The sequence below is a fragment of the Colossoma macropomum genome, unplaced genomic scaffold (assembly GCF_904425465.1).
Source record: "Colossoma macropomum unplaced genomic scaffold, Colossoma_macropomum, whole genome shotgun sequence".
Taxonomy (NCBI): Eukaryota; Metazoa; Chordata; class Actinopteri; order Characiformes; family Serrasalmidae; genus Colossoma; species Colossoma macropomum.
Window position 1 is genome coordinate 3,809,534 of NW_023494791.1, and position 116,912 is coordinate 3,926,445.

General features: G+C 38.7%; 1 protein-coding gene across 1 annotated transcript; it reads left to right on the forward strand.

The window, feature by feature from the left end:
- The first annotated feature begins 3,910 nt into the window (after positions 1–3,910).
- LOC118810024 (muscular LMNA-interacting protein) lies at positions 3,911–89,357 on the forward strand. Its single transcript, XM_036573542.1, has 12 exons — positions 3,911–4,053; positions 31,007–31,123; positions 34,152–34,280; positions 34,831–36,603; positions 36,924–36,995; positions 49,831–49,908; positions 49,991–50,074; positions 50,201–50,260; positions 51,854–51,904; positions 60,048–60,086; positions 62,296–62,421; positions 87,026–89,357. The coding sequence occupies exons 1-12, from the start codon at positions 3,985–3,987 to the stop codon at positions 87,266–87,268; spliced, it is 2,841 nt and encodes a 946-aa protein (XP_036429435.1). The 5' UTR covers positions 3,911–3,984; the 3' UTR covers positions 87,269–89,357.
- Positions 89,358–116,912: the final 27,555 nt, after the last annotated feature.

The following is a 116,912-nucleotide window of genomic DNA, read 5'->3' on the forward strand; positions in this document are numbered from 1 at the left end:
TCCATGTAAACACCTCAATCGGAATAGTCTAGTCCGATTGAGGCCATTCGGAATACAATTTCTATCCGATTGAACGAGATGTGTAAACCTCTAAATAATCCATTAAATAGAAGAATAATAGCCATGTAAACGCCTGAATCCGACTATGTGCGTCGCGTCATGGCAAAAGTTTATACCGTTCAACATGGCGGAGCAGAAACTGGTCTGCAGAGGAGACGAAGTTTATGCTCTGATCTTTAACAGGCGGCGGTGGGACGGACGTCCAGCTTATGAGTCTCAGAACACGACGTCTTCCTCTCGCCGCTTCCTTTATAAATACATGGAAAGCACGTTTTCCTGAGTCTGACCTCATTTTAAAGCAATTAAAACACAAGCGCGTCAACTGGAAACTCATCTCACGCAGACTGGACCTCACGTGATGTTCGCTGTCATGGTAACGTTTACTCTAAGCGCTACTCCACGCATGCGCGTCATTTTGCATGGATTACTTGTAGTGAGCATGTAAACGAAGATTTTCCATCAGATTGTTGAGTAGAATGTGCATATAAACACCTCAGTCTGAATCTGTAATTGGATTGCATTTAATCGGATTGGCAAAAATCTTTGCATGTAAACACAGCTACTGACTTTAGTATCAGACGCTAGGCTAAACATGGAGATGTTAGACCATGGAATAAACACTTGTATTGCATAAATTTTTTTTTCAGTGTCAGCTTTTAACATTTGCAGTCCTGCGTGTGACAAACTGACCCTGTGAGAATCTTTGGTCAGTTTTTGACAGAGTCAGCGACTGACAGCATCGACTAGCTTCGTTACACCACAAGAATTTATAGACGGTAATTTGCTCTGGAATTAATACATAAAAACTATGGACAATGCTGACTCATACTGGATTAAAATCACAGATCTTGTCGGTAATCATTCAAGTTACAGCACCACCCCAAATAAAACTAATCCACCTCCAAACAGGGCGGTTAATGCTGAGCTAACAGTTCAGTGTTGAAGAGCTCTTCTCCAGCTGCACTAATTGGCAGTACTTTGTTCATTTGCTATGTATTTTGTTCCTGCTGTTAGCTCAGCGTACGTTTGGACCACACAAAGCCTCTCAAGACCTCTCAAGAACACAAAAGGCTTCTAGCTTCTGAATGAGCCTGCAGGCTTATTTCAGGTTTGGAGACGAAACATACGCTACTTCCATTATCTCCATCGTGCTCAATTCAGTCACTCAGCCAGTGAGACGGGCTATGTTTATCTTCTAAACTGACATTTCCCCACAGTTTCTAATGTTCTGCCACAGCATGCATCCAAAGTACCTTAGAGACCTTTGACTATTTAGCTTAGCTCGTCTTTCTTAGGAGAGGAAGCCAAACAAGGACCGATGTGAATTGTGTGGTAATCCAATAGCTATAATATTTGTCTGCCAACTTTACTTATTATTCATGAAAACAGGAAAAGTCAACCTCAGAAGCTACCCATGTGGAGTCGAGACCCACTTCAGAAAATCAGGAGTCGTACAGCGCCGATATTGTCGAGGCTACACTGAGAAGTATCTTTTCTACTCTTCAGCTTTCATGGTTAGCCTAGCCAAGCAAGTCACTTCAGACTTCTCAGTCATGTCTGCAGCACGTTAGCGACGTAAAATCATATATATATATATATATATATATATATATATATATATATATATATATATATATATATATATGCTTTTATTACATCATTACTGTTGTTATTATTGTGCCTTCCGCCCAATGACAGCTGGGATAGGCTCCAGCTCCCCCAGCGACCCAGAAAGATAAGCGGTTAATAAAGTATGTGTGTGTTATATTATTATTATTATTATTATTATTATTATTATTATATTTACATATTTTGTGCAGCAGGTATGCATTTTAATATCAAAGTATGCTGACACAATTTGTCATTCTAAACTATGCAAAAAGCTAGTAATCCTTTTGAGTTTGGTTCTGCATGTGCAGTACTCAAGTATACCAGCAAGAAGCAGCAGCATCTAGCCTTCTAAAAACAAAAGAAGAAGAAAAGTTCAACCAATCAAAACACTGGGTTCATTCCCCAGGGATAGCAAATGCTTAATGTAATTAATTTCAAGAGACCGCAAATCGACAGCAACACAATGTTTTTTATCCCGCTTGTTTTTTATCCCCTCCTCACTCTGTCTGCCTGGTTTCACAAGGGAAAGACGGTGCTTTTAACCCCTTTGCTAAAGTAAATGAGCTGAAATGGATGTGGAAAGTTGAAATTGTGAACTGAGTTAATGTAACACAGATATAATTAATATATAAGAAATATTGTTAGCCTAATATAGTGCAATTTGCAAGCTAGCTTGCTTGTTTACATCATTTAAGATGGCAAAGTAATGCTGTAATATTGACAGTGTGTTGCAGATTGTTAAACATGACTTTTCACAGTACTGGTTGGGAGGTGTGTGTGTGTCTTACTGTCATCGGATGAGAAGGACACTGACAGGGGGAGAGTAGGGAAAGAGAGAAAGCAGCAGACCCTGTTGAATAACCATATATATATATATATATATATATATATATATATATATATATATGCAGTCTACAGTAGTAAGAAACTTTTCAAGACCTCTCAAGAACACAGTGGGCTTCTAGCCTTTGAATGAAACATGCAGTTCAGTGGCTCAGTCACTCAGCCAGTGAGACGGGCTATGCTTATCTTATAAACTGACATTTTCCCCACACAGTTTCTAACGTTCTGCAACAGCATGCATCCAAAGTACCTTAGAGACCTTTCACTATTTAGCTTAGCTCATCTCTCTTAGGAGAAGAAGCCAAACAGGGACAGATGTGAATTGTGTGGTAATCCAATGACTGTGATATCTGTCTGCTTATTATTCATGAAAACAGGAAAATTCAACCTCAGAAGCCAAAGCACAAGTGATTCCAAGTTGTGCAAACGAACATTTTCCAACCATACAATATATGGCCAAAAGTATGTGGACACCTGACCATCACACCTATATGAGCTTGTTGGGCATCCCATTCCAAAACCATGGGCTTTAATATGGAGTTGGCCACTCTTCTGGAAAGCTTTCTGCAAGATTTGGGAGTAGTGTCTGGGAATTTGTGCTCATTCAGTCAAAAGAGCATTTGTGAGGTCAGACACTGATGTCAGACGAGAGGGCCTGGCTCACGATCGCAATCGACCAATTCGCCCCAAAGGTATGCAGTGGAGTTGAGGTCAGGGCTCTGTGCAGGCCACTGGAGTTCCTCCACACCAAACTCATCACATCATGTCTTGATGGACCTCGCTTTCTGCACAGGGGCTCAGTCATGCTAGAAGTTGGAAGCATATAAACACAATTATCTAAAATATCTTTGTATGCTGTAGCATTAAGTCCTTAAAATTCTTGGCTTTTTACTTACTAAGGCTTATTCTTCAGTAACTACAGGGACTTCAATGCAAACTCGTTGAGCTATTCTTAGGTTATAGAAGTGTGTAATAAAACTTTGGGCCATCAGGGCTTTGAGTCCAAGCAGGGCTTCAAACCACTTCACTAACTTCACGTTGCTGCGAAACATTACCAAGAAATATGCACAACACTTTATCAGTTTTCAGACACTGAAAAGATCAGGCTAAGAAGACGTATTACGGACTTCCAAGAGTTTATTTCACACTCTGTTGAAAGATGGTAAGGATGCTCCATATGGACATAGATGCAGTACCATCGATATCTCCTTTATACTGTTAAATTTGTCGAAGATTATATTCAAGCATGTAATCCTCTCAGAGAGGGGAGGATAGCCAAGCCAGCGATCCAGCAATCATTGTTGTTATGGGTGCCCACTGGGCTGCCTGCCGTCTGCAAGCTATTTGTGGCTTTTGTGAACCTATAAATGGAAGCCTGTGGCTCTCTGTACTTATCTGTGCTGCTACAGGCTCCAGCTCATTTGAAGAAGTCGAGAGCAGAGGGCAAAGGAATGCGCAGTACAGCACTCGATGTCCAAACAAACTTTCACCACAAGCAACAGCATGGCCTTGGAGCAGCCACGCGGGGCCTTGGGAAAGGTGAGTGGTCACAGAGAGCGCTGACATTTTGGAAAGCAGCACTGGACCAAATATCAGAGGAATCAGTTTGAAGAGTCAGATTTACTTCTTTCTGCTGTTTATTTGTTGCTTGTGACCTAAAACCAGTTGTTGTTGTTCTATAGATCAAACTGTTTCCTTTGTAATTAAAACAAACGAGGCTTGCTGACACTTCACACATTTCAATTTGTTTTTATTTTCAGTTTATATGCATTTTAATGTCCCTTTTCATGTAGATTGGATCAGTTGAATAGGCAAAACAAGTGGCTCATGTCTTGTTAAGTTTGAACATGATGACAACATGGAATGAGCTTATGACTGTGCAAAAGGTGACCATGCTTTAAACATATTTCATGCTTTTATTAATGAGTCAACATCACCATCCAGGCACATCAAAATAGCCCCAAAATGTAACTTATCATGTCTTGTTGTCATTATCTTGAGATCTAATGCTTGTACAGACCTCAGGGTTTGCAAAGTCAGTGAAATATATTGTAGTTTAATGCTTTGGCTTTTAGTGTCTGTGTCTTAAGGCTCCTAATATCACTCAAGTTTGGATACTTTTGAGTTAAGGACTCAAGTTAAGGACCCCATAATAACAGAATTAGCCTTCTTTAGTGATTTAGAAAGGGAGCAAACATGTTTGTCTTTATCCCTGCCAAATTTTATGTTTCTGAGAATTATATTTATATAGATATTAATGTTTTCAGGAGGGTGTAGAAATGTGATAATGTTAGAAATCAGCTGAAATAAACTGCTGACGTTTTAGGTCAGATGCAACAAATAAAAAAAGAATGAACAAAATCTGAGACATGCAGCAACAACCCTATCTGAATCTCTGTGTTGTTTATCTAAGGAAAACTGTATGGATCCGTTTCAGGTCATGTTGGCTGAAGCTGTGTTGGACTGTCTCTTGGACAGTAGCTTATGGAAGACTGATCCTCAATGTTAAACTAGCAACTGACCCAAACTGGCTTTATTCATCTTGGCACATCAAAATGTTCAAAAAATTGTACCTTTTCATGTCTTATTGTCATCATCTTATGATCTGTTGGTTGTATAGACCTCAGGTTTTGATGCAAAGTCAGTGAAATGTTTTGTAGTTTAATGCTGTGGCTTTTGGCATCTGTCTTTATAGGCTGTTAATATGACTCAAGTTTGGACATTTTTGAGTTTTTCCCAAGTTAAGGACCCCTTACGTACAAAATTAGCCTTCTGTAGTGATTTAGACAGAGAGAAAACATGTTTGTCTTTATCTCTGCCAAATTTTATGTGGCGGGAGGTTCTATTTCTATAGATATTAAAGTTTTCAGGAGAGTGAACAAATGTGATAATGTTAGAATTCAGCTGAAATACTCTGTTGACTTTAGTTTTAGGTCAAATTCTGAGACAACAACCCTATCTGAATCTCTGTGTTGTTTATCTAAAGAAAACTCTATGGATCAGTTTCAGGTCATGTTGGCTGAAGCTGTGTTGGACTGTCTCTTGGACAGTAGCTTATGGAAGACTGGCTTTATTCACTTGGGCGCATCAAAATTTTCAAAAATGTAACCTTACAATGACTTATTGTCATTATCTTAAGATCAATTGATTGTACAGACCTCAGGTTTTGATGCAAAGTTAATGAAATGTTTAGTAGTTTAGGGTATCAACTGTGGCTTTTGGCATCGGTGCCCATTGCAGTGGTGTCTATAAGCTCCTAATATCACTCAAGTTTGGACATTTTTGAGGGTTTCTCAAATTAAGGACCCCATAAGAACAAGATTAGCCTTCTGTGGTGATTTAGACAGAGAGAAAACATGTTTTTTCTTATCTCTGGCAAATTTAATGTGGCTGCCAATTTTATTTCTATAGATATTAAACCTGAAACATGACTTCAGGGATGAGATGTTTTGTAATTAGTAAGTATTAAAGTTTTCAGGAGGGAGAACAAATGTGAAAATGTTAGAATTCAGTTATAATAATCTGCTGACTTTAGTTTTAGGTCACATGCAACAAATAAAAAAAAGAATGAACAAAATCTGAGACATGCAGCAGCAACCCTATCTGAATCTCTGTGGTTTATCTGAAGCAAGCTGTATGGATAAGTTTCAGGTCAACATATTGGCTGAAGCTGTGTTGGACTGTCTCTTGGACAGTAGCTTATGGAAGCCTGATCTTCAGTGTTAAACTAGCAACTGACCCATTCTGACTTTACTCATCTGGGCACATCGAAATATCCAAACATGTAATGTTATCTGTCTTATTGTCATTATCTTAAGATCTATTGGTTGTACAGACCTCAGGTTTTGATGCAAAGTCAATGAAATATATTGTAGTTTAATGCATGTACTGTGGGTTTTAGCATATGTGTCTATGGCAGTGGTGTCTGGAAGCTCCTAATATGACTCAAGTTTGGACATTTTTGAGTTTTTCTCATGTTAAGAACAAAATTAGCCTTCTGTGGTGATTTAGACAGAGAGAAAACATGTTTGTCTTTATCTCTACCAAATTTCATGTGGCTGGGAATTCTATTTCTATAGATATTAAACCTGAAACATGACTTCACAGATAAGATGCTTTGTAATTAGCAAATATTTAAGTTTCCAGGAGGGTATTCAAATATGATAGTGTTAGAATTGAGCCGTAATACTCTGCTGACTTTCGTTTCAGGTCACAAAAAACGAACAAAATCTGAGATATGCAGCAACAACCTTATCTGACATAGAATGACTTTATGTTGTTTATCTAAAGAAAACTGTGTGGGCCGGTTTCAGGTCGACGTCAGGTCAACTGACCCATACTAAACTTAAAATACGTGCCAAAGTTTAGAAATAGGGTTGAACTTACCACACAAAACACAATTCATCTTCCTTGTATTAGATACAGCAACCTAAAGAACAAAGCTTAGAGTACAGAACCTTTTTAATCAGCTTTTATAGGAACAATGGGCGTGTCAGATGTTCGATGTTCTAACATTGTTCCCAAGGCCAAACATTATTATGGTCAGTATATTCAGAATATTATTTCTAATTCTCTAAATGTCAGTAGCTTCATTATAGCTGTCCGAGGTGTGTAATGCATGTAGTAAGCTAAACTTTGCCTAAGAGGTTTTACACTGGTGCACCATGGTTCTATGAAATTAGCAATACTTACTCCTCTTCATAATTATCCTCTGTGTGCATATTCTTATAAATTAGGTTGTAAATTTTGAGAGTGGTGAGTTTATTAACAAATTGACAATGGCAAACTAGACAAGATAATCACAGTATATGCTGTGACAATGTAGTGCTGTGAATTGTTGTTTTCTTCACCATGCAGTGAACACAAGATGATTAGGGAGTACCTTTATAGGTATGATTTATAGGTATAGCATATTTATAGCACATACATACTATAAATACAGTTTGTTTATAATTTGCATCTTTGTGATAAATCTTGTTTCTTGTTATGTATATACAGTACTGTGCAAAAGTCAGAGACCACCCTTCATTTATTACATTTTCAGTCAAAACAGCCTTAAAGTACAAGTTATTCATTTTTTCAGGAGATATTTCTGAAGATATTAGATTTAAGATAATCCACTTGCAAAAGGAAGAAGGTTAAAGTGAAAATAAGTGAAAAACATTTAAAAACTGGAACTGAGATGCGCAGATGTCAACATCACTGAATGTGTTGAGACGCAGAAAATGCAACCAACTTCTAAGACTGAACTTTGGAGGTGTGTCTGGAGATTCTTTGAGAAACTGAAAGTGAGTCTCCTGAAAAGAATGGAAGCTGGAATAAAAGTTAAAAGTGGACACACTAAATATTGAAAGATTAGACATCGCATCGTATGTGTTCTGGTTTTTTTCCTGACGCTGGAAATTAATAACCTGAACTTAATGGCCATTTTGACTGGACATTAAATAAATGAAGAGCACTTTGTTTGTGTATGTGTCTTGTGTGGGCTATATGTATGTGTGTGTGTGTGTGTGTGTGTTTTATATATATATAAAATAAATGATCCACAATTACTTGGAAAAACGTCTGGTTCCATTGGCTTACATTAAAAGTAAAGTATGTTTGTTTCCCTCTCTCTCTTTATATATATATATATATATATATATATATATATATATATATATATATATATATATATATATGAAAAGTATATATGGACTTTAAAACATGCATAATTGAAATATTAAGAGATATTAATTGTCATACATCTATCTACAAACTGATGGCTCGTTGGATCAGAACGTGAATTAAGAGAGCCATATAAAAATAGGACAGTACACAAGTAAAGGCGATCTATCAAAATATGAAGTATATAAAGTGTAGAAGCTCACGGTCACAGTGTTATTCACACATAGCAAATGAACAGAAGCTGTTATTTTTCATATGAGCAGCTCCGCTAGGAATGGCTTCATCCTACTTTTCTCTTTCCTTTAGAAGAACTACTACATCCATGCCTGAGGCTAAATAAGACTTTTTAAACCCTCAGAGTGTGGAAAGTGGTCATTTGAGATAACAGACCTGTCTGTCAGCTGTGCAGCATCAAAAAGCACTGCAGATCATTAACTATCATTAGTGTTTTTCTACCCATCAATCAGTTACCGCACAGCCATAGATGCGAGAGTCATTCATGGTCAGGAAACTCTATGAATGATCGCTAGAGACATTGAAGAGGCCGATAAGCCAGAAATGTTAACTTTTATATGAGTGAAAGGGAAACAGCGGGGAATGGTGTTCTAGCAGGAACTGGATTTTGGGCCCTGGTAGCTTTTAGCACCGTTAGTGTTTTCCAACTTATGGATTGTGCACACAAATAAGGGAACTCTTCAACCTATAAACAGCACTTTTCCAGGTAAACAGGCGTTATTCAATAGTTTTTTTCCCTCCTTAAAGTTAACACAGTGGAAGGTGCTGGATGTTCCAAACTAGTGCTTTAAAAATTGCCTTCAGTTATTATCGGACGTGCTTTCCCCACTGACAGAGGAAACTTAGCAGCTAATTTCGTGTGTATGTCAGCTCAAAATACAGTCCTGCTTTAATTGGAGAACTGCGGCCTTGTTTACAGCTGCACAAGAATCTCTCTCTCTCTCTCTCTCAGTTGCTTGAGAATTCCTCTCTCTTCCTCTCGCACACTCTTATTTTTGAGCATGTTAACAAATAACTCTACATGTGTGGCCAGGGCAAAGCTAATGACCCCGCAGACCACACTTTAGGAAGTATCACATTACTCATGTAGGCTTTGGGAGGCCCTCCTGACTATTTCATGTTAATATTTATGACCTACACTCTTAGAAATGAAGGTAGTGAACTGTCACCGGGGGCAGTCCCCCTCTTGTCACTGGGGTGGGACCTTCAAGGGTACATCTCAGTACCTTTAGTCAGGGAACATAACTGTACCATAGTGTGCACATCTGTCTGTCTAACGTTCTGCCATTAGCTGCATCACTATCTGCATGAACACTTTGCATAGGTGATAGCCTCATTAGCTTAATGGTACATACATACACAGTCTTAGCCCAATTGCTTGCCCAAAATTTTTATGGTTATTGTTTAAAGAGAATAACAAATATGTTAACATTGCTGAGGGAGTTTTTGAGAGGTATATTACAGGTGTGGTTCACTCTGAGGTGCTGGTCAGAGCACAGAGAGGCAGAGGGCTAAACTTTCTGCTCTTTTAACCCTTGTTTGTTACTCAGTGGTCTGGTGGACCCACCGCATTATTGTTTTTTCATATCAATAAAGCCAGAACAATTTATGTAAAAATACCAGATGTTTAAAATATCAACTGTCCAGCGTGGGGTTTACCTTTAGCAGCTGTAGCCAGTCAGCAGCCTGTCCATGTTGTCCACCGTCGCACAGACACACACATATACAAACACATACACACACACAGACACACACACACTAACAGCAGGCCATGTAGGAGGAGAACAGAGTGAAGGACACAGCACCTCCACACTTTTACTCCTCGCGGGTTCACCCAACACCACATGTGTAATATAAATGTGTGGGGGGTGAACAGAGTGAAGACACTGAAAATGGGTTATTTTATATGTTCTTCACAGAAAATGAGCAAAGACCAAGAAATCTGAAGTTGAAATAGTAATAAATCACATCATTTTCTGTATCGGTAAACCCAGTCCCACAGACCCCAACACCACACAAGGGTTAAACACATAGACAGCAGCACAGCAGTGGTCAGTATTTGGGCATATATGCATGTGTGAGAGAGTCTGTGCCTGTAAAAATATCAGGGAACAACAAAATGTGGCAAAGAGCACATACAGCACAGAATAATCATGATGTTATAAATAATAATACATGCAAGATTTGTCTTTTGCCATTTAGCCTCAAGGATAGCCTAACGTTCTCTAAAGGATTTAGAGCTTTTCCGGTTCTAACACAGCTGACTCCACTCAAAAATAGTGATTGAAATGAACATTCTTTCCTGAAAATGACATTCAGGACACAGTGAACCGAAAACTGAAAACAGACAAATAGTTAAAAAAAAATGAATGCACTAAAAAGGTTATAGTAATCCAGCGTCCTTGAGAACAGAGGATGGCCATCGAAGGCAAAAATTCCATTATTTTTAGTCATTCTCTGCATTTTGGCTGTCGTTCGTGAACTTTTTCATCACTTAATAAACTGAGTGAACAGATGGAGTGATATGCTCGCTGGGACTGTTCTTTCTGCTTCTGCTGTTTTGCTGCGTGTCAAGCGGGATGTAATCTTTTTTAAGAGGTAGTGGTTGTACCCCTGCTGTGACTCAGCATGAAGAGACATAATTTATGGCTAATATCTCCTGTAGAAACTGTGAAATAGTCCCACACAGCTGATATGTCCACTGTTAACCTGCTGCTGCTGAACAAACTGCATTTTTAACCACTATTTCTCATTTTCATTACCATTATGATTATTGGTAAAGTCTTGGAATTTGACACTTTGTTGTAGTCTTATTTAATCTATCGATTAATCTAGCCATTTTTGGTTCTAAATGTTTGCATTCGTACTAATAAGCCATTAATTAAACCTTACCTGAAGTTATCAGAGCAGGAAAACTCTAAGGCTCATTATAAAACGGATAAGTCTGGTGCTAATATTGATTGGCTGAGCCGCGTTCAAAGCCCATGTAAATTCCACGATATACGCACAGCTATGACACCTCACGACAACTGAATTGTATATTACTGTGCCACGGCACGAAAAAAAAGAACCCGTTTTTTGTTTAAACTGAGGGGCTGGCAACTTATGTTCTTTACTAGAACTAGACTGGTCAGCTAGCTAACAGGATAAAAGAGCCAACAGCCTAAACAGCTCCATCATTAATATCACAGGCTTGGATTAAAGTACTTACGGTGTGATTCACTATAAAACGACAGTATAAAAGTCTAAAAATGTCACTTGGTCAATGGATTACAAGCCCCATATGGGCCCCGCGTGTTTTCGCCGGTTTGACTGAAGTGTGACTGAAATGCCCTTGAGCAAGGCACCTAACCCCCAACTGCTCCCCGGGCACCGTGGATAGGGCTGCCCACCTCTCCGGGCAAGTGTGCTCATTGCCCTCTAGTGTGTATATGGTGTTTCCCTGCACGGATGGGTCAAATGCGGATGTGAAATTTCTTTGTTGTGGGACTAATAAGGGTCACTTAATCTAACCTAATCAAACGTTCGTTAGCGACCAAGCATTCTCATTCAACGGCCCATGCTAGGATTAGCATGTTATACATTTTGGTCTTCTGGCCTCAGACGGTTGTGAGGGAGCTGTGAATGATCACGAATTGCTGCCAAGAACTCAGTGTAACATACGGCCAAGAAGAGCTCACCGAGTTTCATATAGCAAACACTCACACACCCAACACGAGGAAGCAGGCTCAGTTACACCCAAATGAAAACATATTACACAATGTCAAAATTGGGTTAAACCAGCTAAGAAATCAATTAAAATTTCATTATATAGGTCCATGATGCCAAACCTGGGCATAGCTGTCATTTATCCCCAGAATACATAAACCAATCTGTGACGGTGAAAGTCTCCACAAAAATATACAAATGTCAGTCCAACCTTTTGAATAATTTCATTGAAGTCATTTTCAGTTAAGAGGATGTGATATGAATGGGATATTAGCTCCTAAACGTGTTTGCCATTACCATCACAGACACAAGAAGCTATGAGACAAAGGGACATTAAAATTGTGCATGTCTGATGCTCACATATTTACATTTTTTTACATTTTGAGCTGCCAAACTACTGGAAACTGATATTAGAATAAGTCATAATGGCATTCTCTGTGGAAACAAAGCCCTGCACTGCAAAAGATGACATCTTAGCAAGTGGAAACATCCTAAATGTAGTCAATGTCTCTCATATTTCTATTGCCTAATGAATGTAATAATGTCCTATTCTATTCACTGATTATTTTCCCTTTTTTTGAGAAAGATAAATGAAGATACTTTTACATATTTCTAGAAATAATGCTTAAAACAAGTGAACTTACTTAAAACAAACAAAAATGTTTAGAAATAAGTGAAATAATCTCATAGTGTTTTACAGCAGTCTCATAATGAGGACCTTTTTGACCAGATTTAATAGATTTGCCCTGTGACTTCTCTGCTTATTAGCACAGATGTGCTACACTGTGAGGGCACATTTAAAAGGGTCAGTCCGTACATCATACTGTGATTGCACCTGATATCTCTGTCTAGAATAATCACGAGACGTGTGAAGAGCGATGAGCACTGTAATGCCCAATTAACGCTGTGGTGACCTATTCATTGGGTCACACTCTCACTAGAATCAACATGCAAATATAAGCGTCCACTTGCGGTCTCAATGATCTCTCTGTATCTGGCTGATAAGAATATCTCAAGTGTTTCTTCAAAGTTTCATCATGTTGCTTTGATTTCACAAGTAGCCCATTATAGTGGTAGCAACTCTTTGCTGTTATCTCAAGGCATTTTACTGAGTGCATGTGGTTAATTGCTATAGCTTAGTAGTGGCAGCGAGGCCTGAGGGGAAAAAGATCCTGCTGGACCTCAGCGCTGGGCATCTGCAGAGCACTGAGGAGTAGCGATAATGCGACCGCGGGACATATTTGGGCTCAGATTTGGCCTGTGGGAAGTTGCAGTGGCAGGTGTGAAGCAGCCATGTGTTTCTTCCGCTTTCTCTGCTCGCGGTGGTCTAATTAGTCGCCTTCGTCGCAGAGCTCAGTCAAATCTCAGCGGCGTAACACTAAATCTCACTGTGTTAAGACTTTGACAGCGGTTGTTTGCATTTACCACCCTGAAAAAATTAAACAGCCAAATTAAGGAAAACTTTTATCATTCCTCTTCATCACTGCCATGTGGCAAGAAGATACAACGGGACAAAAGTCAATAAATACACTAGATACTGGTGTTGCATTAATACAGATGCCAGAATCGGTACTGACCCCTCACTGTCCTCTATTCCAGGAATGCGCAACCAGCAAGGATTTCAATAAATCAACTTTAATGAAGCTTTTAAAGATAAACTGTGAAAAAGAGCACATCGACTTGCATATCTCTGAGATTCCAAATGTGAAACGGTAAATGTAATTAATTCAGGCTTTGTACTTTTTAAAGAAGAAATGTTGGATTCAATTTCTTTATTGAATTAGAATCTTTCAATATCAGTTTCTGTATCGGAAAAGAAAAAGTGGACATCTCTGATCCCAATAAACACCAGCAATAAACTATACAGTCCACTATAGTTTAAGTTCACGTTCTTTGTTTCCGTTTGTAAGTATTAAAAATGCATATATTAGAATTTAAGCATGAAGCTTATTCAAAAGTACAAAACAGAGAAGGTACAATAAAATGATAATGGCAATAAATGGGGATACAAAAAAAATAATAACTATGATAAACAGTAGAGAAAAAATAAATCAGCAAACCATCCAAATGGAAATCTAAGGTGAATGAAAATACATAAGAATTGTCCAAAGCTTGTGGCGTTTAATATGTGCCACATGGTCATGGTTATGAATATGCTGCCTTATGTCTCAAACTTTGTTTTACGATAATTTTGAGAAGATTTTGGTCTACAACATAATTTTAAAATCCATTCATGGTGGAGGGATACAGGCAGGCTGTTGTGAGGCAAAATAGAAGCGTATTATTTCTGATTTTCCATCATCAACATTCCATATAAACTCAGAAGACTCGTGTAGGTTCACTGGTGGTTTTGGATAGTAAATAAAGTGTCTATATTTGTGTTGTAGTCATGGCGACCCCTGGTTCCTATCACCACCACTGTAAAGACATCTGAGTCTCCACAATTAACCATTTCACACCAAACCACTCTGAATCACTCTGTTTACTTTGTCAACCACTGAATTATGCACAAAATTTGGAAGATCAGAATCATTTGAAAGCAGTGAGAGTACAGTGGGCAATATGTACAGTAGGAAGTGTCAGTGAAATAAACGTGCTCGTGGGGCGTATTGTGAGAAACGGTACTAGTTTTTCTGGTTTCGCTGGGGCCGAAGTGTTATCGTTCTGTGTGTACAACACTGACCCGTGAAAATGGCACTGCTGTTATAGTGAAAGGTCAGAAGTCATGTGTATCACTCATGCTGTATATATTGGATGTGGGTGTGGAGCTGTAGGGGAAAGGCCACGATGAGACTGCAGACAAACAGCAGACAGGGAAAAACAAGGCCTTTGGCGGTTGGGCTGCTCGGAATGTGAGCCAGGGGAACGGCATGACCCCTCCATAATTACAGTTATTAAATCTCGGAGAGAGAGAGAGGGGGAGAGAGAGAGAGATAGAGATAGCAAGCGCTCTGCCAACAAGTAGGGAATGCCTTCTGCAACCTTTCCTAGCCTGTGTTTGTTTGTGGTTGGCTCTGTCTCTGTGGTTACCCTGTAAAAGAAGAGCACTGGGGGTGGGGGTCGCTACAGTGGTGTAATTGGAGGGAGGCTTTCAAGGTCCTACGCAGAGAACCTGGCCTATGCCTGGGGTCAGGAGCTCGAGGGGAAAAAAGGGTGACGTACATGAATTGATCTTGAATATATTTATGGTATAATGCAATAACTGATTCAGAGAGACACTGTAATCATGTTTCTAATGTAGCGTTAGAGGTGGAGCGTCTGAGGAAGCCATACACACTAACGTGACTGTCTATATGGGGGTTTGAATCCCAGTCAGCAGCGTGCAAAGCCAAGGCATTACTCACTACACTGTTTAATCACCATGTAATAGTTAGTCATGACTCTATTCAAGAGCTCCACAGAGTCTCATATAAATCCCTGGTTTTACAATAAGAAAAAACGTTTGAAGTATTAAACACTCCTTATTGCTGACATTATGATTGGTTGTTGTTAAAATAACCACATAATGGAATGTGATGCTTTCTTAAAGAGATTGTCAGTGTTTTATTGGTGGGATTTCTAGCTCTGTGGTGATGAGTGAGAGGTTGGAGTTACTGAGGTGAGTTCTCCACAGGGGGTCGGTACCACGCAGATCCCCTAGAGAGCGATGAATCCCCTAGAACCTGAGCCGACCCATTAGCTCTGTTCCCTTATCTTACTGAAACAGGTCTCGAAGAAAGGCAGAGGCAATATAACATAAAGTTATGATACACAACAACCAACATGGCGTTTGTACAGTCCGAGAGCAGCGGCTGAAGCCCCCTGTGGGGTCTGTCTGTCCACATACCTGCAGAAAACACACCTTTAAATATACTAGAAAGCAATTATTCGTGCTTACACATTAAAATACACTGCCAATCACTTGGTATTAATACGTTTGGAGTTGTGTATAAAGCAATATTATAATCTAAGACACCAAAATGTATTTTAGATGTTTAAGTCAATATGTACGGTATTTTGTTTACAGTAAGAAGTTATTAAAATAATAAATATTATAATTATTGATTTTCTTTCTTTTATCAAGCTATCTTCTTTGAGATTTTATAACCACTTTTAAAATATGAATTATGAATATTAAAATTTATAATAACTTAATTCTCTATGCTATACAGCGTAGAATCATCTACATTCTTAAAAAGGTGCCACTAAGGGTTCTCTGTGTGATGCCATAGAAGAACCACTTTTGGTACCGTGAAGAACCATATGTAAAAAAGGGATTTGTGAGTGTGAAGAACTGGTAACACTTTACTGCTGTTTGTAAGGCTACATGGCACCTACATATCGCTGCTGTCAAAACAAAACCTCAAATCTCCATTTTTCAGTTTTTGACATAATTTGACATAAATTGTTGTCCTTTACATTGTGTGTAAATTTCATGATGAATGGACCAAAAGAAACGGCCCAAAATTATTTGGAAAGATGTCTGGTTCCATTGACTTACATTAAAAGTAAAGTATGTTTTTTACCTTCTTCTGTAAAGTTACCATTTTGGAGATACAAGGTTTTGTTCTGACAACAGCGATAAGCTTGTCACAACAACTGATATAACCTTACATAAATGTTTATAAATGTTTATGCTAGTAGGCATCATCTGTCATAAAGGCTACTTTAGCTAACTTCAAAACTGGTACATGTAACCTTTATAGAGAATGATGTCTATTGGAATAAGCATTTCTAAACATATATGTACGGTAATGTCAGTCGTCATGACAAGCTTATGTAGGTTTCATGTCGCTTTATGAACAGCACCCTAAAGTCTTACTGAAGAATGTTTTAAAAGCTTTAAAAAATCTTTTCCTATTTAGGGTTTCTTCTTAGGACCTTTACATTATGTAGAAGTCCTTCACACTCCGAACTATTGAAGGACAAGTTCTTTAGGGAACCAAAATGGTTCTTCTATGGCATTGCTCAAAAAAGGCTTTTTGCACTTTTGTATTTATACAAAGAATGATTTTTGAGCATCATTCTGGACCATTTCGAACATTAGTTTCCTACTAGTTACATGAAAACTGTGAAGTTGTGCAGCTTTGAAAATACATTAGAATCAAATTATACATGTATCTACAACCAAGTTTGTAAATTACTGAAAAAAAAGTAATCCAAACTTGAATGCTTGTGTAAATCTAATGATCTCTCAGGCATCTTGCGATTTCTGGAGAACGATAAGCTTCAATACTGTACATGTTTAATTTATTGTCGTGAAACTGTATTAGTTTACTTTGCAAATAGTTTGTATTTCCATGGCTCTTTGTTATTTATTGTAGTCATGATTATAAGCATTATTTGTCTGTGAGTCCTGATGAGTTGGTGCATTGTGTAATCTACATTGTTTTGGTGATATGAGCTGACTGATTATCATTATTATTATTAATATTAACAGCAGACACAATAATCGTCTGACTCCACCAAGTCCACCACCAAGATATCACTGAACAGTCCAGCTTATCGGACGCTGGATGTTATCCGTCCACCAGTTTTCAATACGTTCTATTTTTTCGGTTTTAAAATGTAACAGTGTGCAGTAATTTCTCAGCCCTGTTTTGTTTCCTGGCTTTTGTGTTCAGTGACAATAGGCCTTTGATTGGTCTTGAGTGTATTATCATCCCTGACATCAGTGTTCAAGGCAGCTGTGTTAATATCAACAGCAAAGACCTTTTTCCATCTGACAGATAAAAGGAAGCATTTATCAGTGGCTGTAATTTCATGTCACTGAACGGCAGAATGTTTTAAAATGATGAAAAACTATTTGGAATGTCTGAAGTCTTTTCCAAGGACAGGTACAACTAAAAAAGTGACTCACACAACAAAAAAGCCTAATTATCAATGCTGAGTTTTTCCTGTGCCTTATTCTTATGTTTCATACATGTTTCATATGATTTCGTTCAAACCATCACCAATACATTGAACTCACTCAAAAGGGGTATTTTAAACAGTGATATATGGTTCCTATCTCTCACTAAAGCATCTTAGCCCTCTATGTCTTTTGAATGAGTTGCAGGATGCTTTACATTATGCAACTCAAATGCAATGTAGTTGCATGAAAGTTTTACTGAGTAAAGCCAGCTTCAAGCAAGTCTGCTGAAATGATTGGTAACAATTAGGCTAACTAGGTGCTCACCGGAACATCTTTGATATCTCTCTTTCCTGTTAACTTCTGTTGCTTTCTGTTCTTAGGCACTATAGGGACGTGATTAGGTTCACACAGGGATTGGGGTAATGCAACCGCTACTAGTGTTTTTTGGTGATTTTAGTTTCATCCAAAACCACCGTGTCAGTCATTTCTACGGACAGTGTCAGAAAGATTTACCTATGGTAAAAAAGCTGTTAATTTCATGCAAATTGCCATGTCAGTAAATATTAAGATAAGATAATCCTTTATTAGTCCCACAACGGGGAAACAGACAGTGCTACAGAAGCAAAATGATAGCAAGGCATTCAAGAAAAGAAGTAACAAGAAGAGAATTCACAAACAAAGTAATTAACTTTGTAAATTACTTAAAACGGTTACAGTTTGTTACTTATTGCTGTATAGACAATATATATAAAATACTAAAGATAAAAAAAATACAAAATAGGAGAGAGAAAAATGTAAGTTCTATCCTTCACATAAACTCTATTCACAAAAATTAACAATTTAAATATTATAAATAAAAAAGCAAAATAAATAAATGAATAAATAAATAAATAAATAAATAACACTGTAAGGATATTTTACCTGAACTGCACATGAAGTATTGATTATTTTGCACATAGAAATGGTGATGAATTAGCAATATGAAAACATTATAAATAAAAAAGCAAAAATAAAAATTAATAAATAACACTGTAAGGATATTTCACACATATTGCACATGGAGTATTGATTATATTGCACACAGAAAGTGGTTATAAATTCGCACTTTATGTGCTGTAGGTGTGTGAGGTCTAACGGGGGTGTGGGGGCAGTTCTATTGGGAGCGGTGCTGGTTGTTCAGTCTAACAGCAGCAGGAAGGAAGGACTTGTAATAGCGTTCCTTCACACACTTGGGGTGTATTTATATAGAGTATACAGAATATATTCCATCATATTCTATAGAAAAAGAGGTTTTTGCATTTTATTTCATAAGTATGAAGGCACTAGGAGAAGCAATTGCATGTGCTCTCTTTGACCTCAAATCAAGTTGACGTACTATCTAACCTCAAGTGTGCTCCATATGTTAAAACATGTAAAATGACAAAAGCATCTGATTTTGAGAGGCTTTGAAATTGATTGCGAAGTTAATGAAAATGCTAATGGCACACTGCATTCACCTGTGACATCTAGGTAGATGGTCCTTTCAGACCCACAGCGCTGAGTCATCTTCTCACAGTGGAAGGATGGACAGAAACACCAGTGGATTTTTTTGTGTTTTCAGATCTGAAGCAGCTTGATTTTCTTCTCTCTCTCAGAGATGAACGCTTTAAGTGCTGTTTATCTGATGGGGGGAGTTTTGGGCCAGGTCTTCCAGGTGGTTGTTAGGAGTCTCATTTTTCTCTGAAGCTTCTAATCATTTTTTTGAACTCCAGTTTTGGTAACTTCACTTATTTTCCTTTGACTTTCTCCTGCCTCATGCAAGTGGATAATCGTATATCTAATCTCCTCATATTGAACAATGAATAGAAGAATAACATGTACTTAGTGCACATGCTAGCTGGAAATTAAATAAACAAAGGTGGTCTCTGAGTTTTGCACAGAACTGTGTAACCATTACCTTTCCTAAACAGCCCCTTTTAAGGGTCTACAGTATGGGTTATAGTCTTAAAAACCTATTAATTTGTTAATAGGAGCTTTTCCTCATTGATAAGAGTTGTAAAGTCAGTGTGAATTGGAAATCACAACTCATTTTCTCTTCAAACTTGGAGTGAAATGTGATATTGTGAAGGGCCTCTGGTAAAAAAACCTTTTATTTCAGACTGTTTTTACATTTGACGTATGTATCTTCCTAGGCTGGCTTTACACAATGAAACTGTGACTTCAGTAGCATGAAACCAACATGAAACTAAATTGCACTTGAGCTTCCTGCAACTCACTTGAAACTCAGCAGCGACAGCTGCAAGCACCTAAACTTTGTGAAACATAAAACCTCCATGAAACAGACATCGTGCATCACGTGATCATGTCAAACAACATACTTTCAAACCATTGATTTCAGTGGTTCAATGAATAAGAAAATATAGCAGAAGAAGAAGTTTATTGGGTGGTTGAAAATAAGACCCTCAGATTCATTTGGGATCCAAAGGATGGAAATTATTATAGAAGGCGAGACTGAGATGCGTTTTTCTATGAACTCGCAGTGCTTCTACGACAGGATGAGTGAAACATCAACTCAGCTACTTTAACATGAACTTTTAAAGGCTTAATAAAAGATAAAAGCTTAAATATATAGTAAAGAACCCTAGATAGATAGATAAATGACAGATATATAAATATATAAATAAAAGAAAAGAATGACAATGACAGCTGGAAAGAATGCATAAAGATGATACAATTGCTGCAATTATGTAAATGATAACGATTTTTTATCAAGAACAATACAGCGTATTGGTTTAACTAGTGGAGTAATTTAATTTGTTGCATGCAACTTTGTATTTGAATTGCTTTGTGTAACTGTCAAGTTGCAACATCAAGCCAGATGTAACTTTTTATTTTTTCTTATTATTTTACACACAAGAATTTCTATGCACATTGTGCAAATGGCAATTAAAGAATATTATATTATCTTATATTATCTTAAAGAAGGAGTCTTCAGCTTCAGTCCTGGGGTGTCCAGTACAGTGTGGTGATGCCCCTGCTCAGGCAAACCTGATTCAACCCATCTGTTAAGGGCCAGGTTTAGTAGATGTATTTCGATAAGGTCAATTAGCACTCTGTGCTGGAAGCTGGGCCTAAAGGACCGCAGTTTAAAAAGCCCTACTCCAGAGGCTGGATCAAGGTTTTATGTGAACTGCTGTGCTTTTCTAACCCATTGCTCTGCTGCATTAACTCCCTCTCAGGAGGTTCGCTTTATTTGCCCTGAATAATTCAGCATGTCAGAATGGAAAATCACTTATTGAGCCTCATTAACAAATCTCCATTACAAAGAAACACCAGCCAACTGACTTTACATGTGGCAAGGAGCACTGGCGAATTGGTGGCGCATCATCGCATATTCATGAGTGACTTTTCTGCCTTCGGGGCAAAACAAAAATCGCAAAATTAAAGATTATGACTCAATTCCAACATCCGGATTTCATGGAGGAAATTTAATCTGACTGGCATGTTAATGTCTATTACAGGCTGAGCGATATTTAGCCTCGTTATGGTAAAATGTTAAAGCCTCCCTAGTTAAAGCAGAAAGTAGTCGCTGGTGGTGATAAATGTAATTTTACTCACTTAGTTCTATTTGCTGTGTACACTGCACATAAAACTGTTTTATCTTATATAGACAAGTGCAGATGACGTTTTTTCACTTCAGTGAGATGGCAGTACATCTCTATACAGACATTAGTCATATAGTCAATAGAAGAACGAATGGCTCTACAGATAATTCCAAAAAGAAGAGCTCAAGGTGGTAAAAAACAAAGAGAATTCAGGGTCTGCAGAACAGAACCTCAGGGCCTTCCATTTAGCTCTGGTGTCCCTGATGGGGACTGGGAAAATGAAGTGACTCATGTGAGCTGTCACCTTTAAAAGCTTGCTCTGAGAGGATGGATTCTGAGGGGAATGATAATCAGCCAGTCCTAAAGACTTCCTGTTATTCATTTATCACTACTGTACAAATACTGTGGCCACAGCACACAGAACAGATGAACACGATTCAAAACAGATTGGCATGCATTCAAGCTGTTTGCTGAGAGGAAGAGTTTTGCCAAAAATCCAATTTTCCCACTTTTCCAGTGACCCCAGATGAAGTCAATCAGCCAAGAAATGTTGGAGGTCCAAATTTTAATATCTTTAATTTGTAAGTTCAGTCCATGCCTTCAACATGGTGGTGGTAGTATGAGGGAAGACTGATTGAGGGAGGAGGGAGAACTCTGAGAACTCGGGCTGGAGTTCTGGGCAGATTGTCACAAAGCAGCTTCACAGAAATCCATTAAGGACAAAGTTTTAAGATGAAATGTAAATCCTCCAGGTGAGCAAGCCAGGGGCGACAGTGGCAAGGAAAAACTCCCTCAGAGCTGAGGAAGAAACCTTGGGAGGAACCAAGGCTCACAAGGGGGGACCCATCCTCCTCTGGTCAAACTTCCTACAAAATTATTATACTACTAATATTAATCGTAGTAGTAGTAGTAATAAGAAGAATGAAGGCCAGAACCCCCTCATAGCTGTGGTAGCACTGATGTAGGACTGAGGAACAGGGAGGAGACGGGGTGGTGGTGAGGACTGTGAACTCTTCGTCACGGGAAGAGAAGGTGAGGATGTGAATTTATAGGGCGTTAGACTGGAAGAAGGAGGGGTTTCAGGTATGTTCCTCCCCCCAAACTTCAGTTATATTATAACTACATTTAAAAAACTGGACCAGGAAGGATAACGTTGCTAACAAGCACTAGAACTCAATAGTCACCCAAATAGCTTCTGTAAAAATACATCCTAAACTTCTCTCAACCTGCTCAAAGCACATCCAGGTGGGTGTAGATGTGGTTTAGGGCTCAGTATGACTCACTGTGAGCTATGAAAATGAACAAAATGATTCTGAGGCACCTACATTGGGGCAGCATTGGGAGTCTTAACCAAAGAAGGTTTGTCCCAAGCAGAGATCCGAACCTCAGTTTGGTAGAGGGCAGCAGTGTTACCCTCATGTGTGGGGGTGTGGTGGGGGGTGCTGCTCTTTTGCTTTTTGATGTCTGAAGTCCCTTTCTGTGCTTCAAATTCTGGTCCAATTCTTGTTATTTTGGTAATAATTTACCTGAAAAATTGCAGTAAAATATCCCATAAAAGGCCACTGAGTCCTTATCTTATTTGGTAGCAGCTATAAAACTGCAATAATGTTGATGTATGACGTACAAACCTAAAGGCGAGCTGGATTTATGCCTTCAGAGGAGAGCGAACAGGTCAATATTTAGAAAAGTGATGTTACTGTGTTTAAACTTAATCATCCAGATCTTTGTTCATTTTGCTGTATTTTAGGCTGAGATTGGGAGCATTTTCTCTCTTTGTTATCTGTTTGTTGAAGTAATTTGAAGTCATCTCTGTGATCATCTAATGCACACTGAAAGCCTTCCTGTGAGTTTCTACTCAAACTTCTCCTGATCTCCAGAACTGATTGATTAGGTGTTGTAGAAGTGGGTTTAACTCTATTAACCCGTGTGCTCTTTGTGCCCGTTAGCTTGTTTAATCGTTTTGTTTTGGCCTCTGGCAGTTTTGATGAGACTGAAGATGAACTAGTCAGATATGTATGTTGTTTGAAAGGCTCCAGTCATTTTAGAAGTGGGAGTGGGAGTGTCCCTCATGAAAATGAGTTAAAGTAATAAGATACATGAGTATTATGGAAAAATAAAAAATTATTATGAAAAATATTATAGATTATTTTAGGAGATTATGATACATGTGATACGTACTATTTGGGTGGTGGATCATTCTCAGCACTGCAGTAACACTGGCGTGGTGGTGGTGTGTTAGTGTGTGTTGTGCTGGTCTGAGTGGATCAGACACAGCAGTGCTGCTGGAGTTTTTAAACACCTCAGTGTCACTGCTGGACTGAGAATAGTCCACCAACCAAAAATATCCAGCCAACAGTGTCCTGTGGGCAGCGTCCTGTGACCACTGATGAAGGACTAGAGGATGACCAACACAAACTGTGCAGCAGCAGATGAGCTATCGTCTCTGACTTTACATCTACAAGGTGGACTGACAAGGTAGGAGTGTCTAATAGAGTGGACGGTGAGTGGACACAGTGTTTAAAACTCCAGCAGCACTGCTGTGTCTGATCCACTCAGACCAGCGCAACACACACTAACACACCACCACCACGTCAGTGTTACTGCAGTGCTGAGAATGATCCACCACCCAAATAGTCCCTGCTCTGTGGGGGTCCATGGGGGTCCTGAGCACTGAAGAACAGGGTAAAAGGGGGCTAACAAAGTATCAGAGAAACAGATGGACTACAGTCTGTAACTGTAGAACTACAAAGAGCACCTATATAGTAAGTGGAGCTGATAAAATGAATCACTGAAAATGATGCGGTTTGTTGAAAGACTGATTGTTAATCAGGTCATGCTGTAGGTTTGTCTGTAGGTATGATGATGAAGTGATCCATGATCAACGTGACCCTGTTTAACTTTGAGCACCCGCCCCGCTGAGGGAGTCTGCACGGCCCCGTGAGACAACAAGCCATATCTCAGTGTTCAGCTGCCTCGTTAATGAGCATCAGTGATTTCCTCTTACGAGAAAAGAGGAGATTAACATAAACATTTGAAGAAGTTCTGGGGATAAATGAGAAACAGAAGAAGTAAATGGAACTAAGACCCGAGTCAGACACAGAATAGTTTAAGCTGTCTGTCAGACAATGTTCTGATCAAAGGGACTAAATCTGAGGGCTGTTTTTCAGGACTTCACATCTAGGAGAAGCAAATGAGATTAAGAGGAGATCTTATTTATAATATTTCTATCCTCTTGGACTGAACTGAAGTGTCAGTGGTCAGTGGTCCTTCAAAAAACCTTTTAGTCTTGACTTAAGCTTAATCAATTTCTGGGAAACGAGCCTGGAATGTAATTATGAGGTCAGGGATGTGTATACTAGGGGTGCGGGAAAAAATCGATTCGGACGTGAACGATTCTGAATCGATTCACAAATGTCAAAATTCGTTTTCCTAAATATTTAATTTATAGCGTAATGTTGACGGAACGCAAAAGGCGGAACTTGGAAGTGCGGAAGTGCAGCGCCCGGACAGTCTGTGGCGGCACATAACAAAGACACAGCTGGATGAGTGAGAAATCCGACTGGCTCCCTCTGCATTAAAGCCAGGTTAGGTCAGGAGTCACAACACAAATGATAAGAAGAGCCATTTTGTCCTTTCAACAAAAATCAAACCACCTTGGGAGCCGCAACATTTAATGTCCAGTATGTCTCAGTATGTGTGAATGTCCTAGTATAGACTAAACAATATAAACGAAAACGCAGATTTACTCTGCTCTGCTTTAAGCTTCGCCTACAGCCGCTTTCCTCCCATCTCCGCCAGAAAACTCTTCCTCAGAAGTAGATCAGTTAAATGTCTCTCAGCGTTCGACTGTTTTACGAGGCTGAAGTCGCTTCTTATTCTCCAGCTTTTTGTTCAAATTTACCCGTTCCACCTTAAATTCTGACTGAGGCACCGAATGTAAATGCGGCACCATTTAAGGTGGAACGGGAGAATTTGAAAGAGAAGCGACTTCAGCTTCACCACTTTTTAGTGTGTGACAGTCTCTCGTTGCAGATTTAATAGACCACAAAACCAACTGCGCTGCTTATAAATGCGAATAACACATTGCTGCTATGTGACCTGCAGTCTGCACGCCGGTTCTCAGTCGTTGTGTAACAGGGCTTTCGCACTATGTTGCACACGTCCGGTATCAGGGATCCTTTACTGACACAGCGACCCCCCCGTCTCTACAACGAGACCAAAACCGAAGTTATAAATTCACTAAAGAAAACAGGTAGAATAGCTGTAACATGTGCTGCGTGGATGTCCACTGACACTGGATCTTATTTCACCGTAACTGCACATCCGAACAAGAGCACTAAATGAGAGCTGTCTAGTTTACTCACATCACTTCCATCTGTTTTATTAAAAAAGATATTGGAAGTAAATTCATTATGGATCATTACAAATACTTTGCTTAAAAAAGTCACTTTAAATAACAATAACACTTAGTCACTTAGTCACTTTAAAATGTATATTGTCTCTACATTCTGTGTATATTTTGTGTATATTTTGTGTATATTTAATATATTTCAGTTGGTTTTTCTTGTATTTTAATTTTTACTTATTTCCTTTCTGTAGAGTGATTAGCTGAGCCTCACCACAAGCATTTCAATGCATACATGTCCTGACATGTCGTGCAAATGACAAATAAACTTGAAACTTGAACTCGAAACTTGAGCTCACACAGTGAGAAAATATAAATGCTATATAGAAAACAAAATATGCATCGAGATGCATTGATAATCGTTTTATAACCACATCGCAGCCCTCTGAATCGTAATCGAATCGTGAGGTGCCTAGAGATTCCCACCCTTAGTATATACAGTACTGTGCAAAAGTCATAGACCACTTTCACTGGTTTAATTTCCAGTAAAAACTGCTACACATAAGTATTAAATTCATCAAATTGATAAAATCAACAAAACGTACATGTGTAAAAGTCAGAGACCACGCTTCACTTTCTTATTTAGAAGAGAAAGAGTTGTGATTTCCGATTCACACTGACTTTACAGCTCTCCTTAATGGGGAAACACTAGCATTGATAAATAATTTGAGTGTTTAAGACTCCTATCAATCATAAAGGAAAGGTGATGGTTTTACAGTACTGTGCAAAAGTCAGAGATCACCCTTCGTTTATTTAATTTCCAGCTGAAATGGCCTTTAAGTACAAGTTATTTGTTTTTCATGAATTAGTTCTGAGGTGATTAGTTATAAGATAACCCATTTGGGTAAGTGAAAAAAACAAAAACAGGGGTTTCAAAAACTGGAATTCAGAAAGCCCCAGAAAAAATGGGGCTCCTAATAACCACCTGGAAGAGCTGGTAGACCCCAAAACTGCCCCCATCAGATAAACAGCACTTAAAACTTTCATCTTTGAGAGAGAGGAGAAAATCAAGCTGCTTCAGATCTGAAAACATCCACAGGTGTTTCTGTCCATCCTTCCACTGTGAGAAGACGACTCAGCGCTGTGGGTCTGAAAGGATGTGTAGCTGATCAAGAAGAACCTCACTGAGAAAAGGAGATAGACTAGAAGGACATTTGCACTATAACATTTAAATGGAACACCTGAGATGTGGAGGAAGGTTAATAGACTGGTTAAATTGTAACTGTGATTATATGGATGGTCTGAGTGTGGAACTGAAAGTGAGTCTCCTGAAAAGAACAGAAGCTGTGATAAAGGAAATGAGTGGGCACGCTTAACACTCAAACATCTGATATTAGATTTAGTTGTTGAGGCTTCTGTGTAATGTTGTGCTTAATGGCTGTTCTGTCTGGAAGTAGATAAATGAATAGTGGTCCCTGACTTTTGCACAGTACTGTACATGAAGATAACAGTCTGACAGCATTTGCTGACATTTACAGGTACAGGTAACGTCAACTAACAAGATAATTTAAGTTAGACTGGATGAAGGGGCAGCAGAGAAGAGACGAGTCTTGGAAAGTGCTGTGGATAACATGCAAAATCAAAATGAATGAAATGAATCATGTCTTAAGGTTGACCAGGGTCATTTCTGTGTGGAGTTTGCCTGTTCTCCCCGTGTCTGCGTGGGTTTCCTCCGGGTACTCTGGTTTCCTCCCACAGTCCAAAAACATGCAGTCAGGCCATTTGGACGTGCTACATTGCCCCTAGGTGTGAGTGTGTGAGTGACTGTGTATGTCTGTCTGTCTGCCCTGTGATGGACTGGCGACCTGTCCAGGGTGTATCCTGCCTCCCGCCCAATGACAGCTGGGATAGGCTCCAGCACCCCACCGCGACCCAGAAGGATAAGCGGTTTAGATGATGGATGAGTGGATGGATGGATGTCTTAAGGTGTTAAGATTGTGTCCAGTTTAATCTCTGACTGATGACCCTCTGGGGGAAATCAACTCAGATATTTTAAATGAATATAATAAAATAAAACATGTTTCTCCATAAATCTGTTATCAGATGAACTGGGGCTCTTTTCTCTCTCTCTGTATGTGAAATGTGACTGTGTTGAGCTGCTAGTGAGCAATGAGGGATGGTCTTTATCAAACAATCCTGCACAACTGACACAATGAATAAACAGCATTTAACCCTTTAATGCATGTATATAACTCATGGAATCCTGAATGATGAAATGAATTTATTGCAAAGATATAGAAAATAACACCCCAGTCACAGGGGTCACTTTTGACCCATGTTGTGCATCAAATCCTTTCTATCTAATTATAAAAAAAACATTTCTATCCGAATATATTCCAACAATACTGAAGAAAAAATGCACTAAGTCACCTCCAAACAGGTGGAAATGGCATTTTATGGCTACTGTGAAAAAGGGTTAAAGAGAATTGTTATAAAATAAGTCTTTCAGACTTTTCTGATTACAGTGGTCATTTAGATGTACAAGAGTTTGCATTTCCATAAACAGCAGAAGCTCACATAACCATAAAAATGCTTGTTTCTCAAGGCCAGACCAACAACAATCAGCCTCATTTTTGTAGATGCGACCCGGGACTGGGCAGGGCCTTTGCTTCCCACGTTCATACATATTGAATGGAGTCTCTGTTTTGCCTGCATTCCACTCAAGCCTAAAGCACAAGAGCTTACAGATAAATCGAGGTAAACTATTCTATATTCGCTTGAGTGATTCGTGTCACGGTGCCGTGAACAACAGTGCTGAAGTCAGGTAAAAACTGTCTGGGACCTTACTACTGTATCAGTCTGATTATTTATCTGTGAACTCATATTTTGCTGCTGTATGCGTTTCTGTGGTGTTGGTTATTGAAGCGAAACTTGAAATTCTAATGGTGATATTGGCTGGCTTGTAGGAGATGAGATGGAGCTGTATTTATAAAAAAGCAACTTAAAGTGCAGGGAACTGCTGTGGTTTGGGAAGCTTTGCTATTTTTCATACACTTTCTGGAAGAGAACTTATGATATTGACTGTATTTGACAAGAAAACAAGCTTGAAGTTTGAGTCTGGTGTTATGTTTCACCACAGCCTTAAAAGGGGGAACGTCAATGGTTCGTTAGTAAAGGCAGTGGTTATTAACTATATAACCATTGGAACACATTTATTCCTCTTTCCATGGTTTAATGGTTCTACTCTGAGATGGAAAATATGGTTCTTTAAAGATAGTTTTAAATAGATGGAAAAAAGGTTGCTACAAGCCAAAGACCCTTTTTATGTGTACACTCTCAGAAAAAAGGTCCTAAACTGTCACTGGGGCAGTTCCCCTTTTGTCACTGGGGTGGGACCCTCAAGGGTACATCTCAGTACCTTTAGTCAGGGAACATAACTGAACCATAATCCACTGAAATGATATGTTCTAAGCTGTACTGACTCCACACACCCCGTCTCGTCTCCAGGCTTTATTTTACTGTTCTGTTTTAAAACATTCGGTTATGAAAAGGTACAAATACGAACTTTTCACCTGGAGAAACTTATTTAAGGTTCACAATCAGACCTTAAAACCACTGTTGGAGCTTTGAGGGAACATTTACACTGTTTGTACCTTTATGAATGAAAAACATACCAGCACAGAACCTTTATTTCTAAAAGAGTTGGTTCTATGTAGGACCCTTTTGCTAAGACTATAGGCATCTTTTTGGCACTGTCTTAAAACTACAGGTGCCAAAAAGAGTTCTTTGTATCAGTGCCATAGGAGAACCACATTTGGCTGCAAACAATTCATTAATGGTTCTTTAAAGAACTGATTTTGTAAATGTGTGAGAATGAGGAATCGTTTGAAAGAATAAAAAGTCCTTTGCATGGTTAAACGTTTCTTCTCTATGATGGAAAACCTGCCATTATGGTTCTTCAAAGAACATTAAACTACAACACCAACCATAACACCAAAAAAGATTCGGTTATTGTTATAAGCTAAAGAACCTTTTTAGATACAGTTTTAGATAAACTCTCAGAAATGAAGGTACTAAACTCTCACTGGGGTGGTTCCTTCAAGGGTCCATCTCAGTACCTTTAGTCAGGGAACATAACTGAACCATAATCCACTGAAATGATATGTTCTAAGCTGTACTGACTCCCGTCTCGTCTCCAGGCCTTTATTTTACTGTTCTGTTTTAAAACATTCGGTTATGAAAAGGTACAAATACGAACTTTTCACCTGGAGAAACTTATTTAACGTTCACAATCAGACCTTAAAACCACTGTTGTACCTTTGAGGGCACATTAACACTGTTTGTACCTTGATGAATGAAAAATGTACCTGAACAGAACCTTTATTTCTAACAGTATATAGTTGTAGATATTTTAGTGCCATAGGAGAACCACATGTGGCTCCAACCTTTTTATTGATGGTTCTTTAAAGAACAGATTTTGTAAATGAGATATGATATTGTTGTTGTCAGAACAAAATCTCGTATCTCCAAAATGGTAACTTTACAGGAGAAGGAAAAAACATGCCTTACTTTTAATGTAAGTCAATGGAACCAGACGTCTTTCCAAATAATTTTGGGCTGTTTCTTTTGGTCCATTCATCATGAAATTTACACACAATATAAAGGGCAACAATTTATGTCAAATTATGTAAAAAACTAAAAAACTGGAGATATGAGGTTTTGTACTGACAGCAGTGATATGTATGTGTCATGTAGCCTTATGAACAGCAGTAAAGTGTTACCAGTTCTTCACACTCACAAATCCCTTTTTTACAGACAGTGTAAAGGAAAGCAGGCATTCTCAAACTATGTCAAAAACTGAAAAATGGAGATATGAGGTTTTGTTCTGACAGCAGCGATATGTTCCATCATCTAATTCTTAAATATTGAGCCATGCTAGGATCCACTTCTCACTCTGAAATCATGTGTAGTGAAGTATGGCTGTGGCATCACCTCATAATCACAACTCTTTGATTAGTATGTCAGCGAGTGTGGAAGTGTGGAAGGCTACACTAGTAGAAATTGAGGTTACTGAATCTTTTCATTTAGAGACTCTTAATGGGAAAGTGTTCAGGGAGAACCGTTATCTTTCTCAATTCCAGTGCAACAGCACATCTAGTGTCCTTTGTTTTTACATGCTTGAATTTCATTGAGGAAAACACATTTCCTGTGCTCTGGGGTGATTCATTTGACAGCGTTTGCATCTAATTTAGAGGCCGTTGAAAAGGTGTTATTTTTCTCTGCACTAATCTGCTTTGAAAAATTTGCCATGATAATGTTCTAACATGTTTTTATGCTCAGGTCTCCACTGTTTTTGCAACCAAACTGAAGTCATTCACCTTCCTGCCCATTCTGAAAAAGCTGCCTGCGGAGAGAAGGGTAATATCAGCGTGGGAAAAGGGGTCAGTTAGACCACAGGTAAGGGGCACTTATGTAGCATAACCAAGCTTTGTGATTAAGCTTTACTCACCACCATTCTGAAGCAGATTTTTTCGTTGTCATGTATTTATTTTTTTCCCCTCACAAATATCATGCTTTGCACACTGAAGTACTGCAGTTGGTCAGTGACTTTGATGCTCTTTAACCTTTAGAAGTCACATGCTGTCATTTCAAATCAATTATTTTTCACTCTTAAAGCCCCAAGGGGAGCTAAACTCGTGACACTTTAAGGATGAGTCCTTTTTAAATGAAACAACCAATCAACAGACTCTCAGTAACATGTTAAAAACATATGAGGGTTAGGATTAGGTTTTGGGTTGAGGTTAAGGATAGGGTTAGGATTAGGCCGAGGGCGAGGGTTAGGATTAGGTTTTGCGTTAAGGTTACGGTTAGGGTTAGGATTAAGGCCAGGGTGAGGATTAGGTTTTGGGTTTAGGTTACGGTTAGGGTTAGGATTAGGCTGAAGGTGAGGGTTAGGATTAGGTTTTGGGTTAAAGTTACGGTTAGGGTTAGGATTAAGGCCAGGGTGAGGATTAGGATTAGGTTTTGGGTTGAGGTTAGGGTTAGGATTAGGGCCAGGGTGAGGGTTAGGATTAGGTTTTGGGTTGAGGTTAAGGTCAGGGTGAGAATTAGGGCCAGGGTGAGGGTTAGGGTTAGGTGTTGGGTTGAGGTTAAGGTTAGGATTAGGCCCAGGGTTAGGGTTAGGATTAGGTTTTGGGTTGAGGTTAAGGTCAGGGTGAGAATTAGGGCCAGGGTGAGGGTGAGGGTTAGGGTTAGGTGTTGGGTTGAGGTTAAGGTTAGGATTAGGGCCAGGGTTAGGGTTAGGGTTAGGTGTTGGGTTGAGGTTAAGGTTAGGATTAGGATTAAGGCCAGGGTTAGGGTTAGGTGTTGTGTAAGGTTGGTAAGGTTAGGTTTGTGTAATGGAAGTAACATATTAACAACACATCTATTTAATGTAAGTAATGTATCAACAGAACATCTACAAGATATTTACTTCAGTGTATTCAGATGCTTCACTACAGCTACTTCACTGATATGTTGTTGATGTGTTACTGATAATCTACTAAGAGTTTATTAATCATCTACAAAGGACCACTCCAAATAAAGTGTTACTACGAAATCTTTATTTTTGGTCTATGTAGGTTAATCTTGCTCTTGTGGGCACACAATTTACATGTGTCAAGTATGTTGTGAGTAACTTTTCAACATTCCAACGACTAAATGGCTGATGAATTTTACCAAAATGATCCTCTTTTCATGTAAACTGGTCCTAATCTTAGTTTATAGGTATACAAGCAGTGTCTTCACCAATCACAAGGCTGGTGTGGCTCCTCCTGCCCACCCAGCTTTAATAAAACTGAACTCCCCTCAGGTCAAGTCAGAGAAACTTACTGAGAGAAAGCTAACAACCAAGCCAACACTGACCTAGACAGCATAACTGAGCTATCAAGCTAGCTCACCTGTCCATCCATTTCAGTGTTCTTGTTTTCTGCTGGCCACTCCAGCTTCCCCTGGATGCACATCCAGCCGCAAAGTGAATAAGAACGTTATTCATACCTTATAGATGTTGCCTTATGAAAGGACACACTGTGGTCTGCAACACCACTTGTAAATGTAGAGCCCATTTCAGTGCTTCAGTACACACTTAAAAATAATGGTTCTTCAAGGGTTCTTTAATAAAAAATATTCTATATAGATTTTTCAAAAAGGGTTCTATTTAACACCAAAAAAGTTTACAAGCTTGACATCACAACAATAGAAGAACCCTTTTTAGTGTTATATAGAACCCTTTTCAAAAAGGAAGAACCCTTTCACAATGCAAAGAACCCTTTAATCATGTAAAGTGTTCTGTGACTGTTCATGGTTCTATGTAGAACTTTAATCATGCAAGTTCTATATAGAACCATGAACCATGAACACTCTTTGCATGATTAAAGGGTTCTTTGCATCATGTAAGGGTTCTTCAGATTGATGGAGAATATGTTGAACATGGTTCTATATAGAACCTTTTTGAAAAGGGCTCCACATAACACCAAAAAGGGATCTTCTATTATTACAAGCTTGACATTGTAACGATAGAAGAACCCTTTTTGGTGCTATGTAGAACCACGTTCCACACATTTTCCATCAATCTGAAGAACCCTTTCATGATGCAAAGAACACTTTAATCATGTAAAGAGTTCTTTGGGTGTTCATGGTGCTATATAGAACCATTTTCTTTACCAAAGAACCCTTGAAGAACCATCATTTTTAAGTGTGTAGCAGGCTGGAAGTGTTGGATTATGGGGTGTCAATCAGGGGCGCTTATTAGAATATTAGGCCATGTGCAGACAGTTCTCCGATAGGTCTGATAAACAATTTCTAAGCTATGCTTTATTATATTTCTGTATTTCTTTCGATGTGTCTTAATAGCATACCATGATTTTTAGTATTTTACACTGTGTTTCCTGGGACTTTAACTTCTGAAACACAGAAAGTTCATATTGTAAACTTTCAATCCATATCACATTTGTACTTGAGATATTCATCACAATTTATTAAAAGTTATTGTAACTTTTGAAGAAAACTTGTTCTTCACTTGTTGATACCAAAATATAATGGTGCAAGTACATTTCGAATAAGACAAAATACAGTTTAGGCTTAAGTTGTAACTGTCTAAATTGCTTCCTGTTAGAAGTTCTATCTTTATCAGCCTAAGTGCTGTTTATTGTGATAGAGAATAAAGTCCCAGGGCAGGGCAGGGGGCTTAAGTCTGCACCGTTCACACGCAAAAAGCATCCAGCTCTTACACAATCCAGGGTGTCATGTGCGCTTGCATGTGAGCAGTACATGAGGGACAGGCCTCCTGGTAAAAAAAAGTTGTGTAGGCGGGGGGGAGGCACGCATGCACTCCCCTCCTCGCGATGCTGAGGTGCTGAAAATAGCCATTCGTGACTGAGGTCCACTCTGGAATGGCTGACGTGTCAGATTCTACGTTGCTTAGAAACGTTTCCTGTCCCCATGACAGGCTTCAGGAGACGCTGAGGCATCTGAAGGGAGCATGACAGACCAAGCTGTTTACAAGGCCGAGATTGTATATGTTACAGACTCGGAAGACACAGAGCCCCAAGAGACGAGCAAGGACCCTCAAATTCAGGTCAGTCTGGATTTCGCTTTGTTTTTGTACCCTTAGGGGATGCACAAACCCCAGACATTGCTTGTCCCCAAATGGCATTTGCTGAGAAGTCTGAAATGGAAAGATGCCGATTACTCAAATTATGAAGGACAAATGAGTTTCAGAGTCAGAACTTCTGCTTTTGGCAATCAGCTAATTATTGCAGAAGAAGGAAAGTGAGGTTTTTACAAATTTCTTATGTAGGATGACACCACAGTTTTGCCTGTTTCTTAGAGATGTATCTGTTGTCTCCTTATATATACACATTTTTGAAAAATATCTTTATGATGATGAAGAGAATGAGAATAGCCTCGAAATGGATAACAAAGAGAGAAAGGATAGATGGTGTCCCATGGTAATAATTGGCATAGTGAACTGAAAAGTAGCAGAGACAATACATTTTAAACAAACCCTTTATGGTTTGATGTCTTGATATCACATGCAGTCGTCATCAAAGGACTTTTATATTGTAATATGTATTCTAATGCAGGAAACGTTTTTCATCTTTTTCACCTGTGTCTTTTCTTCTCAGCTCAAATCTACTGATAATTCAGCTCTTACCCCATCCCCTATCCCTGCCATGGCTCAGGTTGAAATAAGGTGCCCAAGCCCAAGGCTTATCGCTGTGGAGCCAACTGATAACAAACAGTCCGACATCTCTCGGCTAGGCTGTCACAACACTTTTGAGGGTGCCGAGGTCAGCTCCGGCCAGTTTTTAAACAGTGAGCCCCAGAGAGAGGAGGAGGTCCTGAGCCAAGCCAGCTCTGTAGACCTTTTCCCATCTATTGCCTCGTCTAAGGAGTCCATCCTCTCTGAGGGCTGGGATCAGGACAGGAGCTGGTCCGCCCTCCAAATGTTATCTCCCTATGATTCCCCTGTCCCCTTCAGTGGGACTGTCTCACCATGCTCCTCTGTAAGATCAGGAGCCTTCACTCCATCCGTGCTGAGAATCAAGCGCCACACGCTTGCCCCGGGTTCCAGCCTGGCACAGATGCCGGGCTCCTCTGGGCAGACAGTCTGTTGTGACAGGCAAGCCCCCTCACCATGTCCACTGTCTTCCCGTGTCCGCCACAGGCCCCCACCCACCCATTTGTCCTTGCTAACGGCCATCCTGAGGAAGGGTCGGCTTCCAATCCTTTCCCCTGCCTTACAGAGACCCTACTCTCCTTGCTGGCCCATTAGTCCCACCAGCATGTCCTCCTGCAAGGCCTGTTCGGCAGCCTCTACCATAGCCCCCATGGAGTCTACAAAGGACTGTGCTTCAAAAGGCATGGCTTGTACAGAGCCCAGTCATAATGCAAGACCAAAGTCCCCAAGGATAATCTATAACACTCCTTCCATGTCATTCAAGAAACATAACAAGGTGAGCATCTCTTCAGCACCGGACTCAAGAAGTTCTGCACTCAGTAGAGTTACTCCATCACCCGAGGATAGCAGCTCAATGACCTTGCCAAGTTCCTCTCCTTCTGAACATGCTCCGGGACACCTGTCAAAGCCAGTCTCTAAAGAGATTCTTGCGCCCAGAGTCCCTAGCTCTTTGCTCTTTTCATCTTTCTCCTCATCAAGGTCCCTGTCTCCTAAATCAAGCCATCTGTCCTGCTGCAGATCAGAGAGTCAGACACCCTCATCAGAGTCATGTGCTCACCCCGCAGCCCCAGCTGCAGAGCATTTAAAAGGGTCATATAACATTTTAGATCCCCCCAGTCGAGGACATGGACAGAAATCAAAGGAACCCTCTCCCGTTCTGAAGAAAGCAGAACTGTCCTCAGATTTCAAGCCCAGATGGATGCCACATGATCCCTCTCCCATCCCTGATCTCAAATCTGCACAACAGTCCATGCCACATGATCCCTCTCCCATCCCTGACTTCATATCTGGACAACAGTCCATGCCACGCGATCCCTCTCCCATCCCTGACCTCAAACCTGCTCAACAGTCCAAAGACATCTTAGCCTCTGCAATTCTGAAGCAAGCAGAAGACAACCCACGTTCCTACTTGCAAAACGGCAAAAAAGCAATCCTTGATCTAGAACGAGTCCTCTCAGCATCCCCAGCCCTCAAACTGTCTCCTTCTCCCGGGCCAGTGGGCCTCACGCGCCTGGCCTGCACGCCTGATATCTCCGACGCCTCTCCCAGACCAAGCTTGCGCTCCCCAACACCAGACCACTACACCCTATCTCCCTCTCCAGTGATCCCCAGCCGCCAGCTCTCTCCATCTCCCTCTTACTCACTCTGTTCCTCACCCTCCCCATCCCTACGTGACGGTACACCAGACAGTACAGACAGGGGCGGCAAAAGCAGAAAGGTACCATGCATGCTCTCGAGTGTCATTGCTGCACGCTACCTGCATGCCTTAACGGCCACGGGAGCAGAGAGGCATTCGTTTTACGACTAGACATGTTTCTTGACCAAGGCCGCACACATCGCTGGGAAACATGATCCTCACCAGCTTACTAACAGGCAGGCAGGGTTATGCACTATATCCTTTTTGAAGTGCATGTTTGGTGTGCAGATCATCACGCTTTCAGTGGCATGGGAGCTAAAACAGATATGGTGCAGATGCAGAGCTTTTGAAGTTTTTACTCTTTTCTAAAATACATTAATTTCAACCATTTCTTCTAATAGCCATACAAGATCAAGTCCACCTACAAGGCACTGGCTGCTATTCCCACAAATATTCTCCTTCAGGAACAGCAGGTGAGCCACTTCCACCAGTAGATTATCATTACATTTCAATCATCATTACAGTGACTGACAGCCAATGACTTGTGCTCATGATTACTGTACAATTATTATGCTGACTGATAGTTTGGTCAGTACCACCAGACATCTTTATTATTTTTGACATTTAGACATTTCCTTTGTTCAATCTTATTGTAATTGTGGTACACCTAATGAAGTGGAAGTGGAGTCCTGAAATGGACTTTGGAAGAATTAATATGGGGAAAAAGAAGAGTGTCCATTTAATACAAAGCCAAATCGTATCTGTTTTTCTGCACACTGTTCTGTTTTTATAGCACAAAAAAAAAGAAAATCTTTAAAAGTTCTACTATCAGGGAAAGAAGCCCCATTACCTGGGGTAAGAAGCGCCCCCTGGCGAATCTTGCATCAATGTGTCATCTATGTGTTACAGAATGTATCATTTATATGTCAAATAATTTCTAGTCTTTGCATTTTTGATTAATAAATGCATTATTATTTAAACTACAACAATGAAGCAGCAGCAAGAGGGCTAAAAATGTTAGCTAATTCTATCACTATAGCTAGCTAGTAAATAATATTTCTGAGGCAACATTAAAGTCAAAACTGAGTGCAAAACACTCAATCTACTCTTCATCTCAATAAAACACACTGAGTGAACATTTTACAGCTAAAAAGAGATGAAGATGGGGTGGAGTTATGTGGTATAAGGGAGGGTCTTATAAAATGACTGACATGAGTCAGTCAGTATAAACAGACAAGCCCTCTGCAGTTTTCCAAATAGGGTGTATCAGGTAAATATACTTGGGCTGATACCAATGCTAAAACCATCATATTTTTATTATTCCAGGATATTTAAACTAGATATAAAAGAAATTAATTGCCTAATGTGCCTTTTAAGAGGCCTTTTGGTCCGTATCTGGGACTTTTTACCCCAACAGTGGTCCTAAGGTCCAACTTGGTACCTGGGCAGGTTTGTCCCAGGGAAAAGGTGCATATTTATACCTTTCATGACCAAATATTTTAAAACAGAACAGTACACTAGAAAGCAATGAGTCAGGATATGATGCATGGAGTCAATACAACTTAAGTAAAATATATTTTCAATGGAATATGGTACAATTATGTTCCCAAACTACCCAGAGACAAGCGAGGTACCACTCTAGTGACAGTTTAATACAGTTTAATCCTCTCAAAGCCAAATATACTGCTTTCTCAACAACCCCCCAGTAATAATATATCGTTGCTGTTGGAACAAAATCTTCTATCTCAGTTTTTGTCGTTTTTAATTTTTTGACATAATTTAAAAATGAACCGGCCCAAAATGACTTGGAAAAAAGTCTGGTTCCATTGACTTATATTAAAAGTAAAATATGTTTTTCCCTTCTCCTGTAAAGTTACCGTTTTGGGGACACAAGGTTTTGTCCCGACAGCGGCGATATATTACCTTACACTATATTAGAATATAGTGATAGATTAGAAAGCTTTCTGGGTGGGTTAGACATACTATCGGTAGTTTCATTTATTAGACTTAACCTCCTTCTGGAAAACTGACCCAAAGATGTTTATAAATTGGTTTACCAACAGAGCATTCGCAAACAAAGTTAATGCCTTCCATGCATAAAATATATACTGTGCATTAAATGTACAGTTCCTTTACTGTAAGTAAAGGTGGAAGATGGAAGAAGCTCAAAGTTCAGTCTAATTCTGGGTCTCACAAAGTTTCGATCATATTTTACTGGACTACATCACCATGGCAACCAGTGCTGCATGTCTAACCTGCTCCAGTGCAGGTTAAGTTTGGGTTTGCAGATTGTAAACAGATCTTAGGCTAATCAGGGCTGAGCTTCTGACCAAGCAGTGTGACAGAGGGGGACCTCTCTGTTTTTTTTCAGGTCAGTTTCTTTCATTGTGACATTCATAGTGTCAATCATGTCAAAGATCATAGCTTAAGCATCTGATCCGTTCACATTTGTTTGCATGCATTTGTTTTGTGAAGCTGAAACCTGGTCAGGAACTAATATAATATAACCTAATTTAATTCTGTCGTTTACATTTACAGCATTGGGCAGACGCTCTTATCCAGATCGACTTAAAATTTGATCACTTAGGCAAAGGTAGTGTTATGAGTCTTGCCCAAGGCCAGGATTGAACCCCAGTCTACAGCGTAGGAGGCAGAGGTGCTACCCACTACACTATACCAACCACTTATCCTTAGACTTCTTACCTAAACTCCTATAGGAAACCAGTTAAAACAAGGGAGCCTCACAGCCATGGATGCAGATCGATGAATGATTTATTAGACTTGAATCATTACAAAGATTAAGACTGGCAGAGGCCGCCCCTGTGGCTAAGAGGTCATTTCCATCAGCAGTTAGACAGCAGTTAGTTGTGGGCAGAACTGCAAGGAGGTGAACGATGAAATCCATGTATAGCAGGAACAGAAATAGCAGGCACAGCATGTAAACACACAGGACTAACATACAATGAACATACATACATACATACATCATCTAAACCACTTATCTTTCTGGGTCACGGTGGGGTGCTGGAGCCTATCCCAGCTGTCATTGGGCGGAAGGCAGGATACACCCTGGACAGGTCGTCAGTCCATCGCAGGGCAATACAATGAACAGTCACTAACTATATTGTTTTGACATGAATTTATATTATAGTATTTAATAACATCTCTATAGTTGAACTTTCATCGTAATCCCTATTAGCAGGGCTTTAAAACAGGCCCTGTATCAGAATCAGAATAAGAATCACTTTATTCTGCCAAATAACTTGCGAGTGCACACACGTATGACATATCACACAGCAAACAAACCAGACAGGCAGACTGTTAACAACTATTTAGTTAAGAGACAAATGACATAAAAATAGAATAAATAGAATAAAGATAGAAGCTTAAAGAGATGCGCAAATATCTGTACATATACAGATGTGAATGTCTATGCAAATGCTGGTCTGAGGAGACATACACTATGATATAATATGATAATATAATATAATATAATACACTCACATTCTCTAAGCTTATCCTTCTGGGTCGCATAATACAATAGAATACAATATAATAACTAGCATATACAGAATATTATATGATAATATGAACATCTGTAGAAAAAAAGTGGTCATTTAAAGAGGCAATGCCCCACCAAACAATCATCATGCTCTAAACCCACTGTTTTGTTCATGCTCCTGTAGCAGCATGCTATATGCGCCTGGTATAAAAAGCTACGTCTATTAATAGGAGGGTTTTCATGCATCACTTCGTACTGTACACACTTAAAAAAGATGGTTCTTCAAGGGTTCTTCAGCAAAGAAAATGGCTCTATATGGAACCATGAACACTTAAAGAAGCCTTTGCATAATTAAAAGCTTCATTGCATCATGAAAGCGTTCTTCAGATTGATGGAGAATGTTCTGTAGACAGGTTCTATATAGCACCAAGAGGGGTTCTTCTATTGTTACATGCTTGACATCGAAATATTAGCAGCACTGTTTTTGGTGCTTTATCAAAAGGTTCTATACAGAACCATCTACAGCACATTCTCTGCTAAAGCCTGAGTAGACTGATAAATCAATGTGATCAGTTATTAATCTCAGTGTCACTGAGCTCTGCTAAAGCCCTGAGTAGACTGATAAATCAATGTGATCGGTTATTAATCTCAGTGTTACTGAGCTCTGCTAAAGCCTGAGTAGACTGATAAATCAATGTGATGATCAGTTATTAATCTCAGCGTTACTGAGCTCTTCTAAAGCCTGAGTAGACTGATAAATCAATGTGATGATCAGTTATTAATCTGTGTTACTGAGCTCTGCTAAAGCCTGAGTAGACTGATAAATCAATGTGATGATCAGTTATTAATCTCAGTGTTACTGAGCTCTGCTAAAGCCTGAGTAGACCGATAAATCAATGTGATCAGTTATTAATCTCAGTTAATACGCTCTTTTGAGGAATGATCAAACTGCTCAGGGGTTTACGGAAGCAGCAGTGAACTGCAGAAAACAATGAAAGAGAACTTCACTTAAATTCAAGATTATTAAGAGAAGAATTATTGGGAAGAAAACTGCCAACCAGTAAGTCTATTCTAAATGTATTCTGAATACATTACTTCTTAATGTATTGTAATGGGAATGCATTACTGAATACATTTAGGACAATGTATTCAGTATTCAGTCAAAATATTCTGCCCACCCCTGGACGCTAATATCAGTGTATTCCTTGCATCAGTCTGTCCGCATAACAAAGGCCTAAGGAATGCAATACTGCTCTATTTCAACATTTGAAATGTAAATGTTTTTATCAGCATGATTCATGAATCTTTCAGCATGGAGAAGCAGGTAGGCAGCATTAGTTAAACTACATGGCACTTCCACTCTTCTAATCAGAGAAAAGGTCAACATAATTCTCAGTTACAGTGTAGCAACAATGTACAAGAGCGGAAACTGTGATAAACTCCTTGCTTTTGATTCATGATGCAGCACAGTTCTGTAGGCAGTAGGGAAGGTGCTCAGTTAACTGTTTAAGGTCTTCACTGCATTGGGCAGACATCTTCGTCTTCACTGCATTGGGCAGACGGCCAAGAGGCTAAGAATTCAATAAAACAGCATTTCTGTATTTTGACAGTGCTGTAAAATGTGACAGTTTTGAGAATATGTATGTATATTGTTTTACACTTTTCTACTCCGAAACATGAGTGGCTGAACGTGCAAACGTTGCCATGGTCACATTGCCAAGGATGTGACTGAAAAGGCAGTGATTTTTGCTGACTAAGCTAACTTACTCTAGTGGATGTAACAATAATACATAATGTACTTTTACATGTACAGCATTTAACAGAGGCTCGTATCCAGAGCGACTTACTAAAGTGGTTTGTTGTCAACTCAGAGAAATATCTTTGTTTGTTACAAATAGGTTAGAGAGAAAGCTGCTCCTGAGCTCAGATACTGCTAGAAACAAAAGCCTGTTTTGATAATTAGACACATAATACATTTCAATAAGTACTTATTAGTGCTCACTTAAGTGCTGTATAAAGAGACGTGTCTTCAGTCTGTGTTTAAAGACCGTGAGAGACTCTGCTGTTCAGACAGCCAGTGGGAGTTCGTTCCACCACCTGGGCTCCAGGACAGAGAAAAGTCCTGATGCTTGTCTTCCACATGTCTTGAAGGAAGGTGGTCAAGCTGAGCTGTACTTGAAGCTTGAAGGGCTCGAGGTACAGTTCCAGTTTCGACTAGGTGGGAGGGGCTGGTCCATTTTTGGCTTTGTAGGCATCAGGGTTTTAAATCAGATGTGTGCAGCTACAGGAAGCCAGTGAAGGGAGCGCAGCAGTGGAGTGACGTGATTGAACTTAGGAAGATTGAAGACGAGCCGTGCTGCTGCATTCTGGATGAGTTGCAGGGGCCTGATGGTCCTCGTGTAGAAGATGATGATTTCTCATCAGCATCCAACATTGTATCAGTTACATACGTGTCAACTTCTGGAGACAATAACCCTTATATTCACAGCCTCCAAACCGTACAAATACACTATATAGAATATTCCTAGTCTGAAAATCACTCGCAACAACTGCAGTGTATCCAGTTTTGATCTTTACTGTGATAAAACCCTCTGAGAATCATACTAATCACTTTTTACCTTATGTGACAGTTAAACAGCTAAACAGGGTCTTGCAGTTAAAAAAAGCATACAAACACATTCATAGAGTCAGACTGCGTTCCATGATGAGCTGACACTGTAGGCTCGTCTGCAAGATGATCAAATCAAATCAAATCAAATCAAATCAAATCATGTTTATTGTCACATCAATTTACACAGGTGGAAAGTGAGTGAAAATCTTAGGTGCGTAGCCCCCTTATAGAATTTAAATACAAAAAAATATATAAAATAAAGATATAAATATCTAAGAAGAAAAAGATATATATATATATACCAACTCTGAATATACACATATACACAATATACACTAGTGTTGCACTATTCCAAATGTACAATTGTACAGTAATAAGTTATAAAATAAAACTATGAAATGTGCTGTTGTATATATTCCTTGTACAAGGTGAGATGAGATTGAGGGTTTTTAAATAAGTTTCACTCCAAACGTGCAACAGCTACTAGTTTTTTATACTAGTGACACAGAAACTAAACTAACCTTTAAGCGATCTGATTATTACAGCGTATCACTTTTCACATGCTGGTGAGTGATGCTCTGATGACATGCAAGGCGATGAATATGTGTGTGTATGCACAGCAACAAAAGAATTTCATGTAAGTCAGTGTACCTGTGCATCCACCACACAACCATCAGATTATTGTTCAGTGAGAATTATTCATGTTAGACTAGATTTCCAATATCCCAGCCTCATACAGTCGCAAACCTCCACGACTGAGACAAAACTGGGTAAATCATATGGTTTGACACCTATGCGGTTAGTATTAGCTCATTAGACAAAGCAAGGCAAATTAATTGTATGGCATGTTTGATACACAGTGGCAATTCAAAGCGCTTCACTCAAACATGGAAAAATAAAAGGAATAAAAAATAAAGCTGATGATCTCCTGAGATTTAGCACCTCAGAAAGGCGTTTAGAAGAGCTACAAAAATTAAAACTGAAGTGCACTGAAGAGATTAAAGGCAATAAAATAGAAAATAAAATAAGAGATTAAAAGAAGTAAGATAAAGTGTTAAACAAAAGCACAAGAAAACAAGAACATCTTTAAACTGGATTTAAAAATGGACTTATCTGACCTCGTGTTGTTCCAGCAGCCAGCAGCATAATGACTGAATGCTGCCTAAACCTGTTTGGTTCTGATTCTGGGCTCTACTGACTGACCGGAGGCCTATTGGGTTGTGTATTTTAGTCAGTGATTTATACAGAATTAGAAACACTTCAAAGTCGATACTAAGGCTGATTGGCAGCCACTGCAGTGACTAGTAATGTGCTCAGATCTCTTAGTCCTGCCAGAAAGACTCAGGAGGTAAGAGTGAAGAAGGAGAATATTTTTATCCTCAATGGAATTTTACAAGTTGAAAGATAACAATTCAGTAGAAATTACAGTCTTTGGCGTCGGCCCCGTCCTGGGTCTAGATCTTGGAGCGTCGAGACCCTCACTTATCCTGCCAGATAGAGATGGTGGGGCAGAGTCTAGCCCCCAGACAACCAGACTGGTGGTGAGGAGGAGGAAGGAGGGGAATGTCAAAATGTAGGCACCTGAAAGCAGCAGAAGAGGTAGATAAGTCGAGTCATTTTAAAGACAGGGCCATGACTGGTAAGGAATAATGAGTCTTACTGGCAGAACTTTCCCTAAAGCTTCCGTTTCTCGTAAGCGTTCTAGCAGCTGTGTTTTGAATAAGCTGTTTTTGACTGTGGTTTTGGGTAGGCCAGTAAAAAGACAGTAGTATATATGCATGGATTATACAGGGAGATTCACTCGAAAGAGGCCCCGAATATTCTGTTGTAACTCCCGTTAGGATGAAGCAATCTGAACCCAAAAAATACGCTACATACTTTGACGTATGTGTAATCGATTGCATCACATGCGATCCTGGAAGTGATCTCCATTTTCTGCCAGACACATGAACGGGTACGGGGGTCTGCACCTGGACGTTGCAAATGGAGGTTAAATGTCGCGACGGCTGTCCAGCGCCTACCTCATCGCTCCGACGCAGGGGCATCCCGGCTTATTCAAAGCTCCATATACTGAGGAGCACATTGTGTGTTGTTTCGTTCAGATTGCTTCGTCGTAGCTAAGTTATTACAGAATATTCAGGGCCTCTTTCAAATGAATCTGCCTGTATTTTCGAGGTCTTGTTGTGACATGAAATTGTTTAACTATGATATATTCTTGACACGGTAAAAGGCTTTCATTATTGCTATTACCTGCCTGCTGAAATTCAGTTGTGAAACAATTATTGTGCCGAGACTTCCGACCTGATCTTTAGCCCTCAAAGCTCTGGTGCCAAGATGAGCACTGACCTCAGGTCTTTGCTACTTACTACCAAATAACGTCTGCCTTTCTTTATTAATGAGACAGCTTTCTTTCATCCAGCCATTTATTGACTTTAGGCAGTGAAAGTCAATGAGACTGTAGTCATCAGGCGAGAGAGCTCGTCTGAGGCAGCCTCGTTTGGTCTTCTTACAAGGTTACTGATTTCCCTCGGCTATTTTTGAATAATAAAACATTTTCACATGTATTCCTCTATGTGCTGATAATTTTCATGCAACTGAATCTTTTAGCCTCCCAGCACCTGAGCTGTCACCTAAAAAGGAAATAGGAAGCCTGGAGGCTCACATATAATTTCAGTTTTAAATAATTTCAGTTCAGTTTTAAAGTTTTTTTTTGTGCTTATTCCTTCCTTGTTCATTAACTCTTATGGAGACCTGAATATTAGTCGGAGTGAACATCCCTAATCAGAAGCCTCAGTCATTCTGAAGCCGGTGTGTCAGCCTGCAGCAGGGGTCGGCAACTTGCAGCTCTTTTACTGTCTTGTTGCGGCTCCACAGCAGAATCAGATTTGTAGGTAAAAATAAAATAATCCTCCTTTACAGTAAAATAAAGCTCTGCTGATCGTTCAACACAGTTTAACAGTAAATCATCTTAAACAATGGAGTTAATGTAGAACTGCTAATTCACCCTTTAAGTTTGAAGATTGGCATGCAGACTGTTGGTTACCATAGCAATGTAGACAAGAATCTTATCTAGGTAGTAGCTAATGAAACGGCAAAGAGAGAGATTTAAGACGAACATCGATAATTTGGGGACAAAATGGACTTATTTGCGTTTATAATCACTCCAGCTGGTTTACTGATACGTTTAATCTGCAGTGAGAAACTGTCAAACACTAAAGAGTTGCAAAGCTGAAGTCAGTTTCTCATTCGCCAGCTTCTTGTTTGAATTCTCCCGTTCCATTTTAAATGGTGCAGCAGTTACATTCTGGGTGTCTCAGGCATCATTTAAGGTGGAACAAGAACATTTGAGTGAGAAGCTGGCGAATGAGAAGCGACTTCAGCCTCGTAAAAAAGCGAACGTTGAGACATTTTACAAGAAACTGTTCCAATTTTGTGGAAAAGTTTCCTGCCGGAGATGCGAGAAAAGCAGCTAAAGCTGAGCTAAAACTTAAAGCAGAGCAAAGTAAGTCTGTGTTTCCGTTTACATTATATTTTTTAGCCTATACTAGCACATTAGCTAGCACATATTCAGACATATTTTAGCCAAGATGGTAAAACATTACTTCAATAAAATGGACATAAAATGTTGTGGCTCCCAGGGTGGTTTGATTTTTGTTAAAGGACAAAATGTCTTAACACTTGGGTTGCTGACCGCTGGCCTACAGCATCAACTCTCATTTATGATTTACAACTTTTTGACTTATAATATCACTACAACACTGCTTTCAAAACAAATGAAAGTGCATGAAAACACGTTGTTGCAAAATGTCTTATGCTTCATCCTATCACTATCAACAATCTCAAGAACACCATGAAACCCTTTATTCAGCCTGTAAATAGAAATACCAGCTTAAATTTGGCACCAGCTCTGTCTCCAGTGCTTTGAATACTTTTAAAAAGATAGGCTTCTTAAAGGTCTTCAAGCTTTGACAGAACAAGGGTGTCACCGTCATCATCATCACACCAAGAACACTGTAATTAAAATATAGACGTCTCTGAAAAAGTTCTTTGAAGTCATTCATTGCAGGATGGATAAGTCAGCATGTATTATATATAGGAGACAGTGAGAGATCTGCGGTGTGGCGCTGTGAGAGAAGGGATGGGGTTCATTAGTCCATCTCATTTGTGTGAACCTTTTACTGCAAACCTACAGCAACACCTGAAGCAGAGCTACAGTAACAAGGTGTTGAAGTACATGTAAAAGTAACCCTTTTCCCAGAAATGCTCACATGGCCTATGATAGTTACACGCCCATGAGATCAGTTAGAGTGATCTCATTTGCATAATGATAATGATAATTATTAAGAATTGGGCTATTACATAAAAAAAAGATTCAAATTTACCTCCTTGCTGAATTTGCATGATGATAATGAATATTTTATTTTCCTACTGGGTTCTCTAAGAGTAAGAACAAGAGCCTGATATACGCTGTTAGAAATAAAGGTTCTGTGCAGGTACATTCATCATGCATCAAGGTACAAACAGTGTAAATGTTCCCTCAAAGGTACAACAGTGGTTTTAAGGTCTGATTGTGAACCTTAAATAAGTTTCTCCAGGTGAAAAGTTCGTATTTGTACCTTTTCATAACCGAATGTTTTAAACAGAACAGTAAAATAAAAGCCTGGAGTCGAGACGGGGTGTGTGGAGTCAGTACAGCTTAGAACATATCATTTCAGTGGATTATGGTTCAGTTATGTTCCCTGACTAAAGGTACTGAGATGGACCCTTGAGGGTCCCACCCCAGTGACAGAGTGTACACACCCATGATTTTACTGGAATAAGACCAAGACTTTTAGTATTCAAGACTGAGAACAGGAGTAGCCGAGACTGAGATCAGATTAAGATTATTTTCAGAGTATTATAAAACATAACATTGAATAATACATTACCTAAAACATTGTTCATTATTATTTTTATTACAGTCTTAGTCAAACTTTGCATTGAAACTGGAAGCTGATGGTGAAGTTAGGGTTGTCTGTTCTTTTCTTCCTCAAAGTTAAACGAACATAAACTAACTACATCCATTTTTATTACTAATGATCTGCCTTCAGGGATATTTGAATTCTGGAATCAAGGAAGATAAACAAACAAGTAATACTCAGTTAAGCCTGGAAAGATTATTTAAATCCTCAACCAACTGATTTTATTTAAACATGTACAGAGGTGGTTTTCAGCCTGTAGGCTGCAGCCCCCAGTGGGCTGTGACAGTACTGCATTTTTTTTAAATGCAAAAATTAGTTACAGTACATGTTTAAGAAAGGTAAATTTAAATGTGACAGCAATATGTTAGCTATGTTTTGTTTAGATTTTTAGAGCAAGCATAATCGCAATGAAGGAAATACAGTAGTGAATATGTAGCTCTGAACTTCACCTAAGTGGGAGCAGAAAATGAGTAACTGCAGCTCTGGGCTGTTTGCTCAGGGGTCTTACACTGTAACTCGAAGACCAAACACAGTAAATATCTATCTAAAGCTGTCAGATTCAGCCAGAACTCCGTTTGCAGCTTTCCTCTCTTCAGCCTGGGATCCAGCACTTGGTAGCTGCCAAATCAGCCTTGACACTCGACTCAACACTTGTACTAACACCTCAGAGCCTCAAGACTCGACTGAGACTCTCAACCAGAAATATCGAGACTCGATTCGGACTGGCACCCCAGAGACTCAGCTCAGACTCATATTGAGTTCAAGAATTGAGTTCATAAATCAGAAAAAACCCTTGACTTGGAGCCTCAGAGACTGTCGACTCGGACTCGTACCTTAGAGACTGTCGACTCGGACTCGTACCTTAGAGACTCTCAACATGGACTCGCCCCTCAGACACTCTTGACTCAGACTCACACCTCCGAGACTCTTGACTCAGACTCACACCTCAGAGACTCTCAGCTTAGACTTGTACCTCAAAGGCTCTCAGTTCAGACTCACACTTCCGAGACTCCTGACTTGTACCTCAGAGACTCTTGACTTGTACATTAGAGACTCTCAACTCAGACTCACTCCTCAAAGGCACTCAATTCAGACTTACACCTCAGAGACTCTTGACTCAAACTCGTACATCAGAGACTCTCACCTTGGATTCACATCTCAGAGACACTCGACTTGGACCCGTACCTGAGAGACTCTTGTGTTGGACCCATACTTCACAGACTCTCAACTTGGACCTCTACCTCAGAGACTCTCGACTCAGACTCACATCTCAAAGGCTGTCAATTCAGACTTATACCTCAGAGACTCTTAAGTTGTACCTCAGAGACTCTCGACTCAGACTCACATCTCAAAGCCTGTCAATTCAGACTTATACCTCAAAGACTCTCGACTTGGAATCATACCTCAGAGACTCTTGACTTGGACTCACATCTCAAAGACTCTCGACTTGGAATCATACCTCAGAGACTCTTGACTTGGACTCACATCTCAAAGACTCTCGACTTGGAATCGTACCTCAGAGACTCTCGACTCAGACTTATACCTCAGAGACTCTCGACTTGGAATCATACCTCAGAGACTCTTGACTTGGTCTCACATCTCAGAGACTCTCGACTTGGAATCATACCTCAGAGACTCTTGACTTGGTCTCACATCTCAGAGACTCTCGACTTGGAATCATACCTCAGAGACTCTGACTTGGTCTCACATCTCAGAGACTCTCGACTTGGAATCATACCTCAGAGACTCTTGACTTGGTCTCACATCTCAGAGACTCTCGACTTGGAATCATACCTCAGAGACTCTTGACTTGGACTCACATCTCAAAGACTCTCGACTTGGAATCATACCTCAGAGACTCTCGACTCAGACTTATACCTCAGAGACTCTCGACTTGGAATCATACCTCAGAGACTCTTGACTTGGTCTCACATCTCAGAGACTCTTGGCTCAAACTCGTACTTCAGAGACTTCTGACTTGGACTTGGACATCAGAGACTCTCGACTTGGACTCACACCTTAAAGACTCTCGACTCAGACTCACACCACAGAGACTCTCGACTTAGACTCACACCTCAGAAACTCGAGACTCGACTTAGACTTGCATGTGGCAACATGTCTAGTTTATAGCGATGGTCCTAATCATTGTTAGCAATATCAGCATTTTTTGGATGCACTATTCTGCTGTGCATGAGCTTCAGGTTTAATCCTAGTGTTCATTCTTTCCACTGCAGGCAATTGATGATGAGGTTGAGAAGAATGAGTCTCTGGACCCTGGTGACAACTTTGCATGGGAGGACCCTCATTCTGAGGTATTTCAGGAAAATACCGTCTGAATGCTTAAGAGGCTAGATTAATGTTGTAGAGCTGCTGAGCTGTGTTTACTGTGTGTAGATGTGCACTCCTGCCCAGCTCAGACAGCAGTCCGCAGAGCTGTACGCAGCGATTGATGAAGTATTAGAGAACACAAACCCCACAGTGAGTTATCATTCAGTCTCACAGGCCTAATGTGAGAGTATTTGATATAAACATTATAATATAAATATATTATGAACACAATATAAATATTTTAACACTGAAAAAATGCTTCTCAATTTTTTTCAGCATCAATCAAGCCCTGCTGACAAACCTGCTGTGAAGTCTGCTGCTTCAGAGGCACCAAGGGTGTGTAATTAGCATGCTAGAGCACTAACAATTATGTGCACCCCTGAGCTCTGTTCAGTGTAATTATGCCTGACTAGTACAACTGAATATATCATTTTAAATTACTGCATACACTGAGCTCCAAAAAGGGCTTCAAATATTACCATGTTTATTTAAAACATCAGAAAGATCTTTGTGATACAAGCCTCATTACGTTAGAGGCCGAGATCACTTTGTCCGAGAAAATACAGCTGTATGCAAAAGTTTTGGCACCCCTGGTCAAAATGGCATGTTCTAAGTGAAAATAAGTTCACGCCTCCTCACAAAACAGGGGTGTCAAACTCAACCACTAAGGCTGGGCCTTCACTGCACGACTTTTAAAACCTGAACAGATTTCTGAAACGGAGAGCATCACAAACTTAACGGCAGTTTAACGTCAGAATTTCCTGTCTTTTTGTTGTGAGGGCGCTCAGGCTAGACGACCAGGCAAAGAGAGAGAATAACACACATAATGAGTGACCTGATGTCTGGATCCATACATTATCCACACACTTATCTGCCTGTCTTTTATACGCAGCTCTTCTGTGTCCGTGCTTAGCCGTTCGGGCAGTGTTCACGTGCATCTCTTCGCCTGTTTCTCTGCTCTTCTAGCTCTCTGATTGGCTGTTGTTTGAGTCACTCGTTAAGTAAATCTCTGACCATCTCACGCTGCAGGACTCGTGAGCGTTTGGAGTCGTAAATATCAAACACGTCTGACAATATTGGAGAGTTTCTGATCACTTCAGAGTTCGATCGGAGGGCTGAAGATTTACTCGTTTCTTCTCTCACACTATTAGATCATCTGTGCCATCAGTCACTTCCAATTGAGCTCCCGACCTGGAAAATTGCTTCAGATTGTGACAATTTATTGCAAGGGGTGAATGTAGTGTAGGCCCAGCTTAAAAGGGCTGTATTAAAAATCTCAACAAATCTGTGGGCCAGCTGTGTTTTTATTTTATTTTTACTGAACATTTGACCTCAGCTGGCCATTGTTTGTTAAAATTATGCCAAAACTACAACATCAAAAAATAGGCACTGAATACCTGAACGAATAAATACTAATTGTTTTATATAAAACAATAGACTACATTAGCTTCACATGACTTTTCATCTTTTTTTGTGGTGCTGTCCCATAGATTGTTGTTAGGGAGTGGGTGGGAGCACACATTACATTGCAGTGCATGCTGGGAACTGTAGTGCAGTTCACAGTGAAACGGGCTAATATTAATAGAAAATTAAAATAAGTTTGCGGGCCAAATAGGGTTGCGCCACAGACCCGACTTGGCCCACGGGCCTTATGTTTGACACATGGGCTCTACAAAGAACACACATCTGCACGTCTTAATGCAATGTTATTGTGCATTTGCAGAGTTTAACACACTGGGAAAAAATAAAACATTAAACGTGGGGTATATTGTATTTTATGTTGTCCCAAAGTGTTAAACTCCACAAATAAATAGAAATTGTGCAGAAAAATCCCAGCTCACTTTTCATTTAGAAAATTAACAAAAGGTATTCAAACTTCTGCATTCGACTTTACATAATTACACCCGTCTGTTTTCTTTACACCCACAGAAATTAACATCATCTCCATCGCCAAGATTATTAGGACGAGAAACAAAATATGTAAGTTTACATTTATTATCAGCAATACAACTATTTATTCTAAAGCATGTACAGTTAATGATGCTTCTCAAACACATTATTGATTGTGAAAGCTTTATTTAATGTCAGAAGATGTTTGAATGCTGCACCCTGGGACCAACAAGTGTGTCTGTAACAGAAATCACTGAATAACAAGAGAGATTATAAACAGGGATGTGAGAAGCTGCTTTAAGTTTGGGGTGCTGAAACTTTAAGCCGCATACATGTGATGTATACATTGCTGTCATGCAAAATGAGAAACCTTTGTTTCATTTCATTTTTTTTGGCCAATTTACATTAAATAGAATGTGTCATAAAACACTACAATGTGACAAGAGACGACAATATACACGTACAACTGACACATCGACCTGCATTTCCCTACTCACTCTGCTCTCTCTTTATGCAAATGAGCTGAGTGGTGGCCAATCAGAATGCTCATATGTAGCACATTTGTGGTAATCCAGTGTCACGTCCACAGTCACAATGATATTCAGTACTCGAGTGCAGACTGAGCGGGAGATAATTATAACGGTTGGGAGAAAAGTAACATACTAAAAACATGAGACATCATAACATCTGTTGATGTTTATAGGTTAAGTAAGTATTAGAAACAGTATTAGATCACAGGTCAGAACTAACCTACAGCACTTAAGTCTGGGCTTCTAAAGTTGCTGTGTTTTAGCAAATTGCTCATAAAAAGGCCAACAGTTGGAGAGGGAAGTGACGTGGCTCACTGTAATGAACCTAAACGGTTAACGACTACTGTAGATTTTGAAAAAATATGCATAAAACATATAAAGACAAACTCCACACACTGGTGCAGTGAATGCAACATGGTTTTCTCTTCCACAATCACAGAGCCTGTTGTACTTCTGATTAGCAGAATAGATGTGGCTCATAAGGATGGGTATAGATAACGATATAACAGCCTGTAATAATAATAATAATATTAATAATAATAATAATAATAATAATAATAATATTTTTATACAGCACCTTTTATATGTAAAATGTAGCCAAAAGTGCTTCGCAAAATAAGACAATAAAATAGTAAAACACTAAATACAATGACAAAAGAAAAAAAAGAAAAAGTAATTTAAAATATATATTTTTATAATATATTATGTTTAATAGACAAAGTTATTATAAATGAAACACAACAAATATAAGATGAAGTTAGCATTACTAATAATCGAAATGAATATTTTTTAATTGCTTTTTAAAACCGTTAACGGTAGGTGGTCTGATAAACATCGGTAAAGTGTTCCAGAGCTTTGGTACACAGTGACAGAAGCTCTTTGACTGAGATGTATGAAGGTGCTGATCGATTAACAGCTCTGGTAGAAACAGTGCAGTGATGCCACAACAGGTGTAATATGTTCTCTCCTTCTTGGACGTGTTAGTGCTCCAGCTGCAGCGTTCTGAGCAGGTCGCAGTCGGTCCACTGAAGCATGGGCCATAAACAGAAGCATGAGTCAGTTTCTCAGTGGAGATTCTGGAGGCCTAATGTCATTGTGGCCCCTTATTCTTTGGGCCAAAGGTGGGAGCCCTCAGAAACAGTATTTAAAGCAGCTTGACGCAAGTTCAGGGATTTGGAGACCTCTCTGGTGGAAATGTGTAATTGCAAGCAACTTCCAGAAGAACACTTTTGTAAAATCAGTTGTGCTGCACACTCCTGAGAAGATTAGTCTGGACAAGTGAGGCTGACATTTCATTCTCCATGTTCAACGTAATCATTTCTGTAATGAAAATACGGCGTTCCTTAAACAGAGCATGACTACTGCAGATTTTAAAGATGAAAATGATCGTGAAGTTCAGAACGTTTTAGTGATATTATTATTTTTAACAGTTGCAACCCTGAATTCGGTGTGCTGCAGCACCCTCGGCACACTTCCTGCGCCCTGCTGATACATCTTTCTATGTCCAATGTATACATCAATGCTCTGTAATGCCTCTGGCAGCACATTTAAACAGGTTTAGAAGGCTGTTGCCCAATTCTCAGAATTGATTGCTGTTGAGTTGCTGTGTGTAGCTTGTATTTTTGGGTTCCTACTGTGTTATTAAGACATAGATTAGCTGGATTGTAGGCAGCTGGCTATGTAACATTAACTAACCTCACTAGTCAGTTGTAAGCCCACATAGCAGAGTAATATTTCTGCTCTAATATGTAAAATAACACTGTGCCCCCCATTGATGTCCTCTTAGCACATGTATTGCCAGTAAATAAGAAAAAAAAAAAATATTCATGATGACATGACATATTAGTTCTCTTTTCAATCGTATTCTTTCTTTCTAAAATAAGCGCCGGATTGCTTTGACCTTTTGCAGTTCATAATCAATGTATCGCCTACTGTGTGTGACCAAATGACAGCCTGTCAATCAATGTTCATGCCTGAGGACTAAAATCAACCTTTTTTATTTTTCATATCATTATTTTTCGTATCAATATTTTTCAATCAATTTCCACCAAAGTAAAGTAAATCATGTATGCTGCAGGATGTAGTGGAGTAATATATATATATATATATATATATATATATATATATATATATATATATATTGAAATGTAGTGGAATGAAAGTACAGATAATTTTAGATTTTTGCGGAATAATTAAAAAAATTGACGTTATCATGACGTAATCATGTTTTTATACAAGCAACATATACATCACTACTACAAACAAACACTTGAACTTTGTTTCTAGCTCCTACTGTTCATGTACAATTCCACCAAAAACGATGGGAGGTGTAGTGTTACAATTAAGCCCATGGGTGGGTTCACTGTAACAGACAGAGGGTCAGTTTAACACCTGCTAGAAACGTCTGACGAATGAACGCAAAGTTTATTCAATATAATTCTCTTTGTAAGAGACAAATATGTTTTCTAACCAAACTGCATTACATGTTATCATCTATAAGACAGCTCAACTGACTGATACACACACACACACACACACACACACACACACACACACACACCAAATTATATATGTAAACTGACAAAAGACTGACATGACAGCAAATAAAAAACATCACATCAGTAAAATATGAACATTGTTTCTGAATAACTACAGCTTTACCAACTGTTAATGTCAACTTCATTAATATACTGAAAGACACTAATAAAGCAGAGGAAAATCCCTGATTTCAGATGTTTCTCTTTTTGATATTAAAATCTACGTAAACATGTGAAACAAAAAGACCAAATTTACTTAATTTGTCTTTATTTACTAAAGGTGTCTGAGCTGTAGCGCTGTGTAAGAACGAACCCCGCAGTACAGAGGCAGTACGTAACCCTAACTAGCACTTGCTGTGAGCTTGTCAGCTGCTTCAGAACAGTGCTGCACTGTAAGAAACAAGATGGTGATTAAAGTGATATAAGGTTGGATTTTGTGATTTACACAAACAGCTGACTTTTTGGCATAGATTTCTTTAAAATGATGACATACTTTGCTTTGGACCCACCTCTGCTTGCTCTGCAAGTTCGGTACATTTGGTCAAGCGTAAAAGCTGTTTTCAGGGTCGGGTTTGGCAACTAGCGGCTCTTTTACTGCCCTGTTGCACCTCCACAGCAGAATTAGATAAATAATAAAAAATAAAATAAACCTGCTTTACAGTAAAATAAAGCTCTGCTGATCGTTCAACACAGTTTTAACAGTAAATGGTCCTAAACTCTGGAGTTAATGTAGAACTGCTAATTCACCCTTTAACCCTGAAGATCAGCGCAGACTGCTGGTCACCATAGCAACACAGACAACAAATCACCTAGCTAGTAGCAAACGAAAAGGCAAAGAGAAGGATTTAAGGCAAACATCGATAAATTGGAGACGAATCGACTTATTTGCATTTATAATCACTCCAGCTGGTTTCCTGATACGTTTAATCTGGAATGAGAAACTGTCAAACACTAAAAAGCCACAAAGCTGAAGTCTGTTTCTCATAAGCCATCTTCTCGTTCAAATGTTCTTGTTTCACCTTAAATGGTGCCGCAGGTACATTCTGCCACCCCAAGCACCATTTAAGGTGGAACAGGAAAATTACTGACTTCAGCATCGTAAAACAACATCAAACATTCAGCAACATTGTATAAGAAACTGTTCTACTTTTGGAAAAGTTTCTTGCTGGAGATGCGAAAAAAGCAGCTATAGATGAACTAAAGCTTAAAGCAGAGCAAAGTAAGTCTGCATTTTCATTTATATTTTCTTAGTCTATACCAGGACATCAGCACATATTAATATTTTATTTTATTACAGTACGTAACCCTAACTAGAACTTGCTGTGAGCTTGTCAGCTGCTTCAAAACAGTGCTGCATTGTAAGAAACAAGATGGTGATTAAAGTGATATAAGGTTGGAATTTGTGATTTACACAAACAGCTCACTTTTTGGCATAGATTTCTTTAAAATGATAACAAATCGCTCTGAATTTTGGTGGGAGGCTGCGGCTAGGAATGGTGATAATGTGTCCAGAAGCTCACGCTGCTTGGCTTTGTATAATAATGTAAAACGTCTGTGTTAAATTGTGCCCAGCGTTAGGTTGTTCCCCGTGCTTCCCTACTGAAGTACATGCACTTTCTTACTGTCAAACACTGACAGTGTTAAAGTACAGAATGTCAACAAAATTTTTTTAGCTCTTTACACATAAACACACAGGAGTTTGGTGCAGATCCTTTGCAGTCAATCCCAGAAGTCTGCAACCTTATACCTCAGCAGAAGCTGGATACCCTCATCAGGGATTCTCTGTTGGGCTCGTATTGCATCAGTTCTCGGTTCTTGCTTGTTTTGGGAGATCTTGCCTTTGGTCTTGTCTTTAGTTAGTGAAATTCATTCTCTTTGGGGTTCAGGTTGAGTGATTCACACCTGAAATTTCCACTTTTTGACCCTAAAAAAACTCCATTTGGTTGTTTCAGTGGTTGTTTTACTGCAAGGTGGATTATGAGGCCCTCGGTTGGACCTGAGCAGCTAAGATGCTTCTGTTCCATTACGAATTCATTCATTTATTATTCCTAGATCTTTGTTCCAAAGCCACAAGGCTACTTATTACCTAGGTAACAGCACCCTGGCCTTTCTGTTCTGGAGACTTACCCCTTTTTTTGCATCTTATGGTGAACCTTGCCAGCATAATACGTTATATTTTTCACTTTATGGTCTTCTACCACTGTGGTCTGCCAAGTCCATTGCTATTTCTATGGTTACCAGTACATTCTTGCTCATTAGCATGCAATTTTGAGATGCGTGTTTTGGTTTCCAATTGATGGCCTAATTTACAAGCATTGACTTCCGATTGACAATGTCCTCTTGTTGAGATGCATCGCATCAGAACCTAGACATCTATACCACGTCTAGAGCTCTAAATCTTTTGTTAGCTCTCTAATGTGTGCACTACTGATGCAGCACTACACAACTGGTCCCAGAATTAACAGAGCAGCAAACAGCCCTGTTAGTTTTGGTTCCCTAAAATGAGTAAAGATGGCTGTATTCCCACATACTACTCTTGTATTAAAGTTGACAGTCTGCACTAACTTTCTTTGTTTCATGTGAAATTTAATTTACTAGATACAGAACCCAAAGAACGAAAACAGTGTTCTTCTTTTATTACTCAGGTCCCATTCACACCTGGCATTGACAGGGAATTTCACCAGCCTTTCGAAACATCTGTATAATTATTAAGTGGTTAAGATGTAAACAGAGTCATTCAGAGTGGTTTGGGGTGAAATGCTCCATTACAGAGAAACTTAGAGTCAGAATTGTTAACAGTGGTGGTGATAGGAACCAGACGTCCACCTCTAAAAGCTGCGTCGCAGAAAGTTATTACATTAAATGGTTATGAATACATTGTCTGGTGTCTAAGACATTGTTTTGTGATAGTTTTAAGAAGATTTTGGCCTAAAATGTATTTTAAGACACTTTTGTGGCGGAGGGATACTTGCAGGGTGTTGTGATGCAAAATAGTCCACTAAGAAAATTTAGTTTTTTCAGATTTTCCACTATTTTACCATCATCAATATTACCTATAAAAACGTACAGGAGTTTTTATAGACACAGGTAGGTTCATGAGTAGTTTTGGATAGTAAATAAAATGGATTTATTTGCATTATCTTATATTTAGTGTACAATGATACAAAAGTCGCTACTGTCCGTACAAAAGCTTGTATCTCCAAAATGGTAACTTAACATGAGAAGGAAAATCCTCCTTTGCAGTAAAATAAAGCTCTGCTGATCGTTCAACACAGTTTTAACAATAAATGGTCCTAAACTCTGGAGTTAATGTAGAACTGCTAATTCACCCTTTAACCCTGAAGGTTGGTGCGCAGACTACTGGTCCCCATAGCAACGCAGACAACAAATCACCTAGCTAGTAGCTAACGAAAAGGGAAAGAGAAGGATTTAAGGCAAACATCGATAATTTGGAGACGAATCGACTTATTTGCAGAAGTCTGTTTCTCATAAGCCAGCTTCTCATTCAAATGTTCTTGTTCCACCTTAAATGGTGCAGCAGTTACATTCTGCCAACCTCAGGCATCATTTAAGGTGGAACAGGAAAATTACTGACTTCAGCATCATAAAACATCAAACATTGAGAAACATTGTACAAGAAACTGTTCTACTTTTGCAAAAGTTTCCTGCTGGAGATGCGAGAAAAGCAGCCATAGATGAACTAAAGCTTAAAGCAGAGCAAAGTAAGTCTGCATTTTCATTTATATTTTCTTAGTCTATACCAGGACATCAGCACATATTAAGATGTATTTGATGATAAATGTTACTTCAATAAAATGGACATAAAGTGTTGTGGCTCCCAAGGTGGTTTGATTTTTGTTGAAAGGACAAAATGGCTCTTCTTAACATTTGGGTTGCCGACCACTGATCTAAGTCAATGTAACCAGTCATTTTGGGCCTTTTCTTTTGGTCCTTTTACACACAATGTGAAGGTCAACAGGCATTTTTAAGTAGTCAAAAACTGAAAAATTCATAGTTTTTTGTCTGTGTTTTGTAATGCATACAAAATACATATACCTATTACATACACAGACATATGTCTCTGGTTTGTGCTTAGAAATAGAGGAGTTTAAGGAGCTTATACATTCACACAATCCTAAACCTGCAAAGTTATGTATAGAAGCTGAATCATGACTCCTACGACTAAAGCTGAAGGTAAGCCTGATTACTGCCAGTGAATCAGAACATTGCATACTTGTTGTATAAAAATATTTCTTTTTGAGTGACTGCAATCAAGCTGAGAGCCCTTCATTCATTTACTTCAGTTTCCAGACTTACTGTTTCCGGAGGGAGCTAAATCTGAACTGAAGTAGCAATTAGGTTTTTGTGAATGCACCTGATAGATTAAGTTTGTCATTTGCTGTCAGGCTTTTAGCAGAATAAACAACATGACTTGATGCTGTACACTGTTTTATGACTGTAGAAGGCTCTGTGCAAAAACCACCCTTCATTAATTTAATTACCAGTCAAAAAAGCCTTTTGAGTGCAAGGTATTCATTTTTCAGGATGTTTTTTATTAGTGTTTAGTGTGTCCACTGTTTACCGTCATTCCAGCTTCCATTCTTTTCAGGAGACTCACTTTCAGTCCCTCAAAGAATCTGCAGACACACCTCCAAAGTTCAGTCTTAGAAGCTGGTTGATCATTTTCTGAAGTAATCAAACACATTCAGTGGTGTTGAGATCTGGACTCTGGGGTGGTCAGTCCATCGTTCAGCTTCTTTGTTTGAGGTGTCCGTCTCCTTTTCTCAGTGAGGTTCTTCTCGACAGCTACACATCCTTTCAGACCCACAGCGCTGAGTCGTCTTCTCACAGTGGAAGGATGGACAGAAACACCTGAGGATGTTTTCAGATCTGAAGCAGCTTGATTTTCTCCTCTCTTTCAGAGATGAAAGCTTTAAGTGCTGTTTATCTGATGGGGCAGTTTTGGTGTCTACCAGGTCTTCCAGGTGGTCCCATTTTCTCTGGAGCTCCTGTGTTTTCACTTGTTTTCCTGTGACACTCCCCATGCAGATAGATTATCTTATATCTATAAATATCATGGCTGTCTAGGACACTTTTATAGTCCTTTATAGCTGCCCAACCAAATAATGGAGGTTTCTCTTATAGCTCATTCTTTTGTTCTTCCAGGCTCACCATCAAGTTCCTGGACCTTCAGAAAGAACACTGGTAAGAATCTTCACTTTCTTTGAATGGGTTATGATTTTCTAAGTGCTGTAGTAAGAGGGGTATATATATATATATATATATATATATATATATTATACGTAATGCATTCAATTAACTTGATATGGAATAAACATTGATTTTAATTGAATGAACATTGACATATTGGCAATAAAATGTAACAATTCTAAAAACAACACTAATATGAACTGTTCAAATCAACAAATGGGCATCAACAAACACCAGGTGGAGCTGAATGGGTGTTTTTTTTTTATCAGAACAGTACAGTGATTCCTCCTTTGTAATTAGGAACAAGGCAGAAATGCCACTTGAAAAACAGCTAAAATCAACACTGGTCACTGCTCTTTCTCCTGACGGTTACCAAACACACACACCTACTGTAACTAACTTCATTCAATATATATCGATGTTCATTCAATATATATCAAACTTCAAAGTTTATATTGAATGAACATTAATATAGTTATATAGATAAATATATATAATACAATACAGATAAATAACAATAAATAGAATAAATAAAATTAATAATACTTAGCCGTCTTTCAATTTAGATTGGTTTTGAGTATTAAAAACAGCTGATAATAAACATGCTGCTTAATTTGAAATAACAAATAAAGTCTGTCCTGCCGTGTATAAGTTTTAGCACTCAGGATGAATCCAAGAGGACAGAAAAATCAATAAAAAACATGTTCGCCTCATGCTAATTATTTATTCCAGTGTTTTCAGCTCATAGACACTCTAGACTAAGAATTTCGGTGTCTGAGGTGACACTTATTTTCAACATCTGTATAGGCAAAGATTTACAATGTTTTGCTGGTGCTGATTAAACTTTTATCAAGATTATTCAAATTGGCCACATTGTAATTGACCAAAATACCAAAATGTCAAGCAAAATTACCCTAAGGTTCTAAAAGTTAACGTTTATTCAACATGTATGAGCTTATTCTGTATAAATCACACGCAAACATACATTATCTAAGTTGCTGATCCTCTTGGGTCACAGGAAATATATATATCAATGTTAATTTAAAATGTATTAAAGTTTAATGTATTAAATATTCTTTTGCATGTTTGTCACACTTAAATGTTTCAGATCACCAAACAAATTTAAATATTAGACAAAGATAAATACAAGTAAACACAAAATGCAGTTTATAAATTAAGGTCTTTATTATTAAGGGAAAAAGAAATCCAAACCTACAGGGCCCTGTGTGAAAAAGTGATTGCCCCCTAAACCTAGTAACTGGTTGGGCCACCCTTAGCAGCAACAACTGCAATCAAGCGTTTGTGAAAACTGGCAGTGAGTCTTTTACAGCGCTGTGGAGGAGCTTTGGCCACTCATCTTTGCAGAATTGTTGTAATTCAGCCACATTGGAGGGTTTCTGACCATAAACCGCCTTTTTAAGGTCATGCCACGGCATCTCAATCGGATACAGGTCAGGACTTTGACTAGGCCACTCCAAAGGCTTAATTTTGTTTTTCATAAGCCATTCAGAGGTGGACTTGCTGGTGTGTTTTGGATCATTGTACTGCAGCAGAACCCAAGTGCGCTTCAGCTTGAGGTCACGAAAAGATGGCCAGGGTGGCAATCACTTTTTCACACAGGGCCCTGTAGGTTTTTATAAACTGCATTTTGTGTTTACTTGTGTTATCTTTGTGTAATGTTTAAATTTGGTGATCTGAAACATTTAAGTGTGACAAACATGCAAAAGAATAAGAAATCAGGAAGGGGCATACACCACTGTGTGTGTGTGTGTATGTGTGTGTGTATATATATATATATATATATACTTTGACTGACATTAATTCAAATATGGAGAGCTGATTTGCATTCAGGGCTAATTTCTGCAAAGCACTGCTAATCAAAAGTTATCTGACATGTCTAAAGAAAACTCCTCAAACATTAAAAGAAATGTCTCCTCAGGCGATAGATGCCGACATCAAGCCAAACCATGCCATCTAATGACTGCAGATGGAACCCTATGCTAAAAATTTCAATTTCTTGCCTTTGATATTGAAATCTATGTGATGTGTTATTGATCAACAGTTATAGTCGGAGTATCCACAGATGAGAAAACAGTACACTGTAAACCACAGTGGGAAAAATGTCAGAGACATGAAGTTATAGAAAGGTCAGTCCATTTTGGGCGCAGGATGCTACACTAATACTGCTTTATCTTTACTTCAGACAAAGCCTGGAGTTATAAGACCCGCCACTGTCACGTCAAGACTGGATGATGTCAGAGGAGAAGAAAACTTACCAAATCCCTTCCAGAGACACCAAGACAGTGTCTCAAATCGCTACCAGTACAAGGTGAGCCTTTAATATTCACCTTACTTTACGAGAGCCTCATATAAAAGCAGGGAACACATTCCCAGACACAGTGTGTGTTGTTGGTGTCAGAACTGTAAAGCTGCTCTGCAGAGCATTTGCAAAAATTGTCTTTATGCTTATTTGTAATAGTGGATGTTTATTATGCACCACATTTCGGTGCAATCTAATTTAATAAATTCTCTAAGAATATTAGCTATTAATATATTATAATACAGAGGGAAAACCTTGGGGCCTTCTAGGCCCTCAGAGGAGGCTTATTAAAAACTACAAATGTAATTTTAGCATGTTTCTACTCAATATAATGATCAGGCTTGTTGTCTTTAAACTCAACACTTTTTGTAATAATACTCTTATTTCATTAAGTTTTGGCTGGAAACAAAAGTGCCTAATTATCCAATCAGAATTAGACACGTTTTATTGTTACTTTATTGTTAATAATTTAGCATATGCAGTTACCCAAATTGCTCTGAGCCAAAAGAGGCCTTGTGCATCTTTTATACAGTGAAAGGAAACACGGTAGCTCACTGAAAGCTGTGATTCTATTTGCTGATTTTTTGAAAACTTCATATTTTGAATAATTATACAATCGCTGATCCTCTTGGGTCATGGGAAATATATATCAATGTTAATTTAAAATATATTTATCTCTCTCTCTCTCTCTCTCTCTATATATATATATATATATATATATATATATATATATATATACACACACCACACACACACAGTGGTGTGAAAAATATAAATGAAGGTCTTTATTATTAAGGGAAAAAGAAATCCAACAACTGCAATCAACCATTTGTGATAACTGGCAATGAGTCTTTTACAGCGCTGTGGAGGAGCTTTTGGCCACTCATCTTTGCAGAATTGTTGTAATTCAGCCACATTGGAGGGTTTCTGACCATGAACCGCCTTTTTAAGGTCATGCCACGGCATCTCAATCGGATTCAGGTCAGGACTTTGACTAGACCACTCCAAAATCTTAATTTTGTTTTTCTTAAGCCATTCAAAGGACTTGCTGGTGTGTTTTGGATCATTGTACTGCAGCAGAACCCAAGTACTGCAGCAGAACCCTAGTGATGATTTGAATATTTCGGCCCTCAGGTATTTTCACGTGGTACAATCTGGCCCTCTTTGAAAAAAGTTTGGACACCCCTGGCCTAACAGAAGTCATTATAAACTGTTGCCTGAGTGGAAATGCATTGCTTTTGTCTCAAAAATAAACAAATTTGTTTAATGCCATTCAAAGTTTAGTGTATAGTAAATGCATCCAATACAAATCTTTCAGTGCCACATCTTTTCCAAACTGGCTGAACATCAGCAAGACTCATCCTTAAAGGAAACTTATCTAAAGCGCTACTACTTGAAATTAGTCAGTAATGTAATGATGTCATTGGCACAATATTTCGCTGCTGTTGGAAGAAAACCTTGTATTTCCATTTTTGTCATTTTTCAGTTTCTGACATAATTTGAAAATACCTGTTGCCCTTTACAAGATGTGTAAACTTTATAATGAATGAACCAAAATAAATGGCCCAAAATTACTTGGAAAAAAGTCTGGTTCCATTGACTTACATTAGAAGTAAAGTATGTTTTTACCTTCTCCTGTAAAGTTACCATTTGGACAACAGCGACATACTGGCTAATAGCTGCTGTTCATTATTAGAATCATCAGTGACTTGCTCGACTTGTTGCTTGGACTGACTGTGCTATAGACTGAGAATAAGAGCACCCACTGATCAAAACACTGGCTCATCCTCTTCTGTCTATAAGCTTCAGAGTCTTTAATGTGTGATCTACTGTGTCATTTAATTCTACTGCAACAGAATTATAAAGTCACCTAATAACATTGATTTTTTTCCCTTAACTTTTACTTACTTTTCTCTCAATGTGAGTAGCATTGTAAACAGTTTACACTTGATTTCTGGGTCTCTTTTGCTGCACGACAGCTTCCAACCTTTGCAGTAAAACTCAACCAGATCTCCCACTGTGGAGCTCTACTAAAGCACTTAAGCAGCAGCCACCACAGTGCTTTTTCTAAGTACACCCTCAACCTCATCTTTGGGGGAAGAAGGGCTTTTTTAATATTGTCTCTAACAGCCAGGCCTGGACCATCCAGTGGGTCTATGGGTGCATTCCCAGGGGCCCAAGCCACTAGGGGGCCCCGCGAGCAATTATGAGAAATCCCTAACAAATATTGACTCTCGGCAGAAAATTTACTAGCAGCACTGTGGAAAAAAATAAAAATTAAAATTAAAATTGACATGTTTTGTCCTTAACTACACATATTAGTGTGTTCAGTTTAGTGTTTACTGGTAAAAAAGATGGTTCTTCAAGGGTTCTTTGGTAAATAAATGGTTCTATATACAACCATAAACACTCAAAGAACTCTTTGCATGATGAAAGGGTTTTTCCCCTAGTTTTTTCCCAATTTAGTCGTATCCAATTCCACCCACTAGTCAGGACTCCCCCAGTCACAGAACACTACCAGCACTAGGAGGGTGAAAGCCAACACAGGTGTCCTCCAAGACCTGTGAAACACCACCACATCTTTTCAAACCGCTGCCAACGCAACGTCATTAGACAGCAAACAGAATGTGTAAAAAGAGAAAATCAATATCTCACAAAATGTGTTAGAATTGGTAAAAAGGTAAGTGTTGTTATTTAACACCTTATCTGCCTTTGTGGTCGAGCCTTCAGGTTTTAGCAGTGAGCTAATGTGAGTTCTTTTGAATGTACTTCAAATTTGAAGCTCCAGACATCAGCAGAGTAGAGGATGCTCATTTGCAAAGCCAAATGTAAAATGTCAGTTACATTTACAATGTTAGTAACAGCTCTTATAATCTGTTTGTTTAATAGACTATTTTTTGTTCTTTTTATTCATCTGCTTTAAATATCACAACAGTAACGATTCCCTGATACCTTAAAACTATCTCCCCCCCATCAGCTAGATCCCTGAGTACCCAACAACCCCCAAACCCATCCCCCCACCTTACCTCCAAACCCACCACCCCACCCTAACTCTCCGACTGCTTCCCCCAACTTAAAAAAAAGAAAGAAATTTGAGCGAATTTCATGGGACATGTCAGGTATCTAAAAAGGTTTTTAATTCTTTAATTTTTTTAATAGACTATTTTTGATGGCTGTTGTAAATGCTTATTAATGATTTTAAGGTCTGTAAGACTTAATGAATAACCATTAATAAACCAATTTTAAGCCATTCATGAACCATTTAACAGGGTAGTCTTATTTTAAAGTGGTCCCCAAAACCTTTATAGCTACCTGACATGTCCTATGAATTTCGCCCAAATTACCTGGTTTAGTTGTTTGTTGAGCCTGTGTGTTCTCTCCTTATTTGACACTATCAGGACTGTGGTGGTGGCGTTACTTTACAACCCACCATAATTGAATTTGACGGCTACTGTAAACATAGTGCAGAAAACATGAGACACATGACAGCTTGTTAGGTCTGGGGCAGTGAGGAAATAGCTGGCACAGATTACAATGGGAGCTCAGGTAGCTGCACTGATTACCTCAATAAATTAGTTCTGTTTTGATGGCCCGGATCCATAATCCTCTGCTGTTTTTGGCAAAGCGATGTCATCCCCTCAGCGTATTAAACATCCTCCAACCATCTTCTCTGTGTTTGGTTCAGTTTACTGCACATCAGCTTCTTGTCACTGTTGCTTTCTTCTGTGAAAAGTATTATTATTATTATTATTATTATTATTATTATTATTATATAATAATAATAATATTAACAACAATATGTACAATTTATATAGTGCCTTTCTCAAACCCAAGGTTATTTACTTACAGAGGCAGGAAAAAAAATACATCAGTGAGGAGAGGAATGAAAGTGCTGAGAAGAGAGGCAGGTTTTAAGCTAAGCTTTGAAGGAGAAAAGTGAGGGACAGTCTCAGAGTTGTAGTAATGACTTCCATAGTTTGGGGTCATGACGCTGAAAGATCTCCAACAGTGACCAGTCAAAGTTTTGGGACAGTTAGACAGGGCCACCAGAATAGGGCATTTGACCCACCACGTTTGAAAGTACCGGGGGTGACGCCCCACTACCTTTTGAGGTCAAGATGCACATAAAACCTCTGCTTTCACTAAACTGCATGAAGCACTAATCAGCACGAACAGGCAGAGTAAAAATCAGGGGCAGAGATAATCAGACTATCCATTCCACCTGGGAGGAGCTTTCAGACCTGTCGAACCGTTTCTTTAGTCTGGTTTTGACCTGCGGCTCCATCCGAATTCAGGCAGCACCAAACAACTGAACAGTGCTAATTCACGAGGAAATTCGGCACCAGAGCACATTTTTGCTGTACTTTTTTGTGTCTGCAAAATCTGCTGCTTAACATGTTACTCTTTACAAACGCTCTTATCATTCCTGCATTGCAGGCTGCTGTAAATAACGAGAGACAAGCAATAAATAATGCTATGCGTTTGACCCGAATGGTTCAGTTTAAAGTGGCAAACACAAAGACGATACGCGTCTCTATATTCTGATTCTCTGTTTTCATGGTGGTGAGTAACACCACCTTCCCTGCAAAACGCCTGATCAATAAACAAACACCCACATGTGTAATTTAGTTCACTTTAGCCCTTGCAGTCCATCATCTGAACCAAATGAAAGAGATAAAATCACAAAAAGCAAACTGTGATCTTTGGAAAGTGAACTGGGTATGAAAACCTGTCTGATGTTCCTCAGAGATGTTAGAGAACAAATACTACTATCTGAGGCTGCAGCTACTGAAGCAGCATCAAAACTAACACTGACACAGTTGATCAAGTTCAGAGGAGGGGAGCCTAAATCAGTACTCAAGTAAAAGTGTTGATACTTGAATAAAATAATTACACAAGTAGAAGTACTTTCCCCAAAACAACCTGAGTAGAAATACACAGTAGCAGGTCAAAAATCTACATAAGTACTGAGTCCTGCAGACGAACTTCGTACTACATCCAGCATTGATCAGCATAGGAACTGCTCTGCTCTTCTCTTTTTAGGATTTTTTTGGTCTAAAATATAAAGCTTCAAAGTCAGAGATGTAACCAATCACAAAGCAACATATTGAAATTAAACACAAAAAAGGAATTAGTAACTAAATATGAAAATGTAACTGAGTAAAATTGCTAAAAAAGATTCCTTGACTCACTAATATACTTCAGTAGAAGTAAAAGGATTATGATTTAATATGAAAATACTCAGGAGAGTAAAAATCCATCAATATTTTACTTCAGTATACGTACCTGAGTAAATATAACTGGTTACTACCCACCTCTGAATAGGTTTATAAAGACATGACATTAGCATAACGTGAAAGGCAGTTTTACTCAGTGGCCTAATTGGATTTCATCACTCAGCCAGGTGCTTTTTTTTATTTTTGAAACAATATGTTTTGCCCTACCACTGGAGGTGAGGCACCACCCCTGCAGCTAGATGACCTGTGTGAGAAGACCTAAGTGTCCGGGCAGGGCAGTATGGATACAGGAGATCGGCTAAATAGGCCGGGGCTGGACCATGTAGAGATTTGTAGGTGAGCAGGAGGACTTTAATCCGGATGCAAAGCAGGACAGATAACCAGTGTAACTGACATAGAATTGGGGTGATATGAGCCGATTTTTTAGAGTGAGAGAGAATTCTAGCGGCTGAGTTTTGTAAATACTAAACACTGAGAAGGGAGTATTCGAAGCAGTGCTTTCTGTTGCTTTCTGCAGCACATCTTTGTAATGACATTGCACAAAAATTTATCAATATAACATTACATTTTGAATGTTTGCCACCAGGCCTTTTCTTAGGCATAATCTTTGATCATAGCATGTTTATGGGCATACAGTCCTAACATTGGTGGAAAAGTACAGAGAAGTGTTGCTTAAGTGATGGAATGAATACTGTATTAAAATCTTACTCAATTATAAGTGGAAGTATGGAGCCGAAAATATACTTGAGTCAAACGTTTATGAACGTTTAACTGTGATCAAGTATATAAGGTTATTTAATATTTAAATTGTAGAATTAAAATTGTAGTCAGTGTCATGTCAAAACGTTATATCTTCTTTATTGGTGAATATAAAAAAATGAAGAAAATTTATCACCTTAAGCACTTAAGCAATGCAGTTAATACATTTCTTATTAAGTCACCACGGCTGTAATGCATTCCACGTCTTCATTATGAAAGAAACTCATAGTTAGTGTTAGTTTGTCCGGTGCTGGTAAAGTTGTTGTTGTTCTTGTTGATTGTCCTGCTGCCCCTTCTTGGCCAGGGCTCATTTGCAAAAGAGGTGTTTAATCTCAGTGTAAATACACTGGTTAAATTAAGGTACCCACAATGCGGCTGTCAGTGTGTGTGACAGCTCTCGTTTGAAAAAATAACCTGATGTCCAGGAATATCTTTCCTTGGTCTGCTCATTTAACTAGCCCCTCTGCTTCACTCATTATCCAGCGGAAATCACTGATGCCAGAGGTGCTCCGAGGTCTCAGCCTAAGTAGTCCGAGCCTTCACATTACACTGTCTGCCAGCTCATTTCCCGTGACAGTTTGAGCTGGATACTAATGTATCTCTCTGCCTTTTAAAGTGCATTGCTCAAGGACCCATCCCTCATGGTGTTTTCACATCAGAAACCTTTGTTCTTCATTCAGTGAGACAGTTGAAAGGGTCAGGCTCCATGCTTTGAGCATCTGCCTGGAAATAAGAAGGTTTTTTTTTTTAAACAACTTTTCCAGGAATGTTGGGCCGGGACCTAAAGAAAAAAGAAATTCATTTGTGGATTCACCTATACTGAGAAAAACACTGCAATACAATGAAACAGTGCTGAAACTCTCAGCCATCTCTGCAGTCGGACTGTCATTACCATAAGTGATGTTGGCAGGTTGGTCATGGGTGAGAGCGTTTCATGGCGGTAGATATCTCACAGATAAGAGCTTTAAATCCCAGCAGGTCACTACAGAGAAAAAGGTGAGATGCTAATGTTTCTCTTAACTCCAACCTATGATAAAACTTGAAACAGTAAACTTTCAGAAATTGAGTTTAGGCAGGTAGGGGTCAGGCTTAGGGTCAGCTTTCAGAGGCTTATCATTTTGGGCTTTAATCTTCTGCTTCCTGGAAAAGACGTGGATGTTTGGTTACCTCTCTGAATAGCCTGATACATGAATATGGCAAAAAACATAAATATGCAAACAATTTTTTTTTGCTAACTTTGTCAGTGCAGTGATTTTTCAAACAGTGTCCAAGACTATGAATAGTTGAGTTTGGGTCAAGACCGAGTCTAATGCTGTGTTTATAGAAATATGATAAATATTTGGGTTTATATTAAAGCAATACGCCCTGAGAGGCTGTGGGTTACTGTGATTTTATTGCATGTACAGTGCCCATTTACAGCTCCCTGCTCCCTACATAGTGCACTATGTAGGAATTTAAATACTGGATCCTGCAGCCCAACAGTGCAAAATCCATTCATGAAATCCATTCAGGTGACATTCTTTAAACTTTTATACTTTTATTCATCATCGTTGTTAACCGCTCAATCCAGCTAGGGACGCGGTAGCAGTTGGGAGAGCAGAGAATCCCAGACGGCCCTGTCCCCCGCAACTTCCTCCAGCTCATTTCCGGGGACCCCAAGCCGCTCCCAGGCCAACCTGGAGATATAATCCCTCCAGCGCGTCCTAGGATGACCCCGGGGTCTTGTCCCGGTAGGCTGGGCCTGGTACACCCCCACCGGGAGGCGTCCAGGATCAGATGCCCGAACCACCTCAGCTGGCTCCTTTCATTGCGGAGGAGTACCGGCTCTACTCCGAGCTCCTCCTGGATGGCCAAGCTCCTTACCTTATCATATAGAGTGTAGCCCGCCACCCTGCGAAGAAAGCTCACTTCCGCCGTCATATCGTGAGTACTTTAATTCAGGCCTGTGATATTAATGATGGAGGTGTTTAGGCTGTTGGCTCTTTTAGCCTGTTGACTAGCTGACCAGCCTAGTTCTAGTAAAGAAAATAAGTTGTCAGCCCTTCAGTTTAAACCAAAAACATGTTCTTACTTCATCAGTGCACTCGGTGCTCCATGCGATCAGCATTAGAGTCAAAATCCATTAACAGCAGAAGGGTTTTTCGTGCTGTGGTGCAGTGATACAGAGTTCAGCTGTTGTGAGGTGGTCATAGGTGTGCATATATCGTGGATTTTACAATGGCTTCTGAACGCGGCGCAGCGAGTCAGATTTTAGGACCGGAACTATCTGTTTTATAATAGATGATAACCTATATTTAAATTGCATGTCGAGCAATTGGTAAAGAAGCTAAAGCTACAGTTTTATTTTATTTTATGTTAGGAACAGCTCTTGTTTTACTCAAGAGGCCAGGGAAAAATTAGCTGAATCTACCTTTTTGTAATTTCATATAGGCATAAAAGACAAAGCTGCATTTACTGGTTTTTGAGAATCTGTTTATTGAAATTTGGAACATGCACTAGATATTCAATGCATCACTGTGAACTCTATGAAATGACCTCCACTTTCAGTGTGACGACAACTTTATTGGACTGTTTTTGCCTACAAAGCAATTACTGGTCAGCTTCCTTCATATTTTTCTGTTTTCTTTTCTTGTCTGATCTGAAGTACCCAGTGGTATGGTCAAGTGCCACTAAGCACAGAGCAGCCAGATTAGCTCTTCATTGTTCTTTCCGTGTTAGTATGTGTGAAATGCATAAATGATTATCATGGCTGACTGTGGAGGCTAAACTGAAGTCTTTTGCATAATGTTATTAGAAATAATACACCACAGTTTTTTGTGAAAAACTAGTTGTCAAGTTATCATGAGTAAAATATACATCAAGTGAGTTCTGGTCATCTGGTGGTGCCAAGCCCACCATCAAATTGTATGAAGACAACTGTTCTTTATAGGACTTCAAAGTAGGTTGTCTTTTAAAAAGCTATTAAAACAATATTTGATGAACCTCATATAGATGTTGTTGTGGTATTGTCGATGTTTGGTTTTAAGTGTGGGTTATTACTGGTTACTGATTCTTTTTTGTGAAGTATTAGATCTGTTCTGTTAGTTTCTGATAGTTTTGTTTATGATACAGGATGATTTTAAAGATTGTTTTTCTTTGATTGCCATTGCTCTTGTGTGGAACCAGGAAGACTAGCAATGTCAGGCTTGGACCACACTTAAGTAAAATAGGTTTGTAAACTAAGGAAGGATCCAAAATCAAGTCAAGTCAAGTCAAATTTATCTGTATAGCGTTTTTTACAACTGATGTCACAAAGCAGCTTCACAGAAATCCATTAAAGACAAAGTTTTAACATGAAATGTAAATCCTCCAGGTGAGCAAGCCAGGGGCGACAGTGGCAAGGAAAAACTCCCTCAGAGCTGAGGAAGAAACCTTGGGAGGAACCAAGGCTCACATGGGGGGGGACCCATCCTCCTCTGGTCAAACTACCTACAAAATTATTATTCTACTAATATTAATAGTAGTAGTAGTAGTAGTAGTAGTAGTAGTAGTAGTTGTTGTTAGGAGAATCAGTCCAAAATCAGAAACAAGGTCAAACCAGAAAATACAACAATACTGAAAGGGAAAGGCAACAGGCAAGGTCAAAAAACAAACAAGTGCAATGGTCTTACATGATAAGGCCGGTTAGGTCGGTAAGGATCTGTATGCAAAGGCAATATTTCACCAATAAGCTAAGCTAAAGCCTGGGCCTATATACTAAACTAACAAGCACATGGAACAAGGAGCAGGTGTGTGTAATTGGTAGTCAGGTGAGGCAGACCAGTGTAGAGTCATGTGAGAGAGATCGGAGGTCATGTGATACAGAGTGGGGTTCTGGGTAATGGAGTTTGGAGGTTGGGAGGCAGAGACACCAGGAACGGAGGGAAGCGTGACCAGCAACCACTTGTTGGAAGCTAATGGGGACCCGAAAAAACAATAAACAAGTCTCAGTACATTTTACATCCTCATAGATATAGTCAACTGGACATGCTAATAGTGCAGTCTGAATATGGCAGAGCAGCTTTTAGTCACAGCGCTCCATCTGCGTGGAACGATCTGGAGAAACATTTAAATTGGAGCAATTTATTCCCTTGACTGATTTCGAGATAAAGGTTAATGCATTGTGTCATTATATGTGCTCTTGTTTCTTTGTTGTGCGCTGCCTTCTTGGCCAGGGCTCACTTGCAAAAGAGATGTTTAATCTCAGTGTAAATGCACAGGTTAAACAAAGGTAACCTTAATGCTGCCATCAATGTGTAACACCTATTGTTTGAAAAAAACAACCTTATACATTTGTACTGTTTTACCTTCTATGTGTGTCCAGGAATAATTTTCTTTGCTCTGCTCATTTAACCAACCCCTCCGCTTCACTCATTATTTTATCTAGTGGAAATCCTTGATGCCAGAGGTGCTCTGAGATGTCAGCTGTCTTGGCGGGGTTCACTTGCAAAAGACATTTTTAATCTCAATGTAATACACTCAATGTAAAATTTTAGGCTTATTACATACTACGTCTTATCATTCAGTAACTACAGGGCCTTCAGTACAAACTGGCTGAGCTATTCTTAGGTTATAGTGCGTAATAAAACTTTGGGCCCTGAGGGGTTAGATAAAGGTTAAATAAATGAATAAATAAATAAATAAATAAATAAAGTATTCAATCGAGCATAGACAGAAAACTCTGCCAACCCTAGTGGCAATGGCAGTGTATCGCAGCGTTCAGCCAAGAGTTCAGTTTTCCCAACTTTTGCCATAATTTGCACCCAGATGTTGATTTTTTTGGAACCCATGGGTTGTAAACATCTCACTGTTGAAGTCCAAGCACATCCAGTGTTATACAACCAAAAAACAATTAACACCTCTAATTTTTCAAATAATTAACACCTCAATTTTTGCCATTAATGTGGTCATGATGGCAATGTTTTCATGACTTAACGCTGCCATTGGTTGCACATCCTAGATCAGATACGTATCCGATTCGTGGCCATGCGACCTTAATGTGACACTCAGATCTGAATTCATGTGCTTTTTTTCCACTGCGCGTGTGCCATCATTCAGTGTTACCAGGCAGCAGCGCCGAACAGAAGTTAAAGCCTGTAAACGGTGGAAAAGCAGCTCATCTCACCTTTTTCTCCTTCGTCTCGCTCTAATAATGAAGCTGAGAGCTGATCAGAGTTAATTATCTTCTCAGCGAAGCTCGTTCTGCTCGTTAGTTTGTGCTGATGGTGCAGGTGATTCATTCACGTGACGTTACTGAGTAGGATGTGCTCATGAGGGTCATTTCAGGATGCCGGTTCGTCACATTAATGACAGATTTGAATCAGCTACCTAAACGAGTGTGAACCATCATGTCAGAGAGATGTAACAAATTTACTGAAACACTAAAACATACACAATAAAGCACATTACAGGCTTCAAATGTCAGATTTTAAACTAGAGCTGCCATCAGTGTTTTACCCAATGTGGGAAAGGTAATGTACACCACCGTTAGCTTGGTATTTGTCTTTACTTTACGCTCTCCAAGCTGGGACTGACTTCTTTGGTACTGTTATAACATGTTATACTGTCAGTGTCAACGAAGTCAGTGCAAGCTTGGAGAACGTAAAGCAAAGACAAATACCAAGCTAACGGTGGTGTACATTACCTTTCCCACATTGGGTAAAACACTGATGGTAGCTCTAGTTTAAAATCTGACATTTGAAGCCTGTAATGTGCTTTACTGTGTATGTTTTAGTGTTTCAGTAAATCCTTCAGTAAATACTTCAACTTGAAGCCTCACTCTTAACACTGGAGGAGACTTTAGTACAGTACGCTTCACTTTACTTAGAGCGGACAAATACAACTTATGAGCTCTTATAATTTGTTATGATCAGTACTTATAACGTATTATATTAACAATTCATAATGCATAATAAACATGGCTATAATGTGTAATGCATTTTTATAATTATTTCTAGCCATGTTTATAATGCCTTATGAATGCATTATAACATGTTATGAATGTGTTTATAGATGCTTACAAAGGTGATATTCATAGAAAGTGTTACTGATTTACTGTATCTATGTTTATTTGCATTTATTCTGAAAATACAAGTTACATTTTCAAGCAAAAACAGCCTGGTGGCCCAGAGAAATGGCTGTAAGTAATGTCTTTAGGTGCTGTTGCACAGGAGTGTAGCTGAAGTTACAAGACTTTGTTGAATCGACATTGAATCAACGGAGCTGAATCAAATAGCGGGACAGCCATGACAATAAGAGCAATCAGAGAAAACATGAGCAATCCACAAAAATAAATGCGTGCACCTCAACTCACTGAAATGCAGGCTTTTAAGAGCCGATCTCTGTTGAGGAACACAAATCTTTTGACATCTTAAATACTGTGATTATCTTCATAGGCCTTTTGCACAAACTGTAGGCAGTAAGTCATCAGAAAGTTGTCAAAGAATTATTGTCCCCTGAGAGAGGAGATTACAGAAAAACCTGCCATAACTGCATTTATTTGGAGTCTGAGAAAGATAAACTTCTTTGGTTTCTCGTTTGATGTGACGTTTTAAGGTGAGGGCAGCAGTAAAGCCTCCCAAAAGTGTCCCACCATCCCTTGGTATTGTTATCATTGTGATAATAAACGTTTCAGTTTTAGAAAAACAAAAAGAGCTATTGTGACAAGAATTAATGACCGTGATTAAATTCCTGCAGCTGTTGTCATATAAACATAATACCACCTGCATCTTTACAAAGCAAGGCAGGATTATTTATACAGCGCCTTTCAAACACTGCTGTCATTCAAAGTGCTTTACAAATGGAGAAACACAGACTTGTTTGAAAAAAAGTAAAGTAAATGAGAATATTAATTAAAAACATGACTAAAACATGATTAAAACAATAGATTTAAAAGAGAAATTCAATTAAAAATCATTCAATTAAAAATCAAATTAAAAATAAAAAGTTTAATCAGGATAAAAAAGTGCTGTTACAGAGGAAAAGCGGCTAGAAATGCTAACAGCGTTTAAACTGAGCTGAAAGCTGCTCAAACAGGACTGTTTTAACCCTGGACTTAAAGTGTCCAGTGTCGGGGCTCTTCTTATGCTGTCTGTCCACTGGGTCCATTTAAGAGCAGCATAGTAGCTAAACGCTGCTTCTCCATGTTTAGTCTTCACCTTCGGCAGGACTGACTGACCAGTTCCTAGTGATCTGAGAGTTCTGCTCGGCTCATATCGCTGCAACATATGAAATAAATAAGCTGCTCCTGCACCTTTAAGACGTTTATAGAGCAGTAACAGCTCCTTGAAGTCTGTTCTGGAACAGACTGGTAGCCAGTGTAAGGATTTAAGAATGGGGTGTGATGTGTTCCCTTCTTTTACTCCTAGTGAGACTCTGGCAGCTGCATTCTGAATCAGCTGAAGCTGTTTGATTGTCTTTTTGGGAGTCCAGTTAGGCGACCATTACAGTGATCAATCTGATAGAAATAAAGGTGTGGACGAGTTTCTCCAGGTCTGCTTTAGTCAGAACATCTCTGATCTTGTTGATGTTCTTAAGGTGATAAACAGATTTAGTAACTGCTTTTACACAACTGCTAAAACTGAGACCGGAGTCTATTAGTACACCAAGGTTATGTACTAGTTCTTTAGATTTTAGGGCTCTTGGATCCAGATAGGCAGCTAGTCTTTGCCTGTCACTGCTATTCCCATATAAAATCATATGTTTTATCTTTATTCAACTGCAGAAAGTTTTGTCCTGTCCAGTTAGTGATGAGGTCAAGTATTTTATGTTTGCTAAAAGGGTTCTTCTTCAGCCATTCATAAGGCCAGAGAACCTAAACTCAAGTTTTTTTTCTTTTTTATTTGGTTAATGTTGGTCTTATGATCAAACAATATGCATGTACAAAGTATGTCGTGTGAATAACTCTAACATCTCCATGCGATTCTCCAGAATCAGCTAAAGCTTGCATAAATGTTCAATTCACCAGTCACAAAGTTGATGTTGTAGGCAGAGGCATTGGCTGGGCCTGTTAGGATCCAGAGCTCAGCCCATTTGGGAATATCATCCTCCAGAATTATTTAAATTAACCTGTAAAATGTTGCTACTTTTTATTGAAAATGAGGATTTACAGTTCAACAAGACATGCAGTGTTGATTGACATGTCACATAAACAAAATCATTCAAAAACAAAACCAAAAAAGAGTGAAAACCGTTTGTGACAAAAAAATGTGTTAAAAACCAAGATGTTTCCCTAATAATGCTGTTCTTAAAGTCTTCTGCACATTTCCTCTCTCCACAACAACCAGCTCTTCTCCTCTCCAGTGTCCTTTTTATTTATTTTAAATGGTAAATAGTAATTTTTGTCAAACTCTTCTTGCCTAAAACAAAACCAAAAAACCTGACTGAGCCTGACAGGCCTGACAAAATGGTGCATTAACATTTTTCACATACAGCATTGGGCTCGTGTTGGGCTGGTGTATAATGAGTGATTTTTATGTGCACTGTAAAACCTAATTTTAACCTAAAAGTGTAAGTAATCTGGCTGCCTTAAAATCTTAATACAGGACGTAACACACAATGTTCTGTTAAGTATTTGATGAACCTGAAATTTTAAAACAGCTAGTTAACTTACTTATATAAGTAAATGATTAGTGTTTTATCGTGGAGTTGGTTTTTTTGAAAGAAATTTCAAACATGCACACATTTTCTCACTTATGTTCTCTCTCTCTCTCTCTCTCTCTCTCTCTCTCCCTCTTTCTTTCTCTCTCTTTGAGTTTGAGGAGTGGGTGAATGTGCCCCTGAATGAAACTGTGGCTGTTGAGACTGAAGTGTAATACAGTCAGGGTGAAACGTGATACGTTTACATTATAAAGTTCAGGACTGATTAAAGAATATTCAGGGCTGTAGCTCCAGAATCCCAGGCCAGGTGGCGCCCATGGTTGGAGGTCAACACAAACATTATCAAGTCTGTAGATAAGTTAACACCTCCTCTATAGAGAGCACACTTCTGCACATTTTAAAGCAAAATCACTTTTTATTACCTGAATTTGACAAAATGATTGAAAAAATAAAACACACAATGTGACCTTATGGCACATTTGAGATTTCATGTTTTATTTATTTATTATTCTTTTGCAATTTACTAAACTCAGCAAAAAGTTCAGTCTTAGAAGTTGGTTGCATTTTCTACTGTTTACCATCCAATTAATCCCAAACACATGAAAGCTTTAAATGCTGTTTATCTGATGGGGACAGTTTTGGTGTCTACCAGGTCTTCCAGGTGGTTGTTAGGTGTCCAGTTTTCTCTGTATCTTTTGAACATTTTTGAATCTTCTCTATGTAAGTAGATTATCTTATATCTAATCTCCCCAGAAATATTTCCTGTAGCCATTTTAGATGCACAAAAGATGCATGTAATATCAGAGACTCCTTTAAGAACAGCTTCTGGTGGGAAGTTCTGCTGCAACTCCTAGTTATGTTTATACTCCTTGTGCTTTTAGACGACATCATACCACTCAGTGCCTGCCATCATGTAAATACAACAGATCTGTCTTATATGCTATGTAAATATGCAAATAGATATACTTTTATTTCTAATCTCTAATACTTTAATTTATGTCTATTTTTTGTCTATTTTTTTATTTCTGTCTTTTATTTTCTGCACAGTATATGTAAGTTTATGTGCAATTATATGTTTTGCTATTGAAACGCTGCAATTTCCCTTCGGGATCCATCCATCCATCCATCCATCCATCCATCCATCCATACACCATCCATTTTGCAGCTGGTTGGTTTTATGATTTAAATGATGAAATAATTAGTGTCAATAATGCTGCTGTCAGGGCAAAACCTCGTATCTCCAAAATGATAACTTTACACTGGAAGAAAAAGACATACTGTACTTTTTAATGTAAGTCAATGGAACCAGACATTTTTCCAAGTAATTTTGAGCCATTTCTTTTGGTCCATTCATCATGAAATTTACATGAAAAGTAAAATTATGTCAAAAACTGAAAAATTACAAAAATGGAGATAGATACAAGGTTTTGTTCTGACAGCAGTGATGTGTGTGTGTGTGTGTATATATATATATATATATATATATATATATATATATATATATATATATATATGATTTAACAAACCTTTGCAGTGGCTGGAAACATTGAAATCTGAATCCAAACTATGTTCTTCAAACTAGCTCACAAGATATCAACTACATTTCAGGAAAAAATACATTTTTGTCACTTTTTACTGTATTTATGTTTATTTGCATTCATTCTAATAACATATTTTATTTTTACCAGCATATATTGCTCAGTTAAATAGTTTTAAATAATGTGCTTAAGTCTCTGAAACTTTTTGGACCCAAAATTCCATCCATCCATCCATCCATCCATCCTCTAAACCGCTTATCCTTCTGGGTCGCGGTGGGGTGCTGGAGCCTATCCCAGCTGTCATTGGGCGGAAGGCAGGATACACCCTGGACAGGTCGCCAGTCCATCGCAGGGCAGACAGACAGACAGACATACACATTCACACACACTCACACCTAGGGGCAATTTAGCATGTCCAATCAGCCTGACTGCATGTTTTTGGACTGTGGGAGGAAACCGGAGTACCCGGAGGAAACCCACGCAGACACAGGTAGAACAGGCAAACTCCACACAGAAATGACCCTGGTCACCCAGCCAGGAATCGAACCCAGGCCATTCTTGCTGTGAGGCGACAGCGCTACCCACTGCGCCACCGTGCCGCCCCCCCAAAATTACAGGAGAAGATAAATGAAAAGGGCAAATCTGTTGGCTAGTCCAGTGGGGGGTAATCATGTCGGTGTTCCTCAGACCACTTACAAGTCTTTGAGCTCTTCTACCAGCCTCCTGCTGCGTTCCCCCACCAGCATCTGCCTCCTCACAACGAGACGCCTTCTATTACTGACTTCACGCAGCGCACAGGACTCTTTCGGTCACTTTAATCCAAAGGTTTTTATCTGAAGACCCTTAGGCCTCAGCGCAAGAAACACTTCTTACAGTAACTGTATTGGAGATGTATTTGTGTGCATGTCTCAGGCTTAAGCTGACGCAATGCTTTGAACCTGACCTTACTCCTCCGGCACATACAAAGATTGCCGTTATGTGTGCAAATGGCTAAGAGATGATTTTCAGTGCTTTGAGATCATCAAATGAGATCAAAGGAACAAGTCCATTAGAGTGGCCAGTGGGATCTGGATGTTCATCAGTGGCAATAATTTAAAAAATGATCTGCACATCATTCATGTGCAGGTCCTTTTTTTTCGCCTTGACACCTGAGAAGTAATTGTGCCACTATAATTAGAATCTACTTCATTACCACACAGGTGTGAGCCTGAGGTTTCCTTCTGAATAGCAGTGGCGCACTGTTACTGCTTTCTTGGATACAGACGCTTTCATCATCATCAATATGAGAGACCAAGCAATTTGGAAAGCTCTTTAATGCAAACAGTACATGTGTCAGAATTTACAGTACTGTGCAAAAGTCAGAGAGCGCTCTTCATTTATGTCATTTCCAGTCAAAACAGCCATTATGTACAAATTATACATTTTTCTGGAGATATTTCTGAGAAGATAAGTTATAAAATAAACCACTTGGTTTCAACAACAGTCGACTCCAGCTAATTAACTTCATCAGAAGCCACTGATTGGCTGCAGATGCTTTAGAGAAGAAGTTTAACCATAGTTTAGCCTATCCATAGGTGTCGATAATTATCTTTTATTTATTTATTTATATTATAAATATATATATTATTTTATTTATAAGTTCTTTCATAGTAAACATAATAAATAGATGTAATAATAAATAATACATGATATATATATATATATATATATATATATATATATATATATATATATATAAATATAAATTCTAATATGCAAAATATAATTTAAATAGTACTTTTTCGTTCTTTAAAATTATCATCTAACTTGGTTAACACTCAGAAATTATGTTCCCAACATTATTGTGCGCTAAAAAATGTGTAGCTACCAGTTCTCTACATTGACAACAACCTTATTTACAAATACGTAACATTATTTTTCCTTTTTTCATCCTTTTAAATTTGCATATAGCTCTTTTATATGTCCTTTAAACTCTTTTTATTGGATATTTCATACATGATGAAGTTTTGTACACTCCTACTGCTGTAAAGCTGCGGTTTACCATTGATCAATTCAGTTATTTCTTCCTTTCTAAAATACTGCATATCATTTAAATATATTATTTATATTACAGTCTAAAAATACTGTGCAAATCTTTTTTTATTATTCATTTACTGTATTATTAAAATTTTATTTCAATAATACAGTAAATATCACTGCATGCAGATCAGTCTGAGCTACCAAGACAGTTATTTTAATAGGGTCATACATGGCCTTGCGTGTTACTGCAATTATAAAGTATTTCTGGTCTCTGCACAGAAAAATAGTCTGATGAAACTCTATGGTACGTTTACATTGTCCCAAATGGGCAGGCGTCACCAGAAGGACCATGATTAGTATTCATCAGATCTGCTGCTATATCATCTTAAAGCTGGCAACTGGTCTGGACAGGAGCAGGAGAGTTCAGCCCCTGAATGAGGATCAGGCTCATAATGTACACTGGATCCCGTTCTGTTGCACCTCTTAATAGGAATCATATACAGTCAGACTTGCTACATATGATAGGACCACTATGTAGTGTTAACATTCGTGCATGGTAGCCTGATTGATTATCGTTTAATCATTTCATCATCTGTAAAATGCAAATTTGGGATGTCAGTCTCCACAGGAGAGGGACAATCTGGGAATTAATATAAGTGATGATAATTGGAAAACTATTTGGGAAGGCATATCTTCTAAATTATTATCCTGATATCCTCAATTATGCTCAATATTTTATGCCAGTTCATCTCTTCAGATTGTTCAGATCTTTGCTGCAAATGTAATATTTGGCAAATATAGTCTAAACTGTTGTTTTGTTCTTTATTCTCTCATGTCCATGGATAACTATTAGGGATGCACTGATACCACGTTTCCCTTCTGATATCGATACCGATAGCTGATCCACAAGTATCTGCTGATACTGATACCTAACTCTATCTAACTTATCTGCTCAACAGGTGCCTATAAGTCCGGATATGTATGGAATTACACTTTTTCAATAAGCAGCGCTCTCTGTCACAAATAAAACATACAAATATGTATCATATATATATTACAGTATATCATTCTAGCCAGTTGAAAACACATTTTGGTCTTTTGATTGACTCTGACTTTAGACTAAAATCCCTTTTTTTTGAGACCCTATACTTTAATTATGTTTATTTTATTAAAATAAATGATTAAACATTCCATTGTCACCACCAAAATAATCATAACTCTACTCAAACTTTACCAAGTGTTTCGGTAGTGAATGTTTCTATAGTGACAATTTTAGCTCATTTTGAGCAGAACTCAAAAAGGCTGTGATTCTGAATATATCGTCACTATCTAAAGAAAAATATGTATCTCCATTTTTGTCGATTTTTATTTTTCTCAATCTTTTGAAAACAGCAGCTGCCCTTTACAATATGTGAAAATGTCCTGATGAATGGACCAATAGAAATGCTCTGAAACAGCCTGAAATAAAATGTCTTTGCATTGACTTACATTAACAGTAAAGTAAGTTTTTGCCCTCTCCTGTGAAGCTGCCATTTTGGATATCCTTGTTTTTGTTTGGGTTAGGGATGATATTTAGCCTATCACTATCTCAATCTTGGATTTTTGTGAATACCGATAACTAACTCTGTCTTACATACGTACTGGATAGGTGCCTATATATTCCTGATTTGTGCACAGTTCCACTTTTCGAATAAGCAACGCTTTCTAACTCAAATAAAACACAAAAATACATCACATATATAATATTTTACATATCACAGTATATCATTCTAGGAATTTTTTGAGGACTTGATTGTGTGTGTGTATATATATATATATATATATATATATATATATATATATATATATATATATATATATATATATATATATATATATATACACAAGGAAAAAACTTACTATACTTTTAATGTAAGTCAATGGAACCAGACGTTTTTCCAAGTAATTTTGGGCTGTTTCTTTTGGTCCATTCATCAAGAAATTTACACACAATGTTAGGGTCAACAGGCATTTTCAAATTATGTAAAAAACTGAAAAATCAATTGCAAGGTTTTGTTTCAACAGCAGCACTATATATATATATATATATATATATATATTTATGTTTACGTGTGTGTGCCTGACAACGTCATTATTATATATTACTAAATTGACTAAAGTCAATTAAAATGTAAAAACAGAACTAAACAATATACATAAAAAAGCAAAAAAATTTGGTGTTAAATATTTTGTTTTTAAAGTACATAATTTAAATGCAAATTTTAGTGATCAATCTCTGATTATTTGCTATGTTTAACATTTTAGAAAAACGTAAAATATAAAACATGCGATAACTTTTATACAGGCCTTATTTTATGTTTTGTTTTTTCCTAATATGTTTGTTCACCAAAAAAACAACAGTTGTGCATTAAAATGTGCAGACGTGTCTTCCCTGTAGAGCATGTTGTTAACTTATTTTATCCATCCATCCATCCATCCATCATCTAAACCGCTCATCCTTCTGGGTCGCGGTGGGGTGCTGGAGCCCATCCCAGCCGTCACTGGGCGGAAGGCAGGACACACCCTGGACAGGTCGCCAGTCCATCGCAGGGCAGACAGACAGACATACACAGTCACACACACACCTAGGGGCAATTTAGCACATCCAATCAGCCTGACTGCATGTTTTTGGACTGTGGGAGGAAACCGGAGTACCCGGAGGAAACCCACGCAGACACGGGGAGAACAGGCAAACTCCACACAGAAAGGACCCTGGTCACCCAGCCGGGAATCGAACCCAGGCCATTCTTGCTGTGAGGCCACAGTGCTACCCACTGCGCCACCGTGCCGCCCCAACTTATTTTAATTTTAATAAAAAAAAAATCAAGAATCAATCAAAGATGCTGCAAAGTGCTCATTTAGGCACAACTGGAACTGATTTTCAATGCATCCTGATTGGTCCTTTAAATTGTCCACCTATTAAAGGACACTTCACTCGTTTTTAATACCGAAATAGATTTCCAGACTGCACCAAAGCCCATTTGGACCCCCACTGTCTTTCCCTATTTGTTTACTTAATTATTGTTTTAATTTCACTCTACGGACACATTAATTTCCTTCTGAGTCATTTATACAGATTCTCTTCACAGGTCTAAAGCTGCTATCTGGACTCTCTGTCGTTTAATTACTCGTTTCCTGGGTCTGTTTGTACTTTCCACTCATTCACTGCTGTAATGGAGATGCTTAATTAGCGCTGATGATCCACAGCTGACCCCTCTGGGGGGCTCCAGCTTAGCGTATGCATGGACCAGTGTATGAAACAGCCTCTTTCTATCAAAGCCGTGTGGGTGGGTGTGCTGTGTCTGTGCGGGGGGCCGTGCTCTCAGCGGGCTGATGCTGATTAAGTGGCCCTTAGTTGGCTGTGTGTACAATGATGGAAAGGCTCACACAGTGAGGCTCTCCATCCTTCGATTGGCCTGTTTCTGCTCTCCTCGTCAGCCTAACTGTTGTTTTCTGTCTGATGAATTGCGTGAGGTGCTGCAACATTTGCCAGACTTGCTTCTCATTGAGTCTCCTGAAAGTTCCTCTTGTTTACTTATAATGCTGGATTGTTTACTTTCATTTTATAATGTGCTGTCTTGGTTGGCAATGCTGCTACAGCCTCAGACTCAAGCTTGGTTCCCTAGAGAACCTTTTAACAGAGGATTCTTTAAAGAACTATTATTGTAAATGAGATTTTTGAGTGCAGAGACCATGTTTAACCTTTTTAACATGAATTCTGTTAATTCTGTTAAAATGAACATTCAATACAACTTCAGGAAACTTCAGGAAACAAAAACTAAAACATATATTTAACTTAAAATGACACAAAAGCCTCAACAGCTAAATATAACCACATTTCCACTACTTACTGTGTCCAATTTTTAAAAGTTGGTTGATTTTCTGAAGTAATCAAACACATTCAGTGGTGTTGAGGTCTGGACTCTGGGGTGGTCAGTCCATTGTTCAGCTTCTTTGTTTGATGTGTCCGTCTCCTTTTCTCAGTGAGGTTCTTCTTGATCAGCTACACATCCTTTCAGACCCACAGCGCTGAGTCGTCTTCTCACAGTGGAAGGATGGACAGAAACACCTGTGGATGTTTTCAGATCTGAAGCAGCTTGATTTTTTCCTCTCTCTCAGAGATGAAAGCTTCAAGTGCTGTTTATCTGACGGGGGCAGTTTTGGGGTCGACCAGGTCTTCCAGGTGGTTGTTAGGAGCCACATTTTCTCTGTAGCTTTTAGTAATTTTTTGAACTCCAGTTTTGGAAACACCTGTTTTTCCCCCACTTATTTTAATTTGACTTTCTCCTTCCTTCTTCCTTCCCTCTGGGGTCTATGAACTCTCCTGCATATCAGATTCTCTGTTTCTATATCTGTGTCTCTCTCTTTGAGATAATCCAGCTCAGAAATCCAGTTCAAACACTTCCTGAATCTGTAGAGTCGCCCTTTCCATTCCATCTTATCTTGAGATCATACATGACTCACATCCGGAGTTATGAGCCTATGAAGAGGGGCTGAGATACACGTCATCTGCCTCTCACCATGTGGAACTGGTGGTTTCATGTGTCTGTCTACATTGTGTGAAACTGACCAATAGACACTCAGGAAATCACTAAGCACTGACCCTCACGCCGGAAAACCTTCATTCTTCATTCAGTCCACATCGGAGACTCATGTGAAATGGCCTGCAGAGAGTTTACAGCTGCTGAAGTTGCAGCAGCGGTTTTGGAAAGTAGTGATGAAGAAAATGGAGCATTTAGATATGAAACATATGAGGATCATGTTATATGAAGAGCCTTTAAAGGAGGGTTTAAGAAGACATGAACAAATTGAGGAAATGACCTCAGACCACAGAGGGTTAACCCTTTAATATCCCAGGCTTATAACATACTAAGTCTTATTATTCAGTACCTACAGGGACTTCAGTACATTAGTTCATTTGTCATACATCATTCAGCATCTTTAACCACTTAATCTAGATAGGGTAGTGGTGGCAGTTGGGAGAGCAGAGAATTCCAGACAACCCTGTCCCCCGCAACTTCCTCCAGCTCATTCCAGGGGACCCAGAGCTCCTACCAGGCCAACCTGGAGATATAATCCCTCCAGCAAGTCCTAGGACGACCTCAGGGTCTCGTCCCACTAGGCTGTGCCTGGTAAACCTCACCGGGAGGTGTCCAGGGGGCATCCTGATCAGATGCCCGAACCACCTCAAATGGCTCCTCTCAATGAGGAGGAGTAGCTGCTCTACGCTGAGCTCCTCCCAGATGACGGAGCTCCTCACCCTGTCAAGTAGAGTGCAGCCACCACCCTGCGAAGAAAGCTCATTTCCGCCGCTTATATTCGCAATCTCATTCTTTTGGTCATTACCCAAAGCTCATGACCACAGGTGAGGGTTGAAATGTAGGCTCACTGGTAAACAGAGAGCTTCGCCTTATGGCTCAGCTCCCTCTTCACCACTACAGTCCAGCAGATGATCTCACCATCCCTCTTCCCATAACTCGACAACAAGACAACTCCTCCACCTGGGGCAGGTACTCTCCCCTTACCTGGAGTGGGCATGCCATCCTTTTCCAGGCTGGGAACAATTAACTGGGGTTAAATCACACAGAAATCATTAATAAGGCAAATTCAAACTTTTGAATGGTGGTGTTTATTGTAAAAATTCTGTTTTAGCAATAATCTTTAAATAAAATGCTGTTTTCCAAAGCTATAAAAAGACTGAAGACTGCATTTGCACTGCACATTGCTTCTAGTTATCTGGATGCAAATTTGCTCTTGTAGAGAAAAGAACTGAGCCTATATGTCTAAATTACGTGGGAATGCAGCCTGACTTACTTATTAATGCACCTTCTGAAAGTTTGGATTTGTACAGTGCAGCTCCAGATCGGCTAGTTAACTCAGTCTTTTCTACTGTCTTATAGTCCTCATTATGTTTCTTCATAATTCATCCCCAGTGAGTTTGCACATCCTCCACAGCAGGTTTACTGTATAGGGTTTTCTTTAATCAATGAAACCATTCAGAGAGTCATCATTCTTGTCATGCTTTGAAAATGTAACTGTGACATGATACAGTACGAGCGTTTTGCTGCATTAATTTTGAATGCTGCTTATCAGTGCAGTGACAGATATAACTGGCAGGGTGATACATTATGCAAGGCTTTCTTGACAGCTGATTACGGCCAGATGAAACGAGGCAAAGTTTTTTGAAGAGCTTTTGGTCCCACATTCAAAACAACTTTGACTGAGCCCGACTGTTCCGTCCAGCAGCAACTCTAGCTATCCAATCACGAGCCATCCTTCAGTAGAGCCATCGACAGGTTCTCAGAAATAATTCTATTAGGTAATCAATGAGTGTGATGTTGGGTCAGCATCACAGAAGCTGATTATCTGCCTTTTCGTCAATAATGTTAAACCTCTGTTTTGCAGTTTGCCAGCAATACATCATCCACTGTGGATAAGGCAGACGGGAGAGCAGCTTCGGGACGAGAATCAGCCCAGAGAGAGACGTTTCCCTCTGAGAAACCGAGACATTCTGCATCAAGCCCAGCATTTTTGATTGCTCCGACCATGAACAGCGCTCCACCACTGAGAGAAGGCTCTCTGCAAGGTCTTCCCACCTCTTTAAAGCCCATCCAGGTGAAAATGGAAACCCCAGAGACTCACATTTAAGTGTTCACACAGAGCGGGCGAGAGAGAAGAGGGGGGGCTGTGAAAGTAACATTTAACAAGGTGACCTCTAACATTCTGAAACTGAGTGCTGAAATCTTCAGAGATGTTGAGGGTGTGGAAGCATGAGGCCGTTTCTGCTCCGCTTTGCGTTTATCATTAAGATCTATTCAGACATGAAAAGAAATTACTCAAATACTCTTTAATTTATTCCTGCTGCAGCTAAGATGAGTATGTTTATCTGGTCCCACTTTATTTGGATAACTACCTGTAGTTTAGATGTTAGGCCTGTCAAACAATTAAAACAATTAATCGCGATTAATCGCATTGCTTTGTGTAGTTACTGTGATTATTCATAATTGGATGTTAGTGTTGCCAAACAAGTAAAATAATTAATCGCGATTAATCACATTACTTTGTGTAGTTACTGTGATTATTCATAATTGGATGTTAGTGTTGCCAAACAAGTAAAATAATTAATCGCGATTAATCGCATTACTTTGTGTAGTTACTGTGATTATTCATAATTGGATGTTAGTGTTGCCAAACAAGTAAAATAATTAATCAGGCACTGTCAAACAATTAAAACACTTAATCACGATTCATTGCATTACTTTGTTTAGTTATTAATGATTAATCATGACTAAATGTCAGCTTTGTCAAACATCATGTGATTAATCATCATTAGATGTCAAGGTTGTCAAACAATAAAAATAAACACAATTAATTGCATTACTTTGTGTAGTTATTTGTGATGAATCATGATTAAATGTCAGGGTTGTCAAACATTAATATAATCAATCATAATTAATCACATTACTTTGTATATGTATTTGTGGTTAATCATGATTAGGTGTCAGTGTTGTCAAACAGTTAAAATAATTAATCATGATTAATTGCACTACTTTGTTTAGTTATTCATGATTAATCATGATTAAATATCAGCATTGTCAAACAGTTAAAATAATCAATTGTAATTAATCGCATTACTTTGCATAGTTACTGTGATTATTCATGATTAGATGTCAGCATTGCCAAACAAGTACAATAATTATTCATGATTAATTGCATTACTTTGTGTAGTTATTCATAATTAATCATAATTAGATAACAGTTGTCAAACAATTAAAATAATTAGTCACAATTAATCACATTACATTGTTTAGTTATTTGTAATTAATAAAGATAAGATATCAGCATTATCAAACAATTAAAAAAATTAATTGCGATTAATCGCATTACTTTGTGTAGTTATTTGTGATTAATCATGATCAGTTGTCAGGTTTGTCAAACAATTAAAATAATTAATCATGATTAATTATTTTACTCTGTGTAGTTAAAAACGTATAATTGCATTTTGTCTTATTTGGTCAAATTTGACCCCAAAGAAAGATTTTTTTCGCATTTAAATTGCAGAACAGTCGCCAGAATGTAACTGCTGCACTATTTAAGATAGAATGGCCAGTTTGAATAAGAAGTTGGTGAACAGGAAGTTAACTTTAGCTTTGAACTATGATCGGTTGTAAGCATCAATATAGGAAAACACATTACCGGCTTTAAAAATAGTGCTGTTAATAATTTATGTTATCACATTAATAAAGCATTAGATATAACCCCATCAATAGATGCTCAAACTGTTAACAAGCTCTTTGTTGATTATCAACAGTGTTAGGGTCAGGATTAGGATTAGTACAGAGGTCAGGGTTAGGTTTTGAGGTTAGGGTTATGAAGCATTAAGGGGAATTTAACAGATATTCAGTTGAATGTAAATAAACTGCAGTGTGAGTATCTACAGTGGGCTTTCTGAATAAAGTGCTACTGATGATTCTGCTGTAGCCCTAACATTGCTTTATCACTGCATCTTAATAATGGACATCTTTAATGTAACCTGTCTTTAGAGTTTGATCCAGTCTACAATAAAGGTGTGTGATATTCATCTCCCTTTTAAAAGGCTGTTATGTTGTAATGCTTATTTCTCCATGAAGGACGAGTTCATAACGATCACCAGACTGAACTCTTTCACTGATGATGTGTTGTCTTTTGTAACTGTTTGTGCTTTGAAGGAATAATAAAGAAATGGATATCAACTTAACAAACGAATGCTCAAGTGTTCAAATTATTTGGGCCAGCCCTATTAAAGGGGAAGTCCACTGATTTTTCAAAATTTCTTAACTCAATTCTTGAAGTGTAAACAGAGTGATTCAGAGTTGGTTTGGTGTGAAATGGTTCAGATGTCTCCACAGTGGTGGTGATAGGAACCAGGGGATCGCCATGACTACAACACAAATATAGACATTTTGTTTACTGTCCAAAACCACCAGTGAACCTACACGTGAGTTTTATATGGAATGTTGATGATGGGAAAATAGTGGAAATTCTGTTGTCTGTAGAAAACCTCGTATCCCCAACATGCTAACTTTACAGGAGAAGGAAAAAACATACTCTACTTTTAATGTAAGTCAATGGAACCAGACATTTTTCGTCATTTTGGGTCATTTTTTTTGGTCCATTCATCATGAAATGTACACACAATGTAAAGGACAGCAGGCATTTTCAAATTACGTCAAAAACTGAAAAACGACAAAAATGGAGATACAAGGTTTTGTTCCGACAGCAGCGATAAGTTTTCTCTAGGGACTATTTCGCTTTACAACACACTGCAAGTATCCCTCCACCATGAAAAGGTTAAAAATATATATATTTAGCCCAAAAACACATCTGAAAACTATCGTAAATCAATATCTCAGACATCAGGCAGCGTATTTATAAGCATTTTGTGTTACAACTCCCTGTAAGGGAGCTTTAGAGGTGGACGTCTGGTTCCTATCACCACCACTGTGAACAATTTTGACTCCAGAACAGAGCAGAGTTTGCGAAATGTCTTCCCCCAATGCTCTCCTAATACCCCCTCAATGCCACACCGTAATATAATTATTAGAATGCACATATTTTCTTTATCTCCTTATACAGTAATTGAGGTGCATACAAGCATTATTTTTATCAAATCTGCTTTTATTTTAGATCTATGTCTAAATAAACTGTTATGGTGTGAAACGACTGGCAGAAACAGTGAAAAATCAGTGCTAAATGATCTCTTACGGTGCTAATTTGAGTCCAATTAACAGCATGCGGTGCTCTGTTGGACTCAAATTAACACTGTTGATTTAACACTGATGATTTTTCTGTGCAGAAATCATGTCCATCGTAACTGCCAAGGGGAAAAAAGCTGTTTCCCAGTTAAAGAGGCTATGAGTGACATTCCCTGTCTATTACTAAAGCCCTCAAAAGCCATATATATACACACCACCTCCTTGTTTCTACAGTCATTGTCCATTTTATCAGCTCCACTTACTATATAGGTGCACTTTGTAGTTCTACAGTTACAGACTGTAGTCCATCTGTTTGTCTGCATACTTTGTTAGCCCCCTTTTACCCTGTTCTTCAGTGGTCAGGACCCCCATGGACCCTCACAGAGCAGGTACTATTTGGGTGGTGGATCATTCTCAGCACTGCAGTAACACTGACGTGGTGGTGGTGTGTTAGTGTGTGTTGCGCTGGTGTGAGTGGATCAGACACAGCAGTGCTGCTGGAGTTTTTAAACACCTCAGTGTCACTGCTGGACTGAGAATAGTCCACCAACCAAAAAAATCCAGCCAACAGCGTCCTGTGGGCAGCGTCCTGTGACCACTGATGAAGGACTTGAGGATGACCAACACAAACTGTGCAGCAGCAGATGAGCTATCGTCTCTGTCTTTACATCTGCAAGGTGGACTGACAAGGTAGGAGCGTCTAATAGAGTGGACAGTGAGTGGACACAGTGTTTAAAAACTCCAGCAGCACTGCTGTGTCTGATCCACTCGTACCAGCACAACACACACTAACACACCACCACCACGTCAGTGTTACTGCAGTGCTGAGAATGATCCACCACCCAAATAGTACCTGCTCTGTGAGGGTCCATGGGGGTCCTGACCACTGAAGAACAGGGTAAAAGGGGGCTAACAAAGTATGCAGAGAAACAGATGGACTACAGTCTGTAACTGTAGAACTACAAAGTGCACCTATACAGTAAGTGGAGCTGATAAAATGGACAATGAGCGTAGAAACAAGCAGGTGGTCATGATGTTATGCCTGATCAGTGTAAATGTATACGTTATGCAACAGAACCACCACCAAATTCAAAACCAGCCCTTAAATAAATAATGACCAAGCTGAATTCTGTTCCGAAGGGACAAATTAAAGATGCTGTCGCTTCTGCTTCCAGCCTGCTTTGATAACATGAAAAGCTTCATGCCTTCACCAACCACAGAAACCAATTCCAAGAGGCTTTCTTTGAAACTCGAAGTACATTTCATCCTTGCAGTGCCGTCAAGTTTTAATGGATGTCTGCTTAACGTGCCTTCGTGCCACGTGTCCACATTTGGAAACTTTTATTCAGTGAGTTTTTTTGCACTGTTCTTCAAAGTCCGATATTAAAGTCTGTGAATTGTAAGGACTTTTAATACAGTGATTCATTCAGCGTCTTGTTCAGTGCATGTAATGAGTAACTCTCAGAGGCTCATTCAGGAATATAATGACAACATTCCCGTCTAATCTCACTCAGCAAGCCTCATGAATTGATTTTGATCTGCTTAAGAATCCTGTAAGTGTGAAACTGAATGAGCATTTCATTTATGAAGGCGAGATAACCGCACAGCTCTTTGTTTTGTGAGAGACGAGCACTTTCTCTTAAGGAACAAGAGCTTCAAAGGAATCTCATTTCATACCACTGCATATTGTTGTTCAGTGACTTTGTGACGTCTTGTATCCGAGCTTAACAAAGATGACTGAGGGATCCAAACTGTCTCTCCAGCCTGTTAAGCAGACTAGCGCTTGTTCTGTGGAGTTGATTCCCTGAGCCTAGTGTGTGTTCTGCGAGAGTAAAGCTGACAGACTCTGTAAGCCGCTTAGTTTTCCAGCACTTCGCAGCTGATCAGACTCCTGATTGCCTCGCTATGCCGCAAAGGTCTCAAGAGGCGAGTGATCGCGAACCTGCTTGCCCAAATTAAGTACCTCTGGTCCCCGGCGGTGAGCACGACGAACCGGAATGGTCCTGATATTAATAGCACCTGTAAATTCAGAGATTTAAGGCTCAGAGGAGTTTAAGCCCACCGCAGTTCCTGCCAAACGCCGCAGCTCTGTTAATCGCTCAGCTATACCCAAGGCTAACCGACTTTGACAGGTTTACTCAGGGCGGGCATCCCACAGCTAGGAGCACTGGGAAATCATGGTATAGAAGCAAGTTCATTATTATGTTTTTCTTGGGGAACTTTCTATGTTCTTTCAGGTTCTACAAACCTCAGTTTAAAAAATTAGGACAGTGTGTGAAATGCTAATAAAAACAGAAGCACATTTGCTTTTAACAGTAATCATTTAGGGACCGAAGACACCTTTTTAAAGTTAAGTTATTTACCCTTATTAGTCCCACAAGGGGGAGGTTTCACCTCCGCATTACCCACTAGTAAATGCACACACACTAGGGGGCAGTGAGCACACTTGCCTGGAGTGGTGGGCAGCCCTATCCACAGCACCCGGGGAGCAGTTGTGGGTTAGGTGCTCTGCTCAAGGGCACTTTAGCCACATATTGTTGACTTAGGGGATTGAACAGGCAACCTTCTGGTCACAAGGCTGGCTCCCCAACCTCCAGCCCACAACTGCCCCAAATACTGATTTGAAGTCAGTACTGAGTAAGAAGAATTACATTAGAGTCTCTACAAAAGCAGAATTCTTTGCCGTTCGTCTATTAAACAAGCCATGCAACTGAAAGAAAAATGTTCATATCTCACAGAGTGCACTATATAGGCAGAAGGGGTGGGGTTTGAGATTCAGCCTTAAGATTTTCCGAGCTCTGATCTTTAATATTGACCATTAATGGACTGTTTTTTATTGCAGTTTTCAGCGCTTTACCTGCTTGTTTAACTCTGAAACATTAAATGACCATTGGAGTTATCAGCTTTTATCAAAGAACAAAATTTAAATATCAATAAAGTTTTGTAAGTTACATGTATTTTATTAAGGTATTTTTCCATAATCAAAACAACCCACCTGCAGTTTGAGTCATATTACCTGGAATGCACAATGAAAGAACATGATTTATGAAAATAGATTAAAATGGAAATATCTGTTTTTGCAAATGAACTCAAATTTTTATAACTGTTGAATATTTTGCTGACTGCACTTTTCCTGGACGCTCCATTTATAACAAACCATGATTACATCGCCTGTCTAACCCTTCAAATGGTAAGGGACCTCCAGCCATCTTGGCATGTGCAATCAATGGCAGCATGCATTCATGAAAACGTTGCCATGGCGACAGCATCAATGGCAAAAATGAAGGAGTTGGAGGTGTTAATTGTTTGTTTAAGGTGGAAAGGGGCAGGAGGAATGTCCTGTATGCGGTTATTTTTGGTTGTATGATACTGGATGTGCCTGGAATGAGATGTTCAGAACCCATGACTTCCAAAAAAATCAACTTCTAGATGCAGTTTATGGCAAAAGTTGGGAAAAAGGAGCTCACGACTGAACGTTCTGCTGACCTCTGTGGTACGCTGCCACTGTGGGTAGCAAAATTTTCTGTCTCTGCTCGATTGAATACAGTGGAATGTCCAGTTTGCCATTGACCACTTAATGCCAACATTTATTATTTATTTATTTATTTTTATTTATTTATTTTACCTTAATCTAACCCTTAGGGGCCAAAGTTTTATTATACACCTCAATAAACTAAGAATAGCTCAACCATTTTGCATTGGAGTCCCTGTTGTACTGAATAAAACGCCTTAAGATGTAATAAGAGAGATTTTAAGAGGTTCTTACATTTCACAGCGTTCCTAGTTTTAAATTGCTCCATCTCAACTGTTTCAGACTGAGGTACAGGTATCATTTTCAAAAATAATGCATAATTACAAAAAAAATGTTTAAGTTGTAAGGTAAAACGTTAAGTACCTGGTCTTTGTTACTTTTTTAAATACAGGTCAGGGTGGATTTACAAATCGCTGCTTTCTGTTTCATTTGCATTTCACACACTCTTAACTTTTTGGGAATTGAGGTCTGTGTAAAGAACCATTTTTATAAATGAGGTGTGTGGAGAACCTTTTTAAAGTTTAAAGAAACTCCACATGAGTGAATGTATTTTCCTGAACTGTACACTAAAGCCAAGGAGCATCTAGGGCCAGAAATGAACATCATGGGCTGGCTTCCCAGACCCAAGATTAAGGCTAAACTTACACGCATGAAAAAGAATTTCCAATGGTGATTCACCTTTAGCACTGCAGTGTGCTCCAAGACTATGCTTAATCCATTTCTGGGCAGCACAACCTGTAAGTTTAGCCAAGCGTAAACAAGTCTGGAGGGTTTCTGTGGCTATGTGAGTAGTGGGGTCCTTGCAGTTCTTTATGAGAGTTTAATTGCAGGAAGGTCTGAACCAACACAGCAGTATCACTGGTGTGGGAGGGTAAGGGCTAGCATATCCCTCTGATGTGTATGAACCTGCCACTGCTCCTTTTGAACTAGCAGTCATGTAGCATTGTTGAGTGCCTCAGTGGAGGATGAAGGAGAATGCTAAGTGATCACGTGGGCACGAGGAGCGAGGCTTCCTGCCATCCTTTTCTTCCAGTGTTGTAGGCATTTGTGCCACTGGCAATAGACAGCATGTGGCAGATCTAAGGAGCGCAGCTGAGCAATAGTTTGCAATTCAGACCACCTTCAGCAAGGTAACAATATATCATACCTCTGAAATGGTAGCTTTACAGAGGAGGAATAAACAGTTAATGGGAAATTCTGCAGAATTTTCAAAATATCTGGATAATTCAGTGATTAAGGTGTAAACAGAGAGATTCAGAGTGGTTTGAGTGAAATGGTTCAGATGTCTTTACAGTGGTGGTGATAGGATCCAGGGGTCGCCATGACTACAACACAAACATTTTATTTACCATCCAAAACCACCAGTGAACCTACACGAGTCTTCTGAGTTTATATATTATATAATGTATTACTTCATTTTTCACATGTACTTTATTTTTTGTTTTATTTTTATTATTAGTAGTAGTAGTTTTATTTTATTTTATTTTATTGTATTACTTTTGACACATGTCCATATTGATTTTATGTTTATATGTATTACCGTATTTATATTTCAAACTTCATAGCTTAGTTTTATTTATCATTTTGAATGTTTTAAAATTAATGTATTGATCTCTTTTTATTGATTTATTTTTATATTTGAATAATTTTTAATCTATATTTTAATAATAATTCAACTTAACATAGGTCATATATCCAGTCATGCCAATAAAGCTTGCAGGCAATGTATTCATAACCATTTCATGTAATAACTTTCTGTAAGGGGGGCTTTTAGAGGTGGACGTCTGGTTCCTATCACCATGACTGTGAACAGTTCAATATGTAATGCTGACATTATCAAACGACATAGAAAACCATTGAAAAGTGACGCTGTTTTGATATGACAGTGACAGTAAAGCTGTAGTCTGAGGAGAGAGAAGGGGAGAGGGCTGGAGCATGTTTACACTAGCAGACTGGATCACCCACTTAAAGAACTGAAAGATGAGACCAATAGGAGGAGACAGGACGGTGGTGGGGTGTGGAAACTTGCTGCTCTTTACACTATAGAAACACTTCATGATAAATGGACCAATAGAAATGGCCCAGAATAACTTATAATAATATAATCTATTATCTATGTATAATCTATATATAATATAGTCTCAAAACACTAACATGCATTGAAGCTAATTAGTTTCCCTCTCCTGTTAAAATGAACACAGATATATGTTTGTCTTACAACAGTGATGATATGTAAGGTATTGGATTGGAGGAAGGAGGAGTTTCAGGCATGGTCTTCCCTGGGGGGGTGTGGCGGGGTGGAATTTGGCTGGTTTCAAATGACATTTAAGTCTGTCTTTCTTTGTTGTATTAAATGAAGAAGAAGCCCCCCAGGTAAAGATGCCACCCCCATTCTCTCCTTATCAGCTTGACAGATCTACTGGGTGTCTGTGGCCTAATTTATGCCTGTATTCCTGGGATTTATTTATCACTTTTAGGGGTCAGTTAATGTTTTGTCATTGGGTAATAGTGATCTATGCATTTACAGTTTAGTGTACAAGAAAATTAATTTAAAAGCAATTTGTTATGGAGAAAGCAGCACATTCGGTTTTGAGAGAATTAATGTGTAAAGTTTTATTTATATTATAATCATATTCAACAAGTTTATTTATATAGCGCTTTTTACAACAGGTGTTGTCACAAAGCAGCTTTACAGAAAAATCCAGGTCCGAGCCCCCATGAGCGTCGCCAGTGGCAACAGTGGCAAGGAAAAACTCCCTAAGAGCAAGAGGAAGAAACCTTGACTCAAAAGGGGAACGCTTCCTCCGCTGGTCAACATCGGATAGCAAACAATAACAAAAGAGCAAAATGAACAGAGAATAAGGTTTTAACGTTAATATAAAATATTAAAATACAGAAAAAGGGAAAAGTAGGAGAAGTAATTAAATATTAATGGCTCTGATTAAATAGGTTGAGTCTGTGCAGCAGCAGTATCATCAGGAGGGTCAGTTCATGCAGGTGAGGTTTGTATGAAAAGGCCCCCCCCTGATGTAATTATATTAATTCTAGGTACTAATAGTGAGCAGTATGAGAGAAGTTCACTCAGGTACTGAGGGGCGAGTCCATTTAGAGCTTAATATCTCTAAAATAATTTTGTAATTAATGCAGAATTTAACTGGCAACCAGTGTAAGGTTGATAAAACTGGGCTGACTTTCGGGTTCTAGTAAGAAATCTGGCTGCAGCGTTCTGGACTAGCTGAAGCTTGTTAAGGCTTTTGCTGGGACATCCAGCCAGCAGGGCATTACAGTAATCCAGCCTTGAGGTAATAAATGCATGAACTAACTTTTCTGCATCCTGTAGAGAGAATGCATTTCTCTTTAGCAATATTGTGGAGATGCAGGAAGGCTGTTCTAGTAATATTAGTTATATGTGTGTTGAAGGACAGATCAGCAGCTTTTGGACCTTCTTCAAATAGAGGAAGAAACTCTGAGTTGAGTAGGAGGAAGTTACTCGCCTTCCAATCTTTTGTGTCTGTTATAGAGTCCTCAATCTTATTAAGTTGAAGTTTATCGTCTGGTTTTGTTGATATATATATCTGTGTGTCATCAGCATAGCAGTGGAAATTGATGCTGTGTTTACTGATAACATTTGTTTTCTTTGCTATGGCCAAGCTGGCTATTACTGGGTAAGCAGTAGCTAATGTCAGGAGCACAGCTCAGCAAAGTTCCTACAACCTGCAGAAAGAGTTGGCATGTAGGTGCTGAAAAGCATCCTTCTGTGCCTTATTGTAAAGTTGTTGGTTTAAAACTACGACTTTACACGACTGATGGTGTCATGCAGTCATGTGAACGTTGCCGTGGTGATAGCTGCCACCAGAGAGAGCTTTGCCAGTCACTTTTACTTGTTTAAGATGGAAATAAAAGCATGAGGTTTTAAGAACTCAGCATCTTTGAGTTCAGTCAATCAGTCAATCAGTCAATAAATCAATCAATCAACTCGGAGTACATTGAGGGAGACCTTCATTTACAATGTAGCCGAACCAATACAGAGATCATGGATTGAGAAGTTAAATAGTTAATAATAATCATAGTAGTAAATAAAATAAATTAGATCAATAAGACATTAAAATTACAAGAATATAGTAACTTAATAAATAAGATAAAATAAAGATAAATAAGAATATATAATTATTGAAATTAATAAAGAAATAAAAGCTGTAAAACAATAGCTTGGAAACATTTATTTATATGTATATATATATATATATATATATATATATATATATATATATACACATCATCTAAACCGCTTATCCTTCTGGGTCGCGGTAGGGTGCTGGAGCCTATCCCAGCTGTCATTGGGCGGAAGGCAGGATACACCCTGGACAGGTCGCCAGTCCATCGCAGGGTGTATATATATATATATATATAATAAATAAGGACAGAAGAAATGAAACAATAACTAAAAACATTCAATAAAACCAATAAAACCAAAACAAAACAATAACACCAAAAATCACTTTAAAAGTGAACTAAAATCTAGTAAAACAGTGTCAGGCTGAGTGAGACTAAAAGTGTAAAATGTTCTTGTGACTCCAGTGAGCGAAGCTTTAGAGATTCCTGTAAGAAATTCCAGCTCACTGGTGCTGCAGCTAAAAGCAGGTTCCCCCAGTGTAGTAAAAGCTCTCGGCATGCTGTATAGGTTCATACTGTACATGGGGGTAAAACTGCATTTTCTAACATTTTCATTGGCATCAAAGGATCAGAGGACCTGGCTTCCAAGTGAGGCCCCCTAGGCGCCCCCCCCAGCCAAGCCCCTCCGACACATATTTCTGGGTGCCCCTGAGCTAATCCCATTGAAAATAACTGATGCTAATGCCGCTCTCCATGTTCTGTACTCCCTCTGTGGGTCTTTCCCCCCAAACTTCAGCTAAAAAAACTTTTTGTTGTGTGAAAGACTCAGAAGTCAGGGGTCAGCAATCTTACCTCGTCTTGGTATACTTTACCAGTCAATACTATACTGCTTTGAACCTCCATGCACATTGTATAGTATATATGCCTGCAGAGGTCAGAAATGATTGTTCCACGACAGCTTCAAAGAGCCGTGTGTCGTCTGTCAGGAATAATCAGCTCTGTTTTTACATCAGAGTACAAAGTCCTGGCCTGTAGGTGATGTGAACCGCTGATACAGCCAAGTGAGTTCCCACAGAGGCACAGACAGTGAGAGATATTAGCCGCTGAAGAACTGTATGTGTTTGGCCACCAAGTGCATTCGTTAAAGGTTTTCTCCACAATTCCTTGGATAGCAGATGTTCAACATGGAAGCAGTATAATAACTGCTAAGTGGTTCCCTACCGAATAATCCATGCCTGATTATCGGAAGCGTTTATTAGCCTTGTGGCCAATTACGCCCTTCATCCTCTCGCTTTCATCCTGTTTGTATCCTAACAAATGCCTCAGACCCAGCAGTGCTCTAAAGGTTCTTCTCCCACGTTTGTACCACTTTCTTCAGTGTTTCTTTGTTCATACAGCCGGCTGTGGTTGAAGCGGGAGAGAATGACGATGTTATCTGAACTGCCATGGCTTCTCTAATTAGACGTCGCATTATTAGAACATGTTCCTATTTAAAAAGCTTACTTGTGTCCGAAACCAGAAAAAAGAGGTCTTAAAGGAAATAATTATTGATCTCCTGCCATCAAAGTCCATGACAGCAGCCTTCAAAGAGTCTTTGTCCATGTGATCAATGGATGGAGGGCAGTGTTAAAGCCAGGAGCTTAAGTAAAGCACTGCATACATTTACACCAACCTAGTGAGCATTTTTTATACATTAAACAACTGACATTAAATTAAGAATGTTCTTTAACAGTCTATCTACACAGCGTAGGGATCATTCTACTATGGAATTAGTTCAAACTGCACATCCACAGTTAAAAATAACATTTAAAAACTAAAAAAGTGTTCTGACCTTAGATATTTAGTTAAAGATTATGTTATATTTAGATCCAATGTATTAATAGAGATAGTAATAAGCTAAATATATACAAAGTCATCATTTATAGGTACTTTCTATTGGATGGTGTCTGTCCCAAACCCTAACCCCTACATTTACACTTATAATAATACTTACATACAAGTTGAAAGAGTTAAAAAGTTTTTTAAAGTTTTTAAAAAAACTTTATTCAAACAGCGCCGTCCTACACTTTAATGTCACTACCAAAACCCAGTGTTTTAGTCTGTAGGTGTAGCCTTATTTTAGCCATGCCCCTGCATTTAGAGCTGGAAGTAAGACCAGAGAACTTGTATAGAGGAGAATTACCACTCTGCAATGTGTTCCGGGTTTCTCAAACGCTAGAGGGCGCTCCCGAGCAAGTCCAAAATGAATGAGTTAAAATGGAGCATTTGAGCAAAATCATAATATAAAAATTTTAAAACATCTTTAATGTAAAAGAATACAAGCATTTCCTGAACACAGATCAGCAAAAAACATTTTAACACTGCTGTTATATTTTTAAGAGCTTTTAAACTTGAGTTATAGGAGTTTAAAAAGGTGCCTTATGTACATTCATGACATCTGTGAGCACAAACAGCCAATGAGCTGCTCAGCTTGCCAACCAATGAGCACTCAGTAGCAGTAATGTTAGCGTCCTGCTGCCCAAAACCCGTTTGCTGTAGAAAAAAGGAAACATGCAGGTGAGTTTTCTTTGTTTTTTTTTAGTGAAGTACGTCCTTCCGCTTTCTAAAATGAAAGGAAAGTTCTGAGCGAGTGATTGGAAATAAATTTAATCTTTGTTTTGAGCTGTTGAGCTCCATTTGCTCCTATTCATTGAGGACTCGCTCGTGGGCGCCCTCTGCTGTTTTGCAGTCCCTCGTTTGATATAACGAGGGAAATAGGAAGAGGCCAGACTCCTCATAAACCATGAGGCTGCATCTGTCCCTCATGGCCACATGGTGAGCAGTTAGATCACATTGTCCCAAAGTCTGGAAATCAGTGCGGAAGATTAAGAATTGTCATATTTTCTGCAATTAAATACATTTTTTATGTTTTATTGAAAAATATGATGATTTTCTGTGAGAACAGCTGTTCAAAGTTGTGTTTGCTGGTCATGTACTGGCTGCATTTTTGAGTTCTGCTCAAAATGGCTAAAATTGTTTTGGTAGTGACAAAATGGGATGTTCAATTATTAGTGTTAATAAAATAAACATAATTAGGGTATAGGGTCACTCAAAGCAAAAGGATTTTTTCTCAAAATTCCAAGTCAGTTAACATACATCATCACTGTCGGGGCAAAACCTTGTATCTCTGTTTTCACTCTTTCATTTTTTGACATATTTTGAAAAGACAGTAGTCCTTTAAGTTGTATCCAGTGTTCACGATGAATGGGCCAACAGAAATGGTCCAAAATGACTTTTCCATTAACCTCCATTAAAAGTTAAGAACCTTTTTCCTTGTCCTGTAAAGTCACCTTTAATGAGATACGAGGTTTTGTTCCGACTGCAGCGATATAAAGAGGATAGAAAATAAAAATAGACAATAGAGCTCTATTTACATTCTATTTTAAATCTGTATAACAGAAATAAACATTGGGCCTTATTCTCCAATATCTTTGTCAGATCATAAGAAAAAATCTACGACAGATTCTTGACGTGTTCTTAAAGCACAGAACTGTTCTCACCTTTGTGCTCTTGAGTGTGTGTAGATTCTGTTCTTACCTAAGAACACATCCCACATAAGAAACACTGGTAAGTGTCAGAATCTTTGTGAAAACTGCATAAGTGGGTTTAAATAAGAGATTTCTTCTTAAGAATGGTTGCTGAATGAGGCCTGTAGAGTCAGTGTGTTGTAATGAGTTAGAAGCCTGTGGGTGGACTGCCTCAGTGTGGACTGTTGGATAAGAGAAATGGAAATGAGGGAGGCGATGGTACCTGCTTAGCACACTCACTTTAGAGTAGATGTTGGCGAACATCAAAATCATTTTCCAATCTGTCTTTCTTTCCTCGGAACATAAATCTACTCAGCAGCGTACTTACCGCAGTGTTTTTATGGGTTCAGACCGATTTCTAACAGTTTGACATGACTATCAACAGTAAGGGTTAGTCGACCCTGTGCTGTCATCAACAGTGCAGAAAACAAGGCATCAAATGAGAATGATCTAAATCTAAATCGATAATGATAACATAGTGGAAAATCTGAAAAAAAAAAAGTTTTCTTGGGAATTATTTTGCATTATAATGCTGCCCTTGAACCCATCCACCACAAATAGATTAAAAAAACATGTTTTATTACAAAAATGCCTGAAATTGTCATTACAAAGAAAAAAAAAAACAAAGGTCTCAGACATCAGGCGGTGAATTCATAACCATTTCATGTAATAACTTTCTGAACTTTCTGTGAGGGAGCTTTTGGAGACATTAAACTCTCCAGACGTCTGGTTCCTATCAGCACCACTGAAAATAATGTTTACAGTGAACTTTTTCATATCAAGCCATTTTGAATGACTTAGTTTAAATCTTAACAATTTACTTATTCTATTTATTCTATTGAAAAATCAGATTACACTTTAACTCCTGAAATGACCAGGCCCAAAGTATGATTATACACATATATAACTTAAGAATAGTTCAGCTAGTTTGCATTGAAGTCCCTGTAGTTACTGAATTATAAGTCGTAGTGTGTAATAAACCTGGGTTTTTAAGGGGTTAAACGACAGCAGTGCTGGCTGTTGTATAATGTTTCATTATGAAAAATTTTGAGTGTCAGACAAAAAATCTGTCGGGACACGTATGATGTCAACTTTGTCACTTACTCATAATGTGTCATATGTCAGCATCATAATTCTCTAGGAGAGGCCACTGTCACAGATCAGAGCTCAAATTCTTTTATGGACAGACAGAAGACAGACAGACAGACACAGACATACAGATACATAGATAGACAGACCAACAGACAGACAGATAGATAGACAGACAGTCAGATAGACAGACACACACATACCATAGACAGATAAACATATATATTGATAGACATACAGATAGATAGATAGATAGATAGATAGATAGATAGATAGATCGTCAGTCAGTCAGTCAGACAGACACAGACAGACAGACAGATAAATAGATAGATGTCAGACAGACAGAGACAGACAGTCAGACAGACAGACACACAAACAGACAGATAAACAGATATATTGATAGACAGCCAGACAGACAGACACACAGGCATACAGATAGATAGATAGATAGATAGATAGATAGATAGATAGATAGATAGATAGATAGATAGATAGATAGATAGATTGTCAGTCAGTCAGTCAGACAGACACATAGACAGACAGACAGACAGATAAATAGATAGAGGTCAGACAGACAGACAGACAGATAGATAGACAGACAGTCAGACAGACAGATAAACAGATATATTGATAGACAGCCAGATAGACAGACACACAGACATACAGATAGATAGACAGACAAACAGACAGACAGATACACAGACAGATGGAAGATAGATAGACAGACAGACAGACAAACAGATATATTGATAGACAGCCAGATAGACAGACACACAGACATACAGATAGATAGATAGACAGACAGACAGACAAACAGATATACTGATAGACAGCCAGATAGACAGACACACAGACATACAGATAGATAGATAGACAGACAGACAGACAAACAGATATATTGATAGATAGACGGATACACAGACAGACGGAAGATAGATAGACAGACAGATAAATTAAAGGTGAAACTGAAAGTTATCTGCGCTGGTGTAATATATTTTATTCAGGAGGAAATTATGTAGCCATCTGAATTGAATAAATTCAATCCATCTCTTTCACGAGTGTAGAATTAGCTCAGCACAGACGTCTTTCTCTCTTTTTTCAAGACGTTTCATTTTTCATGTTTATATTTCAAACATTCACAAGGTTGTAAGGAGAGCTGTCAGAACCGTTTCCTCTGAAAGCAGAGAGAAATGAAAGGTAATCTGCCACTGCCTCACTTTGTGCTCCGACACAACCGGACTGCCTTTGTCCCTCTACCTCATATTTATCAGTCACTGCAAGGCGAAGCGATTCACTCACCTCAGACTCGCGGCATCTTTCCTTTCAACAGGCGTGGAAGTGTTAACCTGTGTTTTCTGTGCTCCACCGCTTTTTCAGATTGTGATAAAAAGTTCTGCATCATTGCTGAGCTCGGTGGAAGCAGTTTGGGAAGTTAAATATAACATATAAAGCAGTAAGAACAGCTCAAACAGCACTGCCCTTATTGGTACCTTCTGCCAATATACCACAGAATGCTAACCGACCTTGCACAAATTAAGGCGCCACCAAAAATATGTGAGTTTTCAGGAGAAATTTCAAGGATCAGGACTAGTTCATAAAAGTTTGGTTGACCTTTCGGTTTGCCTTGGGTTTCTCATCATGTTGTGAGCAGCGCACGGCCACGCTGCATTTACACTCTGGAAAAACTGCCTGGGAACGGTCAAGGGATGGGCTTTTGTTACGTAATGTGTAGATTGTTCTTGTGAATGAGCAAAAAAAAAAGCAAACTACCTGCCTGAACAAGCTGGGAAGTAACACGAGACTGCCTACACGGCATCCCAGCAAGCCATGAGGGCGCAGACAAAGAGGCTCTATTTCAAAACATGAGGCCTCAATGATGCAACTCGCTCAGGGGATAGAAACCTGTTGTAAGACCTAAATGTCAAAATATACTCCCAAAAGAGCTTGAAATTAGACACACACTTCCGTCATCCGCTGTCCGTAACTCTACACTGCCTGTGAGGCATTTACCTCCCTGTTCAATACAGCCAGCATTTTTATCATTCGTGAAACCCCAGGGGCATCAGGTCCACAGCGGAGAGCTACACTAGTATGAATGAAGGTGATAAAGGGCCTTTTACAGAGTAATAACACAGAAGAACCGGTTTAGGTTGCCTAAAAAAGCTTTAAATTGATGAACCGTAGGGCAGTGTTCATAAGGCTGCATGGCTTGTCATGACAACCAACATAAACATACATAAACATTTGTGTAGGCTTTGTTAAGCCAACTTACAGCTCTTTGTCATTCTGTATGAAAATATTATTCATGCTAATAAAGACATTTTATTCAAACTTTTAATAATTTTGTTCACACTGTCAGGTACAGGCATAAAGCCACAAAGCAGTGCCGTTACATAGCAATGTTTAATGTGGAAATCTGTCCATTAAACAGATAACGCTACTCATGAGGTACGTTAGCGCCGAGCTAGCATTGTTAGCATCAAGCTAGCATGGTTAGCTCAGCACTGAGTGGGATTTTGAAGTCAGCTCTGGTTTAAATAACAGCCATGCAACATATTTTCTTCTTCGCTTGTCTCAGGTTTTAAGTAACCCCTTCCAGGTACAGAGAAAATAAAGAGTAAACCAGTTAAAGAAAGTCTGTTAGCAGCAACCAGTGATGCACTGCGGCCAGCTCTTCATCTGGTCGGATTTTATGGGCACATATTGAAAAGGATCATTCTGTAGAAACGTCCATTTGTGTGTCCCTAGCATTTACAGATACGTTACACTTCAAAAACATGGTAGGGTTACAAGTTATTTATATTTTAAAATAAAACAATAAGTTATTTTAACAATTACACCTTTTTGAGCCTCAATATTGGTTTTTAAATCAGTTATATAGAATTCCAAGCACCACAGAAGAGCTCATCCTCACAGTCATGTGTAAAGACTGAGGCCATATTTTGAAGAAAAAACAAATTCTGCAATTTTAACTGCAATAATCTATACATGACTATGAAATATGTAAATTAAATGACAAAGAAAACAAATGCCGAACAAACATTCTAAAATATATAATGAGAGTTGTGGTCCTCAGGAGTCGTGTCACTGGTGTTACTGCGTAACAAAAAGTCTCTTATTTTGAAATAAAAGTCACACTGATGACGTCACTCGACTTCCTTTTACCTGTTTTCTGAGGATCTATGAAGAAAAGCACATGGTGAGTCCACTGAGTCTTTCAGTTATCAGAGATTTTCTCATTTAGCTCATGATTTCATATGAAGCTTTTAGCTGAAGTCACTGGTGTGACCGACTTTATTCTGAGGAAACTGTGAAAAAATAGAATACAAATGGATTAAATTACATATTTTAGTGGATATTCCATGATTGACAACATGTGGTTTGATGCTCTGTAGTAGCCATTTTGTAAAATGCATTGTTCATTAAAATGTCTCTGGTGTTTCCTTTATTATGTGTAACACCAATGAGGATCGGTAACACCAGTGACTCCTATGGAGAGACAGAAAAGTGGACGTTTCTGTAGAATGACCCAAAACCGCGTTCATACATCCTTTGAAGCTACACTTTGTTGAGAGGGTATTGCTCGTGACCATGCTGTTCTTGGCGTACTTTCAGTTTCACTCAGCTGTGGTGACACAGCTGCAAACTACAAGCTGTCCCAGAAATGCCTCAGGGACATCCGAAGTGACATAAAACGATAACTTAACAGGTAAAAACATGTTCCTTGACTTAGCTTAACAGTAAATGCCAACACTTTCATTCCCCAACTGAATATTCCAGCCTTAATCTCGAAATACAGTGATTATGTGAAAAATAAGGTGGTAAAAAATGGTAAAATAAAATGGGCCTCAGGAAATGCAAAGGTCTGTTCAACCAGCCTGAGTTGGCTACAGTTAGGTCCATAAATATTTGGACATCAACAAAGAACAAAGTTATTTTGATTCTAGCTGTCTACCACAGTATACTGGAACAGAACTAATATATATATATATATATATATATATATATATATATATATATATATATATATACTTGAAGTGCAGGCTTTCAGCTTTAATTAGAGGGTATTTACCTCCAAATCAGGTGACCAGTATAGGAATTACAGCCATTTCCATACACATAACACACCTGGCTATGAAACAGCTGACCAGCCAATTGTCCAACTATTTCTGAGCCCTTAAAAATGTGTTGGCTAAGAAGAAAAATGGTTGTAATTCCTACAGTTTACCTGATTTGGATGTAAATACCCACAAAGTAAAGCTAAAAGTCTGCAGCTCATATTTATTAATTCATTTCAACAACAATTACTTTGTTGACGTCCAAATATTCATGAAATGAATGGAACTGTATCATAACCATCGTATCAATATGACATACACTGAGCTGCAATGTCTGCCATTTCACCTCAGACAGTGTCATGACAACCTAGTGTCAGAAAAACAACATCACTTCACAGAGATGTTATGTCAACTTGTCACCTGGAAAATGAAGCCTTTATGACAGATGCTGCTTATTGGAATAGGTGTTTATAAATGCTTATGTTGGTTTAGTTAGTTATAATGGTAACACTTTCTAGGAATGTCACCTTTGTAAGCATCTATAAACACATTTATAACATGTTATAATGCATTCATAAGGCATTATAAAAAAAGAAAATTAAAAAAGAATTACACTGAATTACACTTTATAGCCATGTTTATTATATATTATGAATTGTTGATATAATGCATTATAAATAGTGTTAATAACATGTTATACTGTCAGTGCCAAAGAAGTCAGTCCCAGCTTGGAGAGCGTAAAGTAAAGACAAATACCAAGCTAACGGTGGTGTACATTACCTTTCCCACATTGGGTAAAACACTGATGGCAGCTCTAGCTTAAACTCTGACATTTGAAGTCTGTAATGTGCTTTACTGTGAATGTTTTAGTGTTTCAGTAAATCCTTCAGTAAATACTTCAACTTGAAGCCTCTCTGAACACTGGAGGAGGCTTTAGTACAGTACGCTTCACTTTACTTAGAGCGGACAAATACGACTTATGAGCTCTTATAATTTGTTATGATCAGTACTTATAATGTATTATGTTAACAATTTATAATGCATATAAAAAAAACATGGCTATAACATATAATGCATTTTTATGAATATTTATAGTCATGTTTATGATGTCTTCTGAATGCATTATAACATGTTATGAATGTTTTTATAGATTCTTACAAAGATGACATTCATAGAAAGTGTTACCGTTATAATCAAGGCCGCTGTACAGTAAAGTGCTACCTCTGCATGTTTGTGTATGAATCATTCTCCCAAAGTGGTTCAGAGTTAAAAACACATTCGGGACTTTTAACTGTGCTGGACAAAAATGATTGATTTAAACCAAACATCACAGTTCATGTTTTTGTTTTGACCTGACTGACCCGATTGCTCACCCACCTGCTGAGTGGATCATTTAATCTACTTTTACCCATTTCTGCGCTCAGCGGGAGAAACTTCAGGATATGCAAATCCTCTAAAATCCGCTTTGATAAGAGCAGACGGCCGGAAAATCGTGTGGGTGGAAGGTGGTTGGGATGATCGCAGCGTTATTGATTGGAGCATCAGGTGTAGCTTTATGTAAGACACGTCATTTTCTGTTACCCTGCGGCAAAAGCTGTCAGGTCACTCAGGAAGCAGCTCCAACAGACTGTGGAGGTTGAATCGCTGCCAGTGACAAGCAGAGCTACAATAATCACGTATTTCAGCGGATTTCACGGACTTACCGGCGGGGCAGCGGCTTGCTGCTCTACCTGTAGCTTCGGTATTTGAGATCAAAACATACCTGCTGTAATTCAGAGCATCACTGTCACTTTCAGTATAGCACATTTAAACGACAGCCGCAGTGTTGTTCTGTAGACGTGTGCTGCAGCGCTGGATTTGGGGTATTTTGGGAGTAAATAATCACCACCTCATTAGGCAATTAAATATATTAAATATATATTTAATATATTTTATATATATATATATATATATATATATATATATATATATATATATATTAAATGACGTTTTACAGTTCTGATGTGCAATTATGTCACACTTCATCATCATAAAACATGATGTACAGAAGTTACTCCACTTAAAAGAATACTAAAACATTTTTACTTCATTAAAAAGTATATTTTTAAGTAGTACATGTTAAATTATGCTGAATTATGCTGTTTGGTATTACACTTGTCTAAATGTATTTATTTATTCCATGGACCTAATTTCTAATTTACAGTTAGCTTGTGCTAATGCCTTACCTTGCTATCATCCTGCTAACAACCTAGCTGTCCTATGACAAAAGATACAGCTGTCATTAACCCCTTTCTCCACCCCAGGCCCCCTAGTGGCCACTCCACCAGCTGAATGGAAATTGACTCAAATATTTTGAATTGATATGAATATAAATAAAATATTTTCTCCTTAACACTGTTATCAGATGAACTAGGACTCTGTTGTGTCTCACTGTTTGTGACTCTGTGTTGAGCTGCTAGTGAGCAATGACGGGCGAAAGGCCAGGGGTGAGAACCCCTTGCTATAAAAACAATTCACACTTCACAGAGATAAAATGGACAACTGCAGCTTTCTTCATATCAAACAAGTGTGAACAACTGCCACATTAAAAAAAATATCATTCAAAAACAATGAAGCAAAACAAATATTTAACTTACGACCAGTTTTGTAAATCATACACATTTCCATCGAAATACATCTTATCAGTGTTACTGAGAAAATAATGCATAGTTCAACTAAGTGTCCTTCAAAACAGGATAAAAGTGCATTATTTGGCCACTGTGAACAGTATTTAACAATATTTCATGCCTAAATTGATACAGTTTTCATTCTACATGCTTTATGAGAGTAAAAAGAAAGCGTTCAACTTTATGTCAGAGTGGGAAACAGTGAGAAATGTGTTACTGCAAAAGAGTTCTATTACCTAAACAATTAAACACTGGAAATATTAAAAGTCTCAGCCTCAGAGGCTCCACCCACATGGAAATGAGGCATCTAATATCTTTTGCACAGGAAGTTGGCCACAGCTAGGGGGATTCTGTCATATGCTATCCACACATGTTTTTATCATTTGGACAAACAAATGATTGTTAGTTTTTATGTTGTTTAGTTTTCCAGCTAAATCCTGGCCAACAATAGCAAACAACTGCCGAAAATGAGCCTTTCCGAGCAAGACATACCTCACAATCACCCTCCCTACACTCCATACCAAAACAGCAAGCTGTGATTGGTTGTTCTGCGTGTCAGTCAAATGGCCTCTTCTTGTCAAGACAGGAGGTTCTTGGCCACATTTTGAGATGAAAAGCACCAGACCAGTCGTTAACGTTAATGATAATGTTAACCCCTTTAAAAACCCAGGATTGTTACATACTAAGGCTTATTATTCAGTATCTACAGGGACTTCAATGCAAACCAATAGAACTATTCTTAGATTGAAGAAGTGTGTAATAAAACTTTGCACCCGCTGGTGGGCCCTGGACATTAAAGGGGTTAATTCATATTAAGGGCAACTCAAACTTTTTAGTTTAGGTAAAATTCTCCTAACTCAATTATTAGAGCTGCATTTCAACAAACAATACAGTTCAGGTTGAGCAAACTCAAAAAAGTGAATGAAAGTGAATGAAACTGCTTAAATGTTTTTGGTTTGGGTTTTCACACAGTTCCGCCTCCAGCTTTAATCATTGCTAATTCCCACCTGCAGGTTAGGACTCCCCCACTGAATGATGCCCTCAGGCTGGGACTGCTTCCTCCTCTTGGACTGTAACTAGGCTCTTGATGATCAGGCAGTTAGACAGCTGTACCACTTAAGAGCTGTCAGGTTACAGAATGAATGAAAACATATCAAAATGTTTAACACTATTTTAAAAATGATTTAACACTGCTGAGGTAACTGTTGTTTATCTAAGCGCAGACAGTGCTGTCTGTCTGAGTGTGAGGAGCTATTTGAGCTCAGGTAACACTGCCCTGATTAAATTTACCTTTTCATTCTTTTTTGGATGCAGAATTTTATGTGATTTCACAGCTCCCGACGCAAATGATGAGTGACGCAAATGTTGGAGCACATTTTCAGGAGATCATGAGCTCAAATCCTGGTGACTCAGCCTCATAGATATGCAGTTGCACACAAAGGTTTGGGCACCTTGGGTGAAATGTTTTTTTCTTGATTTTCTGAGTGAAAATAAATTAAAACGTCCTGTACAGAGAACACACTTCTGCACATTTTAAATGGCCAGGGCCCACCAATGGGCCTAAAGTTTTACTACATACTTCTAGAAACTAAAAATAGCTCAACCAGTTTGCATTAAAATGCCTGTAGTTAATGAATAATAAGCCTTAGTACACAATAAGCCTGTGATTTTAAAGGCTTAATACACTTTTGCTGTTTGTTTGCTGAATTTAACTTATTGGAAAAAAAAACATAAAATATGGGATGTGCAAAAGTTATAGCATATTACATCTGTTATTTTTTCAATATGTTAAACTAAGCAAATGCATAGAAACTGGGCCCTAATTTTTTGTGAAAAGTGTCATATTTAATTTTGTTTCATGTACAAAATGACAAAACATGCAATTTGACCAAGGGTTTTCAAACATTTGCATATGACTGTATATAGAGAACAAGATCACTTATGATGTCACTGTAAAACAGTAAAGTGAAGCCACTTGTTCACCGTATTAGTGCCGTTTCTCCACAGTATAAATACATGCAGCCCTTTTTCTGAAACAATATCCACTTAACGAGCTCTGTCAGTTCTTTTCATGGGTAAGTGTCCATGTATGACTAATATAACCTAATTCATGCTAGCCATCATTTCATAGGGATGGATAAAGCTATTCAAATGTTTGTTTATTCAAACTCATTGTAGTCCTCATATAACCTCATCTGGGTGTCTGAAAAAGGCATGTGTAGATTGGAAAAAACCTGGTAGACCCCAAAACTGCCCCCATCAGATAAACAGCACTTAAAGCTTTCATCTTTGAGAGAGAGGAGAAAATCAAGCTGCTTCAGATCTGAAAACATCCACAGGTGTTTCTGTCCATCCTTCCACTGTGACAAGACGACTCAGCGCTGTGGGTCTGAAAGGATGTGTAGCTGTCAAGAAGAACCTCGCTGAGAAAAGGAGACGGACACATCAAACAAAGAAGCTGAACAATGGACTGACCACCCCAGAGTCCAGACCTCAACATCGCTGAATGTGTTTGGGATTATTTGGATCATGAGAAGCAGAAAATGCAAACAAATGAATCTCCTGAAAGAACAGAAGCTGATTATGTTTAAAAATGATTAATTACAAAGCTAATAACTTCAGCAATTATACACGCGTTCAGTTTACATTCTGTACAGATTCAAGTCTAAACGTCTGACTTGTTTCATTAGTTTTGATGCAGGACTAATGATTGTGGCAAATGTAACAAAAATGTAAAGGATTGTTTTTCTTTCTACAACACATTTGCTGTAGAACACCTGAACTGGACATCCGAGATGTGGAGGAAGGATTTATTGACATATTCAGGGCTTAATTGGTGCCAGAACAAACCAGATCCAGATCCAGCATCACCCAAATTGGATTTGACAACTGTTGTGTGAATCCAGCACATGCACCACTGCACTGTCACCTGGATAATATTTATGCAGTTTTACTTATTTATTCTCATACTGCACATTACATTTTTATAGTTGTTTTAGTATGTTTTATTATTTATATTTACTTCTTCTATTTATGCTTCTGTATAATAGCATACAGCAATACTTTTGCTATCTATCTATCTATCTATCTATCTATATGTTATATACATTCATATAATCTGTTTGATATATAAAACATATGAAATGTGGAAAAGGTGAGCTGAAAGGTAATATGCTGTGCCGTCGCATGTGTGCGCTTTCACACTTCACTCTCGCACGCATTTTCACTTTCATTTCAACACCCACGCTGTTTATCACACAATCTAATCCTGTGATTGTTCATCCTTTAAAAGAGCTTACAATGGTGTTACCCAGTGGACGTAACTGTAGCTATGAGGCGTCTGCTAAGCGTCAACCTCAGAACCAAACAGAAACTGAAAACCAGAAAAAAACTGAAAAAAACAGAAACTGAGACACCCAAAACTCATAACAGAACCCATAATAGAAAAAACACAAAACTCACTTTACACAAAGAAGCAATAATGCCCAATATAACTCTAATATACTCATGATTTGTCCCTGTAATTCTGGCTCTTAAGCCTCAGATTTAAAGTGCCATGTTCAGAGATGGATAACTGTAGTGTTCATGCTTCCAGTCCATGTGCAGCGGAGATGGTCTTGGAAAAGGTTTTCTTGTCCCACTCTGAAGTCAAATGCAAATGAAATGCTTCATAGTTATTGGTGAAACTGGAATTTTGATTCATCAACATAAAAAAAAAAAAAATTAGACGCTTTTGTTTAGTTTTGAGAAACCCAGGTATGAGAGATCAATCGATACTTAATCCTCCTTTTATCTTTGGCTTCAATTTGACACCAATGTTTAAACTCTCTCAATAAATGACTGACATTATTCATGTAAGGGTTCTTTGAGAAACTGAAAGTGAGTCTTCTGAAAAGAATGAAAGCTGTAATAAACGTAAAGAGTGGATATACTAAATATGGAAAAATGTTGCCGTTTTGCCTGCTGTTACAATAAACTTGTACTTAATGGCAATTTTAGCTGCAAATGAAATAAATTAACCTTTTCTGACTTTTGCACAGGTCTGTATAATCATCGCAAATTCTTGCTTTTCTTGGTAGATTGTGTTCCCTTAAGCCTTTTCCTCCCCTGCACAAAAAGACTTCTGTTGTCATAATCAAAATGCAGTAGAACTGCCTGAATTATACATTTACATACAGTGAAATACAGAAGCTGTGTTTGCACGTTGACAGTGCACGGAAACATGTTTGCAAACCCGCTGTCAAAAGCACGCAGATGCACTTAGGGTCACCTCAAGGGTCAGAGGTACAACAGCAGATGGGAATGAAGTGGTCAGAGCAGGATCATACTGCATCGTTACTTTCTGCTGCAGGTGTTCTGCCCTGGGGTCTTGGTGAGATACAAGTCTTTGAAGTTTCAGAGCTGAACTGCTGGCTCACTGCCAGAAAAAATGCCAACCCTGTGAATGTGCTGTGAACAGTTTCTTTATGCCCTTCAATGAGGGGAGAGCGCAACACAACCCAACACATTTTGTGTTTTTCAAAATAATTTAATAAATATTTAAGTTGTAATAATCATGTTATTACACAAGCGGCGTATACATCTCTGCTACAAACACACACTTGAACTTTGTTTCCAGCACCTTCTGTTCATGTACTATTCCACCCAACATGACGGGAAGAGCAGTGTTACAGTTTAGCCCATGGGTGGGTTCACTGTAACAGACAGAGGGTCAGTTTAACACCTGCTAGAAAAGTCTGATGAATCTGTGCAAACAAAGTTAATTCAATATAATTCTATGGTGTAAGAAACAAATATATTTTCCAGCCAAACTGCATTATATATTATCATCTATAAGACAGGCAGACAGATCAAGTGGAGGACAGTTAATAAAAGCATCACACATCAGTAAAATATGGAAATGGGGGCTTTAGTGAAAAATCTGCCAGGAAGACTCTAATGCTACATTATTCATTCATTCATTACTCCTGACCAATCACGGGCCGACACCTGTCTTTAAAATGATGCGACTTACGTACCTTTTCTGCTGCTTTCAGGTGCCTACGATTTGAAGTTCCCCTCCTTCCTCCCCACCACCAGTAGGGTCCCCGTCTGGTTGATCGGGGGGTAGGCTCCACCATCGCCATCTCTATCTAGCAGGATCAGCGAGGGTCTCGACCCTCCAAGACCTGGCCCGAGGATGGGGCCGACGCCAAAGACTCTTTACTTTCTACTGAATTGTTATCTTTCAACTTGTAAAATTCCATTCAGGATATAAAAAATTGCCCTCCTTCATTCTTGCCTCCTGAGTCTTTCTGGCAGAACATTGTTTCTGACTAACCACAGCTTTACCAACTGTTAATGTCTGTCAATTTCATTATATACTTATTTTAAACCCAAATATTAACATCTGAAAGATACTAATAAAGTAGAGGAAAATCGCTATTTTATATGTTTCTCTTTTTTATCTTGAAATCTGTGTAAACAGAAATAAAAAGATAAAATTTACTTTATTTGTCTTTGTTTACTAAAGGTATCTGAGCTGTAACGCTGTGTCAGAACTATCCCAGCAGTACGGAGGCTGTACTTAAGCCCAGCTAGCATTCCTGTGAGCTTGTCAGCTGCTTCTAAATGGTGCTGTGTTGTAAGAAACAAGAAGGTGATTACAGTAATATAAGGTTGGACAGCTCAGTAACCTGAGAAAAACCTGTGTTGAAAGAATTACTAACATGCCCTGAAAACACTCATTGGCACAGATTTCTTTAAAACAGTGACGAATCGCTCTTAATTTTTTAGGGAGACCGCGGCTAGGAAATGTGGTAATGTGACATTTTCTCTGTAGCTTTAAATCATTTTCTGCACTCCAGTTTCGGAAACTCCTGTTTTTTTTTTCATTTGACTTTCTCCATCCTTATACAAGTGGATTATTTTATATCTAATCTCCCCACAAATATCTCCTGAAAAATGAGTTCTGGTACAATCATATATCTGTAGATGACAATCGCATAAATGCATATTCACATAAAAGAGCAGAGCTACTGTAGAATAGCGTCCAACTATAGTGCAGACGCTCATGGATGCCAGCACCCCTTAAAAGTCTGAGGTGCAGCTGACAGCCTGCCTGATCACTGCTGGCCTTTGTACAGATGACGACAGACTGACAGTGTCCTTATTTTTGACGAGGAGGACCTTCAAATAAAAGCGACCTGTCAAGGAGGCCAAAATAATGCTTTATAGCAACACATGATAACCTATTGTAAGGTAACCATATCTTTTTTCTTTGTAAATAAATGTTTCTTTACTCTTTATAAAGCAAAATAACAAATGACACAGTACATTTTAATGGAACAAAGCAGGCACATCCCAACAAAAACAGTAAATCAAACAAATGATAATAAATAATCATCCTTTATTGCCTAATGTACTGGCTGTAATATATTCTGAGGGTCTGCTATGGCTTTGCTCCTTTTAACTCATTCAATTCAGTCTCCAGACTCGTGTTGGCAGTAACTATGAACATTTGTAAGAAAAGAAATCCACAAATTACTCAGTTCCAAATCCAAACATTGCAAACATTTAGTCACTAATTCCTCTATTGTGTTCTGCTGTGTTGGCTCAGCTCCTGTACTGCTTTGTGACCAGTCACACCTCTGATTTCTCAGCATCATCATGTTGTTTTAGACCAAAAATATGGAGTCTCAAAAAGTTTAGAGCCTCTGCTGACAGATGCTGGATGAACTAAGAAATTCCACTGCAGTTCTACAAGCTTCTCTGTGACAAATATTTTTTGAGCTGCTACTTTTGTACTTTTACTCAAGCTGTACTTTTACTTCAGATCATTTTTCACAGAGGTAACAATATTTTCACTTACGGCTTCAGGCTAACCAGCTATAGCAATATTAAAGTAGATCATGTGGAAATGGAGCTTTCTGTGTTTTCTATCACTGCACAGAAGTTTCATGCTGCCTTTATTGTTGGATGCACTGTAATAGTTTCTGAGTGAGTGTTAGGGTGTCTACACAATAGAAGCTAATGCAAGTGTCTAGCTCTGCCAGACTAGAAAACAAGATGTACCATTTCAACTTTTGTTCCAATTCTGACAAAGATTCAAGTCAATTAGTGGAAACATGCAGGCACAGGCCAAGACTGAATTTGCTCTATTGATTTCGTGCCGTATCAACTCCACCCTGCTCCAGCCGTGTACACACATCCCAGACGGACAAGATCTGCATGTATTTGCGTCTACTGGCCCAATCTTGTGTCGTCTTGTATGTGAGCACCCTTTGTCTGACGGGACCAGATGTGATCTCGTAATGAGAATGCACATCTGGAGATGACTTGTTTAACTTTTGGTGCTGGATTGTGGTGAAATTGGCTGCTGGAACAAGAGTCCATCTGACTCAAACTCTCAAATTTCTCTAGTCCGACTATTTTAAAGTCCAGAGTACAATCAACAGCACAAGCACAACAAGCTAGCATAATGCTAACACTAACAGAACTATTTTTCCTTTGCAAGAAGCAACACTTATTTTTACCGAGTTTGTACACACACATA

What these genes read in the sequence shown, in the direction of transcription:
- LOC118810024 (XM_036573542.1), top strand. Translation starts at nt 3,985, where the DNA reads ATGTCCAAACAAACTTTCACCACAAGCAACAGCATGGCCTTGGAGCAG. An exon ending in CACGCGGGGCCTTGGGAAAG is followed by an intron (nt 4,054 to 31,006) that starts GTGAGTGGTCAC and finishes TTTTATGCTCAG; the next exon opens with GTCTCCACTGTTTTTGCAAC. An exon ending in GGGAGGACCCTCATTCTGAG is followed by an intron (nt 49,909 to 49,990) that starts GTATTTCAGGAA and finishes TACTGTGTGTAG; the next exon opens with ATGTGCACTCCTGCCCAGCT.